The sequence below is a fragment of the Parasteatoda tepidariorum genome, chromosome 11 (assembly GCF_982258835.1).
Source record: "Parasteatoda tepidariorum strain Cologne lab strain chromosome 11, Ptep-v5.0, whole genome shotgun sequence".
NCBI classification, from domain to species: domain Eukaryota; kingdom Metazoa; phylum Arthropoda; class Arachnida; order Araneae; family Theridiidae; genus Parasteatoda; species Parasteatoda tepidariorum.
In genome coordinates this window covers 37,232,124-37,360,584 of record NC_141765.1, presented here as the reverse complement: position 1 = coordinate 37,360,584, position 128,461 = coordinate 37,232,124, and the positions used below count along the sequence as shown (strand labels likewise).

The window sequence follows — 128,461 nt, the reverse complement described above, 5'->3', positions numbered from 1 at the left end:
GGCATCATTGTGTTTTGAGATTCTTGCAAACAATGTATTTGATTACTTATTACTTATGTTTACAATGCTAACAGTACTTGTGTTTACAATACTAAAAGTGTTAAGACTAACGTAAGATGGCGCACAGCTTGCAACACGAATAAACAGTAATAAACAAATGGAAAGAAGCCAAATCAAGACTGCCAAAAAAGCGAGTTATTCAAAATCTAACAACCATGTCACCTTTTTTAATAATAAATAACAAAATAACTAAAGCAAATTTTCACTCCAAACTCTCCAGAATTACATAATAACATTAATATCTTATGAAATACGGCAGATTTGAGCTCAGAAATTATCTAATTTATTTCTTTTATTGAAAGCAAAATTATCCGTTTGAAAACATCGCCTATCAGAATAACATGTAATAAGCAGCTGCAAACTTTTTAACCGGAACAAGAGTAGGTGCCGAGCTCGAGATTGTTATTGTTTACATTTCTATTGAAAACACCATCCATAAAACCGATTCAACCTCGTTCCTTGCTTTAGAGACTTCCTCAATTCGCGATCGCAGCACTCGAATACGTCATCTGGGGAGAAAACTGATTCCATGTCCAATGATCGTATTTTCGGGAGAAAATTGAAGGAAGGGTAACTTCCTCTTTCCCTCTTCCTATTTGTTTAGGAATAAAAAAATAAAAAGTACCCTAAATAACTTTTGTTGTTGTTGTTGTTAACTTACGTCGCACTGGAGCTGCACAATGGGCTATTGGCGACGGTCTGGGAAACATCCCGGAGAATGATCCGAAGACATGCCATCACAATTTTGATCCTCTGCGGAGGGGATGGTAGCCCCGCTTTGGTAGCCCGATGACCTGCGCGCGAAGTCGAGCACTTTACGGTAGCACAGTTTAACGAGGACCAATACCGCACACCCTCGGTCCCTACGCAGACTGATCCAAGTGGTCACCCACCCGCACACTGACCACAGACAGCGATGCTTGACTTCGGTGATCTGCTGGGAACCGTGTCTTAACGATCAGTCCACTGCGGGACAACTTTTGTTCCAATGATCGGATTTTCACGAACTAAGTGTTAATCTTAATGATTCCTGGTTGTGACTTCAAATATGCTCATTAATTAGCGCTAAACGCTATTAACTAAGTTACGAAATCAGACACATAAACGTACTTTCTCCGAATATACATGTATTTTTTTCACATATTTGGAATCCTGGCCATTGAAATAGGGGGGGGGGTAGACAAATTTCGAAAAAATTGGGTTGTAAATTGGGTTGCAATAGAAATTTAAATATATGGCGAGAGTTTAAAAAAATACCAAATTATCTCGCCATAGAAGGTGAGACAAATGAAAACAACCATAAAATAACTGAATGTCATTTTGGGGCAGCTTTCTGGGCAAAGAAAGCAGATTGATTTCTTTTTAATCTCCTTTGAAAACAAAATTTGAATCGATTAATAAATTACTTATGATTTTCCAAGATTTTAGAATCTGATTGTTGGACTTTTTATTTCACATTATTTTTTGTAGCAAAAAAATTTGGAGGGCCTGAAAACGATAACGATTCTGATGCACAATAACAGAGTTTTCTAAAATTCACAATATTTCTTTTCAGTGAAATTGAAGAAAAATTTGTAAATGTTAAGTGGCATTTTAAAAGCGTTTGGATGTATATACATATATCAACTATTCAAGTTATATGGTTTTCTTGACTTAGTTTGATTTGCAAATAGCATCCCTATTTTTCTATACATTACGAACAGACTTTTGCAAACACGTTACTCCGTTCAAACATGCTCAACATGCTTTTTCGCTAAGCTCTTCGATTGCGATAAGTTACATATTTATCATATAATATAGCTACTAAAGTTTCTTTGTTCTACGTAATAAAAACAATTAAAACTTTAGATTTCACTATAGAAAAATACTTAGATTAATATGGTATAACAAAATTTATACCTCATAATTCTAAATTTTATCTTCCGCAATTAAATTAAATTATAAAAAATAATACATAATTATAAATTTTCTTTTGCATGAAATTATCTTTGGGAAATGAGTTTTATAAGTGGGTATAATGTTTTTCGAATTGCTTAATTAGTTTCAAAAATATGACTAAAAAACGCAAAAAGTGAAAATAATATTAGGGGGTCCAAACTTTGGGTCGCTCTCCTGACCATATTTCCCAGATCGCAGCTACCCCCTATATTTTGAAGGTTAAGAATCCGAATATGTAAAAACAAATCTTTGTTTATTCAGAGAAAGTACGTTTTGCGTCTGTTTTCGTAACTGAATTAATTGTTGTCACTAAATAATTTGTACCCATAAGGATCATTAAGATTGAATGTTAGTACGTGAAAATCCGATCAATAGAACGAAACTTATTCAGGGTGTACTCTTTCCTACTGTAGTAAGATATTTTCTCTTTTCTTAATATTTTTCGTATTTAAGTGTCACAAATATTTTTTAAAATTTCCTCGACGTTTTTTAAAAACTATGCTTAATGTAGTTTTCAGTTCTAGATAGTTTCCTAACTTAAAAGTTTTTAATCTGTTTGAAAATTAACAGAGAAACTACCAGACTTCCTTCTCCTATTACTCTCCACACGCTACAGGTGAAAGCATACGAAGTGTTGCCATAGATAGAGAGTTCTGCTTTACGCCATCTATAGCCTATTTCGATAGCCAGTACAAGAAAAATACTTACACAGAAAATGAAACAGTTCAGAGACTCCGCCTTAGCTAATAGCTGTAGCAGGTGGTTGGGTATTTACTAATCAGGTTCTTTTTTTTTCGTTAGCAATCGAAGGTGTGTAAACCACATGCAGTGTGAACGTTTCTTATTAAGGACCATTCTCACTGGATGCGAAATATTTAAAAGAAATCAAGTAAATGAGAATCTGGTCAGTGAAATTATTTTTACCCATTAAAAACACATCCTTTAGGTTCTCGTTTGCATGCATTCAGTGTGAAGGAACTTTCTCACTGAATGCGGTTCACTTGCCTTCGATAACGGGAAAACTTTTTCACTAGCCGATCTCCCACTCTTCCTCGACCGTTTTAGGAAGTGCGTGAACCGCATTCAGTGCGAATGACTATTTTGAAAGTCAGAAAAATTGCTCTAGATAAAAAGATGTGTCTCAATTAAAAAAAAAATGCGTCTCATTGAAGATGTGTCTCAAATGTGCAAAGGATACTATTTTTCTGACATTATAATCTAAGAAAATACAACAAAAGCAAAACTGACCTAATTCCTTTTATTAAGGGCCAATTTTATTGAATGCGGTTCACGCATTTCCGATCTTTGTCCAGGGAGAATGAGAAAGTTCTCCATTTATCTTGACCATGATTGGAAGTGCGTGAACTGCATAAACTGAGAATGCCTCTCAAGTTGTATATTTGGCGTTTCATCGCGTTTGAAATAAATTTCAGGTCTTAAAATTAAATAATTTTAACTTTAGTTCTTCTTACAGTTTATTTCTCGATAAATAGTATTTACAAAATATTTTTAATATATTCAAAATATCTTTAGAATGCTTATTGTTTCTGTTTCTTATGGATCGTGTTTTCGACACTAGGGAGTGCTGCAAGCCGTATGCCGCTTATACTTCCGGGTTACTGTTTCCGGTGTATTTTAAAGCTATTTGGCTCACAACGTGATCATTGGGTTTTAAGATTCCTGCAAACGTAGTATTTGAATACTTACTACTAAACTTAATCTTGCTCCTCGAACAATATGCTAACACTAACGTAAGTTGGTGCACAGCTTGCAACGCGAGCCAACAGTAATAAACGAATGAAAAGAGGCCAAATCAAGACTGCCAAAAAAAAAAAAAAAAGAGTTATTCAAAATCTAGCAACCATGTCGCCTTTTTTAACAATATATCTCTAAATAACTAAAACAAAATTTCACTTCAATTAAAGTTAGTTGTTTTTTAATTGCAATAACTCTCCAATACAATTTTTTTTTGTCGCAACTGCTCATTTTTAAACATAATAAGCAATTTTATTCGAGCTAGTTTCATTACTCAATATTTTTAAAGTGAAGCTCTATTATTTTTTATTGCAGTTCAATTCATTACACTGTATTCAAATGCAACTTTTTTCTTAAGTTATAAAATAAGATTCCAAATAAAATTATGAAAACATTTAAAATATTTTCCGCTCATGCGCAGTATACTTTAAATACTCGCGATTTTCAGCGAATTGTTTTCGAAATTTAAAATATTTTTATTATTAATTAAAAACTACTTTAAAAATTTTGTTTTATTTTATTGAATATTAGTGCAGTTATAGTAAAAACGCAAGTAAAAAAAATACTAGTTTTTTTTATAAAAATGTTCATATTTTCATGAATATTTAAGTTAGGTTTATGAAATTTTGTGAAATGTGAGTTATTCCATATTATAATTAACGAAATTGACATGAGTTACAAGCTTATCTCTGTATTTTTCGCATAGGGTGTTCCAAGCATAACTTAAATGATTATTTTATGACTTTAGAGAGGTTTATGAGATTTTTCATACTTAGCAATAAGATTTAAAGCTTTCAGAGGTTTGGGATAGCTAGTAACTTGTTTGGGCAATAGGCTAGTAACTTGTATCGATTATTTTTGTTGTTATTTTGAATAACCGCATAAAATTTTGTATATCAATAAAGTTTTGTTTTAAATTTTTAAGATATTCAAACCTAACTTTTTTTAATTAATTGCCAAATACGATTCACTACGAAATGAAGAAAAATATTTTAAAAATTTTCAAACTCATTAATTAAATCATAAAATTTTTAACTCATGCGTAGTAAAAGGGAACAACCTTAAAAACTTATATCTTGCGCTGTTTCAAACGAATTTTTTTTAAATTTTAAGTAAATAATTTTAAATTTATTTTTAAATTGCTCCAAACATTTTGTTTAATCACATTGAAAATTTATAAAGTTATAGCAAATAACCTTAAGGCAAAAAAATAATTTTTTTTTATGAAAACATCCATATCTCCTTAAATATTTACTCTAGGTTTACTAGGTAAACTTTCATTTTTTACCACTGATCAAATTTTATTTTATTTTATCATCGTCGTTGAACAGCCGACCCAATTTTGAGTTTACGATTACCACTGTTCAACTCCGTAGCCTTGAAATTTTGAACTCAATCCAGAAAGAATTCCTTCATGAGGTGGCTATTGGGAGAAATTTACCTTCATGGAGGACTTTTTAATGGAATTACCTCGCATTTGCGTTACATGGAGAGGAAAACCACGAAAAGCTCCTAGGATTAGCCTGATGGCAAGAACAATCTAACACCGAAATTAGGTATAAGACATCCCGAATTACTTTGATATTGTCTCACTTTCTCTCCAAATATGCTGCAAAAAGTAAGGACGTTTAAAGGAAAAATGAAATTGAAGAGGTTTGTGAATGAACGTGTTAAAACACTCAATTTGTTAGGTTTAGGACAGTATCTATTTATAATACACTATCCTGTACATGTCTAGTGGCTCATAATGCCCCCTTCTGTTTAGCTTACTATCGCTGCCGGTCAGTAGCAGCAGATTTTAATTTTGATCAATTCACCAATACCATTGTGTATGTCTCGTCCTTCATCATTTTTCTATATGCCTTTCTCATTTATGTTTATACTGTAAAAAATTCCAGATCTAATTACGGTAAAAAGTACTGACACATCCTGTAAAACCACTTGAACATAAAATCCATTTTCCCTGTAAAATTTAACACCGTAATTTTTACAGTAACATTTATTCAACTGCAAAGATTTTACATTGAACATTACTGTAAAAATTACGGTATATCAGATTTTTTTGTTTCGTAAGAGTTTACTTTTCCGGTAAAAAGTTCTAGTACCCTGAGTGTCGGTACTTTTTAACGTAATTTGATTCGGATTTTTTTTGCAGTGTACCATCCCATGTCCATGTTGAGGCTACTGATGGAATTTTATTTGTTGGCATTTGGTTGTTAGTGTAACGCAGTCATTTATTTTGAAATTTTTTTAAAAAAAGTAGTTATTTACGTAAACTAGATTTGTTTTAGTTAGATTGATTTCCATCATGTTTTTATCACTTTAGATGATTTTGTGTTGTTTCAATTTAGCAAATTTAGAAACTGAGGAGCTTAGTGAAAAAAAAACATGCTTAGAGACATTTTGAAAATATTTGATTCTTCAGGCATAAGGATTGGTTGTATATATAGCGCAATAATTTGTTTTGCAAGTCAAATTATTATGCTATACATACAACCTTGCGTAAATAAGAATTTTGTATGACTGGTTTATGATCAAAGTCTCTTGGTTTTAGAAATATCCTAAATTGTTTCAATTTTATGAGATAAATGATGCGATTATAAAATGCATTTCACTAATTTTTTTAATTCTAACAAAACGAAGTTTTATATAGAAATTATAGTTTCATTAATAATAATTAAAAATGTAATAATATTTGAGAATGCCTAGTTGAATTGGCATTTATATTGTCGCGAAGAAAAAAAAATTATTCATGCATATATCTTGGTATGAGTAGGGGAGAGTGGGGTCAATTGTAGCAGGGTACGATTGTAACAGAGCAAATATTTCGAGTGTCGGGTTCTAGATTTGGTTCCTAGGTGGCGAACAAGGTGTATTTAATAAATCTACATGTACACCCCTGCTGGCAACTATTTTTATGTACTTTTGAAAGAGTTACATCACAAAAGATATTTTCACGCTACGTAAGTACTTTTTTTGGTATTAGAATATTATATTGTAACAAAGTAATTTTGTTTAAACAAATAAAAATCATTAACCGAATATGTAAGTGGACACCTTAATTAACATTTTGAAAAAAAAAATTAGTTTTGTTAATTAACTAGCATTGTTTTTAACAAATGAAGCTGAAATGGCGTCTTGGGGACAATTGTAACAAAAAGTAAAGGGACGATTGTAACAGCTGAAAATGAATAATTTTATGTTTACAAACCATTACTTAACTCTTTAAGAACCACCAATAGTTTCCTATATCATTTATATTATGTTGCATGTGCATTATTTCATTTGTCACCTTTCACTGCATAAATTAAAATTTTTAACCCCTTAAAGTTTAACCCTTTAGATCTCTGCTCATCATTATTTTGACTCCTAAAATATCATTACTATTTTGATCAATAGAAAAATATATCACAACTACGATATGTATAATTAACTATGTTTTAGTTGAATTTATGAACTGTTACAATTGACCCCGTAAGTGGGGACAATTGTAACAAGTGTACGACTGTCAAAAATTGTTAATAACTGATATAATAACATTTAAAATAAGGTATTTATTTTTCTTTTCTAGTAGAGGATAGTCTACTTTACTCGTTTGTCAATTAATACTAATAATATATTGGAATTTTTGTCAGTTAAAAATAGTTAAGTTAAAAATGTTACAATTGACCCCACTCTCCCCTACTTTATTCGACATTCAGAAAAAATGTAGTGTCAAAATTATTAGAATATAGAAAAATTTACTGTGTTTTCTGATTTGATGAGAATACCAGATAATACGGTAATTTTTACTGTATCGCTTTGGAAATGACTTTTGGTAAAATTAAAAATAAAATATTGGCTTATTATCAAAGCGTTTGGTAATAAATTTAGTGAAATTGTTTTGCGAGAAATAATTCCACCAAAATAGTTGGTAATTTTAGCAGTTTTACTATAAATTGAGATAACTCGAAAATGTTCACCTTGATAACCATTACTTTATTTGCAAATGTTAACTTTGTTTTTCATCAGTTACTTTTTTTTTTCCATTTCTATTTTAGCTACGAATAATCTTTAAAGCTAGATAAAAATTCACACTTGTATATATATAAATGCTTAGACAAGGCTGAATTAGATCAGCAACTTCACTGCTTCGTATCAGGCTGTCCTACGTCCTGAAATTGAAGCCGGGAGATTTGAATTACGCCGTAATCGTGAAGTTATATGGCAAGTAGGAGAATAGATAGCATAAAATAGAGACAGACATGATAACAATGCATTCTGGATTCTGGTGGGATTCGAACCCGCTTTTCGGACTACAATGAATGTATCTTTGTAATATATTTCTCTAACTTGTGCTATTTGTTCATCAACTGGACTAGGGCTTATAAACCGTACCTTAAAAGAGCCCACAAGCTTGCATATGTATAACAATAAATAAATACATTTGTTTTACATACATATGATGACTTGTGTTTTCGATTCAAGGAATGTTTTATAAACCCATGACAAATTAAAGATTAGATAGCACAAATTTAAGAAAGATGACACAAATATACTTTATGGGTTAGCTCCACGTTTCAGAGCGTTTGGTAGAAGGACAATATCCCTCATCCTTAATAATATTTAATGTTTGGTTGTTTAACTTGCTATAAATCTCAGGGTCCTCCCTGACCGAGTAGTATCGGCGCTTTGCAAAACGCTATCTTGTCATAATCCTGCAACAACCCTGGTGTGATCTTCGGGCTACCTTTCTCAAACTTGTTCTATCTGTTGTTTAGACACAACAGTTCATAAGCCGTTCTTTGTAGCGTGCTTTCCAAACCTGCCTGTTTAAGCGAATAAATAAATAAATTTCACTACGCACGTAAAATAAGCCTAAAAGGGACACCTCAGCATCATCTGTTAGAGTTTAGCATTTTTATTTGATCAATTGAAATTATCATCATGCTCTTTTTCTCTCTGTTATAATTGAGAAATATTTTAGGATAAAAAATAATTAATTCGCATCTAATTCCCATTAAGGGTCTATTTCCATTCTTCTTGCTAAAAAATATCAAATCTTAAAATTACCAAATAATTGGTAATATTATCATGATTCTTCATAGAAGGGAGTGGAAACCATTTTTTTCCTGTTAAATTGACTTTTAAGTGTTGTATTCATGCTAAATGTGTGAGTAACAAGAACTATAATTTTAAGAACCCGAATGTTCAATGAACCAAAAATAACGAACAGAAAAATGATCAAATAAATTATTTAAATACAGGGGTTCTTTTTTTTAAAATCATAAATGTCGTTACAATGCTAATAAGTTTCATTTGCCTAGAATTTTTTTTCTCAAAGTATAAATGTGACATCAAGAAACAATGTGCCATACTGAGCTTACTTCTGTCTCTTCTGATCAGAGAGAGGGAGAGAGAGAGAGAGAGAGAGTTAAACCTATTGACATCTACCCTTGGCTGAAAGCAGCTTGCAATGTATGGAACGAATACTTAAATTTCAACACTTAACGAAAGTATTATCATCAAATCGATCGGTTTTAACTCCTTATAAATTCTTGAAAGTTTCTAAAGTCAAGTTTTTTTTTTTTTTTGAGTTAGAACCAAAATTTGATGTTGCATTCGATTAACATATCAATCATATCAATCAATATCCTATTATATTTTCATCATATTATAATATCAGATTATATTATTAATATCTTTACATTGCACTCAACACCGTAAGAATTAGTTATTTCCCAACAACAAAGTCATTAATTATCCATCAGCTAACTTTCTTCTTGGAAAAATGATTGTATATGAAATGTTTTTCTTCAATTCATACTACAGACAAACTTTTTATCAAGTACAGTAGCTTTCATCAGCACCTTTGCGCATAAATTTTATGTTTCTTCAAAATGAGCAAAGCGTCAATATTTTAACTATGTAAGTTTGATGAGATTAATTGGGAAACATACTAAATATATATTATTAGCAATTTTGAAAATTCCCATCCCACGCATCCCTCTTTCTTTAGTATGCTGATGTCACAGCTGGTTGCCATTATGGATATTGAACATCCCGTTCTGCGCCAAGGATAGTTAAGTCATTTAGATATAAATGAAAATTAATGATCTAAGTTTATCTCGTCAGCACCAGAGAAGTATCGGCAGGAAGGCTTGATTATCAGAATTTTAATTTTATTTCAACTTAGATCATTATTATGATTTTAAAGAAACTTCTGTGCTATATATACGTATCCTATTATAAAGGCAATTTGACCAGCTCACAAATTAATCTTGACATTATGAATTGAAAAACAATTCTCTTTTAACTTTCGATGAAATGGGAAGACCTAAACTTCCATACAGATAAAAGTAGTTTTGTTTAAAAATTTAGATTTTAGTTATGTCCGTAGTTTCAAAATATAATAACAGCTGTTTTAGTTAAGCACTTAGTGGTAATATTTGTTTATCATTATTGAAAAAGAAGGGATGTTTTAATAATTTATTTGATCAATATCGAACTATTAAATATTACTATATTACTTGATAAAAAAATTTCATTGGCTTCAAAAATATGCAGATGGAAATGAAAATCGATTTGTTTCAAAAGCTCAATAATCTTCATTTTTGTTTCACTCTCAGCTATTCTGGATTTCCTTGTCTTGTTTCTCACCTTTATTTTCCATTTCTCGTTGGCAACTTTACGTTTTATAATTCAGATCACTTAAGTTTCTTCTCATTCACGTTTTGCAAGTCTATTAAAGCGTTATAAAAGAATGGGCTTCTATTTTTAAGTGCTTGAAATATGTTGACTTTAATTTCCCTTTGCATATTTTTGAATCCAATAAAGATTTTTTAATCAAGAAATATTAAACCAATTAGCAATAATATTTTGGTGATGATATTAATATCAAAATACTAGTTAGAATAATTAAATTGTTAATTTCAATTATTATTTAAATAAACCTAAGCACATTGAGTTTTTATCTGTTACATTAGTTGCAAATAACACTTTTCAACAATATTTTTGAACACGTGAGTTTTGATAATTAAAGCTTCTATTGGCTAGAAGAATAGCTCCAGATTTAACCCTTTCACGTTTAAACTTTTTTTGAGACAGAAAAATGTATTTTTTTGTTTCTGTTTCGTTGGGTCAAAAGTAATATGACAAAAATTGTTCTATATCTATTTTTATTCTTACTTCCATTTTACGTCCTCATTCCGTTTTTATATTTAATTCCGGTTTTATTATTCTATTCCGTTTTATTTTATTTCCAAAACAACATATACATTTCATTTAGACGAATTTTCATTTCTTCAAAAAAATAAGATAAAAAAAGAAAATTTCAAGCAAAAAGAAAAAAAACAAAAAAAAAAAACAGCAACGTATCATTTGATTTAGTCGCTAACCTGCCCCTAAATAATTATTTCTCGAAAAAGTTTACTTATTAGCAAATGAGAGCAAAATCCCAAGTTTAAAAAGGTACTTAAAAGAAGAGCAACGTTCCCGTAGTAGTTAAAAAAAAATCCTCATAGAACCAAAACTTAAATTTGGGAGAATTCTTTAAATTTACATAGCTTGATTTACCAGAGGTGAAAGGGTTAAGATACTCTTGGAGGATACTTCTGTAATCTTTAATAGGACAACAGACACTCTCGAGAAATTTTTTGTAAAATGGTTGTTAAAAGCAATTAACAACTTATACTTCAATCATACTTTAATGATTAACATTCAGTTTTGCTCGCAAACGTGAATAAAATATAACTTATTAATTTTTTAAAAGCATTTTTTATATAAGTATTTATTTTTAAAACTAAAACGTTACCGTAATTTACGGTATACGCTTTTCCGTTGCATTAATCATTCAAAGATAAAGCAAATTACGTCAAATATCGGGCTTTAAACTTATTATACAAAACAAGCTAAAATTATAAAATTCTGGTTTAAAGCAGACTGGTGAAAGCTTTATTTAGATTGCAAAACTTGGAAGAGTAGTTAAAAAAAAAAACCTTTGAAAATTCTCTTTAAAAAACACATAAGTTTTATACCAGCTTTAAATTTCAATAGATTGAATAAATGCGAAAGAGCTTTGTATCACATACGTTACGCATATTTCGTTTCTGTTTCTTTGATGAAACCATCTTACCTCCTATTACAACATAAATGTTCAGCCTACAGATTAATTTTCTAATATTTAAGAATGCTTTTTTTCGGTATTTTATTTATTATTTTATAACTGTCGTTGAACAGCCGACCCAATTTTTGGGTTTACGACTACCAATGTTCAACTTCGTAGCCTTGTAATTTTGAATCCAATACAGAAGACAAAAGGGAACTCCTAGACCAAGTATTGGGAGATATTTGCCTTCGTCTGGGACTTTCTGATGGAACTAACACGTATTTGCGTTACATGGAGAGAAAGACTACGAGAACCTCCCACGGTTAGCCTGACGACGAGGGAACTCAAACCCATGATCCGTCTACCACTGAGGATATTTCACGTCAGCACTGTGGTCGGTGCTAGCCGGATGCGGAATTCGTATCGACCAGCCATCGCCGGGATCGAACCAGCTTCACCTCATTGAAAGGCGAACTCTTTATCCCCTGAGCTATCACGGCTCTATTTGTTTTTCGGTATTTTATTTTTTTATTTTATAACCGTCGTTGAACAGCCGACCCAATTTCATGGATTTACGACTACTTACGTTCAACTCCGTAGCCTTGTAATTTTGAACCAATCCAGAAGACAAGGAAACTCCTGGATCAGTACCCCCAGAGGTATTGATTTGTTGTGGGAACATGGAGGACTTTGAGACTCGACAGATTTAACATGCATCAGTCACCATTTACTACACGGGGAGTCTTCGGCCGGCGAGGATCGAACCCACGACCTCTTGGATATGGGCCCAGCGCCCTACCGACCAGGCTATCCCGGCCCTGTTTTTCGGTATTGCAGATTTTTCAGTTACAGTTTTGCTATGAAGCCAGTGAGTTAAATTCAAAGAACTTCTCTTTCAAAGGTGGCCTGAAAGTTTTCTCCATTTGCATAAAATGCCACGATCATGAGGCTTCTGCCAAGGAGGAAATTTATTCAAATCCTCTCCTTCTCAGTGACTGTCTTCGAGTCAATGGTCTTGTGAGTCTGGTTTGACTTCCTCGACTTTTGAGGATTAGAAATAACAACACATTTTTACAAATAGTAATTTAATATGCACAAGTAAGAACTCTAATTCTGCTCATCTTGCAATCTATTTATGAAAATAGTTCCTGAAAACTGCCCACTTATGTTATTGTTGGCTTAAGCAATTATGCTATTTTGCAATATTACTCGCAAAAATAAGATATGATTAACAATCGCTTAAAAGAACAATTTATATCCTTTTGTAAAATCATATTATATCATTTTTTGTATTAAGAAAAATTTTGTAATCTGGTCTAAAATTATCAGTAAATTTTAACAAACTTTATGCAGAAAATATGATAACAAGATTTTCCTACTTTTAGGAAAAATAACCTGTCAAAGAAGAAAGGTTTGTTTATATGAGAGAAACTTAACGAGTGAGTATATTTATGAAGAGACAAAACGTTCAGTGTGACTTTAGTACTACTGCCGCTTTATATTTTTGTTGCAATTAAGAAAATTATTGGTGTCATTCTAATATGCAGCATCACTGTTTCGTGTTCAATGAGTTAAATTCAGAGATCCTGTAATTTATGGTAGTGTAATTTTATCAGAAAAACAATATTAATTATAAATCGATTTAAATGTCGGCACAACCTGTAATACACGGTGGCAAAATTTCATCATAGAATAATATCAATCTTAAAAATGTTTAAACTTCAGCACTTATAAAACAAATTGCATAAATTTTATAAAACTATTTGTCAACAAAATTAAGTGAAAAATGTGCCACGTGATCCAATTTTTCCTCATAAAAAATTGCTTATGTCTTTCAGTAAAACAAAGTCACTGGATAACAAGCTAACTTGCTGTCATTTGGTAGGAATCCAAATATTTTCTTTAAGTTGGGTTTCTTTCAGAAGCTAATATCTTGATCCCAGTGTCGCACAAAATTGTCGCACGAAAGCACAAAAATTTGAAAATATGCCATTATAGAGACTTAACTTCTCTTTAGAAGTGATTTCTTTATGCAATTGAAAGAACTGTTAACTTAATTTTAAAATTATATTGTTTTGATAATTATATAAGAATGTTTAGAACACATTTGATATAATTATTTAAAGTCACTTTTTCTATGCATAATATAAAAAAGAATATGCATTTGTCACAAAAAACCTTCTTGATATGAAAAGCAATAAACTTTCTACCTCTAAATGTTCAAAAATAAATTTTTTAACTTTATTTTTTCACATCCTATTATCGATTTTTTATGTGAAACAGATAAATAATGATAAATTTGCCCTTTATGAATGCCAAATGGGAATTATAATGCGTCAACTTTGGTCAATCGGAATTAATATGGAACACATTAAAAAACTGCAATAACTTGTTGTTTATTAAAAAATTTACATATTTATTGTCCTTGTGTCTATTCTGTAAGGATTATATCATTTTATGCATACGTATTGTTAGCACTTAACATTTTAAAAGAAAGTATATTAAAAACATATGGTGTTCTGATTGGTATCGTAAAATGTGGTGTTTCTGGTTTCATCTTTTCTGGTCTTAAATAGCACCCAGTAATAGATAGGAAAAAGAAGATAGTTCTGGATTTTTTGTTAGCCTCGGAAGTACTATTAGATTCTGAAACAGCTGTCATTTCTGTAATCAATAAACCATATTGGCCTAAAAAATTTTTATATTTGATTGTATGTTGTTCTTCAGTGTTGTGTTTAATGCGTTGAACTTTATTGAATATCATACAGGGTACATATTTACGGTATTTTTATAGATAAGGCAAGATAATATTCAGATTCCTTGCGTAACGAAAGTAACATATTCAAATATCGAAACCAATGTCTTTTTGTTAATTTTTTATGCCATAGCTATCAAGAATATAGTACTTTGTATGGTGCCTTCGTACCAACTTTTGATTTTGTGTCGATCAATGATGAGAACAATTATCATAACTGTTGTTACTAACCTGGTGTGGATAATGTTTTTCTGGCGTCACAATTCCAGTGTGAGACATTAAGATGAATGGAACATTCCTTTCCGATGTTGAATCGTCAAGAGCTATTAATGTGTGAAATGTTGTTGTTCAGTATTGCAGGAAATTGTACACTAGGAGTATGTTTACAAATGTTGGTAAGAGCCGGAGTGGTTCAGGGGATAGAGTGTTCACCTTCCAAGGATGTGATCTAGGTTCGATTTCTAGTGGTGGCTGGTTGATATGAATTTGTACTGATTACAATGCCGATATAAAATATCCTTAGTGCTTGACAGATCATGGGTTAGAATCCTATAACCGCCAGGTTAACCATCAGAGGTTTTCGTGGTTTTCTCTCCATGTAACGCAAATGTGGGTTAGTTCCATCGAAAAAGTCTTCCACGAAAGCTTGTTTGTCCCAATGCTTGATCCAGGAGTTCTCTTTTCTTCTAGGTTGTCTTCTGGGCTGTAGAAGAAAGTGAAAAAACACAAAAATTACGAACTTCAAAATTACAAGGATACGGAATTGAACATTTGCAGTCATAAACTCAGAATTGGGTCGACTGTTCGACGCTGGTAATATAATTAAATAAAATCTTAAGAGTGGAGGGTCTCCAGATTTTACTAAAGTGAAAGGAGTGCAATATATTGAACATGGTCTGACCACCTAAAGTTACATTGTGTAAAAGAAATCTAACAAGAAAGAATTCAAATAATTTACAATAACAATGAATTTAGTAATAGTAGAATTAATAATAATAATACTAATAATAGAATAAATAATAATAATAGAATTAATAATAATAATAATAGAATTAATAATAATAATAATAGAATTAATAATAATAATAATAGAATTAATAATAATAATAATAGACGTATTAATAACAATAGAATTAATGATTATAATAGAGTTATTAATTATAATATAATTAGGAATTAAAATAGAATTAATAATAATAATAATAATAATAGAAAATAAGAATAATATAATTATTCATAATTACATAGACTACTCTTCTTGAAATTCTTCTAAGATATTATATTATTTTTCTAAGTTATATGCATGTTGTGATTGATTCCGATGCATTCATTCTTCTCAGAAGCAGACTGCGATAAGTGTCCTGGCCTTACCCAGTCCAAACGAAGTTCTTCGTTCTGGCAGTATGGTGGCTACAGCAGTTGCAGCATCAATATGGTTTGAGGTGAATTTATGCATCACCTCTTTTCCACCCAATCTTAAACTTTGGGTGACCAGAACCGTTTTTAGGTGTTCAGGGTCGATAGTCAAGACCCAGTTCTTCTTCTGTGTCGTATTTCACGCCGAGGATGGCTTCCTGGAGTTCTTCCTTTTTGAATTTTTCTTGCCTCAATTTAATCTGGTAAACGGAGCTTGGATCCAGATGTCTCGAACTCTCTCTTCCGCCCTTGTTCTTCTAGAGCTCAATCAAGAGTGTTGAATTGAATTCGTCCTCGGAATACACTTGAATGATTACACCATCTTTTGAAATCTTTTTGACTTTCTTTATTCCAATTTTGAATTTCGCTGAGTCAAGTCTGTGGTATTTACTTCTTCTATTGTCTCTTCAGACGTTTCTTGTCTTCTTTGGGATGGATCAAGAGTATGTGGTCTTTCATCATTTTAGGGAGGACTTTATTTTAGCTCTACTCGACTTGCTTGATACTTCGGTTTAAGTTCTTCCATTAATTAACTCAGCAGTGATACTTTGGTATTCTTCCTCTCGTCTTCGAAAGAGAGTGAGTTGCTCATTCATTTTAATGATAATTTCAACCAATTCTTTAACACTTGCGTTAATTTTGGTACCTTCTCTTTCATTGACTTTCTCTTGAGATTTAATTAAAGCTCGAGCGATTTCCTCTTATTAATACAATAAGTCACTCATCATGACCACGCCCCGATTCATTCTTTCGAGATCACAATAACTCACCAGAAACAGAAAAGTAAAAGGATTCTTCTTGAAAAAAAAGAGAAAACGTCCGCTCTAGGTCCCCTCTGCCCTCATTGCTCGCCTGAATGGGTATTCATCTGCTTACCGCGTTGAGGTGAGGGATCATGATTTTGATGATTATACATAACTTAAATTTTAATCTAGTGTGTTTTTGATTGTGCTTCGACGGCTGATAGTCTCTCGGATGTTGTTTTTCCGCAGGTAGAAAATGCTTCTTGCTGGGTCAGTTTCCCGACAGGGTGCTTTTGAAGCCTGCTTCAAACTGTTTTGACGATGCCATTTGCAAACAGACTGAAAAGTTCAATCGGTATTCGCCTTAAAAGAAGAGTGGATATATTTTATCTCTCTCTCTCTCTCTCTTTATATATAAACAATTTTGTGCATAATTTAAATTTTTTGAAAACAAATTTCTCCTTTTAATGCAAAATATTTTCTCATGCTGCACTATCAGAAATTTTTTGCCATTTTTTCATCGAAATAAAAATTCACATAAAATATGCATTTAGGAATTGAAAATTTGATTGATACATTTAAAGTAGAACGATCAAACCACATTCAGTAGGAATTCTCTATGTTTGTAAAAATCATGAATTGTATTTTTTAGTCTTTAATAATTAAATTTTTTTATTATTAGTTTGATTTTTTGAAAAATATTTAAAATATTCATTTACGCTTAAATTATGAATTAAATCAATCGAAAAATCAACCATTTAATAATTAACAACTGTCAAACGAAAAACATTTAAAAAGTTTAGGAAAATTGGAACGGGTTCCAAAAGCTCGGTGTCGTGGAACAGACCCGAAGCTTTTGCAGCCTGTGTCTTTCAAATCAGCACAATTAGGGTCACGCAGGTTAGTTGTATAATAAAGATAATTATGTTATCATAAGAAGGCGTACGTAAATTTGTTATTTGTATTAAGCAATATTATAATATTTAATTTCTATCCTCTTTGGTTTTTGTTAAGTCTTGTTCTAATTGCTATAAATATTCTCTCTGTTCTCTGAGAATGCTTTACAAACTAATTTTATTTAAAAAATATCACATGCATGCACACATCCTAAAATAATGATTCTTGCTTTATATTGTATGGTGAAAATAACTATATTGACTCTATTGTGAATCATATCTTATTGCAATTATAAATTTTATTGTTACTGGATAGCAAAAGTAGTGGCGCCTACTTTACACCACGAATATTCCTTGTAAAAGAACATTCTTAATGTAGTGAAACACCTAGGACCATCCGAGTTATGAATGGCGTTTCCCGACACCACTTTGGTGTAAAGTAGTTCCCACCATTTTTGGTGTTAAGCTACACTAAAGTTTTTTGTAATGTAGATGTACAGCGGCATGCAAGACAAAAACAACAAACTCAATCCTTCTCGTACTCGATTGTAAGAAATCAACTGACAATTTCCCAAATTCGCCAAAATTGACGTTTTCGAGAATGAAAATAATTCACGAATGGGGTGAATGTGCGTGTGAGCCTAGTGTTAACATTCTCCAGTATTAATATGTGGATTTGACTACGCCTTATGAATTGCGCATTAACCCTCAATTCGACGTGAAGTTTTGGTGAGATATTAAGTCACAGTTTTTGTAACGTAAATTTCAGTTTCAGGTTAGGAAATGAACCTAAAGCTGAGTGGAAAGAGGTCATTGCATCATATATTATGCAAAATACACATGAGACCAGTGTCGAAACTGCGACTCTGTTACATTATTTTGGGATAATTTAAAACTATTGCAATACGAAATTATCTATGGAAGATGATTTATTGGATAAGCTTACTGATAGAATACCCCGAGTGTGTGATGTTGGTAATTTTTTCGATAACTTAGATAAAAATAAAATTTTATACAAAATTCTAATTGTTAAATTGTCTAATAAAATATGTTTCCTTAAATTAATGAAAGATTTTATTCTTGTTAGAGTTTACTTGTGTATTTCTTTGAAAAACTGAAAACAAGGGGTATATTGAAATTAATAAGCGGTTGTTGAAATTCCTTTTTTCTCTCCATCTTTTCAATAGGCACCAACCGCATCGCTTTTTAAGGACTTAACAATATCAGAAAAGAAGCTGACCTTTCTTGAAGGGAAATTTGGTGAATATGCTAAAGCATTTGCTTTGCATAGAAAAGTTTTTGTTACGGAAATTCCTTTATTTATTTCATAGATAAAGAGTGGAACTGTCTATTAAAGACTTTCAATATTACATAATGAAAATGACGAGAAATTGCGAAGGATAACGTTCAAAATAACGTTGCCAAAATGAAAGGGCAAAGCAAGCATGAAAAAAAGAATAAATATCACATGGAACATAAAGTGACAAAGACTATCTGGAGCCGCTAGAGGGTATTGCAAATTATACGAAATATGGAAGTGCAAAGACAATAAATAAAAATCATTCTACATCATTTTAGTTTTACTGTATTTCCTCACATATTTCGCATTTATGACCAATTTTACGACAGGGGATGCTCGAAGATTTGGCCAGACGGAGTAGCTCACCTTCGCAAACGTATTCATGTGTATCTGGATCACAACCTGCTTCCTCAACAGTCTGGCAAAAACTTGGATCCACAGTGTAAAGCAGTGGGCCTCCTTGTGGTGCCCTCTAGGAAAAGCCTAATCCACTACAATTTCAGAATACGATTCCATGGAGAATTCTCTGTTATCGACACATCTCATCTTTCCTCGTGAGGTCTGGAATTTGTATATTGGCAGGCAAGAGAGAAACTTATAAACTCGCCACACACTAATCCTGAATGTATGCTCATGTACTATTACTGGAAAACTTGGAGCCTCACCTGTAGTTGTATTGGTCGTAAATGTGTAGTATGCTGGGAAATACTGTAAAGATAAAAAAGACAGAGAAAGATTTTGTATCTACACTCCTAGTATATTACGTACAAATAGGAAATACCCTCTAGCGGCTCCTGTTAGCGTTTATAACCCATGCTGTCATGAAAAGTTTAATTCTTTTTTATATTTATTTCACCTTTTCATTTTAGCCAAGTTATTTGGAAGCACTCTGTATTTATCGAAAACGTAAGTATAATTTTTCATATCTCATCACATTTTCCTCGCAAGTATTACGATAACAGTTTCATGTTTATTGCACAGATGTTAAAAGAAGTGTTTTAATAAAATACCAAGAAAACAAGCAAGAATGTGTGAAAATACTAAATATTGATATATCTCTTCAAATGCTGTCAAGCAAAAAAAAAAAAAAAAAAAAAAAAAGGAAAAAAAAAAAAACAGAATTTACGCATCAAATTACAAATTTCGATAAATTTTTGCATTATTTATCTTAGTTTACTAACAATAGTTAAGTAAGTTTGCAAAGAGAGACTGTGTATTAAGTAAGAGTGAACGGAATAAGATTTTCTTATAAGATACAGTATGCACACTAACTAAATAAAACCATTAAATACTTTTCTGTAAAATTTAGAAATGGGAATAGCATTTTTCCTAACTTACATACAAAGAAAGAAATCACGCGAAATGTCTGGATAATTTTACTTAGTCTCGAAATTAATCAATTAAAGTATAATTTTATCTTAATGAAGCAGAGCCATTCATTTGGTCTGAGCACTACACTGTTGGATGACCTTATTAATCTATCCCTTCAGTTAAGTAAAAATAAGTCTTAACTTACGACTTCACTCACATTTTGTAAAATGACAGTTAGTGATTTAACGCCGCTTTTAGTCACTGAGAAAGTTTTAAAACAGGACGTCCTGGGTTTGCCCCATCCACGCTTTCCGGATTCATTTCCTCATTAGAATTTGTATAGACTAGAGCTAATGAGTAGGCAAAGTGGACTCTCAAGTGGCCGGACCACAAACGAAAAGCATCATTCCTATTACTTAAATAATAGACGAGTGTAAATAAAAGAATAGAAACGGGCTCAGACTTTTGGTCATAATTTTTTTTAGTTGTCATAATTACGTTATATGAGCAGCTATTGAGTAGTTGCTTGAAATAATTGTTACTAACATCTGCTTGTTAGGATTCAAATTATTTTAATTTCTAAAATATGAAATGATATAGACTTTAGAAACTCTTTCTTAATAATCTACAATAAGTCAACAGAAAATGATGGAAATTTTTCGTTTTTAACTTGATGAAGGATGTATTTATGCATGATTTGAAAAGTAGTGATGCACTATTTACAGATTAATTTTAACATGAGATAAATGGAAATAATTTTGGATGTTCCTTTTTTCTCTATATCAAAGTATTCGAACTTATTTGCCTTTTCGGAAAATTTATCTTTTTCAAATGGATACATGTTAAAAAAATTGAAGGTGCCCTTGTGACCATCCCATTCTTTTTTGTTTTTTGTTTCCTGTTTTCTTTTCCTTATTTGTTTGTTTTTGAGTCATTTAATACTAGCTACCTTAATTAAATTAATATAATGCGAAATGCTTTACCTTGAGTTTTACGCTTTATATCAGCATTCGACCCTTGAAAATTAAACGAATTAATTCTACATTCAATCCAATCCGAATATGTTTACACGGTTATGTAACTCTAGGAATATTAGAGTCCCACTCCTCTACACTGCTAGAATTTCCATTCTGAAATTATGGTAAAATAACCAGTAGCAGTCCGTTCATCCTATTAACCATACAGTCAATGGTTAGGAACATTTCTTTACTTTTACGACTTTGAAACCGTTTACGACTGGTACAGTTAAATAACCATGAATGCAAAACTATATGATTTCGTAAACATTTACTACCAGCTTAGTTTCTAAACCATAAAAATAAAACTTAAACGGACATTGGAGTTCTGTGGATGCTGCACCATGAATGCAAAACTATATGATTTTGCAACCATTTACTACCAGCTTAGTTTCTAAACCATAAAAATAAAACTTAAACGGACATTGGAGTTCTGTCGATGCGTAAATGATAATTTCGTATTATAATATATAGTTTAGGGTCACCCATTGGACACTAGACACTAGAAACTTTTAATGTATAGAAGGAATGGAAGAAATATTGTGATATCAACGCTGGCATGCGAACCATTGATCATTAGATTGACCTAGTAGCCTTCTCAGCTCAAGTATGTACCCAGTTGTAGGGAACAAAATAGCTTCATAAGGTGAGCTTAGTTGACGCGGATAGAATTATGGTTGTTAACCGTATTTAGTAAAAACAATCAATTAATGCTTTTTCTCACACTTAACAGTTTGAATATAATCTTTTCGTGGTTATTTGAATGTTTTTTTTGAATATGTTAAAATAAAAATTTAATAAACTGCTATTTAACCATTTTTTACTGAGAAATATCTAACAGTGTAATATTCCTCTAACCCACTCTTTTTTTTGTTTGTCTAGTTCCTGCTTTTTTCCCTCTCTCTTTGAATCAGACGTAGATACTAGCTACCTTGATTACGTTTTAAAGTAATGTGAAAGATTTTACTTTGAGATTTGCGTTTTATAGCTGCATTTGAACTCTTGAAAATTAAATGAATTAATTTATATCCCAATCCAATCCGAATGTGACATGGTAATGTTTACATGGCTACGTACCTCTAGCAATATCACAGTATAACAATGGTAGAAAGTGTGGAAATTAGAAACATTCATTTTTTTACAGTAATTGCACTTTATCCTAGTCTTATATAGTTTAAACGAGATGCGGTTATTAAATAGCTGAAATGACTTTCATTCGATTTTCATCATTCCAAACTATATTAAGCAAATGGTATAGTCTATCATTAATTGTTGTCTCATATGATCGACATAATTGTTTATTTAGAGTTCAGGGGATCGATAGTTTGGCATCAGTTTTTATTGCAAAAATGAGTTCGTAGCTTCATCGAAATCTTTCTGCTGAAATTTAAGCTAACTACTATGAAAGTAAAACAAAAACTCTTCTTACTAGTAAAACTACCATGAAAGCGTAAGAAAAAGAACATTTTTTTAAAACCTTTCTCTACAAAATTTGACATGGATAAATCAATGGAATAAAAATATAATCGCGATGGGTATGAAATCAGTTCATCCAAAAAAGTCAAGGATTCCAGATGAATTATTCATTGCATCACGATCTGGATCAAGACACTTCAAGAAATTTTTATTAAAAACTTGAGAATTTTCAGAGGTTTTCTTCCAAATTACGAGCCAGGACACATAGCTTTGTTAGTTATGAATCCATGCTCAACATGGTTCCACTATGTTGGGATATTCCTCGCAACTCTCACTTCACCATATCCCATTTTACTTGGAAAAAAAAAGCAATTGTTTTATCTGTGGTTTTTAATAAGGTTTAGCTGCATTTCTCGTTTGTTAAAAATAAAAGGCGAAGACGGGTAATGTAACTGACTGAGCTCTAGCCCCTTTGCAGCAATGATTCCACGCTAAAGTGTGGAACCAAGCAAAACTGTCACCTAAAATGTCAATATTATCTAACTTAGAATTGGTGGCAAAACTTATCTTATATTTAAGGCCTGTTGCATTATTTTTTCCGCATACATTACATACATAAATCTTTGCTGTTATGCTGTTTGACGAATCTCCATATTGTTTGAAAACGCTAAGTTAAAGTTGGTAAGAGTAACTATACAGAATTTTCCATGTTACCAGAAGACAATAAAATATTAAATACATATTTTTAATTTTCAAATTGGTATTTGCAGAGTAGACTAGGTTCCGCAGTGGACTGATCGTTAAGACACGGTTCCCAGCAGATCACCGAAGTAAGCATCACTGGCTACGGTCAGTGTGCGGGTGGGACCGAGACTGTGTAGGGACCGAGGGTGTGCGGTATTGCTCGTCGTTAAACTGTTCTACCGTAAAGTGCTCGACTTCGGGTGCAGGTCATCGGGCTACCGAAGCGGGGGAGCCATCCCCTCTGCAGAGGATCAAAATTGTGATGGCATGTCTTCGGATCATCCTCAGGAGTGTTTCTCAGACCGTCGCCAATAGCCCATCGTGCAGCTATAGTGAGACGTAAATTAATTACAACAACTACAACAATAAGCAGAGTAGACTGGTGATGATAAAAAAATAAGTTGGGGTACAAGTTTTTCAAATGAATCTTATGTCTTATTGTTTATTGAAATCACGTGTTGACAGATTATGGAAAGATCATCGTTTACTTTCTTGTGTAAATATAATTTAAAATAATATTTATAAAACAAAAAATTTAATGTGTATTAGTTTATCCTGTGTTCATTAAATACTCCTTTTGTAAGCGATTTGTTTATTTATCCTTACGTGTTAACCGTCAAACATTTGGCCACTTTGCAGTTAAAAAACTAGCAGGTGTATCTTAAAACGAGAAAATTAAAAAATATTTCATCAGGAATATAAACCTAATTGATAGTGGCATAGGTATATTTTAATAAATTTGCTAATTATAAAAGGTATAAGGTTTGACCAAACCTGAGATAGGCCACTTTACATACCCTTTCTTTCAGTTGAATTGTTTGATATGTTAAGTTGTTTGATTTCTAGGGGCAAGGCCCTGGAGAAAATAATTTGCATAAAGAGAAAATAATTTATCTGCATATATTTGAAAAAAAAATTAATATGAAAATAAAATAAATTGTCTCTAAATTTCTATTTACATATGTCCTTGTAATGTGTTACCAAATCTCATTGGGACAGGTGACAAAATCCTTGACATGACTAAAACCCAAGTTACGCGTTTAATTCCCAGAACACTTTGTAACAGTTTTTTCTTCTAAAACTTTTTTATCTTCTAGATTGTTTTTAAAAATGTTGGCGAAGTTCATGCACGTGAAGTAACTAGCATATTTTGTTGCCAATTATGATGTTTTGTTGCTGTTGCTTTCCTAGATGTTGATTGAAGTTGCAAAAAATGCACAAATGAAGTTATGCATTTCTGCATAATATCTAAAGATACATATTAGCTTAAAACTAACATGTAACGCTGTCCTAAATGATCTGCTATTTGTAGAGAACATTAAAAAATTTCACCCTATAGTGGAAAAATTATTTTTGTTTAAGTATTTTACTTTTACATCAGGAATTTTTAGTATAATATGTAAATAGTAGTTTTAAAACTGCTCTGTAAATTTAGTGCAGCTATGAAAGATTTGAACTATGTTTATGAGTTTATATATAATTGAATAGGTGATGAAAAATGATAGTAATCATTATAATTTTAAATGAGACTAATATTTTTTCAATCATCCTTTTAATTTTAGGGGGCTAGCCCATAGTTCACTCTAGCTCTAAAGCATGCAGATTATTACAGATCGCTGCTTATACAGATCATTTTTATTTATATTTTATCCTATGCAGATCACCTTAATTATCTATCATTATGCGTATCGTCCTTACGGTCCTATGCAGATTATTTTATAACCGTCGTTGAACAGCTGACCCAATTTTCAGTTTACGACTCCCAATGCTCAACTCCGTAGCCTTGTAATTTTGAACCCAATCCAGAAGACAAAAGAACTCCTGGATCAAGTATTGGGAGAAAATCGCCACCGTGGAAGACTTTTTGATTGAATTAGCCCGCATTTGTGGTGAATGGAGACGTTACATGGAGACGAAAACCGAGAAAAAAGCTCCCACGTTTAGTCTGATGGCAAGGGGACTCAAACCCATGATCCGTCTACCAGTGAGGATGTTTTGCGTTAGCACTGTGGTCAGTGCGAGCCGGGTGCGGATATGTAGATATCTTCGCGCTATGACCTCTCTTCTCTTACTATTTTCACCTTAGTCATGATTAATAGCCTCGCTATTGCTCGCCAACCATTGGAATAACTTGGGTAGTTTTTTTAAAAATATTTTTTTAGTTTTTTTTAATCTTTAGTTATAAGAATACGTGGTTGCAAAAAGTTTACTTGCGATTAGTTCTTTCCTAAATTCGAGAAACCATTGATATAACTATTTATTTATTCCAAAATTCATGTTAGTCCTAAACAAACTGAAAAGTCTTGTTGTTATGCTGATCTTTCGAAATTAGAAATCCATTAGTTGTAGAAAACATTCAGCATTCATTCATACAGAAAACATTGCATCACAATTTTTCTGCAAATACATTAAAATGAATTGCTCGACAAAAAAAAAGCTTTGACATAATATAATTTGAAAACTAATGATTTCTTCAATATAATATAATTCAATACAACACATAATAACACAACAATATTAACACATTTGGGCCAAATGTTCTTCACCGTTAAAATAATAAAATATATAAATAAATTTATCTCATAAAATGAAGTAAAATCGTGATAAAATAATAAAATAAAGATAAATTTTTTTTGAAAAGGTGGAAAAATTTTATAAAATATATCTTATGAGCTTTAGAAAAATAAGACATAAGCAGAGTAAGTTTAATGCCTAAATTATATATACTTTTTTATTTAAATTTTTTAGCAAGTGGAGCAAGTGAAAGAAAGGGAAAGAAACAAAAAATTCCCCTTAAATTGCTCTTTGAATGCTAATTGGAAAAAAAAAAGATTTTTTAAAAGTTGAAAAAGTTCTTTTTTTTGGACTCAGTATAATAAAAGCAACTGATAAAAAGAAAACATTTAGAAAGTTTCTAACAGTTAGAAGGAGCGTTTAAATAAATTGCAAATACTACTGTAAAGATCTTGATGCTAATTAAATTTCACAATAGAAAACTTGTTAATACAATTTAAAAAGCAAAAACATTAATTTTCTATCTGCTGTCATGAATTTCAATAATACCAAAATAAAGACATCTTTCTATTCATAACTAGTGTCTTGAAAACATCAGGATGAGAGCAATGTGCTTTTCAGAAACAATCGGTACAGTTAAATGACCATGATAGGAATAAAGACCTAATTTTCGACAATTTTTTCGCCGAGTGTAGGACTATTCAGACTATTTAAGTTTTGACCACTTACGGTGGAAATTTAAATTTTTTTTAAAGAGAATGACACAGCCAATGAAGTGAATGCTGAATTAATTTCTAATTTCTTTAATTAATGACTTATAAATGATTTATTTTTTTAAGATTCGTGTTTCACAATTCAAAGCAGCTTCCTAACTGTCGTAAGATATGGTGATATGTAATACATCTTTGGTTCTACAATAAGATGCGTTTTTGCTTATTCATTATAGTATCTTACGTAATATTTTTTAAGAAATTGCAAACATGTATCTAACATGAAGCAGTGTTATGAATTAGGGTTTTAGAAAAAAAAAATAGGTATTACTAACTGATTCAGACAAAAAAAAAAGAAGTGAAATTTATAATCAGCAGCATTTCTGAACTCTTCTGTATTTTAACGAAGCAACTTCATTATATTTAAATTCAATGAAAATATTTAACGTTGTTTTCTTTAAGAAAATGTAAACCAAACTGAAGAAATACATGTTACAATGGAAAAATCGTGTTTTTCGTTAACGAATTTCGCTCCACCATATTTATAGTAAAGAGGATGTTATACGGAAAAGAAGACCTAAGTAAAGCTCTTTTGAAGAACAATATAACCGAGTTTTAGTGATTAAAAAGTGTTTTGATTAGCATTTTTAAGATGCATTGAAATTTGGTGGTTAATGTAATAACATTAAGAAGGCTAGAAATGCTGGTTGTAATTCACCCCTGAGACTCTTGAAGCTTATTTTAAAGAGCCACATATTTCTTTGAATAAGATTAGGTCAAAAACTAAATTTAATTATTACGACATCTTATAAGTAGCAATAACAGCGAACTCTTGTAAATTTTCAATGAAAAAGAAAAGTAGATGGAGGATGTCAAACAATTGCGTGTCATTTAGAGGAAAGTTGAAGTTCAACGCTACAAATGGTTTGGCATAAAATTGATTATTTTAAATGAAATGCAAGGGTGGCGCCAGACTTAGCTCGACAGGGGATGCAGCCTTTCTCAGTAGGAGGTCTCGAGGATAAATAGATAATTTAATGTCATAAACTATTATTTTATACTAAAAACTCTTTGAAAAGTGATCAAGTTGTAGTTGTCGATTCCAGAAAAATGTTGTTCCGCGATTTAGATAAATTGTTAACAAAAGCAATTATCAAAATAATAAAAAAAAATTAAAAATTTTTTGAAGCTTGAAATTTAGAGTTCCTAACTGTTTGCGGCAAATCCTTTCAATTTTTTAAAGTATCACTGTTTTAATTTGACGTTTTAAATTGACGAGTTTTTTTAAAAAATATTTAAAGAATCGAAAAAGACGAAATTAAATTACCTGCAATAATAAATCGTGTATCTAAATTGTACGAAACTAATTGTATATGTTCTAGACATTTTCAGGAAAAAATCACCGTCTTTAATATTTTGCCATTTTTAATTTTATTTCAATTGAACCATGATAATACATTTCTTTTAGTTTTAAAGGTTATAAATCACAAATATTAGTCGTTAGTTGTCTAATGAAAAAAAAGGGAGGACAAAATTTTGCAGTCTACTTTTACAAAACCAAAGCGTGATAATTTTAAATGATTACTAGGCAGACATGTCATTTATTTTTTCACTTCATATAAAGCTTTTGTAAAAAGATTTAAAAAAAACTTTAGTGAAAGTTAAACCATTGTAAGAACTAAGATATTTATTTTACAACCGGTATTAACTTATACATTTGAAATGTTGCTTTTAATTCTAAACCCCGAAGTTAAGAAATTCTGAGCCGAACTCAATGTATAAGGGAATTCTGTGGTCATACGATACGGTAGGATAAATTCACCTTCATGGTCAGGACATTTTAAGTGGAACTAACTCACACTTGATTTACATCGAAAGTAAAATACCAAAATTTTCCACGCTTAGCCCGATGGCACTAGTACTTTCACCCATAATATGATTCATCTATTACCGCATCGTATGCCAGCATTATTGTCAGGACAAACTTAGAGAAGTATACAAATTTGAGCCAAAGTCTCTGCAATAAAAGTGAGTTCTAAATCACTTCTCATTTAAGTCAAACTGATCTAGGATATTTATTATTCAAATTATAAAAACTACAGAATTTTTTTTCTCGCAGTTTTATAAATTTCATCACAATGAAAGGAAAATTAAAAGAGATACCGAGCTGTTTTGTCATCTTACGGTGTAATTTGACAATTTTAGAGTAAGTTGTGTATGTGATAACAAAAACAGCAAATAATCAACAAATAAAACAACTCTAATTAAATTTATAGTAATGTGAAATATTTAACTTTGAGTTTTACGTTTTATAGTAGCATTCGACTCTTGAAAATTAAACGAATTAGTTTTACATTCAATCCAATCCGAACATGTTTACATGGTTACATGCCTCTAGCAAAATTAGAGTCCCACTTCTCCACACTGTTAGAATTTCCATTCTGAAATTATGGTAAAATAACCAGCAGCAGTCGGTTCATCCTATTAATATAAAGTTAATGGTTAGGAACATTTATTTACTTTTACGGTTTTGAAACCGTTTACGACTGGTAAATTTAAAAAACCATGTATGCAAAACTATACAATTTTGTAACCATTTACCACCAGTAACCATAAATAAACACTATATTTTTGTAAGAGTTTTGGTCGGTCCCTCAGCAGTTCCTGTTCCCGGGACAATTGTTTCTCTTTCTACTCTACCTCCTTCAGTACGACCTTGATTACTCCACATGATTATTACATAAATAATTTTACTAAATTGTCATATAAAATAAAAATGCCTGTAACTTTTTCACTAAAATTCTAGTATTTCTAAATTTTCTATAAAAAGTTACATGTGTTTCCGGTTTTATACCACTAGAGGGATAATACGTTTTATCTTCGCGGATTAATTCACTTACACATTATGTTTACGACGTTATATGCACGCAAAATAATCGAAGTTAATTGTAAAAGTCACAGAATTGTTTATGGCGTAGGATTAAACTATAACTAGTCCTCTAAATTTTCTCGAGGTTAAATAACTATAAAGAAAGGTGAGTATTCACACGGTTCTTTCCTGTCTGAAGTTAGTCAAAAATCTGCTAAATATATTTTTAGAAGTTCTAAAACATTCACTGTAAAAAAAAGGTTTCTCAAAATTGAGCAAAAATTGGTCAAATTAGCTCCGATGCAAATATAGTCGAATTTGAAAACTCCATATATTCAAAATTGAAACAACCTATACTCATTTTTGAGTAAAATGCATAGTCTCAAAAGTGATATGGAAAGAGAAATAAGGGAGAGAGATGTTCGTTGGCTGCCAACTGGACTCGAACTGAAGACCTCCAGGTTCTTCGGAGTAGAACGCGCTAATCACCATAATTGTACACCAAAGTCCAAGGAGAGTTAGGATGCTTTATAAAGTGATTGTCGCAATGTCTCAACATAATATTCTAATTTCAATGGTACAATGTGTTGTAATTTGAAATATATGGTCCTAATAGCTTAGTCAGAAGATCGGTAATTTTTTCGCTCATTTCTTTATATCTTAAAAACTTTTTAGCGAATAGAATGTATGGCATGATGTGTCATTGCGACGACTACTATATAAAGCTTCATAGTTCTGCCTTGGACTAAATTGTTTGGTCTTTTTTACCGATTTAGTCTATTTTTTATAATGATGTTCAATCGCTAAAATGATGAAAGAGTAATACTCAAAATATATTTTCTATTATTAGTGCGAGATAATAATTTTATATATTTTATGATTCAAAAAATTTCATTTAATTTGTATTACAAGCAAAAAAATCCTTCGAAAAATTTTTTCATTTCAGTCATTTTTTAATTTTTCATTAATTATTTTTAATTCTAGTTTCTTAAAATTAATTTCAGCTAGAAATAAAATTAAAATAAAGGATTATTTAAGCCACATATTCATGTCTGGCCATTAGAGCTTAAAGAGCTCTATTCATACCCCACAGAGAAAGAATAAGAAGTACTGAAATTTACTTTTGACTCAATAATCGTTTTACAGTTTTGCTTTTTTTTTCGAATTCTTAGAATTCGAATGGTCAGTATTGAGTCTTTTAAAATATTAACAAATTCCTATTGTGACAAATGGGCCGCAGGAAGGAGTCCATAAACCCGCTCTAAAATTTTATTTCGATTTGAAAAATGGCAAATAAATCATAAAATCATAATTTTTTTAAAGAATAAAGCTCTCGTTGTAAAAATTATAAAAACATTAGGTGAACATGATCTAAATATTTTTGCACGTTTAAAGACTACAAACATTGTGTTTTTTCAAATTTTTCTGTTGCTTATGATCTATCACAGGGGTTTCCAACTGGCGGCCCGGGAGCTGCATCCGGCCCGCGAAGCCATTTTTGTGGCCCGCGAACTTAAATATATTAGTTGTCATTTTTTTGCGGACAATTTTCGTAAAAAATCTATATGGGTTTAAAATACTTTTCTCGTTGATAAAAACCTAATTTCTTCGTTTCTGTGAAATTTAACATACCAGCGGTGCAAAGAAATTTATTTTTCAGGTTTTGCATCCAAGAAAATATTTGTTCAAATACAAAAATAATCGTGTGTGTTGCTCTTTTTTATTTCATTTTTTTCAATAATTTGTGAATATAATTTAGCATGTGCGTATCAGAAATTTTCTCGAAGAAATTCTCCGATTTAACTTTTAGAAACCACTCATTTTGTACGAAAATACTTAAACACACATTTGTAAATTTAAAATGTAAATATCTATTCTCTGGTGGTTGCAGCAGACAAACCTCAATTTTCTCATTGAATATTTTGTGTGCTACTATGTAAGTTTTAATACATATCTGTTGTAATATCTGTTGCACATTAATTGTTTAATACATAGGTGCTCGCTTAAAAGTTATTGTAGCCCGAATTTTTATTATTTATTTAATATTTTTAAAAATATTATTAATAACAATGAAATATTTTAAAAAATCTACTTCTTATTTTAATTTGCAATTCAATACTTTTGTTTTGTACAACTTGATAAAACTTTGACAGTAATATTTAATGTTCCTTCAAACATAAAAGAGTCCTACAAAAATTTTTGATAAAGTTGCGGCCGGCCATTTGATTTGCGTTTTTAATTGCGGCCCCCGGCCTCATGTACGTTGGAAACCCCTGATCTATCACTATGCTTTTGAAGATCATGTTCACGAGCATTTCTCATCATCAGTTAATTTTTTGCCTCAAGGTACCTTAAATAATAATTTTTTTATGCTTTAAAAAAGTTTTTTTTCTCTTTTTTCCTAAATTTTTTCGCATTGAACTACATTTTAGATATCCGTGTTCAAAGAACTAGAAGCGGAAAAGGTTCATGTTTGTAACAAAATGAATGAACGTAGTCTACTATAGGTATGTTTTCATTCATAAAATTGTGCATTGTGTAAGCATAATGGCATGATTAAAAAAAGAAACATTAATAGAAATGAAGAGGAGGAGGAGTTCCATGACGCAATGGAGGATGGTGATGGGAGGGAAGCAGTAATGTCTCACTGAAAGTTGATTGTCGGACCGTGCCGTACGTTCTTCCGCTTGGCTTTCCGGCATGGCCGACAAGAAGAAATTGGCTAGCTTAGAGTTGAACAGTTTTCCGGCAAACAGGGGATCACTAGCCGGTGGAGAGGGATCAGCAACAACAGCAATGGCAACTTCGAAAGCAACCGATGATGGCCTGCCCGAGCGGGGCAACTGGGTCGGAAAGCTGGACTTTATTATGTCATGCGTGGGTTACGCTATTGGACTCGGTAATGTTTGGAGATTCCCTTACCTTTGCTACAAAAACGGAGGCGGTATGTTTAAACTTTTGTTATTTTTTTAAATGAAAATGACCTAATTTTTTTTTTAAAAAATGTAATTTTTTTTAAAAGCATGATATTACAAGCTAAGTTTTAGTGTTCATTTTATAAAAAATTGAAATTTATTTTGCTCCAATAAAGTGTTATTATCAATTTGTTTATATAAAAACACTTTTTTAGTGGAATGCATAACTTCTCATTAGAGTGCTTTGCGTGAAAGTGTTGGAAATGTTTGTTAAATTTCATTAAACGCAGCCTAATTTGTATGTTTTAAACGTGAAATTAAGTCATTGTTATAATTCTATATTTATGAATATTCATATGGAAAACAGATATAATAAGAAAATAGATACTAAAAGCAGACGTGACAATGTTTGGAAGGTTTACTTTCATATTTAAAAGGATTAAAGATATTTTTGAAATGTAATAACTTTAATAGTTAATGAGCTAATTTATGTTTTAAAATAACAACGCTTTCACAATAGTCACAATTTTGTTCATAGTTTATACCAGGTTTCGAAAAATGAGATGCGTTTAAATGATATATGTAAGCGCATTTATGTGAGTAAGTGAGGTTCATAAACACATTTATGTATGTAAATGAGGTTTATAAACACATTTTTGTGTGTAAATGATATTTGTAAACAAAAACATGTACGTAAATGTTGTATGTAAAAACATTTATGCACGTACATGTTTGCAAACACAATTATGTACGCACATGGCTAATCTAAATGCATCATTTATGTATATAAATGAATCATATTAATTTTTTACACTTCATCTTATTAGACATTTTGTAACTCAATGATAATAACATCTTTTATTAATCAATTCCTTTTTGCCGTCAGTTGCCATGTATTTAATCTTCAGTGTTATTGTTTGCTTTTCGGTTGCAAAATTCTCTGCGTCTAGTGGCAAAATTATTTCGTATTTATTATTTAGGGCATATATACGAATATGAAAGCGTTTTATTCAATTTAAAAAATCAAAGAAAATACTTTTCATGTCTGCAAACTTTTTGTAATTATTTGAAGAATGTTATAATTTATTCAAACTTTAAGTTTAAGTAAGTTTCATCATTATATTTTTCAATCCAAACTAAAAATAAAAAGATATAAGTTGAACTTAATAAATTAATTTCTTCAATAATTTGAACAAACCTTAATTTAGAAATTGAAAAATTTCTTCCATCAATTTTCTTTAAATTAGTCACTATTCTTACTGTAAAAATTCAAATGAATGTAATATTTATGGAGCAAAAAAAAAAAAAAAAAAAAAAAAAAAAAAAAAAAAAAAATTGGGGATGGACGAAATATTTAATGAAAATTAAACGGAACTTTGATTAAATATATATTAATTGGGGCCATTCCCCCCTCCAAAATTTTGGAGACTTTAGCGTGGGAACCGGAAATACATGTATCATACGAATATTTCGTTTTAGAGATAATAAATAATTTAAATGGCTCTTTGATGTAACTTGAGCAAGAATAACATTCGAATGAGATTAAAAAATCATGACTAATTGGATTATATTATGCAATATCAAATCAGCAAAATCAGTCTTCTTATCATCTTCACAATATTCAGTTAGTTTCTTCTCTGAATGGCCTTGATCATTAAGGTTATGACCTTATCCCTTATCACAGATTACCTCAGCATTTTGAAAAATGCACTAAAAATATTTTTTTCCGGTTTAACTTTTAAGTTATTATTATTAATACATAGTATCATTTACAATTCGCACTTATTAATAAAAATGACTTATTCTGAACTGATAGTCATGAAAAATTTTAAAAATAGCATCAGCTTAAATATAGATTGATAGAAATTCTTTACCATTTGCAGGTTTCAAAGAATCATTTTCAACATTTTTATAGTTATTTTGCTATAGGACTATATTTAATATATACTTAAAACTCGAATAACAGAAGTTTCTCTTTTAAGTTATAAATATTTTTTATTTATTTTTGTATTTTGTTATGATTATTAAAGTTCATATCACACAATTTCTGATATCTTTATTATCTATGGAAATAAAGTGCTCTTTGGATTAAATTAAAAAGGGAAGACTGACATAGTTCAATCGAAAGTTAGAACGAAACACGCTTTCTAGTTAATTGATAACTGGTTAATATTTTTTCTTTTTCTAATCACTTAAGGAACGGGAAAGATTTGAGAAATTCACTTTGGGATGAAATTAGGTATATTAGTAGCTTACCTAAAGAGTTAATTGTGTTTAAGATTTTTCCCACTTCAAATATATAAACACACAACCCAATCAATTCCGAGAAAAACGCATTTGAAAATTTAAGCACAGTTTACATATCAGATGAGTTTCCCCTTAGATAACTGTGCAGTGGCCTAAGTATAAACATAGCTACTTGCCGCTTGGGGCTCGATTCGCGTTGTGGATTACTTTATTTTCGATAGTTATGATAACGATTTTATTTGTTAAATTCATTGTATACTCATATTATTAATTTGAATAATTTTAATTTTAATATTTGTTTTAAATTTGTTGCTTTTTAGATAGTACTTATTATATTAATCGCATGTATTTGTATGCATTCAAGAACCAACTATTAAATTTGATTCAAAATTCAAAAAAGTTCAAACGGATATGGTCAGAAACATATTAATGTCATAATACCGTCATCGAACTAAAAATAGTAAATAAAAGAAATATTGACTCTTTCAAAACTGCTTAGAATCTTATGTGGATAAAGAACTTATTTTTCTACTTATCAACTCTAAGGGTGGGCATACAAATCCTAAAATGCTCGATGAGATCGTTCAGGATGACAATATATTACTTATTTATAAAATTAAAGTTATTCCTTCCGAATGCACTCTATGGTACAACCTTGGCACGTTTATTTTATTTTCAAGTGAAAATGGAGGAAAAAAAGAAGTAAAGCGCTTACAAAATTCTGAATATTTAATCAATAAAATTCAAGAAATAATTTCTCATGATGATGCATTCAAGTACTATTAATATTTCATCAACAGTTGTCATCGCCAATTTTTAACAAAATGATAAGATAAGCTTAGTACACTTCAGCTTTCGGAAGATAGAGAAATCTTTCAAAATGTTAAAGAAGTATGTCTTTCAACGGAGCAACGAGGAAGACGTTGTTTATTAATTGTGAAAGGTGCTAAAATTTTTTTAGTTTTTTAAATTTTTTTTGTAATTATTTTCATCCTAACTATTGTTTGCAAAACAAAATATATAAATAAAATTTATTAACAAAAAATCTAACTTTAATCATTTATCATCAGCACTATTTATGTACAATTTTTTAACATAACTATTTTTTTGAAATATTGAATTATTACTGTAATTTAAATATGAAATTAAGACTAATGTATCAAAATACAATGAAAATACGTATATTTTGATTATTAATATTATGAAAACTGTAAACTGATTTAGGAAAATCATTGTTAAAAATGAAAAATAAAGTAATTCATAGCGTGAAGCGAATCCCGATCGTCAACATATAAAGTAAGTACGTTACTACACAGACTACTTTGACGTTAGGGAAGGAAAAGCTCTATTAATTTATAAACCGTTCTTAAGTTTTCAAATTCATTTTTTTTTTCTTTTTCGAAATAGGCTGGCCCGTGCTCTTTATAACTGTAACAGGTGAATACCTCCATAGTACAGTAAAACCTGTTTTTGTGCTATGGATAGGGACCGCATAAGAGAAATCGTACAAAAAAATATTCGAAAATTTTATAAAAACTTACATGTAATAAACAACTTTGTACGATATACTACCTAAATTTTTCTTTAATGCAGTGTATAGGGACCGCATAAAAAAAGTCGGACTTAGAAAATACATCAATGATTTATGAAATAGATGAGAGAATGCTTTCAATTAAATTAAATAATTAAATTAGACCTAAAGAAATTGTAAAAATATTTAATTCTTCATCGTACATATAAATGGAGAAGTTTTCAAATTATACATTAAATAGTTTATATACATGATACAATGTTTATATACATGATAGAATATACATGAAGTCAGTTATCAGTTTTTGTGATGACCGTCGATTGGTCAAGGAGACCACGTAATCAGAGTTCGTCCACAACATGTATATGTATATTGATATATTGATAGAAGACATTAAACTGGTGCTAACGCCTCTAAGGTTCATATATCGCATAAAAATAAATCGCAGAAAAATAAAATCGTACAAAACCAATCGCACAAGAACAAACTCGCATAAAAAAGGACCGCACAAAAACAGGCTTTACTGTACTATTATTTTCATCCCCAAGTGAATTTCCTAAGTTATATCCTCTACTTGGGAGAAAAAAGAGATATTGGTTGAATGTTTCCTCTACTTTCAGTTATTTTAACCTTTAAATATCTTTAAACTACGAAGATAATCAATCCAACTTGTCTAAAATTTTTGCCGAAAATTTTTTATTCTGTAGCATATTAAAAATTCTTTTAGTTCTGCAGAGAAACAACCAGGCCAAAAGTTCAAAAAAGCAGTAAGAGCTTCAAAAAAGCAGTAAGCAACTTGAAGCCAAAAATGTAATAGTGTCAAAACCCAGAAATTTTTAACCTATGAACTTTTAACATAGAAATTTTTAACATTTATAAGATGTTCATTGCTAAACCATTGCTTGAATAATAACAAGTATTAAGGTGATTTAAATTGGAAAAGATCATTTGGAAAAAAACTACCACAAACTGCTTGCCATCTTAACCTTCTGAAATACGCTTGTCCAACAGAATTGAGATAAAAAAGAAGAAAATAATAGAGTGCCAATCAAAATGATTGATGGTAAATGAGCAATTTGATAAAGTGAGGTAACAAAAGATCTTAAAATAAACCTATCAACAAGCAATTATTGTATTAAACTGCAATTCCATAGTTTCGAACGTAACAGTTACTAATTCAAAAATGGTTCAAAGAATTTAAAACTTTTCTTGCAGAAAGAGTTTATGGCGTTAGTAACACTTATTTTATTTTTCATATTTTCAAAAAATCACAGAAATTAAAAATTAACCTTGTAAGATGTGTATCTTTTTTATAGAATTTTACAAAATTAAAGTGACATTTTCTATTGAAAAAAAAAGATTACATGGGAGCAACTGTACGAAGTATTATTTAAAAAAAGTAGTATTCTCAAAAGTTTTCAAGATTATTACTATTAGTATTTGATTAGAGTATTTTTTCAGCGCTCTTTCTATATTAACAGATCTTGGTATAAATGGATAGTGATTTTTCGCTTTTTAATAATGATTTCAAAGTTATATCAGACAGATAATGAATACTAAAGCCCTTATCATCAAACTGGGAGACATTACCAACAGTGGACACTATTATCTCCAGTGAACGATATGATTTATGTGGGATCTAAAGATTTTTAAAGAGGTTCTAGTAAGCTCACAAACAATTGTAGATGATTGGATTTTCTTTCTTATTGCAATTGGCATTATTATTAAGAATTGGCATTCAAAACTTCAAAAACTCTCCTTTTTCATCATTATTTTAATGCTCAGATAAAACTACAAACACTTCCTTGAATTATTAGAGCAACGCAAATTATGAATAAAAAATGCAAATGGTTTTGGTCTTCATATTCAACGCAAATTTAACACCTTTAGCAAGTTGAACAGGTTGATTCTTAACAAGACTTCAATTCTTTTCAACTGGGGAAAACAAATTGGTTTTAACATTGTTAATGAACATGCGCTATCAGCTTTAGACAGGATAAGCACCAGTTGTGGCTAAATAATGTTACGCTAACGAACTTGACAAAAACTGAGGGTTTAACTATTTCTTGTGATGTATTAAGGCAAAAAAGTAATTAGTATTTTTTTTCCATTTATATATCTCAGACTAACCACTGATTTTTGGATGTCAATTGACGCAGTTTAATAAGCTGTATTCAGTGGTACGACAGCCCATTGAGGGCTAAGACTGCTCTGCCCATCCTAGTTTTCTTGACCTTGGGCTCTGGGGTGCAAGAGCAGATGTTCCATTTGGATGGTCAGCCGAACGTGGAATCTTCAGTGTTTAGCCAAACTTTTATTCGTTGTTTTCGAACTAACTTTGATCGAACTAACTATAATCAATTCGCATTAAAATGTTCCTTTTCAGTCGAAATTAGTCTCATTACCTTTGCAGTATGTTTTTTTTTTAAAAGAAAATGTTTTTAACGATAACTATTTCTTAAAATGTAAACATTATCATAAATAAATAAAATAAGTAGCTAAATTAAAGAATTATTGGTTACTTTAAAAGTGTAAAAAAAATTACTTCGAAACATTATTCACAGCGGCTACTATTTTTAATAATCATTGGTTCAAAATTGTTTATTACAGGCATATTTTTTTAATAATTTTTCATACACGTCTTTAAGATCTAGAAAATAATAATATTAATTATTACTGCACCTATTTACATGCAATCATAGTAGTTTTCAATTTATTACAGCATTTCTATATTTAGACTTCAAAATTAACCCGTAACTTCATGCAGCTTTTAACAAAATATTTTTTGCCTCCATCTCGATCACAAATCATTTATATGACTTTCATTTATTTCGTGGAATGCTTCTAAATTTAGGATCAAGGCCTTTTTGGTCGTTTAGAAATTTTATGTTAACTTCTCAAATTACCAGGCAAAAGACTTATTGTCCAATTTTAACTTACACTTTTACTCAATCATATTCCACCCTTCAGGGTTATATTTGAACAAGCGTGTAATTGTTGCGTTTACTCGTAAAAACGAATTTTTTCACTTTTTTTTCTTCGAAATTATCGCACTGACTTTTCCGACGAAAAATTAATGGTTCTTCTCATAGCAATGCTGTGACACCAAAGAATTATAAATAAAGATATATCAGTAACCACGAAACATTCATGAATCAGTCAGTGAAAAGATGATTCATAACAAGGGAGACTCGTGAACCAGTTACTTATGTGTTTGTTTACAATATTTTCTGTTTATTTACCAAATCACTACTGAGTCAAGGTTGCTGTCATATCAGAAAGAAGTGAACTGGTGTCGCTTTGTCTCTTTAAAGTTGGACGTCTTAGAAACCTACTTGTTAATTTTACTTTATAGAGTTTACATTTGCAAACTGTATTTAAATTGAGAAATAGGTAATAAAAATAAAGAAGAAAATGGTTGCTTCGAACAACCAGTTACTCCAATTTTTTTAATAAAAAGTTGTTGTTTTTTGAATATGGGTTGAACTAGTTAGTATTTACACTGAAAAACAATCATGGTTAACTTACTGAAACAATCAGCATTAAATAAAACGTGGGATCAGTAAGTTAACAGTATTAAATAGATTTTTTTTCTCGGAAATAAATCTCGTTAGTCTAACATTGCGAACAAATAGCAGAACAAATACTTCTGATTGCAAGGAAAAGGTATCTGCAGTGCCCCTTTCTAGTTGCTATAGTATCGTCGATTTTACTTTGGTAATCGAATTGCATATTTCATTAATAAATTAATTAAACTTATACTTTACGGAAAATTATATATATATATATATATATATATATATATATATATATATATATATATATATATATATATATATATATATATATATATATATATATATATATATATATATATATATATATATATAGCATTTTTAGCTATATTAATGGTAAATTAAAATATATAATATGATAATAATATAATATACATAATTTACTTACTCGTTTTGGCACGAATTTAACAAATACCTAGTGTGAACAAAGCAATTCAGTATCTTTTACGTGCTGTTTATAATTCTAAAAAAGGGAATCAAATTTTTCCCAGTGAGAAATGTTAATTTTAAGGTAAAAGAAATTAACATTGCATTAATTAATAATTTAAGTAATCAAAGAAAAATTGATTTGAAAATTATGAATTCTGAATGTAAAAAATTCAATAGATTTAGTCATTAAAAATTGTATCGTTTAAGAAATTTAAATACTGTATCTTTGAAATTGAAATTTTTTTTATATCATTATTAAATTAAATTCCAAATAATTGTTAAAAATTAGTTTTAGCTTGAATATTTACTGAAGTAAACGAGTTTCTTAAATGTGTGACAGAGTTATTTGAATAATGTATACAGTTTCAGAGTTTACGTAAGTAATAACGTTGAAGAACCAAAACTTTAGACTATTTTTCTAATTGTTGGACTTATATTTTTTAATTGGGCTTACATTAGACTGTTGGCTTACATTAAAAAGTTGGGCTTATATTAACTGTTGGGCTTATATTTTTTAATTTTGTCTACACAAAATCAAAATAAGATGAAAAATGAGATTCTAAATTAAGATTCATTAAAGAAAAAATGTATATTTATTCAGAGAGAGAAGTTTTTTTTAATCCGATATTGTAACTTAATTCATAGGTAATTTACCAATCAATGGTTTATTAAGACTTAAGTGAAAAACAACATGAATAAAATACAAATAAAGTACAGAAATGGACATACCCTAGTTTCGGTTCTTTGTAGTATTCTGTACTATTTCTGTACTTCATTTGTGTTGCTTTTTACGTTAGTCTACTTAGCACAAAGCATACCCTATCCTTTTGAATAGATTAATTAATTTGCATATTTAGAATCTGCTCTTTGAACTATCAAAATTAATTGCATTTTAGTTAGTTAAAATTTGATGATTGATCAAAAATGTTTAGAGTTTTGCCTGTTTATTTTTAAATGTTTTTAAGTTTTTTTTATTTTTATTTTTAGTACAGTGATATATAGCAAAGCACAATGCTTTAATTAGGGAAAAATGGGAGTTTAGACCAACTTTCTTGAACAGAATATTTTGCTATTGTTAACATTGTAAAATGTTTAAGATAAAATTGTTTGATAGTTTAGAATTTCCGTCATAAATTTTTACTGAATCATTATATATTATTTTTTACTGAAATTATAAAGTACCCCTTTTATTAACGTTTTTCAAAAGTGTACAGACTAGATAAAACCATCTTACTTGAATACGATTCCACCCCCTACGAAGGATGATTGGGCCGTGGGTATTAAAAAATTATCAAAACTTAAAGAGCAATAATTGAATTCCTAAAGAAATTTGCAGGCAATAATTGTGCTTAAAGAAATATCAAAAACGTATTTGCTGATAAATTGTAGAAAATCTGAGCTGATATCATAAAATAAATTTAGTTTGAATCACTAAGCTGAGCTATCTTCTCTTTTTTGTTTGTTTCTTTGCCTTTTTATTAATTAATCCTAATATTTTTTCTTAATATTTTTTCGTTTTTCTTTCTTTCATGTAATGCCTCTCCCCGATTTCTTCTTTAACAAGGATTTCTGTCAAAATCTTTAATTTGCTACAATGAATCTAATTAAGAACTTTTAATATCCATTTCGTAAAAAAAAAAGAATGAAAGTAAATATATCAAAACAGAAAGCGAAAGAACTAAAGTACTTTTAGTATAATAATTTAAGTGCACAATGAATCAAATTTTTTTTTTCTATATAAGATGATCAAAGGTGGCATAGAGAAGAAGAACGTGCTACAAAACAAATACATTTTTTGGAGGATAATTATATTGCAGGGGTGATCACAGGCTCCTTGATAGTCGAGCCATTTTCTAAAATTTAAAATTTTTCGTGAGCCGCAATTTAATTACGTATTTATAGGTATGCAAAAAAGGTATTAAATTTTTTTTTACAGAAAATGTAATTAATATCATTTTAATATCGACACAACGGGTTGACTCTTGAAGTGCTGTCAACTGTCCTGAAAGTCAACTGTCCGTTGCAATGAAAGTTTACAAATTCAAAATCGGTCTGGAGTCAGTCGAGTACAGATGATTACGCCACTGTTTATGTTCGTTCGTGCAGTTTTCGATTAGTCATATCATTCTTAACTTGGACGGAAATTAAATTTGTTACAACATTGCACTTAGTCTTTCATATTTGCTGTCAGTAATTTAAAAGACATTTTGAAACACATATGGAACGATAATATTTTTTAAAAATATAATAGCACTAAAATGAAAAGCGAACTCAGGTACATTTATCGAGAGCCACAAATAGTCCTTCAAAGAGCCGCAGGTTGGCCCATCCTGTCATATTGCATGTGATTTCATCATGAATTTACTTGCAAATGACTGATGAGCATAACGAACATATGATTCTTTTTGATATTATGCTAAAATCTGGTGCTCATCTTCAAAATGAATTTGAAGTCTTCAAAAAATAGGGTGGGTCAAACCTCTCATGTTTTCACTATACGTTTTTTTCAGCTTTGCGTTATCTAGTAATTAGATAGTTACCAACGTTATCTAGTAAAAGATTTTTATGTCTTATGTGTGTTTTCATATTTAGTTTGCATATTTAATGCTTTGCTTCGCTTATTTTATTATGATACCCCTTGGTTTGCGGTACCAGAAGTGCGTGCAATATTTTTAGAAATGTTTCTAATACACTACTGCTCACTAATTTCAATACACCTTGTGTTTTCCAGTTCTTCTACTCAACACACTGTGTAATATATTTTCATATGAATGTAGTTTTTTTCAGTTTAAGATTGATATTTCTTTACACAATGCAGCATGCGTAAAAAAATTTTGTCTGAAATACTTTATTAATCAAATATTACCTATATCTTAGAAGCGATCACCGCACCACAAAATTTTATTGGTTAGTATGTATGAAATTCCGGATTCATTGTTATTCTGATTGCATTGAAGCCTCTCTAATTGTTGATTTTTTTTTAAATCTATTATGCACTTGTTCGAATGAATTACTAGTGTTTGATACAAAAATTAATGAAAGTAATTTTACCATCAACAACTAAGTTGAGATTGCACTTGTTCGAATGAATTACTGGTGTTTGATACACAAATGAATGAAAGTAGTTTTACGATCAGCAACTAAGTTGAGATTGCACTTGTTCGATTGAATTACTAGTGTTTGATACAAAAATGAATGAAAGTAGTTTTACCATCAACAACTAAGTTAAGATTGCAGTGAAGTACCAAGTTTTGCATGCTTTAGATCTAATAAAAACGAAAAAAAACTTTAATTAATTAGGGGTAGCGTATATGATCTTTTAAGAGTTTTATTTCGGAGAGCAATGAAATGTTTCTGTGATACTAATGTAAACGTCAAAAAATGTTTGGATATCGTTGAAATATTTTTTGGACATTTCTGGAACTTTTTGAAGTGTGTATGTATTTAACAAATAGTATGAATATATTTTATCTGAAACGTAATTTTGATAGTATGAGTGCTATAAGAGAAAGAACCGTTTTCTGCTTTTTATAAATTTTTTATTTTTGTTTATTAAATTTCCCTAGAACTAAAATACGCTTTACTTTAAAATTGTCTATGTGGACTGATATAATTTTTTTCTGCACTTTTCAATTCTGAAAACGTTAAAGTGAATTTAAAAACAACAAATTTAATTAAGTTTATGATAAAAACTTATTTATCACATTTTTGTGATATTATTTTCATCTTTAAATTATTAGGCGTTAGAATCTATAATTCCGTGCTAGCTACATGGAGAAATAAATTCTGGTAAAATTACCGTACTGTATAGTAATGACATTTCTGGTAAAAAAGCATAATTATGATTCATGAAACCAAAATATACGGCATGTAAACTATTCATTTAGTAATTTTTCTGTTCATATGTTAACGGTTATCCGGAAATTCTGGTTTTCAAAATTAAAGTTATTTTCATACAATAGCAAATACAAAAGTGAAAAGTAAAGTTAGCCGAATAAATGCTTTTTTATGCCATGCTCTAAGGTATCATGATAAAATCACCAAATTTCATTGCACATTATAAAAAATTTTGTCGTTAATTTTACCAAAACCATTATCAGAGTACTTCGGTAAAGATATCGAGTTATTTTATGTTCTCATATAGCCAGAAACATGGTAAATTTCAACATATTCTGGTAGTTTTGACCATGTTTTTGTCCTCAGTGTGTTATAGATCCTAAAGACTAATGGGAAATTTCATTCAAAGTAAATTGAAATCTACAAATTTTGAAATTCAGCAATAGTGATAAATAAAAAATCTTTCTAAAACCTCAAATGTATGCTTTAATGTTATGCTACTTTATTTTAATAGCTATAAATTAAAACATTAATTTTTAGCTTAAAAATAGAATTGTTATTTTTTTTAAGAAAAAAGTTATTTTAAGGTTTTAATTTAATAATATTTTAATGCACATATCAGCACTTAATCTATTTAAGAAATTTTTAGTGAAATTATATTTCATTATAGTACAATTCAGTAAAAAAAATGGTTTTTGAAAAATATAAAGTGATCGAAAAAATTAAGCAAAAGTAAATATTTTATCTCAATTAAGAAAATTAAAAAATTTTTTTTTTGTTTTTTTTTATTTGTTGAAAGAAATTTGATGACACTTAACTTATTACTAGCAAAAAAATATCTGTCATCAACAATTTTTTAACAAACATTTTTAAAGAAATTTATGTCACAGTTGCAAGACGTAACTTTTTGGGCTACCGAAGGTTATAAGAAGTAATATTATGTATTTAATAGTTATAGGATTTTAATTAAAAAAATAAATACTCGAAATAACAGTCATAGATATATTGGGAAAGAAGGAACTAAAGCATTTTAAATATTTCTTCCTATTATTAAATTATTGAATATCTCCAGAAATTTATTTAACTAGTAGATAAAATTTTTTAAAAATTGCACAATAAACATTGTTAATAGTTGATATTGATTAAATTTTTTTATCCGACAACAAAGTAGTTTACGGATTATAGGAAGTAAAAATTGAATTTTCAGTAAACTTAAAAACAATTATTTAGTTTATTAGTTGATAAAAAAATTAAGTTAATGGAATTAACCCCTATATAAAAATCAATTTGTTAATGCATTTAAAAAATATTCATGTTGTTAATATTGAAATTGTTTTAAACTAAGTTTATAATTTAAATATTTAATAAAACTTTTAATAGTTTTTTTGAACCATATAGAATTTCAAATTGAATTGAATTTAACTACATTTTAAATGGAAATAAGCCTTAGAGACTTAATTTAGATTTTAGTTTTATAAATTTTAATAAATTAATTTCTATTAACAATGCCCTGAAATTTTTCATGTGTCCTTAAGAATCTAAATTATTATTGCTGATAAAGTTCTCAATGAAATTTACTAATAAGAGACGCTGCGTGAGGAAATTAGGTTGTAAATAAATGTGCTGCGTCATAACTAAAAATATTAATGTCATCTTTTGGAGTAATTAATCAAATAAAAAAAATAACTGTTTTCACTTGTCTTTAAAATTTGTCAATATGTAGGCATTAAATTCGAAGAATCAGTCGATAATCGAATTTTCATTGGACCGTATGAGTAAATTAAATTTTATTTGGCATTTCATTACTGAATAACTTTCTGATAATTCTGTTGCATTATAATTCCTAAAGTGTTTTTGATCCAAACACGCATTTCAGCCACAGTATTTATGTACGGTTAAAATGCAACTCTTATAACTTCATCGTGAAAACATAGCAACAGTAAAAAATCTCAAATAAATATGTACTACTTCATGTGGCAGTTACTGATTTAAGAGTAAAACTCAGTTTTTCATTCTCATAGATTTCTTTCAATAATAAAGTTAAACATTTTTTACAATAAATATACATAAAAATTGTTTTTATTTTAATTAAAAATATATTAGTGAATGTATTTCTTGTTTAATGAATATGTACATAGAATTATAAGGGTTATTTGTTCTTAGTTATAAATCACTTTCCCCTTTAAGACTTTATTTAATTACAGTTTCCGTTTTCTAAAAGATAATTTTCAATTTAAAATCATATAGCATTACGTCCATAACAAAGTAGTAACGTAACAACAGGTCCCGTAACAAATTATGAACTACTTATCTGAATAATTAAAACTCATATTCTTTAAAAGTTGTATATTTTCAAAAGAAATCGTAATCTTTTGAACACATTAAATGGCTTTTTTTTTAAAATTTTGATATAATTCATAGAAATGCGTAAACTAGAAGAAATGTGGTATATTACATTACATGAAAATGTGACATATGTATGAGTTGAGTCAGCAACAGTCAGTTTTTAACTATTTTTAAATTTTTAAATTCATGAAAGTTAAAAATAGTTAAAGCACGTGTAAATAACACCATCAGTTATTTTTACAAAAACTATTTAAAATGCTTTATAGTTTTTAACTAAGTTACATGCATTCAATGTCTATAAATGTTATATCCACATCAATGGAATTGCCTTCATGCATTTCAAATTTTACACATATATAGCGCATCATATATTTCAGCAAATATTAAGTATTTTCAAAAAATAAAAAGTTGTATATTTACCAGTAAGATCTTGAATTCATAAACCAGCATGCATTTAAATCTCAAGCAAGTGAAATATACCCAGAAAAAATACAAATCCTAGTTATGGAACATCAACCTATTATTCAACAGCACACAATAAATACTTCTATAGCTGAAAATTAAAATCTTACTAATTTTAATAATCGTTTGGTTTGATTATTTTTATTTATCACGATCGTTTTAAATACTATTCATGTGCAAACGATATATCAGCGTCATCAAATTATTTAGACAAGTGTTTTAAGCAGAAACTTTTGGTTAGGGTATTTTAGTACAGTTAGGGTTCGTTTCTAAACTGAATTTGAACTTTCCACTCATTCCAACTTAGAGTTAATTCAGTTACAGTTAATTTGTAGACTTCAATGCAGAACTGACGCACTGGTTTACGTTATTAGAGGTAATCTCCAACACATCCATTTTACTACACCAACGTTTCTGTTCTTGATGATGTAAAAGTGTTGGTTTCTCTTGAATAATTGTCATCCATATTTATTATTTATTGTAGAAATTTTTTAACTTAATTTTACTTTTTCAAAATGATATTGGAATGTTGTTTGATAACTTGCATTAGTTTATAAAGGAATTCATAGTTTTAAACATATTGCATGTGTTAAAACATCATGCAGTCAATTTTCTAATTTCAGGAAAATGCAATTGTATTTCAAATATCATTACTTTCGAATGTTCTTAGCATTCTCTTGCTTCAAATAATTATGTTAAAAATATCAAATTTTATTTATTTTATTTCAACTATTATTTAATTGAATGACATGATAGTTCAATCAATTTTATTGCTATTGTCAATATCACATTAGTTGCAGACTTTTGCGGATCGCTTAAATGCTTTAAAAAGTTTACTCAATATCCTTTCTTAAGTTGCATTTTATTTATAGTTTATTCTAAATTTTAATTATGCCGCAGAATCTGAAAAACAATGAAAATAATCAAAATCAATCAAAAACAAGTTTAATGTCATCATAGTTATTTACCTTTTTTTAAAATCACTCTTCAGTGTTTTATAGCATAGTTGCAGATATGAAGATAGTAATTAACTTTATTTTTCAGACTTCGTCTTCAGAAAGAATAAAAAAAATAAGGGAAAGTTCAAAAATAACAAAGGATAAAATCAGAAGAAGGTTTCAAATTTTAAAGCGATGCAAATCCGTTGAATTTCAAACTCAATTTATTAAGATCAAGTTCAATTTATAAAGATAATTTATAAAGATTAAACTAAATATTATTAATTATTACTGGTCTTTGGAATATCTATCTGAATGAGAATACTAATTTTATACTGAATATGTGGTTTGATTTCTGGCTTGTCTAGAGTATATAATCGAATATTTAATATATAAAATATAGTCGCATTTGAGAACATTATTTATATTCAATTTTGACTGTATTCAGTATTTAGTATGGTGATACGATCAAAACTACATATATTTATTTAAAAAAAAATGCATAATACTCATAAAACACATCATGTACCGTCATTCGGGGCTACTTTGTGCAGGATTTCGCAGTTTTTGAACTTTGACATGTAAAAAAACTATGTTAATTCAAACTTTAGTAAAATTTATCGATATTATATTCATAACTGGACTCAGACGAGTGAATTTGATCAATATTGGCATTATTTGTATGTAATATTTACGAATAATAAGTCAAAACATGCCTTGCACAAAGTAGCCCCCAAATGGGGCTACTTTGTGCAAGCGATAGGAATTCAGTTTAATAATCTTTTTTTTTAGAAAAATATTGACATAAAATTGTTAAAAAAGTTCATTGTTGTCATTTTTAAAGACAAAAACATCAAGATATGTAAAGATATTAGTTTGAAAATAATTTTCATCGTTAAAAAACCATTTTTTTTGAAGAATTTTTTCTTAGAAAGAATGTTTATTTCAAAACATTTGAGTTTAAACAAAAGGAAACAATATACATTTTTAAACATTGAAATGGATTAAATTTTAAAAATAATAATTATTACATATTCATTAACATTTATAATATTGTTAAATTTGAACATAACATCTTTGAATGAACATGACAGAACTTGCTCTTCAGTTTCTGTCAAAATCACCTGATGTCCTATAAAATATATTTTTATGTGTTAAATAGTTTGATTAATTCATTAGAAAAATCTCTGTAGAAGAAAAATAATAGTTTACCAGGAAGTTTCACTTGTTTCTTGTGAATTTTATTAGAGATAGTATTTCTGTGGATTTTGTACTTCCGAGAAGCTTCTGCAATCGACATACCACCAGCAATCGCTTGCAAACATTGTTGCAGCTTTTCTAAAGTGTAATCAAGGTAGTTTCTCGTTCCAGGTATTTTTTTATAATGTCTGACCATTTTTCTGTCGGAAAAAAAACGAATGAAACTTTGCACAAAGTAGCCCCAAAGTGCATTTTTTTTCCTTTTCCGTTTATTTGTTATTAATTTTCAATTTTTTTTAACGCTAACATGATATAATTGTTTATTAATATATAAAAAATTTTTTTTTGCCCTTACGACAATTGTTTTATCAACGTCTTTGCATTTCACAGCTAAAGTTTCCAAGCACACTTTTCGACATCTGACGCCCTCGGAAAGTTGTTGACATTGGATGAACGAAACACACTCTGAGATTGTTTTAAAATTCGAAAAAATGTTTGTAGTAATAGAAGAGACTTCTATCTTCAAATTCCACACATTTTTAACGTGAAATAAACATATTACTGAATAGCAGCACTTGAAAAATGCCAAATTCGAATTTGCACAAAGTAGCCCCCGTTGCACAAAGTAGCCCCGAATGACGGTACTCATTTTGAGTAATTTGTTATTTAAACGAGAGTGAGCTTAGTCTCAGAAATAAGTATAAGCTGTTTTGAGCTATACTCAATAATGGGTGCATGAGGTTTTCAAATTCGACTATATTTGTTTCGGAACTATTTTCACGAATTTTTAGCCAATTTTGAAAAACTTATTTTACAGTGAAGATTGGAGACTTTCTTCAGCTAATTAATTTTAATTGAATTAGAAAATATAGCGGTAGAATTTATAATGTTAATTTTTGTAACTAAATAAAATCTAAATTGAGTTTTTTTTTTTAAAGTTGCTTAATTGAGCTATGAGATTTTTTTTCTGCACTCTTCAATTAAGTTAAAATATTACAAAGTTTAAGTTCATAATATATTGTTTGAAACTTTTTTTAAAAATATTTTATTCACATTTCATTTTTTAAAACATTTTTAGAAGTTTAAATTGTTTACATTTATCTAATTTGTCTAATTTTTTTAATCAATCACATCATTTTCATTATATGACATAATTAAATTCATATAGTGGAAAAGTGTATCGTAATGCGCAAAACTGTGAGCAATTGTCAACAATTAGAAAATTCATAAAATTATTACTCCGCCCATACAAAACTTTGATCTTTATCAAATTATAATTGTAAATTAAGGATATAAATTAAAACGTGTCTTAATATTTTAGTTTCTTTAAGAATTGAATGCCACGTTTCTTTCTAAATGATTAAAAAATATTTGAACAATACTGGATTTAAAATTTTGTTTAATATTATAGTAGCAAAATTAGTCACTGTTTCTTCGTATTAATTTCTCACTTAATTTAAACGACCTAGTTTAATGAACTTGTAAAGATTGCAATTATTTGTCATTGTTATTACACGTCATAATTTTCCAGTTAAATTTCAAAAAGTTCAAGTACAGTAAAATGCAAAAACTCAGGACAATATGGAGAACGAAAACATATAGTACATTTTTTTAGACTGATTCATCATAGTAGATTCTTTTAGAAGACCTAGAGTCTTCCATTTCCACGTCATTTTTAATATCACTTCTTGAATAATAATACGGAGCAATTTACTTCAACCTTAATGAAGTGCTAATTTGAATCATATTTATATTAGATTCGAGTTATTGTGTCATTATATCAAATTTTGGAAGTAGGAAAAAATATACAAAATAGGTAGGTTAAGAAGTAGGCTCAACTCAGAACCATACAGCGAATTTGAATGATATAGTTATTCAACGCGCTCCAAAATCACTAAATGTGTAGGCGAAACACTAGATTGCTTATCGATGTTGTAGACTAATTTAGGAGCTGATATTATTACTGATGAATATTTGTCATTTTCATAAATGCTCTATCTGCCTTAGAAAAATTGTTTTTATCATCTTCTATCAAATCGAATGTACATCATGATGAATAGATGAAAGTTAAAATAATCTAGATATAATCTGTCACTTTTTATTGCTTTCCAGTACATCTATTTTTTTTAAAAAACACTTTCACGCGAAAAGGATCTTTGAAGTATATACAAACACATAAATTTCATTAATGTGATGATCATTCATTCAACAGAACATAAGATGGTTCACACAGAAGTTCATTCAATAGAGCTTCTCATCCTTTTGGGGAACAGGAAATAGTCCGTTACATAGTTCGTCCTCGGTCATTAGAGCATTCAAGGCTTAAAAATATCAGAGTTTCCGTTTCTAAACTAACTTCTAAAAATTAAAATTACCGCAGTTGAAAATCTAAGGGAAAGGTGAGAATATTGAAAAATGTTGAAACTGAATTTTTTTGCAGTTCCCGCAGAAAACAATATCACCACAAGTGAAAAGGGTTCGTTTTGCCAGTGCTATACCTCGAATTAAATTGCAGCTGAACTATCGTACGGATTAAAGCTTTGGAATTCCATAATTAGAAAAAGGAGTTGTTAAAAGAATGATCTAATGTAATATTTATCTAAAACTTCAGAGGGAAGAGAATTTAAAAAATAAACTTTTTTTCATACAATAAACTTAATATTTTAAGAGTAAACATATGCGAAATGGTTTAAGTATCAGGCTGCATAAAAGTATTAAAAATTTCTGAATATATTAATTAAAACATTTTTTTAATTATATGCGCTAAAAATGCCAAAGAAGCTGCAATTTTTTGACAAATAATTTAAATTTTTTTTAAAATTGACCCCAGAAACGATCAGGAACTAATGTTACGTGAAGTATTTTCAAAGGTATACAAGTGCGACAAAAAATATTGACTTCCTCAATGTAAAAATTTTGCTTTATCAGCATTTTAATAATTCTACGTTTAATTAATTTTTTGTGTTTATAAATTTTAAGAGAAAGCGTTAAGCTTTACCCACAGAGAGATAAAGAGATAGAGGGAAGAAGATAGAATTAAGGAGATAGAGGGAAGGAGATAAAAGGAAGGAGATAAAAGGAATGTGATAGAAAGGAGATAGAAAGGAGGTAGAGGGAAGGAAAGACTTGGGAATTTTTGTGCACTCTCTAAAAAAATAATAGCTTTATCGCTGAACCATAATTTTCTTACCTTAAACCATAATATTAGTACCTAGAATCATAATTTCACACGAGTTTGCTACAACCTTAATATGGTACTAAATTGAAACATGCACAATTTAAGTTGAACCATAGTACCCTGTAATCAAGTTTACGATCCTTTAATGAGCACGAACTTAATACTTTATCAACTAACATTAAAGTAAGGTTGCAATACATTTGCAGGATATAATGATTCAGCGAGAATCGAAATGCTTGAGTGTGTAGTTGTAGCATGAATACATGAATTTTCATTTTTAAAAAATAAAAATTATTAGAAATCGGAAAATAAAATAAAACCATTCATCAATCTATATTTTACTGAAAAAGCATAAATTTACTGTTAATTTTATAAATGTTTGAAAAGTATAAAATGTAATTCCTAAAATGTATTACCCCATTTTTTAGCAATTATGAGAAAAATGTGTATATTTCACATCTCATCTAACTTTTTTTTTTCCAAACTTCATAGAACTCGATTGTCGGTTTTGCTTTTTCATTTAGATATTTGTAATTTAAGTGTGCAATTTTGAATGAAGTTTATTGTTAGAAATTTTGGAGTATATAGAACGATAAAATCGTTCAAATTTGCTTCAAACTTAATATGGCTCATAATTAAACCGCATTAATGAAATTCATAAACTATATTACAGTTCAACTTTGACCGAAACTCATTTGAATTTAACACTTTTTAAAAACAGCAAATTCAAACCCGAAAAAAGAAATCTGGTAAAATTATCGTACAGCATGGTAACGACACACGCGGAAAAGATATAATTTGGTTAATAAAACTAAAATATACGGTATTTAAAACATTCATTTAGTAATTGTTTCGTTCATATGGTAGAGGATTACCAGAAATTCTGGTTTTCAAAATTATAGTTCTTATTACAGCACATTTAGTAAAAATTACAAAACAGAAAAATCAATTGAACCGAATAACTGGTTTTTATGCCATGCTGTAAGGTATTCTCATAAATTATCAATTATCAATTTGTCACATTAATCAAATTTTATCACATATTGTAAAACTATATTTCATTGTAAATTTTATCAAAATCATTTCCAAAGCGCTTCAGTAAAAATTACCGAACTTTTTGGTGTTCCTATAGAGCCAGAAACACGGTAAATTTCACCATCTTCTGGTAGATTAGACTACACTTTTTTCTCAGTGTAGTTTCATTATTAAGGTACCACATTGAACCAATTTTTTGAGAATGTATTTAAAAAAATAAAAAAGAATACTTTAATATGTTATACATTAAGCCCCACTAACAAATCATAAATATGTCAGCGTTGAAAGAGAAATATCTTGTCATTTTTAAATGAAAGATTTTCGTAAAATTTCTAATTTCTTTTCAAAGAATGAGGTAATTTTAGGAATTAAAAATATTTACCATTATCTTTTTATAGTTACTTAAAATTAAACTTTCTTGTATTATTCATGTTCTTCATGAAATATTTAAAGCTATTTAATTATTCATGTGATATACTATATATTACAATAAAAGATATTCAATCGCATTTGGAAATAATAATAAACAATTAACCGCAAAAATTATTCAGAAATTTATTAAAAATGTTTATAAAAATAAGTATCAAAGGCCATAAGTTTGTGATATTAAGTATCGGTTTTAAATATGCTAATGTTATTCAAGTTCTTCTTTACCTAAGTAATATTCAGACATTTCAAGATGCATTTTTATCTATTTATTAGTTAAAGTCAAATTTTAAGTCGATTGATTGCTATGGTTTACAAAAGCATTGTTGACACAATATCATTTCCTTGTGAGAATCTATTCATATTGTAGGAATAACAAAGTTTATCTAATTTATTTTTGGAGTTAACGTCCGGTTCATATACGATTGTAGGAAATGTCCTTCAACAAAGGAAAACATAGTGCTATTTTGATTAATTATGCGATTCATGTTCAATTTTCATTTTGATTTTATCTCATAGAGTGAATATAAACATGAGTAAACAAGAACGCCCTGCTGTTTTTACTGAGACTTTCATTTCTCACATACATGGATGATTTATTGATGATTTGTACTATTTCTATAAAATACTTTTGATTTACCAAGGGAAAATCTTTTTTTGATGCAAGTAGTTAACAGCCGAATCTTATATTCAAAGCATGGCTCTTAGTCTTTTCTTAAAGATAGTAGTGAAATTTTATTTCAAAATTTTTTCTTCATTCAACTTCGAAAATAAATTAGAAATTGTAGTTTAAGATTTAGGGTTAAATATTATTAGGACACGCTTCACCTCTCCAAAATCCATAAATGATAAATATTGTTACATTTATAGAAGAAGAAAAAACTTTATGAATGTATTATCTTTTCTTTATTATGATTACTTCTTGATGTTTGCCTATATATATAATTTCTAAAGATAACAGCGACATTTTATTTTATTATACAGTTTTTAAGTAATTTCTACTTAATTCAATTCGTATAATATACAACTACCACTCAATTTAAGATATACAGTTGGTTTTTATTGGCTTCTGCCACCGTTCTCTTACATAACAAACAAGGGAAGCAAACAAACAAGCAACATAACAAACAAGGGAAATTTTCTGTAAAATATGGATATGAAAGTGTTTGAATGAGAACTCTTTAAAGTTTTTCGCGATATAGCTATGTAAATTCAAATTCTGCAAATAATTTGTTCTTAGAAAACCAAGAGAGAGGATGGCAACTATATTTGTCATGATTTCAGTATTATAATTAAAACTCATGTTTATGAATAATTCATGCTTTCGACTGTGCTAATAATTAAAAAATATTTTAATTCAATCTTATACACATTAAAGGATAAAATAAGTACAGCATACAAACTTTAAATCACTAATGAAATTTTCGTTTTAAAAAAAAAGCAAAATCACGGCTTCATAATTATTTTAATACAGAGTATTTCGTAACCATCACCCTTGACATATATATTTAGTATCCTTAAAAAAAATCTATGTGTAACACGGATTGAAAATTAATATTTAAACTGGGAAAAAACAAAAGTGCTATCAATTTGTCGCATACTTTGAGAGGGATGCGGGATGAATGTAAGAAAGCAGTTTGATTGGTTAATGATACTGGATATTATTCTAATAATTTTCTCTCAGATCATCTCTATTTCTTGTCAATCAAACATGTTTAAATGATTTTAGTCCAACCATCTTCAGTAGTAATTCGTCAGATTTCTATAGTGATTTTTTTTGTCTTCGTTTACGGCATTACATTATATGTATGCTTTAACATTTATATGTATACTTTTTTGAATTCCTCTCTGACAAGGAGTCTGAAAATATGTATTAAGAGCAATCATTAAGGAACTTCCTATGTAATTTTATCAATTAGACACTCTTCTGGCCTCGGTTAAATTTGACATAAATTCTCACTTTTAATTATTATTCCCCTATTTTTCTTTATTCTTCTTTAAAACTAGAATTGCCTCTTGCTGGCATTGGGCGCTTCAATCACGCGTTCAGCCTACTTTTAATAAATGCTCCATAAATCGGAAAATTGATAATTATGCCATTAAAACATAACTATTATAAAAGTAAAAATATTTAACCTTTTTAATAATACTTTCATGAATTGAATTTCTTTTCATCTAATAATAGCTAATGACTGATAATAATTCATAAATTACATTCAAAGATAATTCTTAAATACTTACTTTTGGGTTATGCGTCAAAAAATATATATTTAATATAATATTTATATATATTTAATATAATATTTATATATATTTAATATAATATTTATATATATTTAATATAATATTTATATAAAATATATAAAAATATATATATTTGAAGCAGATTATTTACTATGCAGATTTTTTTAAATAATAAATAAGATTAATTAAGAACAATTATAGCATTTGAACTAACGTATTCCAACGTTAAAATTTTTATTGAATTCGTGATATTAGATAGAAATAATAGGAAAAATATTGCACAAAAAGACCAAAGATCGAATAATGCGAATTTTTTGTGTATATTTATGTAATTCTTTCTTCGTAATATAATTTAAGTTTGTTTTGAATATGCATAGTATAATTACGTTTAATAATTCTTCATTTCTTTCTTGAACAATAAATGATCTTTTATGCCCAATAAATATAAATAAGTTATAATATCATCAATAAAACCATTATTCATTCAAAAATTTTTTATATTTGATAAGTTAATTTCCCATTTTTGCACAGGGAATTTTCAATACTACTCTGATTAAAATTAAATATGACAGCAAGCGATTTTCGTTTGCAGTTTAAAAACATTTTCTGCAAACGATTTTCGTTTGTAGTTTAAAAACATTTTCTGCAAGCGATTTTTTAAGTTCATAATTTTATTGTTTTAAATTTTTAAACGTTTCATTGCTTTTAATATTTATTCTAAAGATAGTTTTTCCTAAGAATCATAATTTAAAGCTGAGTTTCATACATTATAAAAACATTTATATTATAATTATCGTTATTATTTTTATTAAATAATTTTTCCTTTTCTTAAAATACAATAAGTGGCAGTAGCTTTATGAAAATTATTATTCGATTAATATATTTTAATATTTTTATATCCATTTAATATATTTTATATTAATATATTTTAATATTTAAATAATTAAAATGCTTTGAGGAAATAATTTTGTTAAACACATAAAAGTAATCTTTCTGTGAAAATGTTAAAACATATTAATATCTCCGCTAAGAAAAAAGATTTACGAAAGGTGAGTACAGAAATGTTCATTTTAAAATTACCTATCTAAAATTTTGCTTGGTTTTTATAGATCGAATTGTAATGAAGTATTAGTGGAGTAGCTTTGGATAAAGCAAAATTTTATTATTTGGCATCTTAGATTATAAATACAATAAACAATCGCAAACAGTTCATTAAAAAAAATTAAGATCAAGCCAATTATAACGCATTGCCTTTAAAATTCGTTTCTTTGCCCCTAAAAATAATCCTTTGTAGTTCAATCCGTTAATGATTAGCAAAAATTTGGTGATTAATGAAGCTTTTTTAAATTTCCAGTCCAACTCTAAAGCCGGGTATTGCAATTTCAAATTAAAAAAGTTAGTTTATTTCATTATTTGAATTCAGCAAATACTTTAGTAAATACAATTTTAAAAATAAATGCATTATTGAATCTCGAAATTTTTTTTAGTATTCTACAATATATTCTTATACTTGTCTTGCGATATTGACTTATTATTTTCTACAATATTATATTATAGATTCATAATTTTATATTTTCTTGTCATACAGACAAAATTTTTTAAAAGTACCTACATATTCGTCATATTCATTTAGAATGGTTAATGGGATATATTCTCATTTAACTAATAAGAACGACTAATGTTCAGTTGGCTTAAAACTTTTCTACGTAATCAATATAAACTTTTTTATAAATAAATGAGAAAGCAAAAATAAATAAAAATTAGTAAAAGGAAATCGGTAATATTGAGAAGAATTGAATTTTTCTAAAGAAATTTTCTTTTAATTTTTAGTAATGGCTGCAAGCTCTCTATATCAATTAACCATGCTATGGAGATATCGTTATATTCCAGTAAAATAATAAAGCAATTTTTTAACAGACGTCAAGCTAAATCTTATTGAATACTAAGATCAGACTAATGTTTCTTTCTTTAGTTAACAAAACTGATCAATTTATCTCAAAAATACGCATCTTTTTCCTTGCTTTCCTATCTTTAATTTTTTTTCACTTAAATTAAATTTCTGGCGAAATCAGACGTGTAGTTAAAATCTACTTAACAACAGCCTTCTTACATTAAAAAAATAAGATCAAAGCCACCGGAATATGGTAAAAGCTACCAGAAAAACTTATCGCTTAATGGGAACACCAAAAACCTTATTTGCTCTATGGGAACACCAAAAAGCTCGGTAATTTTTACCGAAGCGCTTTGGTGATGATTTTGTTAAAGTTAACAATAAAATATGGCCTTATAATTTCTGACAAAATTTAGTAAATTAGGTAAAATTTAGTTATTTTTTTAATAATGCCTTAGAATACGATATAAAAACCATTTATTCTGTTAAATTTACTTTTCAGTTTTGTTTTTTAACTGAATTTGTGGTAAAAAGAAACTATAATTTGGAAAACCAGAATTTCGGGTAAACCGTTACCATATGAACGGAAATATTACCAAATAAATTATTTAAAACCGCATATTTTTGTTTCCTTAACCAGAATTATAATTTTTGTCATTACCATTCAGAACGGTTATTTTACTAGAATTTCTCTCGTGTACCATTTGTTACCTTCTTTAACTCCCTTAGCGAAGACAATTATAATGAAACCCACTCAAAATTTGCACCGAAATTTCAGATAGAAAACAGTCCCTAAGAAATTTAATATAACTTATTTATTATTCGCGATTGTGCTTAGCTTCTAATAAAAAATAAATTTTTTAGCACATTGATTTTACAATTTAGTTTCGTGATTCGTATCAATTATGATATCACTTAACCCATAACATAATTATTTTAATGAAGATGCGTCTTTTCAATCTCCAGTTTCTTAAAATTTAAATATAGATCATAGGTTCGTGAATCTCAGACACTGAGTTTTTTAAGCCAACAATTTGATAGATCTTCTTAACAGTTAAAAAATTCCATTATGACACATATAAAAAGACACACATTCTTCCCCTCACTTTCTATTTCAAAATGCATACAATGTTTCAAAATGAATATACTGTTTCAAAATGTTTCATAGAAAAATGTCTCATAGAAAAAAAAAGGAAGTTCAGGAGCAGCATTGTGAAGTTTGAATGCTTTTGTAAGCTTTGGCTTCTGTCCAGCTTCTTGACGGAGCAAGACGATTCATGGCTTGTCATAAGGAGTAAGTGGAAAAATGACAATTAATTGAGATCTTAAGAAGCGCTTCTTAAGTTTCATTAAACGTCGTATCTCTGTGAAAAGCACTTTTACGTTACTGTAACTGATATATAAAAGACATTCCTACTAAACTCATTAATAGCCCCACCATGAATGAACTTAGTGACAGTCTATATCACATGTGCGTATTTAGAGATGATTACTTTCAACCATGATATAAAATCATTCCTCGCGTGTAAAATGACTGGGAGTGTTATTTCTCAAAAGTTACGGCAATTCTAGTGAGATACAACACTTAAAAAAAACTGGAAACGGGTTTAATAATACATACAATTACAATAATTGTATACTTGAATTTCAAACACATGGTAAGGTCATGAAGGAACAACTTAAATTTCAAACTTGTAACCTTCATCATAAAGGACCAATTTATATCCTGTAACCTATTTTTTAAAATATTTTTTTTAGTATTTATATAACTCTATGCCTGCTGTATCTCGCGCTCGCATCTCTGCTTCTATGTATATCATTCTCAATCTAATTCTCGCCTACGAAATTAATAAAAGACTATATTAATAATATACTATATACACCGAAGAGCCATTACATTATGACCACCCTCCATCTATAACAATGGGCTCGCTCAGGTTTTCATGGTTTCTCTCCCAGGAACAATGTTTTCATGGGGCACATTAGGACCGAACAATCCCTGACGTCTGTAAGCTACTTGAACATAGTTGCAGACCAGGTTCACCCATTCATGGCTACAGTTTTTCCTGCGGGGGATGGTGTTTACCAACAGGATAATGCACCATGTCATAAGAGTCGAATCGTCATGGATCGGTTCGAGGAACATTCAAGTGACTTTCAAGTCATGTCTTGGCCCCCAAATTTACATGACCTTAATCCAATAGAGCATTTGTGGTCCTACTTAGAAAATCAAATTCGTTCTGCCACGCTACCCCCTCGCAATGTGAGGGAATTGCAGGACCAGTTGGTGAGCGCTTGGTACCAGACACCTCAGACTACCTATGAGCACCTTGTGGAATCAATGCCACGGCGGGTGCTAGCAGTTTTGAGGGCTAAAGGTGGTCCTACATGTTATTAGAAGGGTGGTCATAATGCAACGGCTCTTCAGTGTATATATTTCTTATTCTTTTGGATTTTCGCATCTTACTACTTATACTGCTTGCAAATTAGCTGAAAAATTATCAGGTGTAATAACAATAACACACTCTCAACAAAAAAAAAAACTCTCACTTTTGATGATTTAGCAATCCTTGAGCTATATTTCGTTAGTTTTGAGAATTATTCCTTCACGAAATTGTGTGTTTTGTGAGGTAATAGAAACTCTCAAATATATTAAGAAAATGTTTTCTCAACTCAAAACCCCATCGCAGTGCATTGTGGTACGTATTTAACTAGAATGGCAATGCTATCATGGAAACTAGACGATCGAAAATAAAGTGTCGAAATATGTCGGCGGTGTATGGGGGTCAAGAAATTGGTATCCGTACCAGGAATATCCCAAATTCGAATCCTGCTTCAGTCATGAGTCTTAATTATTTTTCTATTCTATTTGTCTTTCTTCTATTACTTTTTCCTCTTTTTTTTTCTTTGGAAAAAAATAGAAGGACGGAATATTTCATTACTAGTGATGAAATTTGTTTCCTTGAAGAAGTGACGATTGTTATTTCGTCACTTAGACAAAGTCCTGAAATGTTTGCTCGGAACATATACCAAGAAACGATTTCATCAAAAATGAAGAAAATTTCGTGAAATTTGAGTATCTATTATATACAGTGTAAAAAACTCCAATCTTGTCACGCGAGTATAATGCCCATGAAACACAGCAATTGGCTACAATAAACCCAAGAAGCATTTTTTTAAATATTTATATCATTCTCAGTTTAATCACCCAGCTAATATTTTTAGTTGCTTTTGTTAACTTTTTTGATTGTTAAATATTTGCGATTTTAGCAAAATAAGAAGTATCAAAAATTTTAAACCTTTAAAAGCTAAACTTGTACGAAAAATTCGGCAATTAGCAATATTTAAAAGTTGCTTTAAATGAAATTTTTTTTCTCGTGGATATTATTTACGAATTTTAAACTAAGTTTATTACAAATTGTCTATGATATACCTTTTTTTCGTGGCTAAATTATTTAATTGTTTGTTACAAAATTTTATTTTTATTTCCAACAATGTTTATTTATTTCATCGTAGACATTAAAGAAATTGTAAAATGAAGGCAATGATGAACGTATTGTGAATGGCTGAAAAATGTGAAATACTGAAGCAGAAATAAGCCTACGATAAATTTCAGCTATATTTATCTAGAAAAAAAAGTATTTCAATTCAACTTGACAGAAAAATTGTCATAAACAATTTAAAATCTTGTTTCTAGACAAATACTATTAAATCTACTTAAACTAATTCCAATAATATGCTTATCGTTAGAATGAGTGATATATATTTTTTATTCACAAGATTTTTAGTTTATTCTTTTAAAGAATAATCTTGAATGCATATACAAAAGATTTTGAAATATTTAAAAATATATTTGTCACGAACTTGGTAAACTGTTGTTTTCTCTAAAACAGTCAGTTATCAGAATTAAACATGTTTTAGATAACTGAATTTGCGTGAAATACGAACATTCAATACAATCATTTTCTCTTAAATATTGATATTAGACTTAAAAGTATAAATTGAATATTCATTGTTAATAGTTTTAACTAAAATAATGAAAAAACCTCATGGTTAACATATTTATGAATGTTTAATTTTGTCTAGATAGAAAATTAAAAAAAAATTATTTAATTTTTACAAGAAATGAATCTTTATGGTGGGTAAAGTTTGCTTTTGAAAAGGGTTTTTGTTACTTGAAATGTCTGCGAAAAGAATGATAAAATATTGAGATGCATGACATATTATTTAAATATTACTTCAATGCCAATTCTTTTTGTTGAAAATCTCATCTAATTTTATAAAACAGCTGGAACTTTAGAAACTTTCAAAGTTTTCTTATAAAAATCATAAAAATGATACTAATTTTAGCTGTAGGAAAATATATAAAATGTAGGAAAATACTGTAGGAAAATATGTAAAATGTTCGATTGAGTAGTTCCTAAAGATAATTGGAAGAAGTGCAAGGAATTGGATGTTTAGATGACTTAGTAAAGTAGTCATTATTTTTTTTGCCAACTCTGTATTTATTTTATTTGCTTGCAATGATTTCAAATTTCAAAGCCCTACCGCGCATTTTTATTTCTTCATTTTTTTTTTCTCCATACTAGAAGGTACAAGTTAGTCTAACTAGTGTGACCCCTTAAGATACGAAAATTCTTAGATGGATCACTAGGAAATTTGTATTTATTTATTTGTTCATATTTTTTAATCCTTGTTAGTATGCTCATTTCAAAAATTTTACTTAGAAGAATAAGTGGAAACTTACATAATACAATAATTTCAAAGATACAACGTCATAATTCAAAAATACACCACATACTACAAAGATGTGCACATAACTGAAATAAGTTTTCGCAGCTTTTAAATAGTTTTTTTTCGAATCACTGTTTTCTTTTCTTCTTCCAAGCTTCGTATTTACCTAAATTTTAATCCAGTTTACTCATTGGAATCTGTATTATTAACGTAGTTTTTGTTACATGCGAGAATTCTTTTTTTCGTTTATTGTTCTTATATTAATCTTTTGTACGAGGCGAACCATTTTATGCAAAATTTTATTTTTTCCAAAATCTCTTACGCTAAGTTGCATCAGTAATGTTCAGGCTATTATATTTTTAAATCAACGAGATGGCAATTAAAGGAGTAGTTACAAGGACAGTTGTTCATAGATATTTTCAGTGAATAGTCTCACGACGTCAACCGCACACGCGCCTTTTTACATCAGTAATGTTCAGGCTATTATATTTTTAAATCAACGAGATGACAATTAAAGGAGTAGTTACAAGGACAGTTGTTCATAGATATGTTCAGTGAACAGTCTCACGACGTCAACCGCACACGCGCCTTTTTGTCTATCATTTTAGTTCAAATTTAATAATCTAATGTAAATTTACTAGTGTAACCTAAATATTACAAAAAATAAATCAACATGTTTTTTTTTAAAAAAAGAGAACATTTTTTAGATAAATGTGATATAACTTAAATGTTTAAAAAAGAAGTTGGGTTCTTTTTGTTCTGCTGTTGTTGTAGCAAGCTCTCAATGGTTAGCAAAGTAAATAAAGTCCATGACACAAGCAACTCTGAGTATATCAAGTATGTAAAGCGGATCCACAAAGAGATCTCCTCTAGAAAGATCAAGGCAGTCGAAGATATGGTCGGTTGTAGCCAGACAGGAAGTATACTTAGAAAATGTAGGGAAAACCTTCACTTTGCTTTTGTAATCATAGATTTCAGATGACCACTGCGAAAATGAGAAATAACAGTTTGCTCTAGTATGCTTCGCTGGAGGGACAGGGAACCACCAGGGCGATTATTCTGATAGCAGTTGTGAGCAGGAGGGATAGTGGCACCGCGTAGATTGATAAAGCGGTAATACACTTCTGAAAAAGTCGGGGATGCCTGAGAAAACAAGGGCAGAGCTGAGCCACTATTAGCAAGGGAGTCTGCAGACTCATTGTCAGCAATGTCGATATGGGAAAGTTATCGACTATCAATCAAAATCCACATGTCTTTCAAACTAGGAAGTGTAAGTACTCTATTGAGTCCAGCTTCTATAGCAATTAATTCACTGCGAAAGACTGAGCAGCCGTCAGGATTTCTCAACTTGATATGGTGAGAGGTGTTATTGAATCTAATATTTACTCCCCTACCAGAACAAGTAGTTTTATTTCTGCTACTTTCTGTATTAATAAAAGTAGCCTCCTTTGGAATATTATTGATTAATTCAAGAAGAATTTGCTTCAGATGTGCTGGGATGATTGACGATTTGTTAACATGCGTAAGAAAGTTTGGATGGATAACACACTGGGAAGACTTTCAGACTGATCAATAAAGAAATTCAAGGAGTATGGCTCTACTTGATCAAATTCTCACCAACTAGAAATCAAATTCCCACTTGGCTCTACCTGAAATCTCAACCACCGAATGGCTAAAGGGATTATTTTTCCTGAGTCTCTGATTGTTACACCAACTCTTAAGAAAGGCAGATGTTCGATTGGTGGATCTAAAGCTGAGTAGATTGTTAAAATATTTATTTAGATTTGAGTTTCTTCGAGAGCTGAGTGGTTGCAAATCGGCCTCTTTTTGTTCTACTTTAAAGATAACGTTGAGGCAACATAATGAGCATAAATTAGTAAAATCGAAAAATAGACGCTGTTTTGATACTAAGTAGGAACCAACCCCCATCAATACCAAAATAAAGAATGTGCTTCGGCACTGTTGATGCACTGAGAAAAAAAATATGGTTAACACTACTCGAATAGGGTAAAATGTACCGTGTTTCTGGCTCTATGGTATCACCAAAGAGTACGTTAATTTTTACCGTAGTGCTTTAGTAGTGGCTTTTGCTAAAGTTAACAATGAAATATGGTTTTATTGCCATGCTATTTGGTAATAAATGTGGTAAAATTTGTAAATTTTACCAAAAAAGTTGATTATCTTGATAATACTAGTAAAACTTGAGAAGACGCAAAATGCTATAACATTGGATTTATATTCTTTCTGTCTTTCACAAACTGGGGCTGTTTTTAAAATTAAAAAGAGTTTTTAAGCTATTATTTGTATTCTCAAACAAGCAAACAAACAAATGTAAGTGTATAAATAAGTAAATCCCACTACCCCCAGTAAAGATCCATACAGCAGGCATCATAGCTTGTTCTATCCGAGTGTAATAATTGTAAAACGGTAGAAGGTATCATAAGGCCCATTTTCTCTTAGTTATAATTGATAATCAGGAAAATAAATAATTAATCGTCAACTAACTTCCGTCCAAAATTCAAATAAACCACTATTTAAATAAACCATTATTTAAATAAACCACCATTTTAAATTAACAATAGAAGTGTAAACATATTTTTGCTGCTCTAATTGATAAAAGGCATATACATCAAATGGTTAAAATAACCAAATTAATGATATAGCTCTGAAGAATTTTTTTGATACTTTTATCATGATACCTTAGAGAACGGCATAAAGAACAATTATTGTGTTAAATTTACTTTTCAGTTTTACATTTTTTACTTAATGTGTGGTAATAAGAGCTTTAATTCTAAAAACCAGAATTTCCGATATACCGTTACCATATGAAAGGAAGAATTACTAAATGAATGGTTTAAATACAGTATACTTTGGTTTTATTAACCAGAATTATGACTTTTTTTTACCAGAATAGCCTGTTAAAATTACCGCACTGTATGGTAATAACATATTACCATACAGTGCGGTAATTTTAACAGGCTATTTTTCTCATGTATGAGTCGTAATACGATGAAAACTTGCTACCACTTAAAAAGTGCTAAATAGAGATGAGTTTCAGTTCAAGTTGAACTATAATATGATGTATGAATTGCGTTAATATGGTTTAATTAAGTACCATATTAAGTTTGCAGCAAATTTCAATGATATTGTGTTTCAACTTAACATTACATTAAGATTGCAGAAAATTTGGAATGATTCTATCCTTCAACATGCTTCAAAATTTCTAGCAATGAACTTCATTCAAAATTGTACATTTAAATCACAAATATCTAAATGAAGCCACAAAACCAACAATAGAGTTGGATTTGCTTTCGAAAAAAAAAGTGTAAAACGTTACGAAGCATGCACATTTTTCCTTTAAATGTTATTACTAAATTTTTGCGAATGCATTACCGAATGCAACTATCGAATTCTCAGTTACCAAAGTACCGAAAAAAAACATAAATGTCTTTACAAGTGTGGTAATTTTATCAGAATTTTTCTCATCTTGTGGTACCTACATTGTTATGCTATTTTATTCTTAAAACCCTTTTTTTTTAATTTACTCAATTATACTCAAGCACTTTGTATTTAAACCTCAAGGTTCTTTTCTTAGAGAACAAATACATACACGACTCGATAAAGTCGTATATGTATTATAGTTGAAACAAAAATTTTTAATGCTTATAATATAATGACTAGGTTTTCCTGTAATTTTCAGTCAAGGTACTCTCCTTCAATATATTTTTATTACTAATTTTAAACATTAATTGACTTAAGTTCAATAAATAAACAAATAAAATAAGATACTGAAAGTCTATTTCTACTTCAAGTAGTAAGTAGTTAATGACTGTAAAGTTTACCATTAATTTTTAAACACTTTAAAGATATTTAATGATCTATGACTGATCACAAAAGTGAGCTTTATATAAACAACTTAATGAACCTTCTCGCTGATAAAATAATTTACTAGTTTTATTATTTAGTTGTCAAACCTAGTTGTTACATTTTACAGTTAGGTTGTCTCATTTAATCTTTTCATTTTGTCTATTAAAAGCGCATTCAGTTTAAAGCTGGCATTCTCCATTTTGGAATCTATCCAATTAAAAAAAAATATGCTTCCATCTGAAAAAAGTTCTTATCGTATGTTGGGGTGGAAAACAAGATTGATAATTGAAATGCCAGTAGTTCCTTTAATAACTCATCGCTTGGGGATAAACAATAAGTAATTACTCTTGAGAAGTAAAAATTACACAGGGTAAAAAATAATTCTTTTTTTTGCGAAATGAAAGTACTAAGTACAATATAATAATTCATAACAGTATATTTAATTGGATTATTTTTGTAATTATGCAAAAACAAAGCAGTAAAAACAAGTTTAGTAAAAATAAGTAATCAAGATTAATTTTTCTTGATACTTTGCAACAGAACATTTGATTGCATTATTGAAATTACTATGTGTAAAAACAAGTTAACTTGGTTTATTTATTTTACATTTTTAAATAATTTCCTTTATTAAGCTAAATTAGTGCGTCAGAACTGAAGTACGAGATTTGCTTAGAATTTAATAAATAATTTACTATTATGTTAAAAGTCTCTCAACACGCTTCTGTGAAACATATTTATTTTGCTTTTTGTAATATGAAGTTGAAGCAAAGTAACTTTCGCGTTTAAAGTATGCTAAGAGAAATGCTCTTTAGCATATAAATTAAATTGTGTTAACAACATAATTTATTTCTTAATCTGTGAAGAAGACGTTCCATTCTCGGTGGAAGGTGTAAAATAGTCATAATTCAAATTGAAACCTTAACATTTCTAATATTATTGGTATTTATGCCTTTTTAATAGTAGTTTTTAATAGTTACTCTGTTAGAGATTTTGAATTGTCTTGAAACATGATATCGTTCTTATTTGCTGCAAACTTAATAAGGTACTACGTTGAGCTATATTATCGTACTTCTAAGACTTGATTACTCAATATATATGCACTGTTAGAATTTTCATTCTAAAATTACGGTAAATTTGTCCATCCAATTAACCTTAAAGTTAACGGCAAAGTACATTTTTTCCTTTACTGGTTTGAAACAGTTTACAACTAGTATGGTTAAAAAAAACACGAATGCAAAATTATGTTTTTTTTAGCCCTTTGCAGCTAGCATGGTTTAAAAAAAGTAAAGCAGGAAATGTTACTGGACATTGAGGCTAGGCTTTCTGTAAGGTAATGGGCATTGAAGTTAGACAGTCCAGGATCGAAAATTGGGCACTGGAAACTCTTTATGTGTTGAAGAGAATGGAGGAAATATTGTGGTGTAACGCTGGGACTCAAATCCCTGTTCTGTCAGTCATAAGATAGGCGTATTAGCCCTTTCAGCTATATTATGTACCTAGCAGCGAGGAACTAAGTGGCTTCGTTAGGTGGACCTAATTGGTGTGATAAAATTCTGGTTGTTTATCCTTATTAGGTGAAAGTAGTTTAATAAACGGTTTTTCTTTCAATTAACTGTTTGAACACCATCTTATTGACTGCTTTGTTTGAATATGGTAAAATAACAATTAAATAAATTGTTATTTAACAATTTTTTTAAGTATATTTTAATAGTGTGGTTCAACTTGAATGGTTACTTGATTCAATTTGTAGTTTTATTAAGATTGCAGAAAAATTTTAAGATTGCTGCAAAATTGGTAAAAAATGTTCTTTACCGTAAACGCTAAGGTTAATCGGATGGACAAAGTGCTGCCGGTTATTATACAATAATTTTAGGAAAAAAATTCTAGCAGTGCTCATAATTCAGCAAGAGCAAATTCTACCGTCCTTTCAGTCGAAATTACCAAAATTTTAACCGATGCTCATGATCCTGTAGCTCCAATGATCTTTCAATAAAATTATTACGCTGCAGCACTAATATGTATGAAAGAAAAAATCTACCAGTCACAAAATGAGCACAAGTTACAGAGTTAAGAAAGTGAATCATCAAATTTTCTCAAATAAATTTTTTTTTCTCCCTCTTTCGCTATTACCTTATTCTCTGTTTTACCTAATTTTATTATAATCAGCAACAAAAAAAGCATATTACAATATAATGTAGATAAATTATATCATAACTAATTAATTAATGATGAATTTCGCACATATTGCACTTTTCATAGTTAATATGTCTACCATAGTTGTGCTAAGAATTGAATGATATTAATTATAAAACCCAATACAATAATTAACTATTTTCTGAATAAACATATCCGTTTTTAAAAAAATTCGGAAAACCATAAGAATCTGACCATAAACCATACGAACCAACCATAAGAATTCGAAAGCATTGTTTACCCAGCTATAATAATCTCAGAAATGTAAAAAAAAGGTGACATTCGCAATCTTTTAAAGGGAACAATAATGTTTTCAAATATCAAACGAACAAAAAAATTCCTATTTAATATAGAAAATATAGAAATTCTCAATGTTTTGCAGCATCGATTATTTGTATGTATTACCCAGAACATCAAAAACAAATCAAAAGAATCGCATAATTGGTTTATTTAATACCAAATTGGTCTCACAATTTTCTAAAATATGGCATCTTTTTCATCAAATAATTAGATACAAAATGAAATTATTAGACATGTGATGACGGAACAAAATTATACGTAAAACTTTTTTTTCTCTTAATGCTCTTTTCTTACTTTACTCTTAATGGATATCGATCATTATGCGAATTTTGTATTAAATACAGTATTATGTAACTAATATTTATTTATTTATTTATTTATATAATATAAGTAAATTTTATAAGTAATATATATATATATATATATATATATATATATATATATATATTTGGGATTTCATGGTGTTTTTATTTTTGTTTTAATTTTAAGCCTTTTTTTCTGAGCAATATCTTTTTACGTTCTAGAATATTATTTTTTTTGCTGGCATTGGGTAGTATTTTCAAAAGAATTTTTTTAAAATTACTTTACCTTTTATAAAATGACACCAACCTTGAATTGAACCTTGAAAAAAAGTTCAAAATGTCAAAATGCAAACAAATTGTTGTAAAAGAATTTTTCCATTGCGTAATAAGTTATCCTTTCCCAATTTGTGTTGATTTTGATAGTTTGAAGTATTTGAAACTTCATGGCTCGCTTTAAGTTTGCCAGAAATCACTTTGTTAATACTTTAAATTATAAGTTATTTATGGAGGTAAAACAGAGTTTGTGATGAAAAGTTTCACCTATGATTTAGCGTCCTCTTAAACATTTATTTTAAACTTTAATAATAATTGCATCTCGATTTCTCTTAACAAACGTATTTTGATACAATTATATAAAGAAATTAGAAAAAAAATTATGTTTCAAATGGAAATACTTTGCTATGTATAATGAAGTGTTTATATTCTTCAAAGGTTGCTTTGATGTTTTAAAAAACATTTATTGTTTTTTTAGATGCCATGTAGGGGGAATTTTTTGTTTTTCAAAATCCAAATTCTCATAAGGAGTCTTTTATAGTAAGAAAAATTTCTATTTACGAAACAATATTGCTTAATTTAAATTTTTTTTTCATTTTAAAGTAAGTTACTTCGTTTTAATTACTCATAAGAAAAGATTTTCATTTTAATGAATCACCTGTTTCATTTCATGCTCAGCCTAGAAATAGTCTTTAAATATTTAATGTAAAGGAAACAATTTTGGCTATTAACTTCATTTTTGCTTGCCAAAGGTTGAGTCAATTAATCTCAGCATTTGGTGCAGGAAGAGCAATTTTTATTTTTGCACGAAGGCCACCGTGACTTTTTCTTTTTTTTCCTTTTTAATTTCTTTTCTTTTGAACAGCTCCTGAAATCTTTCTGTTTTATTCTAATTTCTGCTCCATGTAAGAAAAGGGCAATAGATGTTTTATTGTATAAATTTTAACTGTGTTATTTATTTTTCTTCATCTACCTTGCTTTTAAAAATAAATTTTTTTTAAATTCAATTTATTATTTGTTCCTTTATTTTATTTACTTAAATTTTAGGCAAAAAAATTTCCATTACAGTTTTTTACTGCATTTCACTTTTTCCGTTACCTTTTTTACATAAGAAACCACTCAAATTAATACGATTTTCTACTTTCGCAATTTTTGCTCTCGTATATTAAAATAAATTGCCTAAACTGAAATTTAAAGTAAAAAATGCACGAAACTTTTTAAAACAAAATCTTTTTCAAAACGAAGAGAAAAATTACGAGAGTTCATCCAAATTATAGAGGAAAGGCACTTTGTATGCTATAATTTTCTAATTTTCGCCCTCCCAACTGTAGCCAAAAGAGATGGAAACCTTAACCCAAAACAATCTAAGCGCATGTGAAGGTTGTGTGATAGAATTATTCAATTGGCTGGCTGCACTGTTAGAAATTCCTCGAAAAAATGGTCAATTAACAATTTATTTAATTAACAATTTATTTAATTAACAATTTATTTAATTTTAATTGTTCATTTAATTTTAATTGCATTAACAAATTAATACTATTAAATTACAATATTCAAACAAAACATTCAAATAACCATAAATAAAATGGTAATCAAACTGTTAACAGTGAGAAAAACCGTTTAGTAACTACTTTCACCTAATACGGTTAAACAACAAAACTTTTATCCCACCAACTAAACCCACCTAACGAAGCCACTTAATCCTCTGAAGTTGGGTACATATTATGGCCAAGAGATCTAATCTGAGTGCCTCATAACCGACAAAACTGGGGGTCGAGTCCCGGCTTTGACACCACATTCCCTTCAGCTCATGAAATGTTTCCAGTGTCCTGCAGTCCCCAATTTGTGTCCTACAATCTCCAATGACCATTACCTAACGAAAAGCCTAGCTCCTATGTCCAGTAGTTTTGAAACCATGCTAGTTATAAATAGAAAAAAATCGTATAGTTTTGCATTTATGTACTAGTTGTAAACGGTTTCAAAGCCGGAAAAAAGAAATTTAACTCTCAAATTAAGAAATTTAACTTTATCTCACATTAGGACACCCTTTCTAGATTTTGAAGGCTTGTTAAAATATTTTAATTTTTAAGAAAATACCAGGACTGTAGAATTGGAATTGAGAGATCGAAGTTGAATAAAATTTTGCAGGAGTCGGCACTGACTCCCGTTAGTTTGTTCCGGTAGGTTAACCTTTTGACGCAGATGGGACCCCGGTGTTCCTTTAATATATATACTTTTTCTAACTTTCTAATTACAAACAAAAAACAAATTCGAGTATTTTTTATTATAAAAAGCAATCTAATTGCTACTAAAAGAATTATTACATTATCGGAATTATATTTGTACTTAAATATAAAATTAAAAAAAGTAGTTTAACATTTATCTTTTCATTCATATTCAAAATTCATTAATTATTGATTTTGTAAATCAAAGAAATTTCAATGATGAATAATTTTTTCTCTTTGATCCAAATAACTGCAACTAAGTGAAAATTTGAAAAATTATTGTTTAGAAGTGAACCACGTTTGAAAAATTTTACCTTTAACGCCGAAAAATACACCACGGTGTATTTCATAACCATAAATTATTAAAATTCTAAAGATAATATTTTTCACTTATTTTGACCTAATTTAATACAAACGAAATGAAAAAGAGTAAAAATTTATTTAATAAAAATTCTGTGTCAGAGGATTAAAAGATAAAAAAATTCTTTTTTGATATGAAAAATATTATTTCGACAAATTATTTAAAAAGTATCCCTCGAATGAGTATTGTGACAGTTATTAAATTATAACTCATCAAAAACTTAATTAGGCGCATTTGAACGTCTTTTAGCCTATGTTTGACTGAGCTACTGAAAAAGAAAACAGTAGGCTGTAGAAGGGATTGAAACAAAGATATCAATAAATGTAATATTAATAAGATATCTTTCACTTCCTAAATTTCAAAACCCATTTTTATTTCGCTTTACTTATTTAGATAATAAAACAAATATAAGAATTAATTTAATATACCAGTTTAATAGTTTCCCAGTTCAAGGATGTTCACTAAATTTCTTTATCATGTAACGTTTATATTTATGCGAGTTTGCTCAATTAATTTGCAAAATTAAAATACTTTTGCAAATATATTTTTTAAAATTCATTCAGTTGGAGCATTAAAACTGTTTAAAATATTAACTGTTAAGTTATGTTATTAAAATGTAACTTCAAATAAAGTACCTTTTTTCCAATCGAACATAAAGAAATAAAAATATAGAATTTGAAATTAATATTTATTTAGTAATCATTTTCCTGGGATTCAGTGGAAGTTTAATCGACTATAGTCGGACTCGAGCTTTAAGGAAAGTCCAGAGTCGGAGTCAAACATTTAATCCGACTCAAAAGATCTGGATAAAACTGCACTGCTTTTAAGTTATGCAAATTCGACATTTTCCCGATGTTTTACACTGATCATATATACATTATATGTAGTAATAAGGGACATCAAAATAATCTTTATGTTCTAATCTTAATTTTTAAAAGAATGTCTCAAATTAGAAACTTTTCTTCTACTACTTAGAAACAACTAGGTGAGAAAGAGTTAGTCATAAAGAATATAATTTTTGTAAGAATATAATTTTTGAACTTTCACAGAAACATATGAGCTATTCTCCAGAAAGGGTGATATTTGTGTGATTTGTCTTTACTCAATTTAATTTCTTAACGAACATTTTTCTTTTTTTCAAAAAACACTATTGAAGCTTTCAAATGATAATTTTAAAGAGCATAAAAATTTTTCCTTAAATATCATGACTAACAGTACAGTTTGATTGTCTAAAATTGCATGTCTGTCCTCCGTTCATCTTAAATAAACTTTCAAAGTAATTAAAAAAAAAAACTATGTTAAAAATTCATTGTAATATTTTGTTGCTAAATGTTGAGTTTATTAGAATTGTATAGTTTATTTCCATTAGTATTTTCATAAAATTCATCTGAAAAATGCTGTAGCTTAAATTGCTTGTCACTACTGTCCCTAACTACAATATAAAGAAGAGTTTCTTAAAATTGAGCAAAAATGTGCTAAAATAGCTATAAAAAAAGTCGAATTTGAAAACCCCATGCATTCAAAATTGAAACAGCATATACTCATTTTTGACCAAAATGCATAGTTTAAAAACTGATGTGGGGGATTTATGAGAGAAATGTTCGTTGACGATCGGCAGAATTTCTCCGGGCTTGCAGTAAGATATTGTTATTACCATATCTGTTCAACTCAGTCCTGGAAGCGTTAGTAAGTTGCAGATATAAAATATATTGCCACAGCAATGACGCATAATGATATACTAATTTCCAATTTCAATGATACAAGTTGCAATTTGCAAAATATGGTTCAAATAGCTTAATCAGGAGATCTTTAATTTTAATCTCACCTTTTGCTTATTTTGCTATAACTTGAAAAATTTCAAGAGAATGGATTATATATAGCTTCCTAACTTTCCAAGTACTGCGGTGTACAACTATGGTGGCTAGAGCATCCTACTACATACCCGGAGGTCCTCTATTTGAATCTCGCCGACAGTCAACGATTATCTCTCTCAGATATTTCTCAGTTCACATCATTTTTGAGACTATGCATTTTGGTTACAAAATGAGTATATGCTGTTTGTTTTTTTAAAGCATAGGGTTTTCAAATTCAACTGTTATTTGTTTTGGAGTTATTCTAACAAGTTTTTGCTCAATTTTGGGAAACTTTCTTTACTATATATAAATATTATTAAATTGACCAATGGTAAATATTTAATCTAAAAGTTAAATAATTTTCATAGAAATCAGCTTTAAAATAAAAATATTTTTATCTGTGATCACTATTGTACTCCTTCTATACGTTACTTTATTTTAATAAATTAGTTTATAATTTAAAACTAATACTATTTCAAAAGAAAAATTGAAAAGCACATACGACGAGGTAATTTAGCAGATTTAGGCAATTTATTTTTCAAGTTATTTTTTTTGTACCTGTTACTACCGTTTTCTTTAAATGATATAAATATTCTTTTTTTTTATTTCTATAAAAATTAGTTGCCTCACAAAATATTGAGAATAAAAGTAACATTAAAGTGTGTTACAAAAATATGTTTCATTATAACCAATACTGAGTACTACCAATTTCAGAACTAGTACTTCATAAATCATGTTTTATACTCTTGAATATCACATTTCTTGAAGAATCACTCGCCTACACTAAATTATCTCTTGTTTCCTATATAGAGTAACAAAATATTTAAATACGTATACAACATTAATATATATATATATATCCAATCTTTCTATCCAATTGTACAGACTGACTTTTAAATTAATTTCCCTATGAATGATTTTTTTTTTTTTTTTTTTAAGTTTGCTAATTTAATCAATCCGTTAAACTTTATTATTATTATTTCAATTTTATTACATTTTTACTAATTGTTTCTCATAGATGGCAACACTAATATTTTACATAAAAATTTTTTTTCTTCTTCTTCGATGAAATATATATATATATTTTAATTTTATTTTATTCGATTCAAGCTATAAGCACAACTTCCAATATTTTACATCTTCGCGATTTTTGTTAACTGTTTTATTATTGTACTTTTAAACCTAAACCGCGTTTTAATTCACGACGGTAAGTTTGATTTCTTTTTACATTTTTCTTTTAATTCATGATTTTTTACAACATAAGGTTTTTGCGATATCGACACATATAAAGAATAATTTTTATCTTAGGATAATTATTCTTTATTCAGAAATATCGCATTTATAGCAATAGATGTGTCTTGATAACGACTATTTGCTTTTACCATTCTTGTTTCTCTAAAATTTAGTTTTTTACTCATGTTAATTTGTGTTTATATATATATATATATATATATATATATATATATATATATATATATATATATATATATATATATATATATATATATATATATATATATATATATATATATATATATATATATATATATATATATATATATATATATATATATACACTACCGGTCAAAAGTTTGCGAAAATTTTGAAATCTGCAAAAAAAAGTTCTAAATTCAAATGTTCATAGAACTGCGAAAAATCATTCAAATGGCATGAAAATTTGATATGTTCTAAGGTGAACTCTCTACAGTTAGTTACATATAATCAAATTGCAATACTTTGTTTTTTGCGAACTGAATCCAGCTTTTCATCATGAGTTGTTTCTATGGTGAAAAAAGTTGTTACGTTTGAACACTTGCCAAACTTGCAAAAAAAATTTTTTGTGCTTTCTGTTAATAGAAAATAGTTATTTGAACAGTTCTATGTTAGTCCTCAAAATTTCAAATCGATTTGATTTTTTTTGACGAAGTTATAGAATTTTGAAAAACATGTGTACTTTTCTCGATTTTTAAGCATTCCACATTTACGGTCCTTTGGTCTATACATCTTCGACCAAAGAACTTTTTAATTTTAATGTTTTCTATATTTTCAAATAATTAATATTGATTATAAAACAAATATTCTTATTTATTATTGTAATTATTGTTACTACAAGGAACTTATTATGAATATAATTAAAACAATATCTCATAGATGTCACATTTCATCTAAAATTTGTTTGTTCTTGCAAACGATGCTCTGATATTTGAATCGAAGTCAGTTATGGGACATTTTACAACAGGAATGGAACTCTATATCACTTGAAGTGATTAATGGTTTATTAGAACGAATGCTATGCATATGTAAGGCTATAATAAAAGCAAAAGGTGGATGGTTCGAGGAATCTAAGATTTAAATGTTAATTTAATTACAAAATACGAATAAGAATATGTTAAATATTTGACCTGTTGTAAATAAAATAGTTTAATAAAAATGCAAATTTTTTATACTATTGTTATTATTTTTTTAGAATTATTTATGTAATTATTGTTATAACTTTTTAATTTAATTTAATATAAAGTAAAAATGTCACAACAAAACTAATACAGGTAAGCAATAAATATAAACAATAAATATAAACAATAATAATTACAATAATGAATAAGAGTATTTGTTTTATGATAAATATTAATTATTTGAAAATATAGAAACATAAAGATTAAAAAGTTCTTTGATAGAAGATGTATAGACCAGAAGACTGCATATGTGGAATGCTCAAAAATCGAGAGAAGTACACATGTTTTTCAAAATTCTATAACTTCGTCAAAAAAAATCAAATCGATTTGAAATTTTGAGGGCTTACGTAGAACTGTTCAAATAACTATTTTCTATTAACAGAAAGTACAAAAAATATATTTTGCAAGTTTGGCAAGTGTTCAAACTTAACAACTTTTTTCACCATAAAAACAATCCGTGATGAAAAGCTGGATTCAGTTCGCAAAAAACAAAGTATTGCAATTTGATCATATGTAACTAACAGTAGAGGGTTCACTTCAGAACATATCAAATTTTCATGCCATTTGAATGATTTTTCGCAGTTCTATGAACATTTGAATTTAGGCCTTTTCTTTGCAGATTTAAAAATTTTCGCAAACTTTTGACCGGTAGTGTATATATATATATATATTCATGTAACGACAATACGAGCTGTATGTCAAGGAGCATTCTTGCTGTAAATATCCATTCCTGGCAGGGTAAACTATTTACATAACAGGATGTACTTGATCTGCGATAACACTTGGACATTCAGACGTTGTTCCTCAGAAATCAAAGAATCCATGCAATTCCAAGAAAATATCCCCAAACCATAACACTGCCTCCACCAGCTTGAAGTGTTGTGGCGATGCCGTTTGGTTCCATACTTTCCTGCTGTTTTCGTCATATTTGAACCCTGTCATCTACATGGTGTAGTTAAAAACACAATCCGTCAAACCACTTGACCCCTTTTCAGTCATCTACTGTCCAATCCTTATGCTCCTTTGCAAACTGGAGACTTCTGCTCTAGTTGAAGGCTGGCAGCAGAGGCTTTCAAACAGATCGTTGGCTCTCATAGCATATGCGGTGTAATGTGCGGTGCACGGTTCATTCAGAAATGTTTGCAGTTTCACATTCATTAAGATTCTCCGCTATTTGACGTACTGTTGCTCTTTTGGTGCACTGGACAACTCTGGCAAGTCTCCTTTCAGCTAGCGCATTCAGTAGCTTATGACAACTACAAGCCTGACGTTGAGATATGGTTTTCTGCTTGGTAGTCCACTTTCTGTACACATTAATAACTGTTGCTCTCGAATACTTCACAAGAGCAGTTGTTTTGGTGATACTGGTTTCGACGCCTTGAGCGCCTACAATCATTCCACATTCAAACTCAGTTAGTCACATTTTTTGCCAATATCTTAGCGCGTTACACAGTGCAATTAATAGTTCACTTGCCTTGCATTCCCTTTTCGTAGCTATCTCGCCCTCTAAAGGCAACACTGTGACGCATTAGTTCATTTTGCATAAAATTGTCAGGTGGTCATAATAATTCAGCCACTCAGGATATATATATATATATATATATATATATATATATATATATATATATATATATATATATATATATATATATATATATATATATATATATATATATATATATATATATATATATATATATATATATATATATATATATATATATATATATATATATATATAACACGTGGTAATGAAATCGAAAAAAATTGATTCGAAATGTAACGAAGGAAAGATTGGACTAAAAATATCAATACGCGTTTGCCTGCGGGGAGAAACATAGAGTAGTTTGAAGGTAATTATTAGAAACCCCTCTAAGTTTTGTTAGGCAATGAAACATGTTTTGATGTTTTTAGTCATAATTTTATCAGTGGTGAATAGTTAGATCTGTAAATAGTTTTTGTCTCTTCCCTACTTAAGTATTAATTTGCAATCGCTAATGTGTATACTTTTGGTATTTCACTGTATGCAAGGATTATAAAGATATACGGCAACTGCAGTCATTATCAAACTACCTGTGTAATACATATTTACATTAACGCATCTGTAAAATGCATGACTTTTTCAGTTCAACTTAAAATTTGGATAATTTATTTTATAATCCTGTGTTTACTTTTCAAGCCTTACAATGCTTTCTATTTTTTATTTGCAGGTGCCTTCCTAATACCATATCTACTTACACTTTTTCTAGCTGGTATTCCTACATTTTTATTAGAAACATCATTAGGCCAATTTTTAAGCATTGGAGGGCTAGGGGTATGGAAAATATGTCCACTTTTCAAAGGTAAGTAAATTTTGTTAGCAATTTAAAAGCTCGTTTACTACTATTCGTTTTTTTGACTCGATATACAAAAATTTTCGTCTATAAAATAAGAAAAAAAAATTCTTATATGGTTACTTTAAATATATAACTGAAAGAATCCTGAACTTTTGATATGCGTTTCACAAAAGGCAATAAATAATTTTTTTGGCTGAAAAAAAAAACACTTTTTTTTCGCAATTATGCTATTATACGTATACATAAATGTATTACGTATAAATTGTCGGACGTGGAAGTTTGGTGGGAAGGCTCAGGCGTTTTCCACTTTGTCTGAGACTGGGCGAATATTATGAGGCATTTCTACAACGGCCATTAAAAAGATGAGGACTTGAAAAAGAGAATTATGTGCTTGGCCTTGGGTTAGTGGTTTGTACTATGTATATAAAGTGTGATCCGTGAAGACCCCACTTAAATGTTTTGTATTTCTGATACATCGAAAAATGTTTTGTGATTTATAATATTTCAGGAATAACTTTTATTTATCAAATATCTTTTTGTAATTTAATCCTATAAAGGTATTTTAAAATTGGTCTCTTTAACAGGCCCGTAGAAAAGCATTCCTCTTATGTCAGGAAAAATCCCACTTATAATAAAAAAAAAAATAGAGCACTATGTGATTTAATGACAAAGCCCTCCTCAGCTCTGATGGTAAACGCAACAGAATCGCATGTGTTGCTGCTGGAATTTGATTTATAATTTTACTATTTTGTTACTGCAAATTTTGCTATAACAAATTTCAAAGGTTACGCAATAAAAAAGTTACAAATATCACAAATCCCTTTTAACTTTTTTCTTTATAAAAATATTGCTTATTAGAAACGTTTTGCATTTTGAATTAAGTATTTTTACAACTAATAAATATAAATGTGCTCATTTACATATGGTCATTAAGCTAATGAAGTTTGAAAAAATATATAATATATACTAAATATAAAATATATACTTCTACTAAATTTATACGTCCTTTATAACTGCTTTTGTAACATCAACTGAATGCTTTACTTACGAATATATTTTCCTTTTCAATTTCAATGAATAATGCGGAATTATGTTTCTTGAAAATTCTTGAAAAAGAAAATTTTATGTAATTTCTTCAATATTTTAATTCTGCATGTCGCTCGTTGGCTGTAATAGTGGCACAACTAAAAAAACACGCGATTTGGATTAAGAACAGGTGTAAATATGAAAATACACATTCTATAAGCAGCAATACTAGCACAACTCATAATTTAACTTGAAGGTAATCTTCATTTAAGCAAGCGAAAGCATTTCTTATGCATTTTTCTAAGCAATGAAAACTTTAAACCCACTTATCTCAAAACATGATTTTTTGAGTAGTGCCGCTATTGCAGCCCATGAGCGATGTTATCTCTGTTTAAAAATGTTTTAAAGCAATTCAAAAATGCTTTCATTTTTAAATATTCTATTCAATAGGAATAATTATGTGTTGAATTAAATATTAAATAAGTTTAATAAAATGCATTAAATGTTCCTAAAATAGCCGATCAGGGGACCGAATGGTTAGCGCGCCTGACTGCGGAGCCGATGGTTGCGGGTTCGAATCCCGCTCAGGACATGGATGTTTCGTTTTCTCTCTCTGTGTTCTATCTCCTTTCTTCTGTGATAATTAGTCTACTGCAATTTTAAATATTAGTCATAGGCTTTTCAGATAATTGTTCGTCACAAATGCTTGTTTTTTAGTAAATGAGCAAAGCATTTATTTAAAGTTTCAAAGGCTACTAAAAGAAGAAACGTGCTTCAAAATGTTGAGTCTATCACTTATTTTTGCAGAAATTTCCTTGTACTTTATAAAATTAATGTTTAGTGCGCAAAAAATAAACGAACCACCCTAAATGACTTTTGATCTAGTAATCGGATCTTCACGTTCTAGGACTCAATCTAAATGGTTCGAAGGGGCAATTTCAAATATATTAATTAATTAGTACAGACGATATTTTAAATTATAAAATCAGACACAAAAACATACTTTCTCAGAATAAACATAGCTTTTCCTTTTTACGGATTTAGACCCTCAAAATATAGGGAGCGATCCATAGTTTGGACCTCATAGTGTTAATTTTATTTTCTGTGCAATCCGCCATAACTCGAGAACTTTTTAAGCGAATTGAAAAATGTTTGCACACAATTATAAAATATACACACAATTATATCCAAAGATAATTCCATGCAAAAATGAATTTTAGTTAATATTTATTATTTTTTATTATTTTAGCTAATAATACTCGAAAAAATTTTAAATTGTAAGGTAAACAATTTTTTGAATCATCCTAAAGAAATCAAGTTTGGATGGCAAGATACAAAATTTGAGAGTAATCGGTCGAATAGTTCATGAGAAATCAAATTTTAAAAGTAAGACTTTTTTTAAAATTCTACTTTTTTTAGTATTTACGTATCAGAAAAATACACTTTTTGACTAAGCATTCAGGAAAGCTTAGTTTTTTGTTTGACGTCAGCAAAATCTTGCAACTAGTCTTTTTTTTTTTAAAGTTACGCTCTTAGTTTCTGTTCTTAGTCATACAGTGGACTGTTGGACCTGGCTCTTTTTCAGTTGAACTTTCCTTATTAACTAATTGTAGTAGATGCCTAGATAATGAACAAATCATCTTCTTCAAAATTATTTTTGCTTGGTATATTAACAGTAAGGCATTAGTAAATAGCATCCCTCATTATATAGCAACGTGTCTGAACATAAAAATAGGTTGGGCTGTTAGGATATATTGCAACAATTTGGAGAGCTTGGGTCAAAGTATAAGCTATGTCCTGATTAGTGAGAATGTTTCTTTAATATTTTTTTTCCTTTTTTTTAAAAATTTTTTAAAAAAAAAACTAATGAAGTTAAAAATTAATGTGGTGTCTGCTGTTGTTTAGAAAATGGTTTAATTATTAAAATCATTTAGACCATAAAAATAAAATTGGTAATCCTATTACATCAATCTGGAGATCTAATTTGCCACAATTTCTACTTCGATTAAAGTAGCCTCGAAAATATAATTATTACGCATTGTCTTGATAAATAAAAATGTTTTTTTAATTATGAGAAAAGAGAAAAAACTATTGCGATTTTATTATATCTCATATTTACTAATACTGTTTTCGCTTTTCTAGAACAACAGAAGGCACAGTTATATGTTTACTTAGTTAAATATTACACTATCTACTATATTTTTTGCACAGCCACCACAAAAACACATCATTTACCAATAACAGAAATAATTCCTTTTTATTTTTTACTGCTAAAAAATTCAAAATTTAATAATTCAATTGGCAACCTAAAAAACTAACACTCTTTTTTTTGATATTCAAGCTAAAGTGCAATATAATACATTTAGGATAAAATTATAATGAATTATGAATTTTTTTTTCAGAATGGTCATAATAAGATCTTTTAGTATAATAATAATAATTTAATTTTAATCGAATACTTCTCCTTTTCTTAAGAAAAATATTGGACAAATTTTTAATTGATTGTATCTTATTATATTTCATTTTGAATTGTTTTACCATAAATTTGAATGACCTCAGAATGTTGCTATGATTAAGGACTAGTAGATCAACGGAAATCGTTATGCTTTGGTTCATAGATAACAGAAATTTAAAAATAATTAAAATCGCCTCTTTTTTAATAATGATAACTCGTTTGCTATAAAAAAAAGTAATTTATTGATCTTTAAAATTTCCTGCAGCTAAATCTACGGAAAGGTCTGATTAATACATCGTTTTGTCTAAGTTTTGAGAGCTGAATCATTATACCTTCATGCAGCTGAATCATTATTTCCGTAATGTTAAACAGCGTCATATTTAAGGAGTATTTTCTAAAAATTGACACAATAATCAAACTTGATACATTTTATAGCAAGAATTGTACACTTTTTTGACTAAATTAATCAGATATTTTATATATATATATATATATATATATATATATATATATATATATATATATATATATATATATATATATATATATATATATATATATATATATATATATATATATATATTTATATATATATATAGATGGAGGTCCAGAGGATGTCAGTAGACATCCTCTAGACTATATATAATTTATTTATTAATTATTAGACAGAGCAGTCATGAAAGTGCACACGAAAAGTTGTGTTTCTTCATTATATGTTAGGGTAAATCTTGCACTGTAAAATCCGTAAAATTTCTTAATTTAGGGAAATAGGGAAAACTTAGTAATTGTAATTGCTTTATGAAATAGGTCGCAAGATTCCCACAAAAAGCAAAGGGGAAAATGTCTTCCTTTCAATTAATACATAGTTGAGCCAAAAATAGATTTAAGGACAGGATGTGAATTTAAAAGTGTGAGAAAGTGTTTCGATTTGATAAATAAAATAAAAGAAAAGGATATTCAGAAAAGAATTAACATTAAAAGATTAATTGAAGCTTTTTATGTTACATAATGAAGTAAAAGTTGAGTTTGGTAATCTTAGACAAAGAACATGACTGCTTTAAACTTATTGTAAAATTTCCATTCAAATTAGCATAAGCTTCGAAAGATATTCCCCTCTTTCTCACCAACGCAATGTTAAGTAGAGTTGATAAGAGGAAAAAAAATCTGAAATTCTTTTTCTTCTTTATGGAAATAAACTCCCTTTTCCGCCGGTGTTTTCTTTAGGCTATTAGTAAGTGCTTTAGTACATAAGCCGCTAATCGTGAAATTGATTTCTCTGAATTAAATGAAAGTATAAAGTCCATTAAAATAAACGAAGTTAGTGTAAAGTCCATGCGTGAGCCTATCCTATTTAGATGTTTCGTCGGGATCTCATTATGTCGTTAACCACTGAAAGGCAGGAAAACATTCCTCATTAAATTAATCATGACGTCAATGTTGTCCTTCCACCCATATCCCCAGCATTCTCTCACCCCTCCTACATTTTTTCCCATTCAATGAAATCATTTACAGTTTGTCAGCAAGGTCATTAAACAAAAGATAATAGGGTAAATTCACCTAAATATTGCAAAAACACAACGAAGATTTAAAAAAAAACACTTCATTTTTTATGCCATTTTTTTATACTAATCCATTACGGATTAAAATTCTTTTTAATCTTCATATAATTATACAAATATGATTAGTTATTATTTAATCCTAAATAAAAATTTGTAATTAGCATTATCCTGCAAACAATAAAAGAGAAAATATTGTTGTATTATCAGCGGAGATGGGATTGATGGGACACTGAATTAATTGCTCTTTCGTATTCTTGGGACATTTGATCGTAATTATTTTTCTAAATCAATTTTTCTATAATATTTAAAGAGCAACAAAAGGTAAACATTTGTTTCATATAAAACCAAATAAAGCAAATGTCCATAAAAAACAACTATTTTTGATGGGGAACTTCAGTCAAGTTCTATTTTTTTAAAATTTTATTTCTAAGTGCAACTAAAAGTGCCATTTTTTTATCTTTTTGATAACTGATTTTAAATTCTTCATTGAATAGTTGATCCAATTTTGAGTTCACGAGTTACGACTAACTATATTCAACTCAGTAGCCTACTAATTTTTTATCCTATGCAGAAGACAAGAAAACTCCGGGGCAAAGCATTGAGACTAACTAGCTCATCTTCATAGATACATCACTCATTAAGGCGTCTTAAATTTCAAGCAAATTATGTAATAGTTTTTAATTTGGAAGATTAAGTAATAAAATATAAGGTTTTTTTTTTTTGGTCAAGTCCAAACACTTTACTGCAAAGCCTGAATTACTCAAAAATATGAGAAATAGCATGACTGTAGTATTAGTAGGCCCAACATAGATAAATAATGATGTAATTTAATTTTCAGCATTAAAATTTCTACATCTGTCTTTCAGAAATTATAGGAAATACGGAAATGGCCAAATTATTGTATTAAATTGATTGATTCTCTATTTTAAAGTCTGCAATGGCTTTTATTAGAAATAGCTCTCGTAAAAGCCCTGAATAAGTTTTCAAGTTTACGTATAGATGTTTAGAAAATAACAGTCATTACATTTAAAAACCAGATTATTTGTATTAAAATTTTATAACGGTGTTAGTAGGAACTAGACAAAGAAAAAATGGTTTATGTTCATTTTTCCAAAAACATAACGTTTGGATCACAATCTGTTGTATATAAAGAATTACCAAGTTTTGAAAAATCAATAACGTGAAAAATCGATTCCCCCTGGGAGTTATTACACAATGAAAATGAGCCGTCTTGATCAAAAACCGTTCTTTTCCAAGCTCAAAATCGTTTTTTCTCCAAATCAGCTTTCATGAACACAAACTGTTCTTCCACCATGGTCTTCAAACATTAATTTTCATTTTTTTTTCTGTTTAATCGACATTATATAAACTTTTTTTGCAACTTTTAAATTACAAATATAAAATACACATATGCTTGTTTATTTTTGTAGGTGTTGGTTATGCAGCAGCTGTCATGGCATTTTGGTTAAATACATATTACATTGTCGTACTTTCATGGGCACTTTACTACATTTTCAACTCTCTAAGATGGGACGTTTTATGGAGAACTTGTGACAACTGGTGGAACACTCCCCTTTGCCATTCGGAATATGAAATTGTAACCAACACCACCAAAAGTGTTCTGAACGCATCCATGGCAAATATTGTAAGAAGTCCAGTTAAGGAGTATTGGGAGTATGCAAAAAATTTATATTTCTAGTTTTTCAAATTCATATCATGTGATTACTGAAAATCTTTTTTTATCTTTCTTATTTTACGTGATTACGCCTGGAGACTGTATATATATATATATATATATATATATATATATATATATATATATATATATATATATATATATATATATATATATATATATATATATTATTTTTTTTTTTTTTTAATTTATTTTTTTTTGTTATTTTTTTTTCACTTTATGCTTTTTAAGTTTTTATTACCTTTATTTTTTTATCATTTTTATTACTTTTATTTTTTTATTGAAGAAATAATAATTGTTTAAAGGAATAAATGCCAAAATATTACTAAAACTGTGTTTGTTTCTAAAAGGAAATGTTTTTGCAATGAAGCCAAAAATTAATTCGAATGCTCATGAAAACATGTGTTATCAGTAAGTAAGTAAACAAACAAAAAATGCATGAGTAAATAAGTAAGACTATAACGGTGAAAAAGCAAATAAAAAATGTAACTGTATGCACTGTAAAAAAATTTTTGTTTTTCACAGCACCGAAGATGGTTGCAACTATGCACAAAAATTTTTACAGTGCCATTGCAAATTGTTTTTTTAATAATAAATTATATTTTAGGCTGCTAAATTTTGGAAAATCTCTGGTAAACAATTGGTGCCTGTGCTGATTTCAAACTCGTTTACATTACATTAATAATTTTTTAAATTGACACTTGATAAATTACATTGCTTTAAAAGAGGTAAAAATAAAAAATAATAGCATTTCATATAATTTTCAAAGACAATATTTTCCACGAAGAAGATAAGAAAAACTGATGTGAGAATAGATAAAAATTGTTAATAAATTTTAAAAATTATATAAAAAGTAAGTAAAGCATTCCTGCAACAGCCTGTAGTAGGTCAAGGGAGTCATGAATGTTAAGACTGGGCCAATGTAGTCAACATTGCGCAGAATGCCATCCTTATTTCCCAGATAAACTGGATTCTTTCGATATAAATGGTTTCAAGACACCACTGAGGATTGAACCCCAGTTTTTCTCAACGGTAGTTCAGTTCCTGTAACCACTAAGTCATCGCGACTGCCTGATGTTAATAATTTTGAAAAGAAAGAAAGTGAAAAAGATTCAGGGGTATATTAATGTTAATCCTGTCATACTTTCATTTTCCTGGAACGAAAATATTGTTTTACTCAACTTTCGAAATTAGCTTTGATTTTATGAAAGACTTGAATAATCAAGACTTGAAATCATATGAAAGCAACTTTAAATAATTCTGATGTATGATTCTTTTTTTTTTCTTTTTTAAATTACAAGTTACTATTAGTACATTCTAAAATCGTACATTGTTACAATTTTTTAAAACTTTTATAAGAAAAATTCCTTGCCTTTGTTTTACTTAAGTCTTCCATGGCAAATTGAATCAATTTGAGCATGTGCTTCTGAATCGAAGAAAGTGTTACTGTTTGGTTTTAAAATAAACTATTTCTTGATAAAACATACAGTTATTTACTTATCTTTACGTACTCATTGTAAATAATATAGGATCAAATTACGGTATAAAATACCAAAGCTTTGGTTACCTCGTTTGTAAAAGTCATTTTATCGTAATATCCATTTTTACCGTAAAATGTTATATCATAATTTTTACAGTTATATTTTTTTTAATTAGAGCAATATCAGAGTTTTTATTCTGCAACATGTTCCTTTTAAAATGGATTTTACGGTAAAAAGTACTGGCATCCTGAATGACAGTTTCTTACCGTAATTTTATCTGCAATAGTTTACAGTGCATGGGAAACATGCGGTTTTAAATATTTCAAAACTGTTGTTATAGTGTTTTGTACTAAATATTTTATCCTATGATTCAGTTTGAAAAGTCAGTATGAAAATACTTTGCCATATTTTGTAAGAGATTATTAGTATGAATATAATGTGTGGATGGAATATATATTCATGGAATAAGTATTCAGTTGTCATACATCAATTGTTTGAATAGTTCCCAAAATCAATTACTCTTGTCTTTTCGTTAAATTCCGAATAGTTGAAGATTATTTCATAAGTTTTATGATTTTTTTTAATAATTACTCGCAAATTCAAAATAACATTAGAAAAACCTAAGTTTTTAAAAGTAAATTAAAGCCTTCGAAATATATATATATATATATATATATATATATATATATACATATATATATATATATATATATATATATATATATATATATATATATATATATATATATATATATATATATATATATATATATATATATGTATATATATACACTATCTACCAATAAGTATTTGGACACCCATGCAAGCGGCTATATCTGCGGTCCTGAGATACGTCATGCCCTCCTCCGTTATATATCGTGTAGGGAACAACATCGGCATTAGTCTCATGCAAGATGCCACGCAGTTCGGAGCTCTCTGATCTCGAAAAAGGTATAATTGTCGAGTATCACAAAAATGGCCAATCCTTAAGGGACATATTGAACCGAGCTGAATTACCCAAAATCGCGCAGTTGCTTATGTGAGTAAGAAGTGGAAGATGAGCGGTGAGTGTCGGAATGTTCCCCGAATCGGAAGACCAATGAAACTGGGAGATAGAGACCGACGGGTGTTGTCCAGAGAAAAAATTCGGAAGAACGGCACCCTGCCGATGACCCACACACTCCAGGAGTTTCAACAGGCATCCGGGAGTGTTGTTACAATTAATACCATCCGTAAGGAAGCACATCTGCTTGGTTTTCATGGTCGTGTTGCGACCCATAAGCCTTTGATCACAAAGTCCAACCGCACTGCTTGGTTAAAGTGGTGCAAAGCACATCGAAATTAGACCGTAGATCAGTATAAAGCAGTTCTTTGGAGCAACGAATCAAGGTTCACCCTCTGCCGTTCGGGTGGCAGGATCTGGGTCTGGCGTTTGTCTGGAGAACGTCTCCTGCCTGAATGCATTGTGCCAATTGTCAAGTTCGGCGGAGGTGGAATTATGGTCTGAGGGTGTTTCTCCTGATATAGATTAGGACCCTTGGTCCCCATTCATGGTAAGCTCAACGCCGATGCCTACTGCACTACCTATAATGACAATGTGCTTCCTACGTTGCGGCAGTTTTACTGGGTGGACCCCTGCTACTTCCAGGACAACAATGCCAGCTTTCATGTTGCAAGGGTCACCAAGGCTTGGTATGGTGCCATTGGGGTAAATCGAATGCACTGGCCTGCCCAGATCCTAGATCTGAACCCTATCGAGAACCTCTGGGACGAGCATGATCGCCGAATTAAGTTGTGTACTACCCGTCCAAAATCGGTGAAGGAACTTACATGTCTTCTCCAAGCCAAGTGGAAGAAAATACCACTAGCCGTCACACAAGGACTTGTGGAAAGTATGCTTCGGAGGGTTCACGCTGTAATTGCCTCTTGTGGAGGCTCTACCAAATATTGATAAAGAATAAAGTTTGTTTTTCGTTTTAATCACACGTATTCAAATACTTATTGGCAGATTATATATATATATATATATATATATATATATATATATATATATATATATATATATATATATATATATATATATATATATATATATATATATATATATATATGTATGTATGTATGTATATATATATACTATCTACCAATCTAACAATTCTACATCTAAACAATTTAATACCAGTTATCGTGTAGTATATATGTATATTTTTAATAACCGTATTCTCACGATTTTTAATAATGTATTCGCACGATATATGGTAAATACCAGTATGCAATAATTTTCGAATACACCATAACTATCAAGAATTATAATATCGAGATCATTATCGACAAAGATACAGATTAAATGCGATACTTTCGGAATATCTATAGCTTCCAAATGCAATATTATCGTGATCATTATCAAATGATTAATAAATCGAATTAAAGAATGATTACCGAATGATTAATAAATTAGCGAATGGTTAAAAAAACTTGAAAAATATTTGAATTCAAGTTTTTGAATAAAAGAACTGAATATATATATTGGTACATCATTACTGATATATTGATACATCGTTAAGTATCGGTATTTTTAAATACTTCTATAACTATCTTTTATAATTTATTCAAGCGAATACTTTCGATAATTATAGAATATGCTATGACTATCGACATTGGAATTATTGCGATCATCATTGACAACAATAAACATCAAATCGATAATCATGGAGTATCATCATTAGAGGTAGTTTTCGAATACAATAATATTGCCACCATTATCAAATAATTATTAAAACAGAATAAATAATTTAAAAAACAATTGAATTCAAGTTATTAAATAAAAAAAAATGAACAATGTATCGATAAGTTGTGAGATATCGGAATTTCTTAAATACTCTATGACAATGTTTTAAAATGCATTATCACTGCAATTATCGAGTATACGATAATTATCGATAATTACTATAACAGTCTCGATCATTATTGACAATAATAAATATCAAATCGATAATAACGGAATATCATCAAAAACGATAGTTTTTTAATACAAGAATCATTATCAACCATGATAAATTTTGTTTATCATAGTCAAACCCCGCTATAGTGAACACGGCTTATAGTGAACTCCCGGATATAGTGAACGAAATGCTCGGTCCCGTGCCTTGCTATTCACGTATAATGTTATTTTTAGTGGAAATAATGAACCAAAAAAGTGAGGAAGTTGGATATAATGAACCTTTTTCTGTCTTCGACTGATTCCCTCCTCCCCCCTCATTTTCTTTGTTATAATTTTGAAATTTCTACTTCAAAATAAATACATATACCGATTCTTAAAACCATCTATGGAAACTACTTTTGTGTGCTCAAATGGCAGGTTAGACAGGTTTAAAAAGCGGAATAACAGAAATTCAGGAAAAATTATCTGAGAGTCGGGAAGTGTTTTCATATCTGATATTGAGGATTGCTCATCAGCTAATTTTTATTTGTACGCAAGACGAAGAGTGATTAAAAATAACGCATTTTTTGCAACTACATAATAAAAGGGAGGAGTTTGGGAACCATTAGTGAAATTGCCTGCGTAACGGATATAGTGTACTCCCGGTTATATTGAACCTAAATTTCGGTCCCTTGAAGGTTCACTATAGCGGGATTTGACTGTATCAATAATATTATCGATAATGATGATTATCGAATATGGTCATATTGTAAATATTGATAAATTTTATGTAACATAGAAAATATTTGCTGAAGCATAATGCAAATAAGCTGGCATCTAAAATTTTGATAAATCACGAAATATTGATATTTTCTAAGGATACAGCTTTTCGATTGTTCGCTTTTCCGCTTTTCAGTATAAGGCACTACTGAATGCTAAAATTTTTTTTAGGCGAAATGTACTTCAGATTACCAGTGGATTAGGCGAAGCAGGTGAAGTAAGGTGGCCATTAGCAGGAACGTTAGCATTAGCATGGGTTCTTTGCTACTTCTGCATTTGGAAGGGAGTAAAATGGACTGGAAAGGTATACATATTAAATGTTGTTTGCATCCCCCCCCAGAAATAATAGCAAAGTAGATTTTAGATAATGTTTAACTTAAAACTCTGTAAAAACTAACTTTCTTTAACATTATTAATTTTCCTCAAAGCTTAAATCAAATGCGATTATATATTTGAAATTAATTAACTATAGAGTGGGTTATATTATATTAAAGGTATTATATAATGGGTACTATATTAATCTTAAAATAACGTAATTTGTCCTTCTGGCTTAAGAATAAATTCTTTAAAGGTCTAAATCTGCTTATACGTGATATTTGTCTAATATTTTATCGACTTAAGTCTTAAAAAGGTAATTTTGAGAAAAAGTCACGTATATTAAAACAACATAACTAATAAAAACTAATATTTCTAATTAATTACTGATAATTAATATATAAGTTGCCGATTTTTTCTTGTTTTCAAATTTTTTTAATAATAATGAAGTTTTTCTGGAATTTTAACAAATTTATTTTATTCAGTATTTTGCAGCAATTTATTTCGTTTACTTTTTTTTTACATTGTCCCTGCGTTCAACTTAAGATACAAAGTAATATACATTCTATTAAATATTAAGATAAATAAAATGAAACTTAAGAAAGTTATAGTATTAGTTTAGCATAAAAAAATTGATACATTCTTTCGTTGGAAGGTTTTTCCGCATATTGTAGTCAGATACACAGTCGTTAAATTCACAGACCTTCTATTTATAATATTACATAAATAATATTAGAAACGAAAACCAATACATGTTTTATTTCAAAATATGATCAATAGTAATGGAAATTTTTTTGCCTGTTGCATGATATTTTTTAACAGATCTAAAATACTTACGTAAGGCTGATTTTAAATCTGAAACCGGTTTCTCTCTTAAGGCTACAGTTTCTTTAAATGACTTTAAGTGTCAAAATGTACAAGTTTAAAAACGCTAAACATAGCAGATAGTTTCGTAAATGTTGCGACATACTTCTAGGGGTCGTCATACGCCGCTAGGAGAGCTTCCCTACTATAAACTGTTTCTTCGTGTGCTTTTGAATACGTCATAATAAGGAAGCGCCTCTTACGGCGTATGATAACATTTAAAGGAATGGATTCCCAAGCAATTTTAATCTTGATGATGTCCCCAAACTTGCCCAGAAGTTTATCGCAACATTTGCTCGACCTCCTCTTATTTATAGCGTTCTGAAACTTGTACATTTCAACAAAAAACAGACTAAAAATAACTGTAGGTTTAGGAGCAGAAGTAATTTTTGGTTTAAAATCCTCACACCGGAATTAGGCAATATTAAGTATTTGTATAAATGCAACAAAAAATTTATTTCCCAGTATACTTTAAGTAAAATAGGCATACAGTATACAAAAAAATCGATAATTACGCAATTACAGTTTTGTCTTTTAGAAGGTAAATGAATGAAAAAAAAATAAGTTTATTCAATTCTTCTCTCTATTTTAAAGATAAAAATTAACTAATTCACCCTCATTTTTCAAAAATGGCATTTCAAGAATGATTAAAAATATGCAGTGAACTCACATATTTCGAATTATAATGAACTAAAATTATCATATATCAAATAGCATGAAGTTAGGGGAATCTGCATTTATCATTAACATAGAATTTTTATTTCTGTGATAAAACGAATTGATAGAATTTTAAAGAAAAAACTGCACTAAATAGTTTTAACTAGCATAATATTTTTTTAGATATTTTTTTTATAATTACAACATATAAATAATAATCTATGTTAACATAAATCATAAGTCTATTTAATACTTTATGTAAATAATAATGCAATTTTTAGCTCTATTTTTGTTTTCAGTATCACTAATTTTTCTCATTTGATCCTGTTTTAGTTTATTCTTGCTTACGAACAAATTTTATTTTACTTAAAATGGAATAATTGACATTTTTCCTAGAACCATAGAGTTTATAAATTTCACATATTTCTTTTTTTAGGTTGTTTACTTCACCGCCCTATTTCCATACTTATTGCTTTTTATTTTACTCATCAGAGGGTTAACTCTCCCTGGTGCTGGGGCTGGTATTTGGTTTTACATTATGCCTAATATGGAGAAATTGAAGGATTCTCAGGTATTGTATGTTGATTGTTAATTAACATGAGCAAAATAATTATCTGAAGTGATTTCAATCCCTTAATTTGAGCTCAACAAACATTTACAATATATAAATCTGTTATGATTTACTGTTAATTTAATAGATAAATTACGAATTGTCATCAATGTACTGGATAAAATCCAGATCATCATGCATTTGATTAATAAAGGCAATATTTTATGATATTGGTAATTTTTCCAACATTTTTTTAATTTTGATTTTATAGCTTCAATGCAATATCATAGTTTAAAAAAATAGATATTTTTGAAATTAGATAATATATGAAAAATTAGAGTTTTAATTAGATATTCTGATAGTTTCATGTTACAATAATTTATATAAGTCATACTTTTTGTACTTTTCTGAATAATACGGTTTGAGAAAATTTAGTTTTAAATAGGAATAGATTTGAAAGTGTTTAGTTTAGCTTTTATAAGTATTGTAATTACTTAATAATTAATTAAAAAATGCACTTACAAATTTTAAAAAAATTAACTCAGAAATTTCAGTACGTTTTAGAAGAAAAAATATTTTTTACTTTTCTGAAAGTTTAATGCGACTACAATATGCACGTAAAATGAATTTAGAAAAAATTTTAAACACTTATAAATAAATGAATAATTAAATAAAATAGTGCAAAAATGATTACTATTTGTTTAATGACAGGTAAACGTCCTTTTCTCGAAATCATATCAAAATCAGCAACAAGTAAAATTCAAATCTGTTGATAATTTTAATATCTATATTTTTAAAAACCTTTTATAGAAAACAGTTTATCCCTAAAATTTTTTTTAAATGCTTTATTTACTTTTTCAAAGAAAAAGAGAGAGAGAGTAGGGGATTAGAGTTTGCTATACCGCATTTTTCGCTTTAAAAATGAATTTTTCTTTAAAAAAATTTCTCACAAGAAAAATTTTATGTGGAACTATATTTTTTTAAGGAACTGTTTTTAGTTTATTTTTTTATAACCGCATTCCAGTTTTACCTGTCTTAAATTTTAAAAAAAGACGTCGAGAAAAGCATGTCTAAAATTCAAAAGATTAAATTTCAGTTATTTTTATTACGGAAATTACGATTTCAATTTCCGTTTTCATAATGTATTTTAGTAATTCTGTCAATATTTCCTAATTATTCTTAGCTATTTAATTAATATGTAAGCTATGAAATAAGTTTTGCTCTACTTTATCACCTTTTAGATGTTGCAAGATAATTTTATATTAAAAATACTATTTTCTTTTTTTGAAATATGGTTATGAATTCATCCTTTAACACTTATTATGAAATTAACAAGAACTTAACAAAATAGCAATCGATTTAATGTGAATAATAATCGATTTAATGTTTTCCAATTACTGCTTTTAATATTTAATTGTTAGTGAGCGTTCTTAGTTTATGAACTAATTTTCAGCTAAAAAAGAATTAGAACTTTAAAAATATATTTATATTATGAAATCCTTAAAGATAATTTAAAATTAGTTAAATTTCAATATATTATTGTTTTTTGCTCATTAAGATTTCGGAAAATTAGTGACTCAATATTTCTGAACTAACTTGGCATTTCATAATTTCAATTTAAAATAAAGTTCTAGATGTAATTTATAATGAATTTAAGTTGATATATTTTAAATAAATTACCTTATTTTCACTAGTTTATTAAGTAATTGATGCTAATAATTTCTGAAGAAATATTATATCCAACCTCAAAGATGTGATTTCAAAAATAAGCTAAGCATTTATAAGAAAAATATTTACACTTATTTAAATTTGTTTCTGTTTTAATAGCTGAGTAATTAAACGATAGCTATATATTCCATTCTCGACACCTTATTTTCTGAGTTTAAAATTGCTTGCCTGTAATACTTGGTCTCGATCAACTCATTGAGTTATGACCTCGATGTGAGGAAGTGCTCAATTTAAGTATAATTCAATCAGTCATCCGTAGTTGTAACATTAGTCTCGCAGTAATTAAAGCTCTATCTTCTTTTATAAATCATATTGAAGTCGTTTGGTTTAATGATAGTTACTAGCGCCATCTATAGATATTTTTACTAACTACCTATCCACATAATTGATAAAAAATGAAAACTGAAGCATAAACAATATAAGATTTTTTGAGTAAAATAACAAATCATTTCTTGTATATTTACATTAACTATCTTTTCAAAAAAGATCCTTGTTAACTTTAAAAAAAAATTAAACATAATGCTTTTTGGTTGACTTTTACTACTGTTCTTATTTGAAAAAAAATACACTGGTTATCATAAATTAAGGAAAATTCACAAAAATCGCGATAACTCAAGAAATTACACATGGAATTTTATGAAACTTACCCACAATATACAACACATAGTAAGGTATTAAACAACATAAAAAGAAATTATCAGACATTAATAGTAGTATAGAAATTAGCACATGTATAAAATAAACAAATTGGAAGTATCGGTTTGCAATAGAAAAAGTACCTTTAATATGGAATATGATTGCCTCTAGAAGCAATACAGCACAAACAGCGATGTGTGATGCTTTCAATTATGCGGTCTATCAGTTCAATAGGAAGTGAGAGCCATTGCTCTTGTAAAGCAGTTGCAAGCGTGGCAAGGGTCTGAGGGGGCGGATTGATGGCAGATACACGCCTCCCTAGAGCATCCCAAACGTGCTCGATAGGATTCAAGTCCGGGGATCGAGCTGGCCACTCCATGCGAGTAATTGTTTCCTGTTGAAGATAATCATCAACAATGCGAGCTCTGTGTGGTCTTGCATTATCGTCCTGTAACAGGAAGCAATCACCAATTGCCCCGGCATATGGGCGCACATAAGCATCAAGGATGTTGTCTCGATAAACCTGAGCATTCACGGTTCCCCTTGGAAAGACATGGAGGTATGTGCGCCCTCCTAAGGATATGCCTCCCCAAACACAGACACTGCCTCTTCCGTATGCATCTCTTTCACGGATGTTTGATGGATGATAACGGGTCCCAGGTTCTCTCCATATCAAATAACGTCTACTGTCACTTTCTAGACTAAACCGGGACTCATCCGTAAAGAGAACAGGCCTCCATTGATCTGACGTCCAGTGGACATGTTGTCGGGCCCACTGCAAACGGTCTCTCCTATGGCGTGATGTGAGCGGCACGCAAATGGCTGGTCGTCTCGCATACAGACCACCTTCGTGGAGCCTTCTGCGCACAGTTGACGTTGACACCAACCTTCCGGTGGCTGCAGCAAGAGAGGATCTAAGATGTGTCGGAGTAGCGGTTCTATTCCTGCGTGCACTTAATGTCAAATATCGGTCATCGGCACTGGTCGTAACAGTTGGCCGTCCTTGACTGAACCTCCTAGATGCCGAATCTGTGGTTTGAAATTGCCTCCAAAGTCTATGAACCACAGATGGACTCACATTTAGCCATCTGGCCACTTCTGATTGACTCTGCCCTGCCTCTAGTCTCCCGATGGCTCTCCATCGTAGTTCTTCAGGCAAATGATGCCTAGAGGTCATTATTACGAATTGGCTATCTCAGATTTTCAATGTCGCAATCACAGTAAAATTTGTGTGCTTTCTCTCAAACTTGGACTTTTATGCTCCAGGCAGATGACGTAAGCCGAGTGCAGCGCCACTAATTTGCATATTGCAATTTTACTCAGCTACTCTTAGTGGACAACATATGCAAATTTTGCACGGTTTGGCTTACTTTTGAAAGAGTTATCGCTATTTTTGTGATTTTTCCTTAATTTATGATAACCAGTGTATAATAGAACAGGTCATAAATATTTTCTATGTATTTCATTTAGAAATTTTTGATAATCCGTTAATATATTTTGGCTTCAAAAATTATCAATTTAATTAAGCTAAATAAATGTTTCATTTCTTTTCAGAATAAAATAACCAAATTTTTATCGTTATATCATTATTAAAAGTTAACAAATAAAATTAAAAAATGTTTATGTCACTTAACTATATGCATGACTTCATTTAATTGGTTTTTCAATCAAATCATATTTTAGGTTTTCTGTTAGTAATGTTCTTTTATACTTATGAACAAAAATAGGAAATATTTTCTATCCAAATCAATTTATTTTTAAAATGGGGTAAAAAAAGAAGGAAATGGGAAAAAATAGAAGAAAAATTCCTAAATAAATAAATAAGATATTCTTTGCGTTATTTTTGACCCAAACAAAATATGTAATATTTTTCCACTTTTGTTTGGGTGAAAAGAAGATAAAGGGTTTTTAAATCATCTAAAGGTGATGAATCAATTTAACTTTTAGCATTTAATTGATCAAATTTCTTAATACTTGAATTAATTATGAGCAAACGCTATACACAAAGCAGTAAGCAAAAGTTTTCTTTGGGACGAAATTATTATTTTTTATTATATATAGAAAGAGAATGAAGTTTCATTATTATTTTAAACTTAGGTATGGATTGATGCAGCAACACAAATTTTCTTCTCTTATGGTCTTGGATTGGGATCTCTAATTGCATTAGGCAGCTACAATAAGTATTCTAATAACGTTTACAGGTAAAAATTAAATTTGAGAAAAGGTAAATGTTTTCTTCAACTAATTACTTTTAAAATTGGTTTTACTTTTTAAGATGGTATTTTTGATGAAGACGTAAATTCGCAAAATAGTGAAAGTGCATATTCCCTTAAGAATTATTTAAATTTTTAATAAGTAATAATATAATTAGTAGGTAATTTTTATCATAACGTGAGTTATTTAATTTGAAAAAGAATTTAATTCAACAATTTTTCTCCCGTTAAAAAAGTTCACATATAAATTTAATCACTACTTCAAAATAAAAATTTACTTTAAATTGAATGGATAACAGAAATAATTTTAGTTCAAATAAGTTAAAGAAAAGAGACAAAAATATATTTAAAAGCATCGCAGAATCTTATCACCTGAAATCATACGCATTAACGAAATATTTTTAAATATATATTAAAGATATATTGATAGTGGTGATCTTCCTCATGTAAATTTTCACTTTAAAGTTAAAATTTTAATTTTTTCAGAATTTTGATGAATATATATTAAAGAATATGAATAAAAAACTATAAGTGTATATGTTTCGTAGCGTCAATTGAGGCAACTTTGGTCCGAAAAAAAAATGCGCTAATTTTTGTACTGAACAAATAAAATAAAATCTAAAGGCAGTTTTAGGCTTAAAAACAGTTTGTACTTTATATACAAGAGTATTTTAATAGTTTTGGGTAATTTAAAAATTTTGTCATTGGTGACACTTTAGTTATTGTGAAGCATTTGTTTTGATAAGTAAACTGTTTATATTCAAACTTTCCATTGCAGACGAATCCAGTTACGGGATAAAAATAAGGAAGGCAATAAAATGTTACCTTTGGTGACCTGCTATCAATGTTACCAATAATTGCTTTTCTTTATTTTTTTGCTTTGACGTAACATTTTAGAGTTTTCATTAATATAACCTATAAAATCAAGCCCCATTGAAAAGATAATCCTATTTACGAGTGGGCTGACCTCAAAAAATGAAAAATACCCTCAAGTTAATGAGATGAGAATACTTCAAGGGCCCTGAGATAGCTGATAACGAGTTAGATTGAAAAATTTAGCGTGTGAAAGCCATAAGAATAAAAATAAGGATTTTCTCATGCTTTTCAAACATAGTTTTTTTTTGTGTTTAAATCTGTAAACTAAGTTCTTGCCAATTTTTCGCGTCATTTGATTAGCAGTCTTGCGCAAGGGATTGCAATGGTCTAAGATGGGAATAATACTCAATTTCTATAAGTGAGAGGTCAAAAACGAAGCTTTGAACAAAGGTTACATTGGATAAAGATTTTAAAAAGTAGTAAAAAATATAAATAAGGGAATTATTTTTTTAAAAAAAAATTGAACAGTTTACTTCTTTAGGCTTTATTAACAGGTTGAAACTCAATTTGAACGTTGAAAGTTCATTTATTAATTTTCTTATTAATTAATGTGCAAGTAAAAACACGAAAAAGTGACTAAAGTTACCCCGGTTGACGGTATGTGTCATACAATATTTTTTCCCGATTAAAAATTTGATGAATAAATTTAATTTTTAGCATTTGTGAATTTTTGATACAATGAATAATTTTCTTTTTATTGTAAATTGAAAAAGCAATTTTTATTCTAGATGATGCAGAAAAGCAATTTTAGTTTCCAAGTTAATTTATAGTTTCGTGATTTTACTTTGAAACCTATTAATAATTCGAGTATTTCAATAAAATATGCTTGGATTTCAATTTGATATTGAACTGTGCATGCATGATTTTTTTTAAAATCTCTTTTTAGCCTCGTGTAACATTATCTTAATCATGAACAATATTTCCCATCTTTAAAGAAAAGAAGAGTTTTTTTTGTATCATTAATTTTTCATTTAATATTATAAATATGTTGAAAATATTATAAATATATTCATATAATTCTTTTTTAAAGCATACTGTATTTATTTACTATCTTTCTCAAAATTATGAATTGAAAAGTTTTTAAACCATTCTTTGTATTTACAAAGAAACCCTTCTATGTATGCAAATAAATAAATATATCTCACTACTCTCATAAAAGATAGATAAAAGAGTCACCAATATCTGAGTCTATAAAACACTTGAATTCGGCATAAGAAGTCATCATTCCTGCGTATTTTCCACTTGTTATAAGTGAGAAATACAATAAGAAAAGAAATAATTCCCCTTCCGTTAACTCAAATAAGCCATTTAACCCCCTTTCTCGCTCCCACTGAAAAGACGGGGTGAAGTTTCATCAGTTATTCCTCGTGCTCATGATATTTCTGGGCAAGAGTGTTCAAAAATAAAGGGCCAAGAAAATTAAAACAATCTATTTCTTATGTCCAGAATCATACTTATTTCTCAATATACACTCCAGATGGCAGTGCCAAACTATTTGTAATGGGTTTACCGATAGATAGTTTATTTTGAATTAGATATCAACACTCATCAAACATGTAAGATAAAAAATAACCCAAAAACTAGAAATGAATGGATATTTTGTACATACATTTATTTGAATTTTTAATTTACGTCCCGCAGTGGACTGATCGTTAAGACACGGTTCCCAGCAGATCACCGAAATCAAGCATCACTGGATACGGTCAGTGTGCGGGTGGGTGACCACTTGGATCAGTCTGCGTAAGGACCGAGGGTGTGCGGTATTGGTCCTCGTTAAATTGTTTTACCGTAAAGTGCTCGACTTCGCGTGAAGGTCGTCGGGCTACCGAAGCGGGGATCCACCCCTTCTGCAGAGGATCAAAATTGTTATGGCATGTCTTCGGATCATCCTCAGGGATGTTTCCCAGACCGTCGCCAATAGCCCATTGTGCAGCTCTAATGCGACGTAAAATAAACTACAACAACAACAACAATATTTAATTTACATCATCATTGAACGAAATATTATTTGAAAGGGACAATTTTCCTTCAAAAAACTTCTATGAAATATTTTTGATTTTATTTTCCTCGATATGTAAATTTGTAATCCTTAAAGAAAATACTAGGATGTTATTATTTTTACAAGAAATATAAACGAACATTGAACGAAATATTATTTGAAATGGACAATTTTCCTTCAAAAAACTTCTATGAAATATTTTTGATTTTATTTTCCTCGATATGTAAATTTGTAATCCTTAAAGTAAATACTAGGATGTTATTATTTTTACAAGAAATATAAAAGTATACATTAAGTTGGGTTTTTACAGAACACCCAGTATATAATTATTTATTTGGTTATTTGTAGAAATCAATTCATTAATATAATTCATGTTTTGTCTTAAAGGGATTCCTTGATAGTATCCTGCATTAACAGTGGTACATCAATGTTTGCTGGTTTTGTCATTTTCTCTGTAGTTGGTTTCATGGCACACGAACAAAACAAACCTGTCAGTGAGGTAGCTGCTTCAGGTAAATAAGACACAATAATACATAACTGGCATTCATAAGTAACAAAGCGCAGCAATAATATATTGTTTAATTCCACAGTAAACATCAGAATATTTCCTTTAAGACTCGAGAGACAACATGAATTCGCGTTTTCCCCAAAATGATGATAAAATATTGAAAACAAGTCTTTACAAATTACATAAAAATTATATACTTTTCATTTGGTTAAATGCAAGTCAAAAGGATTGTTTTTCTTTTTAAGAGCTTTTTAAGAGCTTTTTCTTTTTAGCCAAACACTTTTCCTTTTCCCAGAAATTATTAAAAAATATTTTACTTTGAAAGCCCAGTAGTTTTCTTAAAATAAATCCAGTTAAATAAATGATATCCATTAATATCTGTATGATATTAAAATAATAAAAATAAGGCAATGAGGAAAAGAATCTGAATATAATGTCTGCAAATTGTTTAAATTATTGTTTTACTTTTATTTTTTAAATTTTATAATTTCAACAATTTCTTATAAAAATCTTTTATTCCGCTTCTTTGTGTATGCTGTTTTTCCGAAGAATAGTAGCCATAAAATATTTTTTTTTCAATTTACCGCTAATGATTTAAGCAATTTACCGGTTGCAGCTCGACTTTATAGATGTTAAACTGAAATATGATACAATAAATATTTATTTGAAGTTATTTTTCGAACTTAGACATTATGAGCTTTAAATTCGTGATAAATATTCAAATTGTTTGGAATAGTTTCATACTGCTAAAAATGCAACTTTTACAGTTTCTTCAGTAATGAAATTATGGGAGCCAACTTTGTTAAATTTAATCTACTATATTTGGGAAAAAAATACAGAAATGTTGATCAAATAATCCTCTCTGTATGGAATATTCATTTCAAACAGAGACTTGAAATTGTTAATATTTTCCCTAAATTAAGATTTTTTATGACTACATAAATATGATACAGAATACTTTTATATCAAAACTGAAACAGTGGCATGCCCCGAAATACGAGGAAATCACGGAGAGCAAAATCGAAACTGTAAGGTGAATTGTCAAGTACCTCCCAGAGTAATTTATGCAGCAAATTATTTGGTGTGCCAAATTTGGTACACCATTGATACAATTTCAAGAAACCATTTTGATAAAAATTAGTGATATAAGGGCATTTATCGATGCCCATTTGACATCTTTATCACTCCAAAAGTGAGTTACATCCGATATTTTGTTTTCAGATTCTTCTTTTCGAAAAATAGGGGAGTTTAGCTCTTTTAAGACCACATAAGGAGAAAGCATCTCTTCCCTAGGGCCGCACGCTCCGAGTTTATACGTACTAAACAGCACGTATAAGTACTAATACAAGATAAGATGCAAGAGTACCGAATTGAGATCATGTTCGTATGATCTTGGGCCGTTAGAGACAGAAAGGCTCATCTCATATATGATACCGTGAGACATGAAGGGAGAATCGCGTAATTGGGGTAGCGTAGAAGTTAATGGTTTAAGATATTCAGAACTTGATTTATTTATCAGTGGATGTATAATATCGGGAATTTCAAAGCCATGACAATCAACAAACATCACTCAATTTCATCTTAATTTTAATTTATTTCCAAAGATTTTACACATTTATGACCAAGACTACTGCGAGAGATGCTCAACATTTGGCCAAACGCTTTGGAGACACGTATTGCTTCAACGCAACATAAAATGATGTACATCCCAAACGTACCAGATGTATTTTACTGCCTCTAAATGCATTTTCTTTCATTTTTTCCCCTCTAAGATATAACTGACAAATTGTAGAATATTTAAATTCATAAGAATGTCTTCTGAGGTATTTTTCTTAGTTGAAATATACAAATAACTTCTTGCTCATATACATAATTTCATAATTATTTTTTTTTCCTTAGGTCCTGGTTTAGCTTTCTTAGCATATCCTTCTGCTGTTTTGAAATTACCAATATCACCATTATGGGCTGTGCTCTTTTTCTTAATGATATTAATGTTGGGTCTTGACAGTCAGGTATAAACAAGATTATTTTTATACTCTTATAAATGAAATAAAATGAATATTATTCAAAGATAAAAAATTAACTGGCCTTCGAAAGCTAACAATAAATTATTTTATTTAAATAAAATCTTGAAGATTAAACTAAATTGCATTAACAAATGTTCATTTATAAATTTTAAAGTTCAGGTTCAATAAATTATTAAATTATTAGTTTTAATAAATTGTTTATAAAATGCCTCTTCTTTTTCTTTTCTGAAATAAAAAAATATAAAAAAACAAACATTTTTTAAATTAATTTTACGATATTGATTATGTATTTCATGCTGGTATATGTTCAAATTAAATAATACATTGGATAAAAAAAGGTAAGTCAGACTCATACACCACTGGGAAAATTGTCTTTCAAAAGGTATGTATTTTTTTTTCAAATAATTAATTTTAATGCATAGAAAAGGCTTCAGATTAAATAATTTTTAAAATTAAGAAGGAACTTACCGATTAAAAGAAATAATAGTTTAATCCATTTAAAAAGAAAACGCATCCTTTATTTTCTTTGCTGGAAAAAAATTTAAAAGCATTTAAAAAAATTATTTCTTTAAATAAAAAACTTTTATACGTCAAAAATATGATTTTTTCCTACAAAGCTTTTATAAAAAATGATCAAAAAATATAATTTTAATGTAACTATAAGCTAATTAATAAATCATTTATAAATTCATATTTTTAAGACTACTTAGCCTAAAATCTAAATATTTTATTTTTAGTTGGATTAGGAAAGCAAATCAATACTTTTATTTAAGAAAAGATTTAGACTAAAATTTTTTCTTATTGCAGTTTTGTACGATGGAAGGTTTTATTACTGCAGTTGTTGATGAGTGGCCAAGACAATTAAGACCTCATAAAGAACTGTTCATAGCTTTTGTTTGCGTTGTATCCTACATCATGGGACTTTGTTTTGTTACGCAAGTAAGAATTACATAAATTATTTCGAACTGTTGCTTTTGTGGTTTTATTTATCAACCAATGTCATAAACGGAATGCTCCATAACGCATAAAATTTAGGATGTATTTTTAAAATCCCTGATATAAAGTTATGTACCCTTATATTTTCAATTTAATATTTAAGCGAGAATAAAATGACAATTTCAAAATCTGACGAGTCGTTTATTAAAGAAGGTGAGATTAAAAACATCAAAACTAGTTTGATTATCGGAATAAACTTTAAGATGTTTTTAATAACAACCTTCTAACTCCTCTTTTTTCTTCCTGTTAAACAGATTTTCAAGTATTTAAACCCTCTTTTCTCCATAGTGATTCCCTGGATTCCGGAAAAGTTTTTATTTTTCCCTCGCTTAAATATTGAGTTGAGATTTCTAACATGTGATTTTTTTCTACTTCGTATTTGACGCGAATTTTAAAATGGTTAACTGGAGTGAAATAGTTTTTTCTGCCTTTTTGGACTGAAAAATTTTAAATAACTATTAGAGCACTTCAAAAAATTCCTTCAAAAAATATTGCGATATATTATACTAAATATGTTCTCACTCCCAGATGGATGTTACAAATCTTGCTAAATTAAATTTACATGTTTCCAACTAATTTTTCTGGTTAAGTTTACTTTGAAATTTCAAAAAAAAAAAAAAAAAAAAAAACGCCAGCAATTATTGCTAAAAGCAAGTTATTTCTTTTTTTTTGGGGGGGGGGAGTCACATTGTTTATTCATTTAGAATATACTATTAGAAGCACAAGCCTTCCTAAGTATAAAGAGAAAAGGGCCCAATTATAATCACTAGGTTTCTCATAGGATTATAGAACTAATTATTTATTTTTGAACTATTAAAACACATTACTCATAAAATAAAAAAGAGATCTCTTTTTAAAAAAAGTATAGACTTTAAAGATGGTGATGAGAATGCCAAATTTTGTTCAAAATTTGTTTTGACAAAATTTGTTTGTTCAAAAAAAGTTTTTGTTTAAAATGTTTGGCATAACATCGACGAATATATGTATTAAAAATATAAGCTAGTGAATGTGTAAATGAAATAAAAATAATATTCATTCCTTCTATTCTTCATTCTCATTTTTCCAATGTGAAAAAATATTTCTATTTTAGACACATAAATTAAGAAAGGTAGAAAGAAAGATTCTTTTTAAAAATAAATTGTATACACTTTTTATGAATGTTTCGTACACTAAACACATTAAAACTATTGGTGTTTATACGTTTAAGGGATAGGTTTAATAACTTAAATTTCAAGTTGTTTGATTCATATAACAAGTTTAAAAGCATCCAAAAATACAAATATCTTACGTAGAGCTTAGGATAGAAGATTCAAACAATATGTGCGTAATTATGCTGGATTTTATCATTAAAAGATTTAAAATTACTCAGTATTTTAGTCTCTTTCACAATTATTGATTGTGCTCATAGTAAACTGCTCATACAAAATGCCCAATGCTGATATAAATATTGAATGTGTTCTTGAAAAATACTATGCTCATAATAGTTACTGCTGAACCAGTAATACTCCAGCCAGCAATGTATGAAGCTTATGTTCCAATCAATATTCATTGTTTACAAACTATTTTGCAAAAGTTATCGAAACCTCGTAATTTAGAAATATTTGAGTTATGCTGTAAGAATACTCGTAGTAGCGCATGAGAATTAACTCGTGATTTTGAATTCTCTGGTTAGTGGACATAAGGTGTTTAGTAATCACCGTAGTGAGTTTTTAAAATCCTTGTCTATACATTACGCACAATTTGTGGTCCCAAACAAATTTTTAATTAATAAAGAAACAAATACGCCATCAATGCCTGCCAAATTAACAAATGAAACAAGCATGGTAAAAAAAATTAAAACCAGTTTGATTGTCGGAAGAAAGTTGAAGGTATTTCTAACAATACCCTTTCAACTTGCTCTCTGATCTCTTTGACAACCAAGCTGGACTAGATTTTTTCAATCCCGTCTTCCTCAATAATGCTTTGCTACATTTTGATACCGTATTTGTTTTTTCCTCTTTTTAATATCAATTTGTTACTCCTATTGAGTATACTTTTTTGGACTTTATTTGAAATACGGTTTCTAAAAATAAGTATTAAAGATGGTCATTTCGAAGCAAACTGTGTATGTAAATGCGCTAACAAGGGAAGTACATGTCTGTAAAAATCCTATTGAAATGAAATTAAATTAAAGAGCATGGTCAAGAGCTTGAGATGGGGGTAAAGATTTACAGCAGATGTACTTCCTTTGTAAGTGTGATCTTAAATTTCTCTTTTATTTTTAGTTCTTTTTAGTAATTTTTCCTTAATTATACCATTTTAGGGTGGAATGTATGTGTTCCAGTTATTTGATTACTATGCTGCGAGCGGGATCTCACTACTTTTCTTAATATTTTTCGAAGTAACCTCCATCTCCTGGTCATATGGTAAATAATATAATATTATATTATAGGACAAAAAATTATACAATAGAGCCTCGATCTAACAACATTAGTCGGATAGGACAAAAACGTCGTAAATATCGGGACGTCGCTATATCGGTGACATGAAAATTCACTTAACACTATGTGGTCCGCATATATTTAGTGATAAGTTTACCATGTAACCGGTTCCGTGTAACTTGTTCCGCATTGTAAAATAGTATTTTCTAGTGGTAGCGAAATTTAAGTTACTTTTAGTTTAGTATTTTTCATTATAAGTAATTTTTTCACCACTAAATATCAAAAATTATAAGTATGATATAAAATGCAACGTTATAGTATCAAACTACTGGTTACTATATTAAAAAGTAGGCGTAACTATCTTTCTTTAACGAATTTTACTATATAATTTGCTACCACTTTATAAAAACTATTCCAGAAAGCGGAGCAGTTGGCATCCCTGTACTCTATTGTCCCTTGACAAAATGTCACATGAATATCAGGTTGCAACGCGCGACATCTATGCGTTGTCACCAGCCATTAACGTTTGGCTTGGACATGGCACCAACGTGTTGTCACCGGCTGTTAGTGTATGGCTTGCGTATGGCACCAACGTGTCGTCACCGGCAGCTAACGTTTGGTTTTAACGTGACAACACGTTGGTGTCACTGGACATGAAAGTGTTAAAAAGTAAATTTGGAATGCATACAAATTTAATTATATTTTGTTAATTGCCTAAATACGATTTGAAACTTGGATGTAATTTTTCATCCATATTAAAAAACGGATTAAAACGTTCAATTCAAATTCTTGTTTAAGCCACGCAGTTTTGCTTATCGTAAGATCTACCTTTTTTTTCAAATCTATTCAAATTCTTCAAATTTTCTATACTTAATCTTACTTTTTTTCAGAAATTATTCTACTGTTCTGAACATCATATAAATTAAATTCTGATTCGACTTCATTGCCGAATCGATACTCTACTTGATAATTACTTATTTTTAAATACTATAGCTTTTCGGTTGAATTGCCGGAATTGAATTCGGTTTAAATTGCCAGAAATTTTTATAAGGGTGGGCCAATGTAATTTTAAGCGTTTTTACACGTAAACGTAATTTCAATAAGTAAGACTTTTAAAATAAAGACAGTTTAAGACTTTTCTTCATAACCAAGCACTAACAGCCGTGGTGGCTCAGGGGATAGAGCATTCACCTTTTAATGAGGTGAACCGGATTCGAATCTCAGCGACGGCTACTCGGTGCGAATTCTGCCCCCGGCTCACGCCGACCACAGTACTGCCCTAAAATATCCTCAGCGTTAGACGGATCATGAGTTAGAGTCCTCTTGACGTCAACCGTGGGAGGTTTCCCCCTACATGTAACGCAAATGCGGATTGTTCCTCCACGAAGGCAAATTTTGTTCGATACTTGATCCAGGAGTTCCCTTATCTTTTGGATTACGCTCAAAATTTCAAGGCCATGGAGTTGAACATTGTTAGTCGTAAACCCAAAAATTGGGTCGGCTGTTCCACGACTTTCATTAAAATGAAATAATCAAGCACTAGAGCTAACGTGGCTCAGGGGACAGAGTGCTCGCATGATGACCCGAGCTCGAGTCTTGGAGTTGAGTGGTCATGAGAATTTTGCTCTGAGCTTGCACGGACCACAATTTTGACATAGTTATTATATCGAGTTTTTTTTTTAAATAAAAGTTTTTTTTTTAAAGTAACGAAGCTTGTTTGTTAAAATAGCAGATTTTTTTTAAAATAACAGTACTAATCTGCTCAAAAATCAAGCTTCCGTTTTTAAAAAACTTTTCTTTTCTCTGAAATAAATGGTTTTATACTGACACATAAACAGACAGGTTTTTTTTCTGCAAATTTAACAGATATTTTTTTTTTTATAGTGTAGTGTTATATGCTTTGGTCTTTTAAACAAATTATAATATTTTTTCTTAGGCGTCAACCGTTATTATGATAATCTTCGTGATATGTTAGGCTATTATCCTTGCTTCTGGTGGAAACTGTGTTGGGTGTTTTTCACACCTTGCGTCTGTGGGGTAAGTTTATACATTATTTTAAATTCTGTTAATATTATGGAGATTTAAAGTCGATGCATTCGGGAATTTAAAAAAAAATTTCCACGCTAAATAAAGACGTTAATTGAAATTTTTCACTTCTTTCTTTTTTTGGGTAAAAGGATGAGCTTTTAATGCTAATAAAAACTAAGAAAAGATTTTCATAAGTTTTTTATTTCAAACAATAAGTCAAAATGCTTGCCTAAAAATGGTCATAGCTTGAAATGCGCATTTACTCATAAATACTCAAAATACTTATTTTAAAACCCACTTCTTATTTTCATAATTTAATAAGCCAAGCCAATTATAATAGGCTTATAAAAGACTTTGTGGGATTACATATAAATATATACGTATAAGTTTAAATTTAAGTCTTACCCGGTTGGGGTCATCCTGGAGTGATGAAACCCTAAAGCATTATATAGTCAGATAACTATTAAAATTAACTTGCAATTAGTCAGTAAATTAAAACTTTAAAAATTAGCAATAAAGTAAATGTTTAAGTTAAGTTTATAAGTTATAATAATGGTTTCATTGCTTCAAGACATTTTAAAAATCTTAATAATTCTTTACTTTTAACCTGGGATTGCATTTCAATTTATTGTGAGAGTAATCAAGAAAATAAATTTTGCTTGCATTTAAATATTAATGTTTAATTTTGCAGGGAGTATTTCTGTTCAGTATAGTGCAGTACAAACCTCTAAAGTATATATCTTATGAATATCCATGGTGGGGCGAAGCTATTGGATGGTTGCTGGGATTATCTTCCATGCTATGTATACCTGCTTATGCTATTTACAAGTACTGTACTGTGACTGGCACATTCAGAGAGGTAATTATTTTACTGTCGCTGAAAAGTTGGTAATCATCTATTTCTTTATGTATGCACTTAATTCAAATTTTAGTATTTAAAATATAGTTAAAATCTGAAATTTAATATGTAATTGGTAAGTTGGCAAAAAGGTGACCTTTTTGTAAAATTGGAAAGATCTATAGAACATATAACAACAGCGGGAAGCTCCACTTTCGGCCAAATGTGGGTAAACGCACCATTGCAATAAATAATTTTTATTAAGGCTGTGACGTATATTTTTCACTAACTTTATTTTTCTGCTATTGTCAAGAGTTACGAAAACATCTATAAATTGTTAGTAATTCAATTAGAGTAAACACTTTCTGTTGAGAACTTTTTTAATTGCGTTAGTTAACTTAAAATAGTACTAAATAAATACTCCTTAATAGTACTGCTCTTTAATAGTTAATAGTTCTCCTTAACTTAAAATATACTAAATGATTTGCCTATTGATTTGGTTAATGATGCATGTATGCACCATTTTATTTCTAACATAAAATATTATTTTTCATGCACAAAATTTTTTTGTGTGTTTTAATGAATGTAATTTAAGCATAATTCAATGAAAATAATACTACATTTCATAAAATTTTATGCTTGGCATGAAAGAGGTCAAATACCTTTTCCCATTGAAAACCACTTCATTTAAAACTTTACTGGATAAAATTAATATTCTATTCGTATAGCTGATCAAGACATATTTTAAAATCAAGCATTTTAAGCGTTTACACTTATCATTCAGCGTGTGGTTATTTTTTATCAATTCTAGAATTATATGTATATCACATTTGTATGAAATTTTATTTATTTATGTTCAAAATTTTTAACAATTATCTCTTTAGTACTTCTAAATAAGTTTACACGCCTTATCGTTACCCAAAAAACGTAAAATTAAATCGAAACTTAATATTTTTTATCGTAGACAGATTTAAAACTTCATAATAGAAGGATATGATTCCCCAAAATAATTCTACTGTAATTATAGTTCTGTCTTACCTGGTAAAAAAACCCGGTATGTTGTCAAAGCTTTACATTTCTTACAAATGCTTTATCACTTTAAAAAATGTGTACTACATTGAATGAGCATGATGTGCTTCATTGTTACATCAACACTTATACAGTAGCTTAACACTTGTATAGAAACTTTCTGTACTGCCTTAGATAGATTGGACTCTGTTAACAGGTCACTTTTTGCATCAAAAAATACAGTAATAAAATGTTATATCACTGCATATTATACACGTTTATTCAGAATAACAATGCAATAAATAACGCCATATTGAATACCATTTTGTTGTCTTTCTTAAATACAGTTTTACATTTTTTGATATTATACATTGAGTTCTGCTTTATTAAGTTTTTATATTTTTCGACTACAGTGAAAAAAAGCATGTTTTTCAGTTAGTTCATTTCGAAGAGACACAGAGAAAAAATTCTGATAAAATTACAGCATTGTATGGTAATGACATTTCTGGTAAAAGTAAACCATAATTCTAGTCTATAAAACCAAAATATACGATATTTAAATCATTCGTTAGGTAATTGTTTCGTTAATATGTTAATATCCGTTAATATACCGTTTTGATTTTTAAAATTATTGTTCCTATTACCACACATTAAGTAAAGAATACAAAACCGAAAAGCCAATTTTACCGAAAAAATGATTTTTATGTCATGCTCTGAGTCTAGGGTATCCTGATAAAATTACCAAATATTACCACTTTTATCAAATTTTATCACAGATGATTAAAACCATATTCTAGTGTTAATCTTACTAAAATCATTACCAAAAGTACGTCGGTAAAAATTACCGATATTAATGTTGTTCCCCAATAGCCAGAAACACTGTAAATTTTACCATATTCTGGTAGTTGCCATTTTTTTACTCTGTGTGGGGTGACTGTGTGCTATCATATCATTGTTGGCCATTGCTGCTTTGGTTTTTATTTCTAACATAGCATCCATTTTAACATATCAAGCTTTCATACAGAGTCATATAGAATCTTTGCATTGTGAGAGAAATTGACTTTTTATGCTTAACTTGCATTTTAATAAAATTCTAATAATAATTAATTATTCTTTTAGCGGATGAAAGCCCTCTGTCGACCTGATATAAATATTCAAGAAGAAATACGAGAAAGAAAAATCCGAGAACAAGCAATGAGTGCAGTAACATCCGTATAAGGGCTTTCAAAGCGATGACTAATGAGCAAGTCTGTGCTCTTCTGCTGCAATCCGTTCACCTACACTATTTTTTTCTCATGCATGTGCAGCAATACACACCATCTGCAAAGTCTCCCTTACGTGACATTAGAAATTAAAATTGAAACATCGTTAAAGATAAATAACGTGTTTTATTTTTGGGTGATAAGGTTAGACTTGAAGCCCTTAAATGCAAGTCAAATGCATTTCATAATAATTAAAGTAACGTTTGCTGATCAGACTTCATATGTACAGTCATTAATAGAAGCATTTTTAGCGCAAGATTTTACATACTATACCATATATTTTTTTCATGGTTCGAAATGTTATCCTTGACCAGCTATTACCTACCAAATGACTTTCGAAATTTATTACCTCTTCATGAAATGAGCATTTTAAAGTCAAAGAAAAGTTCAAAGATTTCTCCAATATTTTCATATCTCGACCATTGTAAATATTGTAATCAAAATTGCTTCTGTGTATAAATGTGGCTGTTAGAATCTAGTAACATTATGTCATCTTCTCTCATTGTAGACTTAGTCGATATGAATTTTAAAGAATCTCTTATGTCAATTAACATTATTTATTTACATTTCATTTCACATTTTAATTTTTTGAACTATAATCATATATTTGATTCAAAAATTTTAAAACTGTTTACTTTTAAATTGTTTTATTCAGTTTCGAAATATAAAGAAATGTTGGGTTAAAATTTTATAAATGACTTTTTTTTTCAAGTTAACTTATGTTTCAGTTTTATAATTATATTACTTTTGTAAATGAGTTGTAATTTTTCTGTTCAATTTTTTTCAAACTAAATTATTCTTTGACTGAAATCGATTTCGATCAAATTTTTTCATTCATTCAACTCACATTATATTATCTACAAGTAATATTTTTCCATTTCTTCATGTAAATTGAAAAATAATAACTTATTTAATTTTTTTTCAATGTAAACTCAAATTAAAATAAACTTCTGAAAACTTAGAAATCTTATAAACTGGTTTCAAGGTTTAGTAGTATTGCAGTTGTTTCCGGAATTAGAAATGAGCTAGTGCACATGGGTATCACAAATATCTCCGAGCAACCAGAAAAAAGTACTTAAAGTTTGTGAAAAATGTAATGAATATAAAGTGAATGAATATTGTGATTGATTATAAATTCAGTTTCTATTGTTTCAAATTACAATTGTCATGTAAAATTAAACATTTGAACCAAAAAAATTCATCAAAATAGGTGCGAATAATAACGATTTAATTAAAATTTATGAAATCAAATTCATTTTTCTTTACAAATTAAACTTGTTTTTCATATTTAAAGCAATTTAAATTTTCGTTCTTTGCGTTTCATAGTATACAATTTATATAGCAAAATTAGTCTATTTTTAGAAATTTTCAGTGTTTTCAAATTAATAATGGTTTAAACATTTGCGACAGACAGTTGATGTGAAAAACACTGCTATTGTTTGCGCTTGCTTGCTAAGACAGAAAACGTGTGTATAAAATGTTTATACAGCAGAGCATTGTATGGTAACTAGTACACTGAAAAAAAATTCTGGATCAAATTACGGTAAAAAATATGGGCACTGAATGTGCAAGTATTTTTTACCGTAAAGTTCATTTTTACTCTAAAATTTTACGGAACAGAAAATCTGATGTATCGTAATTTTTACAGTATTATTTACGGTAAAATCACTGAATTACTGTAACTAAATAAATATTACTGTAATTTTATGGTAAAAATAGACTTAACGGTAAAATGGCTTTTACGGATGTTGCATTGAGGGTGCCAGAACTTTTTACTGTAATTTGACCCGGAATTTTTTACAGTATATTTATGAAAGAAATGATTCATTTTAAGTTTATCTTGAAATTGACGCAGTGTTGTGCCTTTGGCGAGACGTTGCAGCTAGAACCAAATCAAATGATAAGTACAAGCCGATGTCTCAATTCATCACTTACATCAATTACTCAGGAATGACGCTAAATACAACAGAAGACGGGGAAAATAGCTTTATTTTCGATTTCTTAAGCGTCAATAAGACATCTCATTTGTTTTATTGAAATTTCCTGTATCATTTTTATTGTTTATTTGAAGTATAATGTACATTGCTGTACATATGTAACACTTATGCTTATTATATATGTGGCATAATTATGCATTCGCGATGTTTAAAAGATATTAAAAAGATAGATGTGCAATATTATCATATTCATTTTAAATAATTAGCTTTTAAAATATTGCAAAAAACTCAATTATGAAACCAGCTGCAATCAAGAAAATGTCAGTGCTATAAAGAAGTTTGTAGTTAAATTAATTTCTTGAAAACATGGTGTCCTTTATAATTTCGAAATCTATTATTTTTTTAGAGAAAAATAGAAAGTATTTCAGTAAATATTATTTTATTTGGTATATATCTCATTCAAATTTGTAAGACTGGTTTGGCATGCAGCAAATTGACGGCAAAAATAAGTAAGAAATAAAAATGCAAATGCTTTTTTTTTAAATTGCACTACCTCATATTTTCAAATATTGTCATATAATGTACAATATTTTCAATGTTTGTTTATATTTATGTCTACTTTTTATTGAAGGGGATGTGTAACTAAACATTTAGCAAAATAAAATTCACTTAAAATTACTGAATTACATAAAGCAAAGATTATTTTTTTTATTTTACTTACATATTAAAATGTTAAAAGCTCTTTTTATTTAAGGAATTTTTAAAAATGTGATTATTTTCCAAACATTTTGTGATTTAGTTCGCATTAAAATTGTTATAACCTATTATTTAATTGTTTATTTCCCACATACTATAATCTTCATAAAATAAAAATAAGTAATAATTTCCCTTTCTGTTTATACTATCACATCCCCATAAGCAAACGTTTCACATAAATGTTTTTATTCTTTTTTTTTAGATTGATTTATTTGTGTATTAAAAGTCGCCTAAATAAAAAATAAAATGTATCTAAGGTACAATATGTTTATTGTTTTTTACTTGACTCATTTTACGTTAATTGAATTGATTTAAATAACTAATTTAAAGATGGGAATAAAATATAACAAAATTTGCTGAATTACAAAAACTATAAATTGTTTAAAATAAATACGAATATGGCAGAAAATTAATTGAGACAAATTAAATAATTTTTCTGACCCTTTTCATTGAAGTATTTTATATCAAACAATATTTTAAGAATTTTTGTCCGAAAATTTTTCGGAGAATCAAAAAAAACATTTTTTTAAAAATAATTTTCTATCGTTTCTACTTGGTCTTCTATCAATTATTATAATTTCAAAACTTTTGTTAAAATGCCCTGAATGCCTGATTAACAACAATAATTTTCTTTCGAAAAATACTTTAAAAGTAATTAAAGTGTCCAACCAATTAGTTACTTTCTTCATACGACATGATCACAAGTTGGACAATTTAGTCAGAAAATTTTTCATTCTGTAATTTGTTTTTGCTTAGTGAATATCAAAGTTCCTAAATATATTTGGGATACAAACGATACAAAAGATATTAGTCTACTCAATGTGTAAATATATCATAGTTTTCAATAGCTTATTTTGAACAGAAAATGTAACTGCAAAAACATGTCTAGTTTTTCTCAGGTAATTAAATAGAAATCCCTCCTAAAATTTCTAACTGCTTCAGATAAAACTGATTCCAGAAAAATATTGATCTGCAAAATACATTACGACATTATTAAAATGTCAACTTGATTTGTTTTGAGCTTAATATAACAATAGTCCCCAATTGCGTAAAGTGATCAGAAAATTTTCATTTATCTCAATATGTTGATGCTTCGCCGGGCTGCTGGACTGTCACCTGTCGGTGCAAACTTGCTTCTCCTCTCCAGAGGGGGTGACCTTTCACGGCGGCGAGTCAGAAATTTTTCAGAATACCCATACAACAGGGGAAGGGGACGAATAAATTATTCCCTTATCTGAATATGTTGTTTCTTAACGTTCATACACGGAGGAAAAAATTCTGGTAAAATTACATTACTGAATGGTAATTACATTTCTGGTGAAAAAAAAGAAAACCTGGCCCAAAAAACCCCCAAATTATACGGTATTTAAACCACTAATTTGGCGATTTTACGTTTACATGGTAATTGTTTGCCGGTAATTCTGGTTTTCAAAATTACAGTTCCTATTACCATACATTTAGTAAAAATAAAAAAAAAATACAAAGTTGAAAAGTAAATTTAATCGAATGAATGGTTTTTATGCCATGCTAAAGCCATTCATTCGTTTTATGCCATGTTAAAACCATTCAAACCATTTCTAAGGTATAATAAAATTACAAAACTTTACCAAAATTTATCACAGGTTATAAAATTATATTTTATTGCTCATTTTACCAAAATCATTACCAAAGAGCTTCGGTAAAAACTGCCTAACTTTTTAGCTTTCTTTCACTGTATATTTTACCCTATTCTGGTAGTTTATACCACAATGTTTTTCTCAGTGTAGAAATTTATACGTCATCCCTTTCAAAATCATTACCAAAGAGCTTCGGTAAAAACTGCCTAACTTTTTAGCTTTCTTTCACTGTATATTTTACCCTATTCTGGTAGTTTATACCACAATGTTTTTCTCAGTGTAGAAATTTATACGTCATCCCTTTCAAAGTTAATAATTTTCAGTAAATTAAAGACGGGAACACTTAGTGGAAAATGACTCAGACTGTGATAAAATAGGGTACAGATACCTACCTGAAAATCACTGAAAAACCTTCAGCTCTGACAAGTGATTAGCATGCAAGTACATAACTAAGGTAGGACAGCAACTAAAATTACTCGTTGTAAACCTCTTAAAATAAATCATTGAAATGTCTACTTGATTATTTAAGAGATCAACATGACATAGTCACCAACTTAGTGTTATAAACATGAAATTTCCATTATTTTCTTAATGAGCTGAATCGTAGCTAACATTTGAAAAAAATGTGACACCTTCTCTTTCAAATTAAAATGGTTTCACATAAAATTTCTCACGGTATAATATTTTCTGAAATTATTTAACAGTGCGCTGAGAAAAATTTCTGGTAAAATTACCGAACTCTATGGTAATGGTATTTCCGGTAAATAAAAAAACAACATAAATTTTGATTAATGAAGCCAAGTTATACAGCATTTAAATCATTCATTTCTTTATTTTTTCGTTCATATGGGTATGATTTACCGGAAATGTTGGTTTTTAAAATTGTAGATTATTGTAGAAAATTGTAAAATTGTAGAAAATTGGCTTTTAAATGATCACTACTCTTGCAAAAATAGAAAGATGTCAATGATAAAAATAACAAGGTCTGCCATTAAAGGAACTAACTATTTTTTGAAAACATTTAATACTTAAAACAAAACGTAACAACAAACATAATTAAAACGAAACATCAAACTTTTTAAAAATAAACATAACATTCAAACCTCTTCACTCTAAGGCGATCATTCCCCTTCTGATTAAAAACTGCGGTCACGCCACAGTCACGGTTAAGTTAGAATAGTTAGAATAGTTAGAATAGTTCCTCGCAGTTTCTCGACACTCCCCTCTTAAGTTTTAGAGATGTAGATCACTGAAACTCAAAACGTATCATTGTCCAAAACGTTGAGGCACTCTCACAACCCTACCAGCTCGAGTGGTCACAGAATCAGTTTTTCTGTAGTTATCATCAGTCACTGAAGGAACAGTTAAGTTTCTTCCTTTCAGGGTTAGGGTTGACACTATCATTTGGAGAAGTATTATTAGCAATAACATCACTACCATCCAGTTCCATAGGGCATAGTTTTTGGACAGGGTGAATAAAGTCACCAGATTTTGTCTTTATTTTTGATAAACGAACAAGTCCATCTTGACTGGGATAAGTTTCTAAGATTCTTGCTATCTGCCAGTTAAGTTTCTTGATGTTATCTCTCCATGCAAGTGCTATATCACCTTCTTTAGGAACACGGACGCCATCTTTCTTTTTGTAATTTTGTCGTAATTGCCCTTGTGATTCGACTCGAAATCTCGAACGTATATCTTTTAAAATTCTTAATCGGTAAGCCAAACGTTTATTTAAACCTTTTCCATCTGTTTGGCTAAATTGGTCAAGATCAGCAACATCATTACTTTCGTTTTCTTGCAAAAACATTGCTAGTGTAATGGGATTCAAGTCATTTACATCATCAGAAACATGGTAAGCGGTCTTGAATTGAGAAGACACTCATATTCACACAAAACAGTAACCATTTCCTCATAATTTAGTGAAGTTCGGGAACTTTTCTCAAAATCTGCTTCGTAAGACCTGCAAAACGTTCCCGGAAACCACCCCACCATGGAGCAGAAGGTGGTATAAATTTCCAAGTAATGGGAGCTATTTCTCCTTTCAGTCTCTCAAGATCATTATTTCTCAGCTGTTTTTCAAATCCGACGAAGTTAGTCCCATTATCCGAGTAGACCTTCGAAGGTCTTCGGCGTCGTGAAATGAACCTTCTTAGAGGCAATGAGAAATTGTCAGTTGATATAGCAGTCAAGAGCTCTAAATGAAATGCTCGGTAGATAACACATGTTATTCGAAGTATCCACACCTTTTGTCTTTAATATACAAAGGACCAGCCACATCCAAACCAATTATCTCAAATACAGATGCTTCCCTCACTCGGTCTTCCGGTAATGATCCCTCAGGAATACTCGCTGGTCTTGAATTGAACCATTGGCATACAACACTCATCTTTATGGCTTTCTTTATGGTTCGTCTACTCTTTAAAATTCAATAATTTTCTCTTAACGCAGTCATTAAAAATGGTACTCCTGCATGTCCTAACTCTTGGTGCTTTAGACTTTCTACCACATGATGATTTGATGGTAAAAGTAGTGGAAGTCTAAAATCTTCTTCATCTATTCTCATGAAAACTTTGGTTTTAACCCTTAGTATCCTTTATAATGTCTAGAGACTTAAATTGATTTTCCGTCCCTCTAAAGAATTCTTCACGCCACAGTTACGGTTAAATTTTTTAAAGTTAGAATAGTTCCTCGCAGTTTCTCGACAGTGATTCTTTAAGATCAAGTGCATTTATTTGAAACTGTGTTTAAACTATGTGAACATTTCCTTTTTTTGAGCAATCATTTTAACCCTCCAACCGCTGAGCACCTGGGTGAAATTGTACCGAAATTTCCCTGCTACGCACCACTCTCCCATTGAATACCATAGGTAAAACCGATTTTTTGATGCCGGTGCAATTAAAATTTCGTAAAAAGCCGGAACTGACTCTCACAGGGTCACACTGCTGCTTCATTACAAATATAAATATTGATTGAATGAGGTACTTCCCCAATCTGCCCAAGAGACATTATTCAGGTAAGAGAAATAAAGTGACATGTGAAATAAGTCTCAACAAATGTTTAATTACGCGAAACTAAAATTTTAAACTTACTCTAAGCATGTACTTAACCATGTCTACAATGTTAATAAGTATGTATATACCATTTACTTTGGTTTAAAAATACCGAAAAGTTGCAATACAAGAAGCAATAAATCACAAGCAAAAATTACTTGCAAAAAAGCTCAGGGAAACCAAGCAAATATATTTTCCATAGTTAAACAGTATCAGGCTTATATAGTTCTAGATATTTCCTCTTGATATCAGCATCTCCGTAACACTAAAAAAAACATTTATGCAAGGTGATTCTGCAATCGTGTGACAATATTGGACTGGAGGTAGGGCACATCATAAAAATTAAGAGCTGCATAGGATTCTGGAAATATCATTATACGCCGCTAGGGGGCGCTTCCTTTGTTATGAACTGTTTCTAGATGAGCCTTTGAATAGGTACTTTTATTTATCAAAATTATCCTAATTTTATTTCAATTTTATGTTTTCTAACAATTATTGTCGAAAATTGCATTTAAGTTGGTTCTTTATTAGATATTCAATCGTATTTTAATGATTTGAACAGTCAAACTACTATGTAAAAGTTATTTCTGCGTTTATTGGAATACAATTTTCATTAATTTAGATTAAGTTAGTTAAGATAATTTAGATAGATAAATTACCGGTTCAAAAGTACATATAGAAACAGTTCATGGTAGGGAAGCACCTCTAGCGGTGTACAATGACATTTTCGGACATGGGTTCCTACGCAATTCTTAAACCTTATGGTGGGCCCAACATCCCCTTCAAGTTTTGCACATGATTATAGAATCACCCTGCATATTACTCGCGTGAATTAACAAGTGCTCTTTCGTATTATTCGAACTCTTAAAAACTATAACAGATACTTTTGCCAAGAATCAAATTATCTTGGAACAGATCTACTACCAACATTGACGTATACTAGGTTGTTATGCATACTATTTTGAACCGTTCCAATATTAGACTGTTACATACTGGCCTGGGCTGATCCAATAAGCAGAATCAGGCTTGATTAAAAACTCCAATGGATTCAAAAAATATAACGATGGTGCTTTAGAACACAAATGGGATTTTAAACAGAAAGTGTAAGTTTGTTAATGGAAAATGGAAATAAAAGTGAAAAAAAAAAGATAAAAAAACCGCGGTAGTCGAGACAGGTACGCAAATCAGGACAAAATGCATTCCCACTAGCTATGAAGAGGTGGCATGGAACTCATGTCATAAGCAAAGGAATCGGAATTCGTATGAATGAAACTAAACTCTAGGGCCTCAAAATGAGCTGATGTGACAGGGATGGAAATAATTTTGACATTATGGAAATTAAATTTATGGCCAAAATTCCAACAATTGATGATTTATCGCATTCTTGATAACGAACATATCTATCGTGTTACTTTAGTCTAAATTTTAAAGCTCGTCTGGGTTGTTCGATGTACCCAAAGTCACACAGTCGAAGTATGTGATAAAAGCCCCAACGATTTTCAGTGCTGATAGGAACTTTAAGTGACTTAAATTTAATTTTGTTAACAAGCTTGAAAATGACTTTAAAACTAAAACGGGATAGAATGTTAGCAATATTATTGCAAACGGAAGAGAAAAACAGTACAGTAACAAATTCACTGTAAGTATTAGAAGAAGAGGAGCTTTCTGGCATTGTTTTGTTCTTTCATTCTAGTCTATTTTTCTGTTTCTCTTTCGGTTACTGCCGTTTTTCTTGTTTTGTTTTTCACCTTTATTTTTCCCCTTTTCCGTTCGCAATTTCACGTTTTATGTTTCAAATCACTTTTGAGCGTTTGAAACAATGACGAATTTTGCTATCATCTTCACGCATTTTTAAAGCAATGGAATTATACACCGAAGAGCCATTACATTATAACCACCCTCCATCTATAACAACGGGCTCGCCCAGGTTTTCATGGTTTCTCGCTTAGGAACAATGTTTTCATGGGGCACATTAGGACCCATAATCCTCATAGAACAATCCCTGTCGTCTGTAAGCTATTTGAACATAATTGCAGACCAGGTTCACCCATTCATGGCAACAGTTTTTCCTGTGGGTTATGGTGTTTACCAACAGGATAATGCACCATGTCATAAGGGTCGAATCGTTATGGATTGGTTCGAAGAATATTCCAGTGACTTTCAAGTCATGTCTTGGCCTCCAAATTCCCCTGACCTTAATCTAATTGAGCATTTGTGGTCCTACTTGGAAAACCAAATTCGTGCTGCCACGCTACCCCCTCGCAATGTGAGGGAATTGCAGGACCAGTTGGTGAGCGCTTGGTACCAGATACCTCAGACTGCCTATCAGCACCTTGTGGAATCAATGCCACGCCGGGTGCCAGCAGTTTTGAGGGCTAAAGGTGGTCCTACATGTTATTAGCAGGGTGGTCATAATGTAATGGCTCTTCGGTGTATATTTTCACTTCAATTTCTCGGGATTATTTATTTAATATCAGGGCCTTATAGTTGAAATACAAAGTTAATGCACCTTTTAGTTCCACTTTCAAAAAGCTCAAACTGAACATTGATTTGTACAAAAAAGGCATTGAACAAAACAAATAGTAAAAAGTGACAAAAGCAAAGCTTCTTTTGACGCTTATTTTATGGATTAAAACTTCCACCCAGGGTTATATAACAGGCCTTCGGAAGTAACATCTCATTTTAATGAAAGGTAATATGATTCTTTAACAGCGAAATAAATAACTCTAATGAATGGTGCATTTTGTTACCGAGGCATTGGGGCTTTTCATCGTGCTTGTTAGAGAAACTGACAAACTGTAAGTAGTAAGAATAAAAATAACGAGAAAAATAAATTTTAATATAATATTACGAATATGCAATAAAAATGTGATTTGAGTAACGATAAAAATTTAAAAGAATTTTAGAAATAAAATCTTTATAAAAGAATTATAACCTTGACCTACTTTGCTCCAAATTAATCTTTAAGATGATTTTGAGAAAAGAAACTTATTTTTACACAGATGAGGATAAAATATCAAAGGAAAAAAAGTTTTACTGAATGCAATAAACAGGTAAAAAGGAGCTAATTTTTCTTTAAAAAAAATATAGAAACCATGTCGCTTTTCTTAACAATGTATCTGAAAGTAACTGATTGAATTTTTCACTTTAAGTTCATTTTAACGAGCCAATAACAGTAATATCTTAGAAATGCAAAAGGTTTGAGCTTATACATTTAGAGAAAGACAAGACAGAACGGAATACCTAATTTAAAATATGTTTTTAAAGTACTAAATAGTTAATTAAAAGAACTGCAAATGTTTCTATGAACACATTTTAATTCCATATGTTTAAAAATATAATGATATTTTAAGAAAACAAATGATTTACATATCTTTACAATAAGGGAAATTATACCAAGAATCCCGACTTGCTAGATGGTATAGAGTTTAACTGGTTGGTAAGGAAATTGAATTAAACGAAACATAAACTTGTGGAAATGTAGAAACATATGTTTGCCCTATATTTATATAGTTTTAAATGTCAAAGAATCAGTTTTTAGGGATCTAACTCCGTAAGACCGAACTTGTAAGACATACGAGTAACTAATTCACAATCCATCAGTCATTAACGAATCGCTCTAATTTTTTGGAGATTTTTCTCTTGGCTGTAGTTGGTCTTAATTACAATTGAAGCTTTCTATTCTTTTAAAATTTGCAACCTGAATTAAAAAAAAAAGATAAAAAATCATGTTTTGTTAATTAAAAAAAAATACCAAACAGGAGTGTGTGTTGTAAAAAACTTCTGGATTGAAAAAGTTGGCAAGACATTACCAATGTCTTAAAAGTGGTTGTGCATTTATTTTAAACCATGTTTAGAAGAAGGGAGCATTTTCTTCTGTTAGCAAATACTTTATGTTTAGAACGAAATCACAGTTATTTCTCAACAAATATTAATACAGACTGAATGGACCACACTTACCAATTTTCCCATGAACGGTTAAAAAGAAAGAGGATATCTTTAAGAGCTATACGTAAACGAACACTGAACTACATTAAGCCAATGATAATTAAACGTATTTTAAGCATGTATTAACTATAACTGTACTGTTATAATTTATGTGCACCTTGTCTTGGGATATTAAATGTAAAGTACGGGATAAATTTAAAAATTATTAAAATGTACTTAAAAAGTGAAATATTATTGATATATATATATATATATATATATATATATATATATATATATATATATATATATATATATATATATATATATATATATATATATATATATATATATATATATATATATATATATATATATATATATATATATATATATATATATATATATATATATATATATATATATATATATATATATATATATATATATATATATATATATATATATATATATATATATATATATATATATATATATAATATATATATATATATATTATTGATATATATATATATATATATACATATATACAGGGAATTCGCGATAACTCGAATCTGATAGAACAGACGAAAACCTTCGACGTATCGGAAGTTCGAACTTACCGTTAGTTTCGATTTTGGACTTTCAAAATATTGTCGGATTATTTAATTAAAGCTTATTAATTACAAATCTTCTAAATGCATACAATATTTAAGATTCATTTTTCTGACAAGCCATTTACGATAAGACTGTTTGAAGCACTTTATGATACCCTGGTCCATCGGCTGCAACTTTGCTGTTGTGTTTGGCGGGAGAAACTGCAAGTTTACTGCTTTCAAATTAGGTAGATCACTATGCGCTGTGCATTTATCCACAAAGAGTATCACTTTTCTTTTTTTATCGAAGAATTTCCGATCCAATTTTCCTACATAGTCTTCAAATAAAACTGATGTCATCCAAAACTTTTTGTTAGACTTGTAATCCAAAGGATACGTTTTTACATTCTTGAAACATCGGGGATTTCGGTATTTTCCGATAACAAGTAAGGGCAATTTCTCTGTCCCTGACGCACTTCCTCCAACTAGGACAGTCAAACGTTCCTTGCTCATTTTACCCCCGGAGCAGTTTTCATCCTTAAACATCTTAGTCTTATTTTGAAGACATTTAAAAAATAAACCCATTTCATCAATATTGAAAATATCATTTTAACTGCATCTTTGAAGTAAATTTGGTAACGTTTCATTTAACCACTGTTCACATATTTCAAGAGGGACAGCTTTAGCTTCTCCATGAAGAGTGCGAAAGACATTGTGTGTGTGTTGCAAAGGAAGGGGCAAGATACCAGCTCCTAGTTTTTTTCCCCTTGCTTTAAAAGATCCAAAAAAAATCGATTTAAAGGGAGTAAAATTCGAGTAATCGAGAATAATTAACATGAAATTGAAGATAAAAGGGTCGGGACCTCATAAAAAAATCAAGTTATAGTAATATTCGAGTTATCGTACTTCGAGTTAATGCGAATTGACTGTATATATAAATCAAATTAACATTTTCAGTAAGAAAATAATAATTACAAATGCAATTATGCAGAGTGATTCTGTTTAATGAGGGAAAAGAGCGTTATTTGAGATATTATGTCATATCTCATTATTTATTTACAATTAGTATTTATTTTTATACATTATTCTAATTTATGTAAGTTTGAAAATTTTATTAGAAATATGATGTTAAATAATAAGTTCTCTTTTAATCAAAAAAATGTGTGATTTATTACTTAATAATTTTTTTATAGTTTCTTATCATATTTATTAGACAAAAATACCAAAAAGTGCATCAGGTCAATTAGGACAATTATTTTTGAAATGTTCTTTGCTGTCAATTTAGATTGGAGATGAAGGGAGCTATTTACATGGGATAGGCATGTAGAATCCTTCTGACCTGTAAACAAGAGGATGTTAATGTATAACTACTGTAAAACATTTTATTCAAATAAATAGAAAAATTTTCCTTAATTAAATGAATTTATCCATTCATTTCAAAAAATATATTTATGAAATTCTAGCTCATTCCACGACATATCGTTTACTTAAAATCACGTACATTTTTAAAAATGACTTAATTTTATTTTAAAAAAAGTAAGAGCAAAACTATATTTAAACCCATGTTATGAAGAAAATGGAATATACCGCACGTTACCATGAAATGAATTTTTATTTAATAAAATATTTCAAACAAGCAAACATTCGTTCTTCGTACGTGTTGGCAAAAAATAAATAATCCCATATTTGTATTAATCAACGCTAGGAAATCTTGCACGAAACTGAAAGACATAGACTGACACGACTAATTACGTTAAAATATGTCCATTTTTTTATTTATCATTATTTCTTGCCCTTCCTGATGCCTTTACATTATTATATTAAGCAAAATACGTTTTTAGAAGTTTACCCCAACAAAATAAAGTTTAACTATATTCAGAATTATTTAGCATAATGCAATTCTTCTAGGACAACCATGGACGATAGTCACAAATCATCTTAATAAACAAAATCTTCTGGAATTTATCCATTTGGTTGACGTCGTGAGAAACTTATTTCCGTAGTACCTATACTTAGTATTTTGGTATCCATATTAGCATATTTCGTACAGATTAAAGAAACACCTACTAACATGATAAAAGCAATTTGTATTACCATAATTAATTAAGCATCATTGGTATCAATAATAGTAAAGCGATTTTTATGGTTCTCATATGGATGGTGTTTTCAATAGAAATGTAAACAATAACAATCTCGAGCTCGGCACCTACTCTAGTTTCGGTTAAAAAGTTTGCAGCTGCTTACTACATGTTATTCTGATAGGCGATGTTTTCAAACGGATAATTTTTTTCTTCAATAAAATAAATAAATTAGATAATTTCTGAGCTCAAATCTGCCATATTTCATAAGATATTAATGTTAATATGTAATTCTGGTGAGTTTGAAGGGAAAATTTGTTTCAGTTTTTTAGAGATATGTTGTTAAAAAAGGTGACATGGTTGCTAGATTTTGAATAACTCGCTTTTTTGGCAGTCTTGATATGGCCCCTTTCCATAAGTTTATTACTGTTTGTTCTTGTTGCAAGCTGTGCACCATCTTACGTTAGTGTTAACACTTTTAGCATTGTAAACACCAGTATTGTTAGCATTGTAAACTCAAGTAATAAGTAATCAAATACTTTGTTTGCAAGAATCTCAAAGCACAATGATGCCAAATGGCTTTAAAATACAACGGAAACAGTAATCCGGAAATTTAGGCGGTAGCGAGCTTGCAGCGTTCCCTAGTGTAGGAAACACCATCCATACGAATGAGTACCTTTTCTCCATTAATTTAGCTTTTTAACACAAATTTATACATTTATTTCATTTTGTACCTACTACTGAAAATAATTGTGGTTCTCGAAAATAATTAGTAACGTCACTATTATCCTAAGGAATATTTTCGATGAGCTAATATCAATACTTATTTCGAAGGTTATAAAAAAAATCATCAACTAACTAAACTAATGGTTAACTGAATGGCTAAAAATACTACTGGTATTACTGTTACAAATGCTGGGATAATAGTTTTTTAATGCTGTTTTCCGAAACGGATAAAACCCTAATATCATCTTACTACATATACATATAATACGTATATAACGCTTTTTAATTATGTGTTGTATGGATGATAGACTGAATGTAAACGATAACAAGTCTTTCTAAAACCGGAAGAAATTTAGAAAACTCCCGGTGTATCCCTCCGCTAGTGTTATGCTTACGAGGCAATGTGTGAACAGGTTTAATATTCTAAGAAGTTTTATTAATGTGATTTATGCTTAAATTTACGTGTAATTTTATCATTCATAAGAGTTTCCAGTAATTTATAAATTCTAAATGGCTGTGATACTGAAGCAAATTTAAGAAAATTAATATCGCAACATAAATATAGTGTAAGGTTTGCCTTGTTTTGAGTGTTATCGCTTACTTGGCTATATTTGTGGCAAATATCAACGTTAGTTGTTTTTTGGGTTGCATCTTGAAGGACATAGCATGCCAGCGAAATCCTCCAAATTCTTATGTTGTTTGTTTCATTGAAACTTAAAAATTGCGTTATACTGTAAACACTACATGTATAATAATTTTTGATGGCACACTTTTTCTAGCTTAAGCGTAAAAATCAATCGGAAGTAGTAATCCGGAAGTCTTACTGCTAATTTTAACCCCAAGGGCCATCTGTGCTTAACTCTACACGGTCAACCATCCTATTCGGATGACTCATCGGATAGAGCGTTCGCCTTCCAATGAGGTGAACCGGGTTCGAATTCCAGCGAAGGCTAGTCGATACGAATTTCGCATCCGGTTTGCACCGACCATAGTGCTTTAGTAAAATATCCTCAGTGGTAGATGGATTATGGGTAAGAGTCCCTTTGCCGACATGCTAACCATGGTAGGTTTTCGTGGTTTTCCTCTCCATGTAACGCAAATGCAGGTTAGTTCCATCAAAAAGTCTTCCGTGAAGGCAAATTTCTTCCAAAATTTAATCCAGGAGTTTCCTTGCCTTCTGGATAGGGTTTAAAATTTTAAAATTACAAGGTTACGGAGTTGAACATTAGTAGTCGCAAACCTAAAAAATTGTTTCGCAGTTTAACGACGGTATTATATATATACCTTCAAACCCCGCTATAGTGAACACGGTTTATAGTGAACTCCCGGATATAGTGAACGAAATGTTCGGTCCCGTGCCTTGCTATACACGTGTAATGTTATTTTTTGTGGATATAGTGAACCAAAAAAGTGAGGATGTTGGATATAATGAACTTTTTTCTGTCTTCGACTGATTTTTTTCTTCCTTTTTTTGTAATAATTTTGAAATTTCTACTTCAAAATTCGACAGATTTTTAAAACCATCTATAGCATGGAATGTAGCGATAAGCATTTTCTCTTGTTTGCTTCTTTTATCTCACTTTCCCATCCCTAAACAAACCAAGCAGATGTTTCCAACCCAGGCAGATAATGCACCAGTAAGGTGTCAGTGGGATCAATATGCATTTTCTGTCAGAGAGAAATTATTCGTTATTGGTCAAAGGGTTGGACACTAATATGAGTTGATAAGGCCCTCATTTCAACTCCTTTTTGCTCTTAGTTCAGTTAAAAGAAGTCTGCAAACAAGTGTCTCAAATTTAACTATGGCGACCAGTAAGCGTAAAACGTTCTCCATTGATGATAAAATGGGCACAATCAGAAAAATTGAAAATGGATGCAATCAAGTTGATATTTACAGGAAATATAAACTATCCAAACCTGCCGTTTGTAACATATGGAAAATGGGCAATTAATTATGCCCATGAAAAAAATTTCAGTGGAAGAAAAAAATTGAGAAAAGCAGATCACAAGGATGTTGAAGAAGTATTACTGAAGTGGTTCACCATTTGAAGAAGCCGCAATCTTCCAGTATTTGGACAAATGTCGATGATAAGCGGTTTTATGAGACTACTTTTATGTGCTCGAATGGCAGGTTAGACAGGTTTAAAAAGCGGATTAACAGAAATTCAGGAAAAATTATCTGAGAGTCAGGAAGTGTTTCCATATCTGATGTTAAGGATAGCTCATCAGCTAAAAATTACTAATTTTTTTTTG

At 29.4% G+C, this 128,461-nt stretch overlaps 2 protein-coding genes across 2 annotated transcripts; one reads left to right on the top strand and one right to left on the bottom strand.

The window, feature by feature from the left end:
- The first annotated feature begins 32,121 nt into the window (after window positions 1-32,121).
- Window positions 32,122-114,478, top strand: Gat (sodium- and chloride-dependent GABA transporter). The gene is made up of 13 exons (XM_087155399.1): window positions 32,122-32,473; window positions 78,555-78,686; window positions 85,151-85,394; window positions 90,769-90,901; window positions 92,870-93,004; window positions 97,445-97,548; window positions 100,823-100,947; window positions 102,843-102,955; window positions 103,778-103,909; window positions 106,269-106,371; window positions 108,323-108,423; window positions 109,106-109,273; window positions 111,380-114,478. Exons 1-13 carry the CDS (start codon window positions 32,230-32,232, stop codon window positions 111,476-111,478), a joined length of 1,833 nt encoding a protein of 610 aa, XP_087011525.1. The 5' UTR covers window positions 32,122-32,229; the 3' UTR covers window positions 111,479-114,478.
- A 3,269-nt stretch (window positions 114,479-117,747) lies between these two features.
- LOC147801279 (uncharacterized) lies at window positions 117,748-118,217 on the bottom strand. The gene is made up of 2 exons (XM_087154472.1): window positions 118,075-118,217; window positions 117,748-117,979 (listed from the first exon to the last, which is right to left on the bottom strand). The coding sequence occupies exons 1-2, from the start codon at window positions 118,215-118,217 to the stop codon at window positions 117,748-117,750; spliced, it is 375 nt and encodes a 124-aa protein (XP_087010598.1).
- Window positions 118,218-128,461: the final 10,244 nt, after the last annotated feature.

Bases quoted from the DNA above. Each gene is read 5' to 3' on its own strand.
- Gat (XM_087155399.1), top strand. From the start codon at position 32,230: ATGGCCGACAAGAAGAAATTGGCTAGCTTAGAGTTGAACAGTTTTCCG. The intron at 100,948-102,842 runs GTAAATAAGACA...TTTTTTCCTTAG, and splicing joins CAGTGAGGTAGCTGCTTCAG to GTCCTGGTTTAGCTTTCTTA. The intron at 106,372-108,322 runs GTAAATAATATA...ATTTTTTCTTAG, and splicing joins CTCCATCTCCTGGTCATATG to GCGTCAACCGTTATTATGAT.
- LOC147801279 (XM_087154472.1), bottom strand. From the start codon at position 118,217: ATGAGTGTTGTATGCCAATGGTTCAATTCAAGACCAGCGAGTATTCCT. The intron at 117,980-118,074 runs GTGTGGATACTT...ATTGCCTCTAAG, and splicing joins TTGTATATTAAAGACAAAAG to AAGGTTCATTTCACGACGCC.